Source organism: Vicia villosa, linkage group LG2 (genome assembly GCF_029867415.1).
Source record: "Vicia villosa cultivar HV-30 ecotype Madison, WI linkage group LG2, Vvil1.0, whole genome shotgun sequence".
Taxonomy (NCBI): Eukaryota; Viridiplantae; Streptophyta; class Magnoliopsida; order Fabales; family Fabaceae; genus Vicia; species Vicia villosa.
The window spans coordinates 189,800,581-189,944,759 of NC_081181.1; the positions used below are offsets into that span (position 1 = coordinate 189,800,581).

The 144,179-nt window shown below is 32.8% G+C and overlaps 10 protein-coding genes and 2 pseudogenes across 11 annotated transcripts; 6 read left to right on the forward strand and 6 right to left on the reverse strand.

Moving 5' to 3' along the window:
* Window positions 1-16,673: 16,673 nt before the first annotated feature.
* On the reverse strand, window positions 16,674-18,936 carry LOC131650928 (uncharacterized). The gene is made up of 4 exons (XM_058920628.1): window positions 18,852-18,936; window positions 17,511-18,025; window positions 17,343-17,432; window positions 16,674-16,967 (listed from the first exon to the last, which is right to left on the reverse strand). The coding sequence occupies exons 1-4, from the start codon at window positions 18,934-18,936 to the stop codon at window positions 16,674-16,676; spliced, it is 984 nt and encodes a 327-aa protein (XP_058776611.1).
* A 2,169-nt stretch (window positions 18,937-21,105) lies between these two features.
* LOC131650929 (uncharacterized) lies at window positions 21,106-22,545 on the reverse strand. Its single transcript, XM_058920629.1, has one exon. It carries the CDS (start codon window positions 22,543-22,545, stop codon window positions 21,106-21,108), a length of 1,440 nt encoding a protein of 479 aa, XP_058776612.1.
* A 10,347-nt stretch (window positions 22,546-32,892) lies between these two features.
* On the forward strand, window positions 32,893-34,152 carry LOC131650930 (F-box protein At3g60790-like). The gene is made up of 3 exons (XM_058920630.1): window positions 32,893-33,156; window positions 33,660-34,010; window positions 34,126-34,152. Exons 1-3 carry the CDS (start codon window positions 32,893-32,895, stop codon window positions 34,150-34,152), a joined length of 642 nt encoding a protein of 213 aa, XP_058776613.1.
* A 19,048-nt stretch (window positions 34,153-53,200) lies between these two features.
* LOC131650931 (protein FAR-RED IMPAIRED RESPONSE 1-like) lies at window positions 53,201-55,580 on the forward strand (annotated as a pseudogene).
* Window positions 55,581-61,548: 5,968 nt separating this feature from the next.
* LOC131650932 (uncharacterized protein At4g04775-like) lies at window positions 61,549-62,277 on the forward strand. Its single transcript, XM_058920631.1, has 4 exons — window positions 61,549-61,692; window positions 61,775-61,930; window positions 62,072-62,128; window positions 62,236-62,277. Exons 1-4 carry the CDS (start codon window positions 61,549-61,551, stop codon window positions 62,275-62,277), a joined length of 399 nt encoding a protein of 132 aa, XP_058776614.1.
* Window positions 62,278-65,554: 3,277 nt separating this feature from the next.
* Window positions 65,555-67,648, forward strand: LOC131647717 (cytochrome P450 72A68-like). Its single transcript, XM_058917575.1, has 5 exons — window positions 65,555-65,874; window positions 66,023-66,240; window positions 66,314-66,558; window positions 66,625-67,009; window positions 67,093-67,648. Exons 1-5 carry the CDS (start codon window positions 65,601-65,603, stop codon window positions 67,522-67,524), a joined length of 1,554 nt encoding a protein of 517 aa, XP_058773558.1. The 5' UTR covers window positions 65,555-65,600; the 3' UTR covers window positions 67,525-67,648.
* Window positions 67,649-77,350: 9,702 nt separating this feature from the next.
* LOC131650934 (cytochrome P450 72A68-like) lies at window positions 77,351-78,119 on the forward strand (annotated as a pseudogene).
* Window positions 78,120-82,451: 4,332 nt separating this feature from the next.
* On the forward strand, window positions 82,452-84,427 carry LOC131647718 (cytochrome P450 716A67-like). Its single transcript, XM_058917576.1, has 5 exons — window positions 82,452-82,737; window positions 82,912-83,129; window positions 83,201-83,445; window positions 83,517-83,901; window positions 83,996-84,427. The coding sequence occupies exons 1-5, from the start codon at window positions 82,464-82,466 to the stop codon at window positions 84,425-84,427; spliced, it is 1,554 nt and encodes a 517-aa protein (XP_058773559.1). The 5' UTR covers window positions 82,452-82,463.
* A 21,236-nt stretch (window positions 84,428-105,663) lies between these two features.
* On the reverse strand, window positions 105,664-107,418 carry LOC131647719 (uncharacterized; the record flags this gene model as incomplete). The annotated part of the gene is made up of 2 exons (XM_058917577.1): window positions 106,593-107,418; window positions 105,664-106,514 (listed from the first exon to the last, which is right to left on the reverse strand). Coding segments are annotated over exons 1-2 (1,638 nt in total), but the record flags the coding sequence as incomplete, so codon positions are not given.
* Window positions 107,419-110,035: 2,617 nt separating this feature from the next.
* Window positions 110,036-114,080, reverse strand: LOC131653359 (mitochondrial ATP-independent inner membrane protease subunit 1a-like). 2 transcript variants are annotated; one of them, XM_058923472.1, is made up of 5 exons: window positions 113,822-114,080; window positions 113,510-113,731; window positions 111,833-111,943; window positions 111,236-111,289; window positions 110,036-110,494 (listed from the first exon to the last, which is right to left on the reverse strand). In XM_058923472.1, exons 1-4 carry the CDS (start codon window positions 113,939-113,941, stop codon window positions 111,251-111,253), a joined length of 492 nt encoding a protein of 163 aa, XP_058779455.1. In that variant the 5' UTR covers window positions 113,942-114,080; the 3' UTR covers window positions 110,036-110,494; window positions 111,236-111,250. The 2 variants fall into 2 exon arrangements, with proteins under 2 accessions (XP_058779455.1, XP_058779454.1); XM_058923471.1 differs by having other exon boundaries at window positions 110,036-110,515; window positions 113,822-114,077.
* A 5,510-nt stretch (window positions 114,081-119,590) lies between these two features.
* LOC131653360 (solanesyl diphosphate synthase 1, chloroplastic-like) lies at window positions 119,591-123,424 on the reverse strand. The gene is made up of 6 exons (XM_058923473.1): window positions 122,875-123,424; window positions 122,551-122,684; window positions 121,534-121,661; window positions 121,320-121,423; window positions 120,633-120,760; window positions 119,591-120,470 (listed from the first exon to the last, which is right to left on the reverse strand). The coding sequence occupies exons 1-6, from the start codon at window positions 123,101-123,103 to the stop codon at window positions 119,922-119,924; spliced, it is 1,272 nt and encodes a 423-aa protein (XP_058779456.1). The 5' UTR covers window positions 123,104-123,424; the 3' UTR covers window positions 119,591-119,921.
* Window positions 123,425-135,838: 12,414 nt separating this feature from the next.
* On the reverse strand, window positions 135,839-136,886 carry LOC131647720 (major pollen allergen Ole e 10-like). Its single transcript, XM_058917578.1, has 3 exons — window positions 136,679-136,886; window positions 136,203-136,466; window positions 135,839-136,105 (listed from the first exon to the last, which is right to left on the reverse strand). Exons 1-3 carry the CDS (start codon window positions 136,731-136,733, stop codon window positions 136,080-136,082), a joined length of 345 nt encoding a protein of 114 aa, XP_058773561.1. The 5' UTR covers window positions 136,734-136,886; the 3' UTR covers window positions 135,839-136,079.
* Window positions 136,887-144,179: the final 7,293 nt, after the last annotated feature.

Consider the following 144,179-nt stretch of genomic DNA (forward strand, 5'->3'; position numbering starts at 1 on the left):
TCTGCTCGCGTGCTCGGCTCCAGATAAGTGCTCCCCGGAAGTAGCTGATCATTTCCATAGTTCGCAGAGACCACCGCCGTCCACCAAGGAATTCTTTCCGGTCATCTTTTCCATGTCGTCGTCAGGTATGTTCACGAATTTGTTTGTAGTTTGTATGTCTTTTTCGTAGGGTTTCGAGAGCTCGCGACTGCGTACTTTCGCTGTTCTTGCCGTCTACGTCGGTTGTGCCCTATGCGCAGTCGTCACTTTCTCCTCGGGTTATCCCAACGATGCCCGGGGGTCAGTTTGTGGGCTGGACGACGTTTCTGGTTGGACCTTCGTGATTTCCTAGGTTCGATTGCCGTAACCACGTTCATTTTGCTAAGTTTTAGCGTGAGTCCTCGCCTGAGGGATGGGTTCATCCTCGATGGGGGGTTTAGCCGGGGGCTCTGCTGCTCCTGCTCTACCCTTTCGCTTGCGTTGCGGTGGAAGGGTGGATTTGATGAACCGTCGAATTCATTTTTTCCTTCTGCATGCAGGTGAATCTGATTCGAGTGCCAGTTCGGGGTCTAGCTCGGAATCTGGCTCGTGGGCCAGTGGTTCGGATAACACGGCAGCGAGTAGCTCCGACGTTGAAGTTGTTGAGGTCCAAAGTACGCCCCTCGAGGCCCTAGCCGAGGAGGATCAGGGGCATTCCCCCGGGTCTGACGGCGAGGGGGGTGTTTCTCCGTTGCCACTCTTCAGCTATGACTATGCGGTCGATCTCGACTGGGTAGCCGATGAGCCGATGTCGGTTATGTCCCGATATACTGAATCTTTGCACGGGGCTTGTAGGGAGGTCGAGATCCGGGGAGATGGTGATGAATTGAACTATCAAGTGGGTTGCCCATCTCGAGAGGAGCGCGTGTGTTCTCGTTTTGACGGGGAAAGTTTTGCCATGTATGAATACGTGTTTAAGGAGCTCGGCTTCCGTCTGCCTTTCTCCGGCTTTCAAACTTCTCTGCTGGCGTTTCTCGCCCTGGCACCATCCCAACTGCATCCGAATGCCTTCGCCTTCATGCGGGCATTCGAGATCGTCTGCGATTATCGGGGTCACGACTGCTTTGTTTGGGCGCTGCTTCCGGGTACAAAGGCAGGCGGCTGATGGGCGTTATAGCTGGGTTTCATTTAGGAATGCCGATAGGAAACTCTTCAAAATGCACACTGATTCCGTGAAGGATTTCAAAGATCGGTATTTCCTCGTCCGACCGCACAGCCGGGCAGCTTATTCTGCTCTGTCCGATGTAGTGGAGGCGCGGGATGAGGCTGGTGCCCCGGAGAGGGACGAAAACGGGTAGGTGGTGAAGGAGTTTTGTACCGTGTTCCCGTTCTTTTGGTGGAAGGGCCACTTTCGGGCTCCTCTTAAAACTTATGCTTGGGAAGGCGAGGAGTTGGACGAGCATGACACGGCTTCTTATCAGATTCTTTGCAAGTATGTCGATAGTTTCACAATGTCACTGTGGGTGACTGTTAGTTACCAATTTGTGTAAATATCTTAGGTAATTTTTGGTAACTCTCAAGTCTTTTTGTGGTTAATAGTAGTATTTTATTGTCATTTAGTATATATTTATTCTTATATTTATATTATTGTTGAATAGTTCTTATCTTTGCAATCTATGTTGGATTTTGTAGTTTTTATAGATAATTGGAAGCTTGGACCATGGAAAAAGCACTTTGAAGATGTTCCAAGACCAAAGCCAAGGATTGCTGAAAAGAGGTAGCGCGCTAAGCGAGGTTGAGCCCGCTAAGCGCGCTTTTGAAGAAAAGAAGGAAGTTCTGGCAGAGAGTTCCGCGCTAAGCGAGGTCTGGAGCCCGCTTAGCGCGGTTGGGCGGTTTAAGCAATTATTGATAGCGCGCTTAGCGGGCTGCACCGCGCTAAGCGCGGTCTGCGAAACTTTGTTTATTTGTTTATGGGCCAGATCACTTTGGAGGAGAGTTAGAGATATTTTAGAGAGAAACAAGAGCATAGTACACTGTAGCAAATATAGAGTTGAAGATTGGAAGCCTTGATCGTCGATTAATCGCCTTTGATGCTTGTTGATCTTCATCCTTTCCTTCTTGTGCAAGCTACCATTCTCATGGATAGCTAAATCCCTTTTGTATCAAGATAAGATGTAATCTTCCTAGCCTTTTGTATGTTTTTCTTGTGAATATATGTATATGAACAAGTGATGATCAATATAGATGGTTTAGTTTGTTTATTAAAGCTTTTTCTTTGGTATAAATGTTTGAGACATCAATGTTTGTATCTAGACCTAACTCATCATCTTTCAAACTATAAGTTGCAGACATGGATTTAGAGTTTGATGTTTACTAAGTATCGGTTCTTAAAACGTTATTTGTATTGTTTAAACGGTGGAGAAATCGTCGGTTAAACAATACGGTAAATCTAGCTATATCGTTGCGGACACGGACGATATAGGTGTCGATACGTAATTATATTGATCGTTAGCAAGTTCATAAGCATCTATTTATAAGGAAACATACAAATTTAGGTCGATGAAATCGAATCTTGATACATTTTCTTTAACTTAGAACTTTCATTAATTTACTCTTTGCTACTAAAAGAATTGAATGATCTTTTGCAAACCTAAAACTAAAGTAACATTAACTCAAGACAAAATAGGCTATAGAACGGCGGTGATATCTCAATAATCCCTGTGGATACGATATAAACGAAAAGTACACCACAATACTCTTTCAACAAAATGGCGCCGTTGCCGGGGATTGTTGTTTAGATATTGCAAGCATTGCAATAGTTTGTTTTGAATTGAGTCTTATAATTAATATCTTGTTTCTAAATTTATTTTCCTTGTGTTTGTTAATTTGCTTGGTTAGTTTTTCAGATAACAGTTTATGCGAGGACGTGTACCTGCAGATCAACTCCTTTTTGATCCTGAGATTGAGAGGACTGCTCGTAGAGAGAATAGCAAAACTCGTAGGAGGAGACAACTAGCTAGGGAAAGAAGACAACAACAAGAGGCATCTTCTTCTTCAACTCCTGTTGAAAACTTAGTTGAGGGAGAAATGGCAGGAGAGATTCATAATGTTCCAGCTCGAGGGCCTTGTGTTAATAGCCCTCGACTCAATGCACAATTTGCTCGTGATCAGGCCAATGGAAGAAACTCCGAGATGAAGACGGGGTTACTTCAATTATTATACCAAAATCCGTTCACAGGGGCAGATCACGAGGATCCATTTACTCATCTAACAAAGTTCTACGAGATCGCCGGAACAATTGGTGCTCCGGAAGACCAAGAAGAACAGGTGTTCAGGAGACTTTTTCCTCATTCCTTAATTGGAAAAGCTAAGGAATGGTACCTTGATCAACCTAATAATGTCATGACAAATTGGAACGAGTTAGAAGAGAAGTTCTTGGATCGGTTCTTTCCTCACAATAGGTTCATGGAAGCGAAAACTTCTATTGCGGTGTTCTCTCAAGGTTCGAATGAATCTCTCAATGAAGCATGGGAGAGGTTCAAGTCCATGGTTAGAAAGTGCAAAGGTCATGGGTTTGATGAATTGTCTCAAATCCATATCTTTAGAAATGGACTCCAACCTCAACCAAAAACTCTTTTAGATGCTACCGCGGGTGGTTCGTTGATGTCAAAAACTGCAGCAGAAGCGATTGCTATCATTGATAGAATGGCTTTGAATGATCATCAAGGGCAACACAACCGTAGTGCATTGCAAAGAAAACCGGGAGTTCTTGAATTGAATACTAGTGATGCAATACTTGCTCAAAACAAGTTATTGACACAACAAGTAGAATTGCTCACTCAACAAATGTCAAAACTCCCTCAACAAATCAAAGAGATAAATGGGAGCCCTTCTAAAAATCAACATGTGATGTGTTGTGAATTGTGTAGGGGTGACCATCAAACAGGTTTTTGTCCTCCACCGGGTGAAGAGGTGAATTATGTGTCTAATCCTAATCAAGGATATGGTGGGAGACAACAACAACAACCTTACAACAATAACCAAGGTTACCAACAAAGAGGTAATCAAGGTTATCAACAAGGATGGAGGCCGGAAGCGGGCCCATCGAATCGTCAAAATCCTTATCAAGGCGGTTACAATCAACAACCTCAACAAACAAAGCTTTCAATCGAGGACACTCTTAGCCAATTCATGCAATTGCAAATTGCAAGCCAAAAGAGTACGGATGCCGCAATAAAGAACCTTGAAACTCAAGTCGGGCAATTGTCAAAGCAACTTGCCGATCAAAACAAAGGTCCTTTTCCGGCTACTACACAAGAAAATCCTCGTGAGCATTGTAAGTCAATTCTAACTCGTAGCGGTAGAAATATTGATATGGGAGTAGGAGAGATAGTTGAGGAGGAAATTGTTGAGAGTGAAAAAGATAGGGTGATTGAAGTAGAAAAAAATGTTGAGGGTGATTTAGTTGAAAATGAGAAAGAGAAAGAATTAGTGGAAAAAGAAACTCTTGAGAAAGTTGTAGAAAAAGAGAGAAAAAAATTGAGTGTGAGTGAAAAGGGAAAGAAGAAGGTGGATGATTCTATACAAGTGAAGAAATTACCTTACCCTCCCGGTCCGTCAAAGAAAGAAGATGCAAAGCACTATGCTCGGTTCTTGGATATTTTTAGCAAGTTGCAAATTAATGTTCCTTTTTCCGAAGCATTAGAGCAAATGCCGATGTATGCAAAATTCATCAAAGACATCATCACTAAGAAGAGAAGATTCTTGGATCCGGAGGTAGTAACGGTGAGCTCTTGTTGTAATGCGTTAATTCAACGCACTACTCCGATAAAATCGAATGATCCTGGGCGGGTAACCTTACCGGTGTCTATTGGAAATGTTCACATAGGCAAAGGTTTGGTCGATACCGGTTCTAGCATTAATTTGATCCCATTGTCTATGGTGAGAAGATTAGGAATCAACGATTTGAAGCCGACAAGAATGACGTTATCATTAGCAGATAAATCCACAGCTCATCCTCATGGAGTTGCGGAAGACTTGCTTGTCAAGGTTGACAAATTTTGGTATCCTGTTGATTTTATTGTCATAGACATGGAAGAAGATCCTGAGATTCCATTGATCTTAGGAAGGCCTTTTATGAAGACGGCCCGAATGATGATAGATATTGATGATGGCTTAATGAAATTAAGGTACCAAGATGAAGAATTATGTCTTGATCTCTTTGAAGCCATCAAGCATCCTAATGATGAGGATGATTGTTTTAGAATCGATGCTACCGAAAGGGCTATTATGAAAGTGGAGAATCAAATGCACTTGTCAAATCCTCTTGAGAAGACTTTAATGGAAGCTCTTGAAGTTCTCACCGAAGATCAAGAGAAGGAAATTGAAGATTGCTTGAGAAATTTAGAGGCTTGTGAGGAGATGAATCCATTTGAAACTCAAATTGAAGAGTTGAAGGATGAACCTAAAGTTGAAGAGCAAAAGGTGGAGTTGAATGTGTTACCGTCTCACTTGAAATACGTGTTTCTCGGTGACAATTTTACTAAGCCGGTTATCATTAATAGTGGTTTGTCTAACAAGGAAGAGCATCGATTGAAGGAAGTGTTGACAAAGAATCAAGAAGCAATAGGATGGGTTTTATCCGACTTGAAGGGTATTAGTCCAGCCTATTGTATGCATAAGATTATGTTAGAAGATGATTTTCGGCCCGTGGCACAACCTCAAAGGCGATTGAATCCAACCATGAAAGAAGTTGTTAGAAAAGAGGTTGTGAAGTTATTAGAGGCGGGTATGATTTATCCCATCTCCGATAGCGAATGGGTGAGCCCGGTGCATGTGGTTCCTAAGAAGGGTGGATTGACAGTTGTGAGAAATGAGAAGAACGAGTTGATTCCTTCGAGAGCGGTGACCGGGTGGCGTATGTGTATTGATTATAGGAGGTTGAACCAAGCAACAAGAAAAGATCACTTTCCATTACCTTTTATGGATCAAATGTTAGAGAGGTTAGCCGGAAGAAATTTCTATTGTTTCTTGGATGGTTATTCGGGATACAATCAAATATCAGTGAATCCGGCGGACCACGAGAAAACTGCTTTTACATGTCCTTTTGGCGTTTTCGCATACCGAAGAATGCCATTTGGACTATGTAATGCTCCTGCAACATTTCAAAGGTGCATGCAAGCTATCTTCTCAGATTTGATCGAGAAAAGCATTGAGGTGTTCATGGATGATTTTTCTGTGTACGGGTCGTCATTTGACTTGTGCTTAAAGAACCTTGATGTGGTAATGGAGAGATGCATTGAAACAAATTTGGTTCTCAACTGGGAGAAATGCACTTTCATGGTGACGGATGGGATTGTTCTTGGCCACAAGGTTTCTTCAAAGGGGCTTGAGGTCGATCCGGCAAAAATTGAAGTTATTGAAAAGCTTCCCCCTCCGGTGAATGTGAAAGGCATAAGGAGCTTCTTGGGACATGCTGGGTTCTATAGAAGATTCATCAAGGATTTCTCCAAGGTTGCAAAGCCTTTGAGTAATTTGCTCAACAAAGGTATGGAATTTAATTTTGATGAATCATGTCTAAAAGCTTTCCTAGAACTTAAAGCAAATTTGACCACCACACCCATAATTGTCGCTCCTAATTGGTCGCTTGAGTTTGAACTCATGTGCGATGCGAGTGACTATGCGGTTGGTGCGGTCTTAGGCCAAAGGAAGAACAAACAATTCCATGCTATACATTATGCGAGCAAAGTTTTAAATGAGGCACAGGTTAACTATGCCACTACCGAAAAAGAATTGCTCGCAATTGTATTTGCATTGGAAAAGTTTCGCTCTTACCTCATTGGTTCTAAAGTGGTGTGTTATACTGATCATGCCGCAATCAAATATCTTCTCACCAAGCCTGATTCAAAACAGAGGCTTATTCGGTGGATTCTTTTGCTTCAAGAATTTGATCTTGAAGTGAAAGATAAGAAAGGTACAGAAAATTTGATTGCGGATCATTTGTCTCGGTTAGTGAATACCGAGGTGACAAACAATGAAAAAGAGGTGAGGGAAGAATTCCCAGATGAAAAACTATACATGGTACAAGAAGTTAGACCCTGGTTCGCAGATATGGCTAATCACAAAGCATCTGGCTGGATACCGGAGGACCTAACTTGGAATCAAAGAAAAAAGTTTTTAAACGATGCTAATTTTTATGTTTGGGACGATCCTCACTTGTTTAAGTTGAGTAGTGACAATCTTTTGAGAAGATGTGTCGCGGATGAGGAGGCAAAAAGCATTTTGTGGCATTGCCACAATTCGCCTTATGGTGGTCATTTTAATGGTTTGCGTACGGCCACAAAAGTCCTTCAATCGGGATTTTGGTGGCCTACTTTGTTCAAAGATGCTTACCACCATGTTGCCTCATGCGACAGTTGTCAACGAACTGGTGGAATAGGGAAAAGAGAGGAAATGCCCCTCCAAAGTATTGTAGAAGTAGAAGTATTTGATTGTTGGGGCATTGATTTTGTTGGACCCTTCCCTTCCTCAATGTCAAATGAATACATCTTGGTAGCTGTTGATTACGTGTCTAAGTGGGTGGAAGCGATTGCTTCACCCAAAGCGGATGGTAAGACCGTGATAAAGTTTTTGAAGAAAAATATATTTTCGCGGTTTGGCTCGCCAAGAGTATTAATTAGTGATGGTGGATCTCATTTCTGTAATGCTCCGCTTGAAAAAGTGTTGGAGCAATATGGAGTAAAGCACAAGGTAGCTACTCCATATCATCCACAAACTAATGGGCAAGTTGAGAGGACCAATCGAGAGATTAAGAGAATTCTTGAGAAAACTGTGTCTAGTTCTAGGAAGGATTGGTCAATGAAGTTAGATGAAACCTTGTGGGCGTATCGGACCGCTTTCAAAGCACCGATCGGTCTTACACCATTCCAAATGGTGTATGGTAAAAGTTGCCACCTTCCCGTAGAATTAGAACATAAGGCATATTGGGCCTTGAAGCTTTTGAATTTTGACCACAAGTTGTGTGGAGAGAGAAGAAAAATCCAACTTAATGAGTTGGAAGAGATGAGATTGCATGCCTATAAGTCTAATTCGATTTACAAAGAAAAAACCAAATTCTATCATGATAGTAAGGTTAGAATGAAGGACTTTAAGGTAGGGCAATTAGTTTTACTTTTCAATTCCCGGTTAAGACTTTTTCCGGGAAAGTTGAAGTCTAAATGGTCCGGACCGTTTTTGGTCAAAGAGGTTAGAAGCCATGGGGCTATTGTGATAGAGGACCAAAAATCAAAGCAAGAATGGGTAGTTAATGGTCAGAGGTTGAAGGTTTATCGAGGAAGCGATTTTAATCGTGAAACTTGTGTTTTATCGTTTGGTGATCCTTGATTGCCTTTGACCGTCGAGCTGACCGACGTTAAACAAAGCGCTTATTGGGAGGCACCCCAATTTGTAAATATTCAGCTTGTTTTATGTGTTTTTTACCGTTTATGTTTTTTGCGTTCTGGTCGAGCCAAAATCAGTCTACCGGTAAAGTTACACTTGCTGGTAGAAGAAAGTTTTTTCTGTGTTCTGTCTAGGGCGCTTAGCGCGCCACTAGCCCGCTTAGCGCGCTTTTGCAATTTTGGAACCCCAAGTTCCAGAGACTTGCGCGCTTAGCGCGCTTCAGAGCCCGCTTAGCGCGGGTTGGTTTTTCAGAAAAAAAAATATTGCAATTTTGGGCCTTTATGTTTTTGACCCGGCCCAGCGCGTTACCAAGTGGAGAAAATAGGGTTTTGAGGTCTTGTTGCCTCATTTCCCTCATTTTGCTCTCCTAAAGATATTTCTCTCTTTGCTTCTCCATTTTTGTGTTGCTTAGCATTCAAATTCCTTGCTTTTCTTCTCCTTCATCTTCACCAAGGTAATTTCTCCATTTCCTTTGCTATTTCTTTATGCTTGTTTTATATATTAGGGTTTAATTTTAGTTTAGGAATAGAAATTTTGTGGTTAGGGTTGTTGTTTTGAAAACTTAGTGATTCAATCTGGTTTCCAGTGCTTTGTGCTTGTTTAGAATCATATTTGGGTGCTGGAAATGCATGGATGAAACCCTGGTTCGCAGGGGATTTTTTCTGCAAATCGCAGAGCCCGCTTAGCGCGGTAGGCGCGCTTAGCGCGGTCTGGGGATTTCAGAAAAATCCCCTCTTCTCCCTGTTTTTGTTTGATGCAGGGGGAGTGATCTTTTGTTTTAATTCTTGCTGTGGCTGTTTAATTTTTGTTATGTATTGTGTTAACATGTTGGTTTTGTGGTGCCGTGTTCCTAATTATTTTAGATGGGACCGAAATTCCTGGGCTCTAAGAAAAGAAAGACCGGAACCGAAGGTGGCAGTTCTTCTCAAGCACCTAGGGCTATTCCGTTTAATCAAAACCGTTTTAAGAGTCATGTTCAGGAGGCGAGGTATAAGAAGTTAGAGGTTAGGACATGGTGGCCAGAGCGAATTGTGAGGATCAATCCTGAGGGAACCTATGGGTGGTGTCATCGCACCATTGAGGAGTATGGTTGGCTTAGACTTTGTGAGCCTGCACCTAAGTTTCATTTGGAGATTGTAAGAGAGTTCTATGCTAATGCCGTTCCAAATGAAGAATTTCCGGTTGAAGGTGTTCCCTTTGAGTTCAAAACTTGGGTGCGTGGTAAGGAAATTGATTTTTCTCGTCAGGCTATCCGTGAGTTTCTTGGAACTCAATTACCTTTTGAGGATGGTGAGCTGTGTGGGTATCATGTGCAATTAGCAAGGGGTAATTTCGATTGGGAGCATCTGAGGGAGGTCTTGTGTTCGGTTGGGCAATCTTATGATCTTAATCCTTCACAACAGCCCCAGAAATTCTCTAGGAAGTCGTTGTCTACTAATGCTCAGATTCTCATGTCTGTGGTCCTTCATAATTTGAGGCCTAGGAGTCACACTTCTTCTTTACCTGCTGAGTCTGCTGCTTTGGTTGCTCGTATGATTGAGCATGAGCCGATAGATATTACTCGCATTATTGCGAATGAGCTGAAGAGGGTTGCTTTGAGTGGAACTCGCCATGGTGATCGTGCTCCCTGCAAGTTGATATTCCCGGGTTTGATCATGAATCTGTGCAGGAAAGCTAGAGTGCAGATTCCTTCTGAGGGGCTTATGTCCATTGACACTTTTATTGATGATACTTTTATTGAGCGTTATTGTTTATCCAGGTTAACTGTTGTTCCTGTTGCTGCTGCTCGCCCTGCTCGCCGCCGTAGTGATCCTGATAGAGAGGAGAACTTGGCATTTCATATGGCACATCAGAGAGCATTCATGTTTATGCATGACGCTATGTCTCAGCTGAGGTTGCAGATGATGGAGCCCCATGTGGCTCATCCGTGGAGTTCTCGCCAAGATTTGGTGGATTATGCTAATTGGCCTGAGGTCAGTCCATTTCCTGAGGAGGAGGGAGATGGTGGCGAGAATGAGAATGTGGAAGATGATGAGGATGAGTAGTTCTTTTTAGTTGATGCTTAGTATGTTTAGTTAGTATGTTTAGTGCTAGTTTTTTTTTATTTTTGACTTAAGCTTTGTAGTTTTTTGTTCCGTCCTTTTATAGGATGAGGTATTTTGAACCTTAGGCATTGCTATGCCTTTTTGGATATTTTGACACCTGTTGGTGTTTGTTTTTAATTTATTAAGTTTTTAGTTTAATTGCTTTTATTTCTATATACATATGCAATTGTGTTTTTAAATTTTTGTTGTTGTTCTTGTGAAAGTGCTTCCTTTGATGAAGCAAGCTTTTACAACCAATTGGGGCGGTGATGATATAGTGTGAAATTAGCACGTGCAAGGTACATTTCTACCGTTCCTTTAATATACCATGAATGAGATGCTTGTAATTGTACAAATGAGATGTCATATTTTCTTTAACAAATATAGTTCAATAATGAATCATTTTAGTTCTAAAACTAGTGTGAGGAGCCTTTCCATTGTACATATATATATTATTTTGTGGTTACCAACAATGTGCGTTTAACTCGTGTTTATTATGTTTAATCTTGCGTTTTTTATTTTAATTGTGTAAAGCATGAAAGTGATCAAAGCATTTTGTTTCGCATTACGAGTATAACTTCTCTTCCAAATATAACCTACCCGGTGAGTGTGTGAGTATTTGCTAACCACTTTGAGCCATTTTGCCAAGATTCAATCGGTATCATGTCATGCCTTATAATTGCCGATTTTTGATTTGAATCTTGATGACTTTCTTTGAACCTTGAAAAGTACCATGAAATATGGTTAGGATTGATTCCTTTTCGCCTTAGAATAGGGAGCATTCGTGATTATGTGGTGGTAATATTCAAGTTGGGGAGAATAAAATTTTGATCTTGGTTGTATTGGTGTGTAGAAGAAAATAAATAATTGCTCAAGAAAGAAAAAGAAAAAAAAAAGAAAATGAATGAAAAGAAAAAGAAAAAGGAAAAGAGAAGAGCTTTGTATATAGCTAGTTCCTTTAAAATAGAAAGATGAACTCTTGAGCAATAAAATTGTGTGATCGGTTGATAAGGATGTGTGGATATAATCATGATTTGAATGCTCTCTTAGGAATTGACCCCTTTTGTTTCAATGGCCTTGAGAAATGACACTTCCTTGTTAACCAACCCAAGTTTCAACCCTTAAGTCTTTGTGATTCTTGCTTTTACGCTTTTTATATAAATGTTATGAAGATGATTGCATAATTAATTCTGGATGTTGGCGACATTGTTGTGTGAGTGTTAGGTCCTCAATTTTGTCTCTTACTAGAGAAGTGTGTAGGTTGTGATTCAATTTTGAACTTATTTTGTTTTAGGAGCTGTTTACATCAATTGTGCATTTAGTATTAGTATCTCAAGCATGGTATTATTTGAGCAAGGGTGAGATGTTGCTTGTGTGCTTATGGAATTTGAACCACCCATTTGTTCTTGTCTTAGCTTGTGCTCTCTTGGTTTTGCTTGTTGATTGTTTTTGTGTTTGTTTTCGTTTGAGGACAAACAAAGGTTTAGTTGGGGAGAGTTGTTAGTTACCAATTTGTGTAAATATCTTAGGTAATTTTTGGTAACTCTCAAGTCTTTTTGTGGTTAATAGTAGTATTTTATTGTCATTTAGTATATATTTATTCTTATATTTATATTATTGTTGAATAGTTCTTATCTTTGCAATCTATGTTGGATTTTGTAGTTTTTATAGATAATTGGAAGCTTGGACCATGGAAAAAGCACTTTGAAGATGTTCCAAGACCAAAGCCAAGGATTGCTGAAAAGAGGTAGCGCGCTAAGCGAGGTTGAGCCCGCTAAGCGCGCTTTTGAAGAAAAGAAGGAAGTTCTGGCAGAGAGTTCCGCGCTAAGCGAGGTCTGGAGCCCGCTTAGCGCGGTTGGGCGGTTTAAGCAATTATTGATAGCGCGCTTAGCGGGCTGCACCGCGCTAAGCGCGGTCTGCGAAACTTTGTTTATTTGTTTATGGGCCAGATCACTTTGGAGGAGAGTTAGAGATATTTTAGAGAGAAACAAGAGCATAATACACTGTAGCAAATATAGAGCTGAAGATTGGAAGCCTTGATCGTCGATTAATCGCCTTTGATGCTTGTTGATCTTCATCCTTTCCTTCTTGTGCAAGCTACCATTCTCATGGATAGCTAAATCCCTTTTGTATCAAGATAAGATGTAATCTTCCTAGCCTTTTGTATGTTTTTCTTGTGAATATATGTGTATGAACAAGTGATGATCAATATAGATGGTTTAGTTTGTTTATTAAAGCTTTTTCTTTGGTATAAATGTTTGAGACATCAATGTTTGTATCTAGACCTAACTCATCATCTTTCAAACTATAAGTTGCAGACATGGATTTAGAGTTTGATGTTTACTAAGTATCGGTTCTTAAAACGTTATTTGTATTGTTTAAACGGTGGAGAAATCGTCGGTTAAACAATACGGTAAATCTAGCTATATCGTTGCGGACACGGACGATATAGGTGTCGATACGTAATTATATTGATCGTTAGCAAGTTCATAAGCATCTATTTATAAGGAAACATACAAATTTAGATCGAATCTTGATACATTTTCTTTAACTTAGAACTTTCATTAATTTACTCTTTGCTACTAAAAGAATTGAATGATCTTTTGCAAACCTAAAACTAAAGTAACATTAACTCAAGACAAAATAGGCTATAGAACGGCGGTGATATCGCAATAATCCCTGTGGATACGATATAAACGAAAAGTACACCACAATACTCTTTCAACAGTGACGAGGGGCGGGGATCCCGTCCTGGATGAAAATGGTGTGCCGAGGGTAGAGCCTCGGGCAATCAACACTAAGGCCTTGCTATCGTGCAAGATCCCCGAGGAAACGCATGCTTTGTTAGGTTGTGCTTGGATTGTTTGCCTTGTTCGTCTTCCTTGTTAATGCTTCTGGTAACTTATTTGTTTTCTTTTTCAGAAGCCATGCCGATGAAGGAAGACAAGCTTTTGAAGATGGTGACCCAGGACGCGAAGAAGCTCTGGCAGAAGAAAGCCCGGGGAACTGGTGTTGGAGATAACTCGGGTTCGGCTGGTTCTCCCCGGGTGAACTTGGATGGCGAGAGGTCCCCCAAGAAGGCTCGTCATACCGAGATGGCTCGTGAGGAACTGTCGAGTTTGAGACCTAACCGTGCCTTCGTGTTGCCCCCTTGCTTCAAAGATGGAGGTTACTTTGAAAAGTTTCCTCTGGTAACTTCTCCGGATGAAGCCCGTCGGGTTGACGAGATGGAATCCCCGGCCTTCCTCAAGCAGCTGGCGAGCGATGGTGCCGCCGTTATGAGGGTCTTGGGAATGGCCCAAGTGTTGGCTAGGAGAAGCCTGGTTTCTGCTGAGGCTTTTAAGAAAGCGGAGTCCGACAAGAAACTCGCCGAGGATGAGGCGAACAAGTTGAAGGCTGACCGGGAGAGGCTGAAGAAGAAGATTGATGGGGTCCTGAAGTAGAAGGACGAAGAGATTGCGGCGGAGATTGCGGCGCGAGACCGCGGTTAGGGTCAAGTGCTCGCGGCGTGAACGGTCCCATCGCGAGCTGGGGTTCTGCCATGCAGGTACTGCCACGGTGGGTCTAGGTGTAGGGTCCCCCGTGTAGCCGGTTCTGTTCCTTGGTAGGGGGTCCCGACTGTCGTTGTCGTTGAATGCTCGCGCTCGTACCATGATGTGAGTCCGTGCCCGGCGGGCTCCTCGTGCTCGGAGGGGGAGACCAGGGCGAGTCAGCTGTTTCTAGCTGTAATAGCGTTTGAGTTTTTCAGCGTTCCAAGGTCGAGCAAGTCTTCCACCGAGGAGGTTCTCGAGATAATAAGCGTCGTTTTCGGTTTTATCGTAAACTCGGTACGGTCCTTCCCAGTTTGGGGCGAGTTTGCCCTCGCGCGAGTCCTTCATGTTCCTGCGGAGCACTAGGGCGCCGACTTTGAACTCGCGTTTGATAACTTTGGCGTTATGTCGCAGAGCTATCTGTTGTTTTAATTTGGCTTCTCGGAGGGAAGAACCTACTCGGATTTCTTCGACCATGTCGAGTTCTTCCCTCATAGCTTCGTCATTGAGTTCCTCCTCGAGAGGTGAATCGGTCCGTCGAGAAGGTTCCCGGATTTCCACGGGGATTACAGCCTCGGTACCGTAGGTCAGTCTGAACAGGGTTTCGCCTGTGCTCGAATGGAACGTTGTTCTATATGCCCAGAGCACGCTGTGCAGTTCCTCGACCCAAGCTTTCTTGGCTTCGCCGAGTCTTCTTTTTAATCCTCGGAGGATGACTCTGTTAGCTGCCTCACCTTGCCCGTTTGTTTGGGGGTGTTCCACCGAGGTGAAATGTTGTTTGGTGCCGAGCTTGGCTACGAATTCTTGGAATTTTCTATCGGTGAATTGAGTGCCATTGTCGGTTATTATGGCTTGGGGAACCCCGAACCGAGCGAGTACGTTTCGCTTGTAAAAGCGGAGTACGTTTTGGGCCGTGATTTTGGCGAGGGCTTCGGCTTCTATCCATTTAGTAAAGTAGTCTACGGCGACCACCAGATATTTGTTTTGGTATGATCCGACCGGGAATGGTCCGAGGAGATCCATTCCCCAGGTGGAGAAGGGCCAGGGCGATGATAGAGACTTAGGGTGCGTTTGATTTGTAATAGAATGTGTACTGGACAGAACAGTACTGGACATATGACTAAGTTACAGGACAACTTTTTGTACTGTCTCCTGTTTGATATCTGATGCACAGGACAAACAATTTTATACTGTCTCTTGTTTGATATGCTAATGTACTGGACAAAATCATACAAAATTTACTCTAATACCCTTTGTAATGTTTAACATTTAATTTTTCACTATGTAAAGACACAAAATATATTAAAACCAAATCATTACAAAGTATATCATAAATTAAAAACAAATCATTAAAAAAAATACATAAAATTACCATCCAAAACATAGACTAAATAAATATATTAACCAAGTCTAATGTTGATAGAGTTCAAAAGAAATCTTAATTAAAACATAATCTTCAAATGACATCATCAAAATTTTAAATTTTATCACATTCTCATAATCTTTCTCACAAAAGACATTCTTTGGGAACCTTCAAACTCCCAAAAGAATTTTTCATACTGCTGATTTTGAGAAAATTTAATCACCAAGTCAATTTCCCCTTCATCAGTTAATCCCAATTTTTTAACCTCTTCAACCAAGTCAGATTTTGAAGGATCTGGCTTTGAAGGATCTGGAAGTTTGGCTATAACTTTAGCAAAATCAGTCGTCACAACTTCCATTTTGCTATTAAAACTCTCCAAAAATTTAGTGGCTAATTGATCACGTCGAGGTCGCTTCAAAGATGGTCCTGGAGTTATATTTCCATCAGAAGTTGGTGAATTATCATGTTGGTGCACAGACTCATCATTATCACCAACTTGATTCTCAGTTGTTTCATTTTCACCTCCATCATCGGCCCTACGACCATTTGCACGATCTTTTCCAAAAATAGCTTGCAATCTCTCAAACTCTTTAAACTCTTTATTGACATGATTTCCAACTTTGGGATGTTTCTGCAAGAAAAATATATATTTTCAAATGAATAAATTATTCATAAAACAAAACATTGTATAAAGTATATGTTAAATACCTCCAAATATTGAGATAATACTTGACTGCTGTCGCAAATGACACATTTTTTTGTATCATCCCATCCAAATCCACTAGTGTTCATCATGTCAACAACATCATTCAGCTTTGTTGACCACCTCTTCATCTTGTTAACTATTTGTTTCACATTGATAGCTATTCCTGAAATTTTATTTTTCATTCTCTTGCAAACTTCTTCATGAGTTCCAGTCTTGAATGTTCTATTCTCTCCTTTGTTTCCAGCCACCACCATCTCTTCTAATATAGTGAGTAAAGTCTCTTCTTCAATTGTACTCCAATTACGTCGGACTCTAATGTTACTCATTGATTGCTCACTTATAATGCCATCTTCATTTTCCATTTCTAAATACCAAAAAATTCAAGAAAATTGTAATAACCAATATCATTCGCAAGTGCAACAACAGAAAATAAATCTAATAAAAAATCATAAAAAGATATTGACAATCACATGATAATAAGTTCAGCTTCATTCTAAACATAAAAGAATCTAAAAAAAAGATTATGCAATCATATGGTAATAAGTTATGTATTCATTCATACCCAAAATACATATATAATAAACTAGTTCTATCTAATGCTTATGTCTATTCCTCCATTCTGTAAACATTTCTTGAGCATGCACATCCCTCCTTTGAGTCCATTGATTACTAGGTTCAATAGTTTCCACTATATTGATTGTTTCTTCTCCTAAAGGTAGCTCATCTTCTGCAAATGGAGAAAATTCTTCTGGATCCATTGCCATGTTCACACGGATGAAGTTATGCAATAAACAACAAGCAAGGATCATTCGACATTGTGTTCTAATAGGATAAAACGATGGGCTTCTCAATATAGCCCATCGTTTTTTCATAAGGCCAAAACATCTCTCTATCACATTTCTCGCCCGAGCATGCCTATAATTAAACAACTCTTCACGATCTTGAGGTGAACGACGACCAGAACCCCACTCTTGCAAATGATATCGTTTACCTCTATATGGGGCAAGAAAGCCTTCACCATTAGTGTATCCACCATCAACAAGATAATACGAACCTAAAATATTAACAACAACTCATTGTTTGTAATCATGTTCAAACAAACAAAAAAGAGAAGAAATTGTCATACCAATTGGAACCCTTAGTCCATTTTGTCTATTTATTGCATCACGTAATACCCTAGAGTCTGAAGCCGATCCTTCCCATCCTGTTAATACATATATAAATCTCATATCCCTAGTACAAACACCTAAGACATTTGTTGCAAGTCCACCTTTTCTCGTACGATATCTAGGTCTGTCTGAAACACTCGGTGTCACTGCTATGTAAGTCCCATCTAAAGCTCCTAAGCAACCCTAAAATTTCAATATATGATCCAGATTAGTTTTCTTAACCAGAAGAATATATTAAGATAACTAGGTAAAAATTATTACCTTAAACCATTTCCATCTTTCATCAGAGCAATCTTGAGGTATAGGTTCTGGTTTGGCAAGTAAATCATTTCGTAATCTCAAAACTGCGGCCAGTACTCTATGACAATATCTGCTAATTGTTTGTCCTGATCTAGACAATCTAACTTGAATACTTCTATTTTTTGTGTGATGTGCGAGTATATTTAAAAAAATTGCAACTTGTTCTTCAACACTTACTTGTCCAAGTTGCACTAATCCTCCTCGTACCCTTAAAACCTCACAAAGATGTGCAAATGTGTTTCTACACATTCTCAATTCCCATATGCAATGAGAATCACTCGTACTAGTAATTGATTCCAAAACATCCCTACGTGACTCGTACCTTGCTAAAACTCTTTCATTCAAAGATCTTCTCTCATAATTATCACTTAAAATAAAATTCAAGAAAAAAAAACCAACAACGTGCATGGCCAAAATCTGAATATACATCCTCCAAACAAGAAGATAATGAAAATTTTGGTTATCATCCATTTCGACTACATATAAAAAAATTAAAAAATTAATGATGAATAAAAATATAAAAAATTAACTAAATTCAAAATATTTATTAGTTATTATGTACATGAAGAATGCTAATGTTTTCTTATATTAAAATATTGAATAAAGAAAAACATGAAATGAAATTCTTCTTCTTTGTATGTGCTAGCGGTGGTAACGTTTTTGTTTCGTATGTGCTACTATTATTTATTTTGTTTACTAAAACAATATGAGTGAATGACCACATCATGGAAAAGGACAAAAAAAAACTTAGAAAACACATGGAATAGAAATATTGTATAATAAATACAAATCACAGTTAGAGAAGAGTTAATAAATAATAAAGAAAATAGAGCAATTAATTAACAAAGTAAAGTACCTGGAGAATAAAGGAGGTGACCACTTGCTTGATTATGGAGTTTGTGACGTCTTCAGCCGTTTATGAGAAGAGGCTTTAGGTTTTAAGCGCAACAGTGTTTTGCCGAATATAAGGATCTGGAGGTTAATTTAGTATTTTTATTTATTTGTACGTGGAACAACATTTTGTCCGACACTTAAGTGAGTGACAAAAAAATAGATAGTTGTCCAGTCCCTCATTCCTTTATTTGTGCTGTCTTTTATTTATTTTTTAAATCAAACGGTGGACAAATAATTTTGTCCTGTCCGGTCCCTATTTTTTAACAAATCAAACGCACCCTTAAGCTCGTTTGGGGGAGCCAAGTGCATGTCGGCGTGTCGCTAACATCTATCGCATTTCTGGGCATGTTCTTTGGCGTCTTGCTGCATGATCGGCCAATAATATCCGTCCCTAAGGGCCTTTCTTACCAATGATCGGCCGCCGAGGTGCTAGCCACTGATCCCCTCGTGAAGCTCCTGTAGTATCTCGAGCGCCTGTGAAGCGTCGACACATTTAAGGAGGGGGATGGAGAATCCTCGTCGGTACAGCTTGTTTTCCGCGACAGTGTACAGGCAGGCCCGCCTTTTGATCGTCGACGCCTCCTTCTTGTCGGTTGGCAGCTCATCCTTCGTAAGGAAGTTGTATACGGGGGTCATCCAGCAATGGTCGTCGCCTATGGCGAGCACCGGTAGGTGGGACGTGCTTTTGTCTACGCTCGGCCTTGACAGGATTTCCTGAATCACCGACTTATTTCCGCCTTTCTTCCTCGTGCTGGCGAGTTTGGATAAGACGTCTGCTCGGGAATTGTGTTCTCGAGGGATATGCTCGACTTCTTCCCTTGCGAAGTTTTTCTTCTTATCTTTGACGAGTGCGAGGTATTCGACGAGCACGTCGTTTTTGGCTTGGTAGTCACCGTTGACCTGGGAGGCGACGAGTTAGGAGTCAGTGTAGATCTTCACCTCTCGAGCGCCCACATCTTCGGTCAGCCGTAGGCCCGCCAGGAAGGCTTCGTATTCGGCCTGGTTGTTTGACGTGGGAAAAGACAAAAATAAGGACACCTCGATGATAAGACCTTCGTTGTTTTCTAGAATATTGCTGGCCCCACTTCCCGAGCTGCTGGAGACGCCATCTACGTATATGGTCCATTTATTCTCGACGGGAGGAGGGGAGGTGGCGATTGAAGTCATTTCAGCGATGAAGTCGGCGAGTGCCTGGGCTTTCAGTGCCTTCCTGATTTCGTACTGGATGTCGAATTCGGATAGTTCGAGGGACCATTTTAGCATTCTCCCGGCCATATCTGGTCGGTTGAGAAGCTGTTTGATAGGTTGGTCGGTCCGAACGATGATGGTATGGGCGAGGAAGTAGTACCTTAGTCTTCTGGCGGCTGTTATTAGCGCCAGTGCGACTTTCTCGATTTGTTGGTACCACACCTCGAGTCCTTGTAAGGCTTTGCTGGTGAAGTACACGGGTTTCTGCCCGTCATCAGCCTCTCGGATCAGGGACGCGTTGACCGCTTCGTGGGAGACGGCTAGGTAAAGGTAGAGAACTTCGTCGTTATCCGGTCGGGAGAGGAAGGGCGGCTCTGAGAGGACTTGTTTGAGGTGGGATAGCGCTTGCTCGCATTCCTCAGACCATTCGAAGGTTTCCTCCTTGCGTAGTAATTTAAAAAATGGAAGAGCGTGCTGGGAGGATTTCGCGACGAAGCGGGAGAGTGCCGTGAGCATCCCGTTTAGGACTTGGATGGATTTCTTATTATTAGGAGTGGGGAGTTCCGAGAATGCCCGGCATTTATCCGGGTTGGCCTCTATTCCCCTTTCGGTTAAGTAGAAACCGAGGAACTTGCCCGCCCAGACGCCGAAGGTGCATTTTTCAGGGTTGAAGCACATCTTGCAGGACCTGGCCTGCTCGAATACTCGCTCGAGATGCGTGGTGTGGTCGGTGTCCTCTCGAGATTTGACGATCATGTCGTCCATGTAAACCTCGAGGGTGTCACCGATCTCTCCTCGGAACACCTTGTTCATCATCCGCTGGTAAGTGGCTCCGGCGTTCTTGAGTCCAAAGGGCATTATGTTGTAGTAGTAATTGCCTGACTCGGTCATGAATGCCGTGCTCTGCTTGTCGCTCCTCGCCATGGGGATTTGGTTGTAACCTGAATAAGCATCCATAAAAGACAATAGTTTATAGCCGACCGAATTGTCGACCAGCCTGTCAATGTTAGGCAGTGGATATGCATCTTTGGGACATGTCCGGTTAACATCAGTATAATCAACACACATTCTCCATTTTACATTAGATTTTTTGACTAGTACAAGGTTTGAGAGCCAAGTTGAATACTTGGCCTCGGAAATAAAATTTGCCTCTAGGAGGTCTTTTACAGCTTTCTCGGCAGCCTCCACTTTCTCGGGAGACTGCCGACGCCTACGTTGAACTACTGCTCTTGCGGCTGGATCAATGGAGAGGGTGTGGCAGGCGACCTCAGGGTCGAGTCCGGGCATCTCAGCTGCGCTCCAAGCGAACAAGTCGGCGTTGGCCTGAAGGGAGGCCACGAGCTGCTTCCTCGGTATGTCTGGGATGTCTTTGCCGATCTTCACAACTTTCTCGGGGTTGTCGCCCAGAGGGATGAGCTCGAAATCCCCGTCCGGGATAGGTCGGATCGGGTGAGCTGTCTTCGGCTGTGGCTCTTCACCATTCTTCAGTTCTTCTTCCGTGAACCGAGCGTCGAGGTCGACTGAGCTGACGTTTGTCAGTGACCGCTGATCTTCCCGAGGAGGCTTGTCTTCGGCCCTTGGTTTCTTGTTGGAGCTGGAGGGGGGCGATTAGCTGCAACCCCTTCATTGATGCGTCGAATATCCTTCTGGCTGCTTCGATGTCGGCGTTGATGGTGGCCACTCGTCCCCTTCTTGTGTAGAACTTCATTTTCAAGTGCACGGTCGAGGGGACGGCAGTGAGTTCGGCCAGAGTAGGGCGCCCGATGATGCAGTTGTAGAGGGTTTTACAGTCGATCACCAGAAACCTTGTCTTGACCTGTCTGGAAGCTTCGCCTTCCCCGAAGGTGACGAGCAGTTTAACGTAACCCCACGGTTTGGTGGTCGTCCCGTTGAACCCCTGGAGGTCGGAACCCACATATGGGGCGAGGTGCGAGTCGTCCAGCTGGAGGGTCTGAAAGAGGTGAGAATACATGATGTCGACCGAGCTTCCCTCGTCGACCAGGATCCGGCGGACGTCAAAAATCGCCATTCTTGCCCGTATGAGCAGGGGGATTGTGGCGTTCGGAGCTCCGCCGGGCAGTTCTTCCAGATAAGAAGTGATCGGGTCTGATTTCCCCTTGAATTTCTGTAGGGTCGGGCCGAGGTCTGAACTGGCGCTGATTAATTCATCGAACTTCCTCTTCACTGAGCTGATCGTGAGGGAGCCGGGATCCCCTCCATTAGATATGACCATCGCGGTTGGGAACTCCTCCCAGGTGCTGAGGGCGGATGTCACTCCAACCGATGGTATGAAGTCCTCTGGTCGGGTGACGGACAAAGCTACTTGCAGTGGCCCACCATCTGGCGAGTTACCCTCGTCAGAGTTCCGTGAGTCGTCTCTTCTGGACGGGTCTCCTTTCTTTGTGTACTTCGAAAGGCGGCCTTCTTTAATCAGCGTCTCGATTGCATCTTTGAGATGTATGCACTCCTCGGTCAGATGCCCATGGCTCTTGTGATACTTGCAGTATTTGGATTTGTCGGTCCCCAACCTGGTGGGATTTGATTTTGGGGGCCTGATGTTAGATTTCTTGAAGTCGGTGCTTTTGCACTCGGCTAGGATTTTCTCGCGTGAGGCGTTCGGAGGGGTATAGTCGCTGAACCGGCCGGCTGGCCCCCTCCGTTCTTTCACGTCGTGGGACCTGTCGTCCTTCCTTTTCTCCTGTCCCCAGCGCGAAACCGAGTAGTCCTGGCTCGAGCTTCGGGCAGCATCATTCCCTCTAGAGGCTTTAATGGCAGTCGTTTCGCCCTCTTCGAAAGCGATGAAAGCTTGGGCTCTTCGGAGGAGGGCGTTCATGGAGTGCACCTTTTCGATCTTTATATCCTTCTTGAATTTGCATCTGGGGAAGAGTTCTCGCTCCAGGAGGTATCTCTTCATATAGTCAGTCGTCTGCACCTGGACGGCCTCTTTGTTGAATCTGTCGAGGTAATCTCGGAGAGGTTCGTTGGTACCTTGGAACACAACCTCGAGGTTTGCCTCAGACTTCGGCTGCCGACGGGAAGCAGTAAAATGGCTCAAGAAGAGTTCCTTGAGTTCGGTCCAGGAATGGATGGAGTTGGGAGGGAGATTCCTGTACCAGGTCATCGCTCCTTTCCTGAGTGTGGTCGGAAAGATGCGGCATTTGATGGACCCGTGGACGACGTGATACTCCATGGCGACTTCGATGTTTCTGATGTGATCGTCGGGGTCAGTAGTTCTGTCGTATGGATCCAAGGTCGGGGGCTTTTCCATCCCCCGCGGAAGACGAACTCTTCGGATGCTTTCGGACAAGGGGCTGCAAAAGTCTTCCTCGTCGCTCGCGCTTGGAGAGATCGAGCGCGTGATTCGCCGGGGATTTGCCTGCGTTTTCCCTAGATTCTTGCGGTTGTCACGGGCGGGGGAACGTTCGCGGGGTTTCAACACAGTCTTGGAGGGTCCCCGGTCTTCTCGTTCGGGAGAAAGGCTCTCGGTTTCTGCTGCCTCAGGTTTCTGATTTTTCCTGCTCTTTCGTGGTGGAGAGCGGGAATAGGATCTCTGACGGCGTGACCTTTTCGGCGGGGAGCGCGAAGAGGACGGGGAACACCGACGGGTCCTCCTCGGAGGGGAGCGTGAGGAGGAGTAGGAGAGCGACCGATAGCGTCTCCGCGGGGGGGGGGGGAACGATATCGTTGCCTCCTCTCTAGTTTGTCAATCCGGTCGCCCTGAAGTCGGATGAGGCGGTTGGTTTGCTGCAGTTCTTTGAGCAAGAAGAGGGTTGTGGTGTCTGCTTCCTTGCGGGTACCGACTTGTTCCTGGTCCTCCTCGTACTGAGTCCTTTTCCTCTCAGACGAGTGGGTGAAAGAGGAGGCAGGTTGCCCGTCTCTGGCGTCAGTCTCGTTATGAATTCGAGTCAGCTCTTGCCCGTTCTGGGGTGGAGGCTGCTCGTTCCGGTTGTTCTGAGAATGCTCGCTCCTGCCGGGTTGGGAGAGTTCGTGCCTTGGTCTCCCTTGACCGTCAGCAGTGGGTGGTGGTCCCTCCCGTCGGTGTCGATTCTGTCCCTCGGGGGTAGTGTCGTGGATGAGAGGATCGAGCTGGAAGGGGTCGGGACCCTGGTTGGTGTTGCCGGCCATGATGATCTGAAGATGGATTAGCTTTGATCTTTGTTCTTTAAAGATGGGGAAACTTGTTTCCCACAGACGGTGCCACTGATCGTACCTGATCAGAAGGATCGTCAAGGCCTGCTCGGATGGATCTTCGAGGAGTGAGAGAGGGGGTGTACCTGCAAGGTACTCCGATGCCAAAGTGAGAAGAGGAGCAAAGGAGAGCAAGTACAAGCTAAATGTTCGAAAGAAGTGAATACCTGACCCTCTAGTGAAAGAGGGTATTATAGCCCCCAGCGCTGGGCCATGATCTCGCTATTGGTTTGGACTTCCAAGCCCATTTAGGAGACTGCCAGGTTTTCTGAGCGGAAATATCGGAGGTGCGTGAGTGCCCTCTGTCCTGGTTAACCGCTCCGAAGTTTAAGGGAGACGCGGTCTTTTATGGACCACATGGACTCCGCATTATTCGGGGGGTTGGATATGAAGGAGCCCTACGAGGAGTAAGGTCCTCGGCGAGGGTGATGCTCGCGTGGAGCAGGGTCCTCGGTTCAGAGAGGATGTTATCGGGGGACCTCCTTGCTGGGCGCTTGGTGGCCCGAGGAGCGTTCCGCCGAGGATGGTGGAGATGAGCATTCTAAGTCCAGTTAGAGAGCGCAGAGTGGTTTGGGCTTCTAAGGCTAAGTGGGCCGAAGCTACATTGGGCCTAATCTCGGCCCAGTCCAGAACAGTATGGTTCTTCAATCGTAAACATCCTGCTTCATACGATATATGTTGTCTTTTTGTATTCATATGTGTCCAAAATATTGGTTAGAATCGATTTGACATGTTGGTTCAAAGCTTAGACGCAGGGGTCGAAGGTTGCCATTCTTAGGGCACTTTCACGACCAAGCACTAGAACTCCATGTTGTAGGCCGTTTCAGTGCAAGATGACCACGCCAATGGATTCGCAGACTCCGAAATAGGGGGGTAGGGTGCCTTGGACGCGTTTATTTTTACTATTTTTCAAGTTTGGATGCCAGAGTTGATCGGAGAGGATAACCGGAGCAACTGTTCCGGCGGTGGTGATTTTCCCAGGCTGTTTGACGTGCGCGCGTGGCATATCTGGAGGATCCCATTGGCCAGTCAAAAGCAATACACCTTCTCTCCATCTTTGATCGGCAGGTCAAAATTTCCAATCCTTTCTCTCTCTTTCTCATTCGCTGTGCAGACTTGCTTGGGCCCAGCGTTTGACTTCAACCATTCACCAGGTTTTATTATTTATTAATTTCAGTTGATTGCAGTAATAACTAACCAATTGCAGCGTGGTGGTGGGATCTATTGTATGTAAACTAATGGTGCTGGGTTTGATCCTGGCAAAAGGACTTACTTTTTATGATTTACAAACCAAGCGGATCCAGTGCATGCCTCCTCACCCAAATACGATACACCCTCAACTTCATACCATCAGATCCACACTCTGGTTGATCCAGCGCCCAGGTATACACATGCCCACCATGGACGTCCAGAGCACGCCACACAGGATTGCTTCCCAGGTTTCATTTAATTATTTTATGATTATTTATACAATTACATAATTAATCTTAGTTAATTTTAATAGATTTCTTTGTATATAATAATTTTAGTTTGAAATTGAATTATTATATAATTAGGATATAATTAATATTAGGACTATTTCCCGATTATTCGATTATTTCGATTAATTTATTTAATCATCTTTAATTATAAAAATCATAAAAACCCTAAAAGGTTATCAAGTATTAGGGTTTGCCCAATCCCACTGGCAATTTGGCCAAAATATTAGGATTTAATTTATTATTCGTTTTGACTAAAGCTATTGGTCACGATGGTTAATAATCAATCATTCAATCAATTAAGTTCAATTAGGGTTTATTTTGCTAAAAGGTTTTAACCATCTTAATGGTTACGTTGATTAGCATGCTTTATCGAATTCGTTATTATTCGTAATCGAATCTATTGATTATGAGGGGTAACGATAAAATTAATAATTAATTAAAATACATCTATTTGCTATTAGTGATAATCGAACCTATCGATTAGAATTGTTAGCAATCCCCCACTAATCTATTAATTATGGTGATTAAACCTATTGATCATTGAGATTAATAGTGCATATTAAAAATCAGGGTTGTACGTCATCTTAAAACACTCATCTCTTCAATACTGCCGAATAAGGCAATTCAAAATGCCTTGCAAACCACAAATCTCAAAACTGCGATAAGGTAATTCAAAATACCTTCAAACAACTTCATATTTAAATCTAAGGCGTACAACCCTGCCCCGAACTACGTAGACTCTGATCCTCCATAAGGAGGTACGTAGTCACTTGGCAACAAGGCGAGTCCCCTTCCCCAAAATCTCACTTTTCCCCTGTTCATTTCCTTAGCTATTAAATCTTAATATTTTAGCCATAAGCCTTTACCTTAGATGCAAACCTTAGGAAAGGGTTAAGAGTGCCTAACACATTCCCTTGACCTGATTATAATAATCTTACCCAGATCTTTATATTGCGTATGGTTTCCTATTCGCCCTGGTAGAATAGGTGGCGACTCTAAAAGTTTAATTTTTAGGACATGTTGCTACAGATTGAAGAGTATTTTTTTTTTTGTATAGAAAAGATTTCTATGTAGAGTAGATTTGAAGTCATGCAATTTCTCTAACTGACATCAAAGTCCTATCTTCTGCCTAAATTAATATTGGGTCGGGTATTTGTCTTGATTCTAAGGTTCATAGTGGTTTTTGGCTCTCTCTTGATGTCTTCTAATTTTTTATGTTAGTCTTGAGTGTCTTAGATCTAGCATGAATCCTTAGGTGAGGAATCTAATGACTCAAGTGTTTATTTTTTCGAATTCCTCCAGGGTCTTTAGCTACTCTGGTGCTACTATGTTTTCTTTTTGTTTTTCTTGTTGCTTTTTTCTATTTTATCTTTTATTTTGTAGTATTTTTGGTGGTCTATTCAGCACTCCTTGTGCTGATAATAAACATTTTATTTTCTTTAATAATTTTTAACTCTTTATTAATATATTATTTTAGCATTAAAAATACACAAGATGAATATCTCTTCTTTATTTTGAATTTTTTAATCAACATGGACTAAATTATACTCTCATCTTATTTTGAGGCGTTTTTCGTTAAATTCTACACACTTATTAAAATAAAGTTAAATAGGTTTATTAGTAGTAATACAATAATTTCTTTTTTAACATTGATAGGTGAAAAAAGATATTGATACAAACATTATTAAAAGATTAACTCGTTAGTAAAATTGAACTTTAAAAGAAATATGAGTCTTGCTAACCAGTGCTTTCAGGATAATGGTTAAGCATTCTAAAAAAAAATATATTTTATAGAAAATTTAACATTTCAATTTTCGAGGCATTAAATATGCAGATTATCGAGATAAATTTACTATTTTTAAAATCTTAACTATTATCCTGAGGAGATTGGTTAACATTTCCAAGAAATATTAGTAACATTCAATTTTGAGAAAAATACATTGGTTTGACTTATTACAAAAATTTAAAAAAATTATCTTTATTTAAAGAACCAAGAAATAATTTTCGTATTATTTTAATTAATACTGTGTCAAGATAGAGGATATATACACAAAAAATAATAAATAAATGTATAAATTCAGTAACATCGGCGGTGTTAGATATAGTATTAATATTTAATGCCACATCATCTTTTTGTTTTATTCTTAAAAAAAGTTAAAATTTAAATTAATTTACACTAAAGGTATTGGTACCCAACTAAAATTCATGGGTATCAAAGAATTTACCTTTTTTATTTCGAATATTTTTATATTGAAAAAATATTCCTATATATTTTTAATTACAAGGTCATAATTATATTCATTATCTTAAACAATTATAAGATAAGAAAAAAAAAATAGCATGTGAATATATACAAAAAGGTAAACAAAACATAACGAAAGTGGTAATAAATATATACCGCGAGATATGAAGAAAAAAAATCAAATATTAACCTCAAATTTAACGTATGAAAGCAAAAAAGATATTAAGTTTAAAAAAAATTAAAATATTAACTAATTACTAGAGTTTAAAGGTAGTGCACTGACAGTGTATACTAACTTTACACATACAACCAATCAAAATCCTTACATTTGTCATGTCATATTAGTTTTTTAAAATTAAAATTGTGTTTTAATTGGATACATGGTTGTGATTGGTTGTCAGTGTAAAAATATTTTACACTGTCAGTGTATCCCCTTTTCTCCTAGTTACTAACCTTCAACTTTGAAAAAAATATTAATAACATTCAACATTGAAAAAATACAATGTATTTGGTCTATTAATAAATTAAAATATTTTTTTTATTTATTTTAGAAAAAAATTATATTGTTTTAGTAATATTCTTAATTAATAAATAAAAATAAATAAATATATTGCTTTAATAAATAAAAATATATTCATGAGTAACGTCAGGTGTTAGATATAGTTTTTTTTTTTAATTTCTTTTAAAGGGTACTTTTATATTGAAGAAGTATTACTATATATTTTTAATTACAATGTCATAATTATATTCATTATCTTAAACAATTACTACTATTAGATAAGAAAGAAAAAAAGAATAGCATGTGAATATATAAAAAAGGTAAACAAAACATAAAAAATAAACGAAAGTGGTAATAAATATATACCCGAGATATGAAACAAATTAAATATTAACCTCAAATTTAACATTTGAAAGCAAAAAATATATTAAGTTTTAAAACATTAAAAAAATAACTCATTACTAACCATCAACTTTGAAAAAAATATTAATGACATTCAACATTGAAAAAAATACATAAAGTATAATAAATAAAAACATATCATTTAAATATAATAAATTAAAAATTATATTTTTATTTATTTTATAAAAAATTATATTATTTTAGTAATATTTTAATCAATATTTAGTCAGTCAGGGGATTCATAAAGTATAATAAATAAAAACATATCATTTAAATATAATATACACGATTGAATTACTAGTTTAAATAAATTTGATTTTTTAATTTATTTGATAATTTATGAATCTAATTTATATAAAATTTAAATACATTAATTATTAAATGAACTAAAAAAATAAAACTTGTTTATAATAATTAAAAGTGGGGTGTACTTTTTGTTTTTCTTGTTGTATATTTTGCTTTGTAGTATTTTTTTTTGTGGTTTATTCAGCACTCTTTGTGCCGACATTAATCATTTTTATTTACTTCAGTAATTCATCTTTTTATTAATATATTAGTTTATCGTTAAAAAATGCACAAGATGAATATATCTCATATTATTATATTTTTTTAATCAAAATGAACTAAATTATACTCTAATCTTATTTTGAGACGTTTTTCGTTAAATTCTACGCACATATTAAAATAAAGTTAAATAGGTTTATTAAAATACTTAATTAGTAGTAATACAATAAAAAATTATATAACAGTGGCAGGTGGAAAAGATAATGATAAAAATATTGTACGATTTTAAAGGTAATTTTATTATTAAAAAACTTAAAAGATTAACTGGTTAGTAACACTCAACTCTATCTGAAAGAAATATTATTAACATTTAATTTTGAGAAAAATACATTGATTTGACTTATTAAATAACTGAAAATAAAATTTATCTTTAAACATAAAATGTAATTTTTATAATATTTTAACTAATATTTTATCAAGTCGGTGGATACACAAAGATTAATAAATAAAAGTGTATCGAGTTACGTCATGTGTTAAATACAGTATACTTTTTTTTTTTTTCTTTTTAAGGGGTAATTTTATATTGTATTCATGATTTAAAAAAATTATAAAATAAAAATTGAATGGCATGTGGATATATACAAAAAAAGGTAAACAAAACATGAAAGCGGTAATAAAAATATACGGTGAGATATGGTAAAATTCAACTTTAAAAAAAATATTAATAAACGTTCAACATTGAAAAACATACAATGTATTTGGTCAATTATGAAAAATTAAAAATCAAATCTTTAGTTATTTTAGAAAAATATTAGTATATTGTTTTCGTAATACTTTAACAAATATTTAGTCTGGACATTCATAAACTGTAATAAATAAAAGTGTTTCCAGTCAGAATAGATATAGTATATACCATTAATCAATATTTTAAATAAATTTCTTAGATGTGTTTTATGCTATGTTATTTGTAAATAAAAATATAATAAAGTACTTTAACATAATTTAAGAAGTAAAAATAAAAAAAAATTATACGTGTAAGAAAAAATTATACAATTGTTATATTTTTATTGAAAAATAATATCAACCACATTTAGAAATTGCACCTAATTATTTTCCTTAAATAAATTTGATTTTTATATTTATTTAATATTTAATATATCTAATTCATATATATCCAAATACATTAATTATTAAATAAATTAAAAATATAAAATTTGTTTAATAATATTACCAAGTGGGGTGTACTTTTTGTTTTTCATGTTGCTTTTTCTTGTTGTAACTTTTATTTTGTAGTATTTTTTGATGGCCTATTCAGGATTCCTTGTGCTGACAATAATCATTTATTTTATTTTATTAATTTTTATCTCTTTATTAATATAATATTTTATTATTAAAACAATACACAAGATGAGTATATATCTCTTTTATTTTGAATTTTTTTAATTAAAATGGACTAAATTATACTCCGGTCTTATTTTGAGGTGTTTTTGTTAAATTCTACACTCTTATTAAAATAAAATTAAATAGATTGATTAAAATACTTTAATAAGTAGTAATACAATAAAATAGAATTATTTAATAGTGGTAGGTGGAAAAAGATAATGATACAAACATTATACAATTTTAAAGGTAATTTTATTAAAAAGAACTTAAAAGATTAACTCGTTAGTATATTCAACTTTGAAAGAAATATTAATTTTCAGAAAAATACATTGGTTTGATTTATTAAAAAATTGAAAAATAAAAGAACAACTCATTACTAACATTCAACTTTGAAAAAATATTTACAACATGAACATTGAAAAAATACAATGTATTTGGCTTATTAAAAATTAAAAATCAAATTTTAATTTATTTTAGAAAAAAATTATATCGTTTTTTTAATATATTAAAAAATATTTAGTCAAGTCAGAGGATTCATAAAGTGTAATATATAAAAGTGTATCTAGACACCTCAAATAGACAAAGTATACACTATTCAATCACTATTTTAAATAAATGAAGATCCATTTTGGTCCTCACAAAAACACAATCGAAATTAGTCCCTCACAAAAAAGACCCGATTTAATACCTTATAAAATTTAACCGGACCATATTAGTCCTTCTATTAATATTTTTATCAATTCGATTTTTAAATTCTTGTAAACCGTGACTGGATTGCCACATTGACTTTTATTTTTTATTTTTCATTTTTTAAATACTAAATTAAATTTTTATTATAATTTCATTTTTAAACAATTTTAATTTAATAATATCAAAAAGCCAAAATTATTTTTTATCAGGAATCAAACTCAAGACTTTTAAACAATATTTTAAATCTTTACCACTAGGTCAATATGCATTCATGACAAATAAATTCCAAGATTTTTAATAATACTAAATAATTATAAATTTAAAACAAAAATTATAAAATTTATATCAATGGGGTTTCGAACCTAATTGGTTTAATAATTTCAAATTATACACCAATTTAAAAATAAAGGTTATTAAATGTAAAACCTCGATATATTTAATCAATTAGAAATAAATTAAATTATATGTAATTGAAATTAAATAACACACAAATAAATATTTACTTATTTCAAACTAATTCAAATGAAATAATAATTAATTAATTTAATAGTAATTCAACTAATTATTAAAATATTTAATCAATTTAAATTAAACAATCAATTAATTTTTGAAATTATGTTGTTAACTCAAACTAGTGATCAATTAATTTATTATTAATTCAATCAAATATTAATTTATTTATTTATATTTGGTTAATTATATTTAGGATTTATATTTTATTAATTTTATTTTTAAAATTTTGTATTATTTAAAGTTAGTAAATATTTTTTTTTGTTATTTGAAATAAATAAATATTTGTTCTGAATTATTAATTAAGTATTCATTATTAAGAATATTAACAATACAAATAGATTTGTCTATTTGTAAAGTGACTATCATTTAACTTGAACGAATTTGAATTTGCGATCCCATTGGTACAAATTTTAACTTTTTTTTTTAAATTCAGAACTATTTAATATTACAAAAAATTATAGAAATTATTTGTTCAGAATGTACTTTGGACTAGTGGTAAGGACTTAAGATATTGGTTAAAGGTCCTAGGTTCAATTCCATATGAAAAATAATTTTGGCTTTTTGATATTATGAATTCAAAATTGTTTAAGAATGAAATTATAATTAAAAATTAATTTAGTATTAAAAAATGAAAAATAAAAAATAAAAGTCAACGTGGCAGTCCAGTCACGGTTTAAAAGTATGAAAAAAACCGATTTGAAAAAAATACAAACAGAAGAACTAATATGGTCCGGTTAAATTTTGTAAGGGATTAAATCGAGTCTTTTTTTTTTTGTGAAGGACTAATTTGGATTGTGTGATTTTTGTGAGGGACCAAAATAGGTCTTCACTCTTTAAATATTTATTAAAAAAAAATCACTATTTTAAATAAACTTAATTTTTTTTATTAATTTGATGATTAATGTATCTAGTTCATATATCATCCAAATACATCAATTATTAAATGAACTAATTTTTTTTTTTATAATAGTGACAAGTGGACAATTTTTTTCATTCCTTTTAAATGACATATTTATTTTAAAGAAATATTACTAATTATTTTCAATTTTAAAAGTAAACATAGAATATATTATTTTGATTAAAATTTTAATTATTTATGGTAAATTAAAAAGTGATAAAATAAGAAAAACTAAATAGGATATGATTATATACAAAAAGAAAACAAAATAGCTTTAAAAAATTTAAAACTTATATATATATATATATATATATATATATATATATATATATATATATATATATATATATATATATATATATATATATATATATATATATATATATATATATATATATATATATATAACCTCATATGGGTAGCTAAGTTCATTGAAAAAAATAAACTAGAGAAATAGAAGAATGGAAAAAGAAAAAATGAGATTTATAAAGGAAGAGGAAGATTTGATCAGCAAACTTCCAGACGTACTTCTATCTTCTATCATTTCTTTACTTCCTCTCATGGAAGGTGTGAGAACTAGTGTGCTTTCAAGACGATGGGAAACAATGTGGAAATGCTCATCTCATATGAGCTTTGATCAAAGAAAAATGTTGAAGCTTTTGATTGAAAATTACATTAGAACTTCTGAACCAACCACACGCCTTAAAATGGCTTTGGGTCGTAAGGTATATTTTTAGAGATTCTATGTACAAGTATTTATGTGATATTTCTTTTTTTTAGGGTTTTGTAATTGTTGTTCATGACAATTTGTCTAACTCTTTATGATGAAAAAATAATTATGATTTCAATTTTTTTCTTGATTTTTCCATCCCCTCTAAAACGGTAGTTAGATTAATCAACAGATAAAGAGTCTTGAGATTTGAAGTTAGATTAGTGAAAGAATTTAGATTTTGTTGGAGACTCGACAAGAAGGGGTTTTAGGGAGTTAATTATATATATATATATATATATATATATATATATATATATATATATATATATATATATATATATATATATATATATATATATATATATATATATATATATATATATATATATATATATATATATATATATATATATATATATGTTAAATTTTCAAGTGATATTCAATCTTAAAGGATTTTGATATTCTATAATCAATCTTTCTCTAATATTTATTGTTTCTCAAATTTGTGCATGACAGATGTCTCCGGAAGATGAACAATATTTTGATTCAATTGCTCAAGCAGCCATATTAATTACATCAATTATAGATAATCACATTGGTCCTTTGAAAAGTTGTAGCATTCGTCATTTAGTTGAGAGTTGTGCAAGTGGGGATGTTGTTAGATGGATGAGAAAGCTTTTGGTGAAAGGGGTGACAGAGGTTTCAATGGAGCTTGAATCCTTTGATTATTGTCACCAAATAAAAGATATATCCTTAATGGAAGTTGGGTGGAACCTTAATATTCCTTTTGACATTTTCTCTAATTTCAAGGTTCTTAAGTTGAAGAACTATCGATTTAACACAATACCTTTTTCAAATTCTTCTCAGGTTCTACAGACTCTTACTCTTAATAATCTGGATATTGAATCAAAAAAATTTCAAGAGATCCTCTCTCATTGCTCATCTCTTGAAAATCTTATAATTGAAAATTGCAATTCATTAGGATTCAATGTTAAGATATATAGTCTGAGTCTAAAATATTTTAGAGTTTATGACATGATAGTGCAAAATCTTTTAATTTCTGCCATTAACATTGAAATCATAGAGATCGACTCTGTTATTTGTAATGTTGGAGAAATTATTTTTGAGACCCCAAAACTTCAGATTCTCAATGCTTTTAGTGATTTGGAAAAATCTGGACACTTTTTGTCTCTCTATGGAAATAAGCTTTTAGGAACAAGGGATATCAATAAAAGATATCAGATATTGGTGAGTATTTCTTTTATACTTTACATTGTTTTATTTTTGTCAGTTGATCAATATAAATCTTATATAGTGAATGCATGAATACATTTCATTTCTTTGATATTAACAAATGTATGGTCCAGTATGTAAAAAAAACAAATGATGTTGTTTTACAAATATTTACTTTGAAAAAACAAAATCTTTATTATGATTGAGGTTTTTTTTTCCTCAAAATTATATGGTAAAAAGTAAATTTTTTTTAATACTTATTGTGAGTATTTATTATCAATAATGACAAGTCACTGTAATAAATAGCAACCTAAGAATCTATCTTTATTATTTACGATTTATCTGTAATTCATAGAATTAACATTACCACATATCTTAATATTTAATTATATTCTTTTTATAATTATTATTTATTGTCTTAGGGTTCTCGAGGTACAAGCATGGAAAGTATATTTCACAATTTGGTTACCCTTTCCCTTGATTTAGATTTGGAAAATAGTATTAATTCAATGGCTCTTTATTCTGCCTTGAAGTCCTGCCACAAACTGATGAATCTTCAAATTAATAATAAGGTGCGTTGAGAATTGGTTCACTCATAAGTTCACATCTACTTTTATTTCATGAGACATGAATTTTCTCTTTTCTTTTAGGTAAACTTGGGCAAAGAAATTGGAATAGATGATCATAAAACCAATGATTGTATGCCTTACGACGAATATATGTTTTGGCAAAAAATGGAGCCATGTGAGTGTATTAATCATCAACTAAAGTCTGTTTGTTTAAAGGGATATAGAGGTGGAAAGTTTGAATATGAGTTTGTTAAGTACTTAATAACTAATAGCCAAGTTATACAGAATATTATCATATGGTTTGTGGATGACTCTTCATGGGTTGAAGTTGTTGCAACTACATGTTTATTATCATATCCAAGAATTTCTCCCAAATTATTCATTGATCTCAAGCCTGGAGTGGAGTATATAAAAAAATATGGTGATAAATTTGAAAAGTGGGTTGTAACCCTAAAATAAATGTGAAGATATGGAATAAAAGAGCATATTTTGGTTTGGAAATAATATCTTAGTAGGTTGAGCAACTCTTGTATTTTTTCGGCTTGAAAGGAGAATTCTATTGTATGTCTGCAGCAATAAAGGTTTTAAAGTCTTCAGCCTTATTTCTTTGGTGGAGTGTTCTTGGTGCTTCTCTGGAAAGATTTATTTTATTTGAAGGTGATTCAATCGGGTTGAGACCAAGCATTTGCCTTCTTATATGTGATGTATTGTCATTGTTGGTTTTTTGAACTATTTTTGGGATTTTTGTTCTCTTTCTTTTACTATTTTGTTTCCTTAGTTGCTTGAATATTGTTATCTTCGTTATCTAAGTGTCATCAGTACATTATTACTTGTGCTATATAATAGTAATGTTAGTTGAATTTTGGTGATTGTTTTTGCCCTTTCTTTTATATATATATATATATATATATATATATATATATATATATATATATATATATATATATATATTTTAATAAAAAATATGTTTTCTACTAAAATCAAAATGTCCTTATATCTTATATTATAGATGAGTTTTAAATATTCAAGTTTTCTTTGGACATATCTTTATTACATTATAAACTCATGGTGTTTTTTATTTACAAGATTTATTTATTACATTTTTTATTTCGTTAATAAGTATATTTAATTTATAAAAAATAATCATGTGTTCATTCTGTTTATTTGAGCTGGAAATTAATGTTTCACTAACAAATTATTGTATATATAATTAGTTACTGAAAATTTTAAATAATAATTATCATAATTAACAAAATATAATTTAATAACATTATCATTTATTGGTAAAATGTTTTAGTCAAACAAAATCAATTCTCAACACATTGTTTGTTTAATATATTTTACAATAAATAATAAATATTTTTTAAATACATATACTCCTTCTGGTTAAGTTCAATGATCAAAATTCAAAATAATAAAATAAAATAAAACCTACAAAGACATAAGAATAAAAAAGGAAAACGAAGAAAAGATATATGTAGTTTAAAGTATAAAACTCCAAGAAACTTTAGGAAATTTTAAAGGAATTACTTTCACCTTCTAATTACTTATTTTAGTGTTAATACTTATCCTACTCTAATTATTGTATGCATTTATTATTATCTTTTATACGTATTTTTTATTAATGCTTTTACTTTGTGAGAAAAACTTAAATTTAGAAAAACTAAATAATTAAGAAATTTATACAATCTCGACTAAAAATAATATTAAATATTATCCAAAGCTTTGACCAATTCTTCTCGGATGCAATGATAATCGCTCTAATCACAACATTGTACTCGATATGATGATAAAGTGTGTGACCATGCTTTAGATGACAGATTTGACAAGCATAACCCTCCAAGCCATGGAAAGAAGAGATAGATCCTTTCCAAGCAGAAAGATTGAAAATGATTCTAGCTACTAAAGGTTGCATATAATGGCTTTAAACTTTCTTTTACAATTGGCATGATGGACATGAGACTCCAAACACAAAAGAATGAGTGATTTGTGTGGGATTTAAAATCTATTTCAATATAAAATATTTTACATAAACTATGTTTAAAAATCTTTTTCAAAACAAATATAGTAAATGCAGTAGAAAATAATAAAATAAGATTGAAGCGGAAATAATGTAATTATGAGACGCAACCTAAGAAGAGGGTAAATTAGAGTTGCTGATTTTTTTACTCGTTTTTTTGCAAGTTTCTTAATTACTAAAATGATCGAAAGTGATTATATGATGTTACTTAGGAGCAATGTAAAGTGAAGAAATTAAATGACATAAAGTAAAGAACACCAAAGATTTATACTAGTTCCCATTAACAATTCAATGAAACATCTAGTCACTCTACACCTTAGAGGATTTTATACTATGTTTAGATCCTTGTACAAGTCTTCACCAAGACCTCTATACAATGTTCTAAAGCATAAACAAAAATAAATAAAACTACTTTATTCTTTACAACAAACACCAAGCCTTATGACGGACTCTGAATCACCCCAACTCAAAAAACTTTTTTCACAACCACCAAACACTATGATGATCTTCACCAAACACTATGGTGAAACAAGTCAAACTAATTTTTTTTGTTACTTTGATTGGTTGCATTTGGTAAAACATCACGAGCAACACAAGGTGTAAAATATGAAAAGGCACCACGTGGGACAAGATGTTCAAGCATGAAGTGCAACATCTGACCTATGTCTGTTAGCTAGATTTTACGAGTAAAACTGAGAGTGATTGAATTTTATCTACAAAGATATTGATTGAAGTTTTAATTAAACAAATATTCAATTAAGATATTTTATTAGATTTGTTTTAATTAAAATATGAGAAAATCTCCAATCTCTATTAAAGATGATTTACAACGTGGGTCCATTTTTTGTAAGAGATTTATTCTCAATCCTTTATTTAAGAAGTTTGAATCATGATTTATATCTAGTAAGAATTTATATGATTTATTCAAGATGGAGAAGTTTGTTACAAAATCATATGTCAAGGTAAATGTTCCAACATTTATGCGTAGGTTTATTGTGAATCTATGTTTGATTGTGTATGCTTCCAAAAATATTTGTTGTCATTTGTTATTTAGATTTATTTGGAAGATTTCATAAGATAGAAACAATTCATACGTAAATCAAAACAAATAAAATCTTTTTGGTGGATGTAGTTGCAAAACAGATCAAAACAAAATCATATTTTAAGCTGCATCAAAATCGTATTTGTTTTATCAAATATTTTTTCCATTGGAGAAACGCCCATATGATGCATTTGTATTTAAGGATACTCAAACCTAACGTTTTAAGTGCGCCCAAAGATTGAAGATCATTGTGTTAGGGTTTCTATTTTCATTCTTTATTTGTGTTTCTATTTCTGCACCGCTCTAAGCGCCAAAGTTTCATATCTAGAGGCTTAGATATTGGGTTTTTAGTTGAGTTGAAATTCAATATTGTTTAATCTATTTATTTTAACAATCACTAGAGTTAGTGATTGAGAGAAAGTGAGAATGATCTCTTATTTAAAGGGGAGCTTGAACGGAGCTTGACATGTATAGTCTTAGGAAAGTGATCTTGAACTGGGAGAGTTTAGAGTAAGCCCATTCGTTCTTATGACTATTTAGAGTGGAATAGCTCTATAGGGAGTCATGAATAGAAATAAACTGTTAGTATTAGGGGAAGACATTGAACAACAGGTTGTTCAACTAAGACTATTTGTACTAATACTATTGATAGAATTTCCTTTATTCGGTTGAAAACCCCCCCAGACGTAGGTGACATTGCATCAAACTAGGTTATCGATTCCTTTGTGTTCTTTATTGCTTTATGATTTAATCCATAGTCTCTAAATTTTTATGGTATACTTTACCCTGACATCGTGTATAACACATGTCCTGCGAAGAATCCGCCATCTGTTATAAACCAGTTGTACACGTCGTCCCAGATATTGGGTCTGACATCTATCCCCATAAAAATATAATTTCAATTGGCATAAGAGCATACACCCTATTTTGAAGACTGTGAAGACTAAGTAGAATATGATACTGAAGAAAATATTAAGTTTGCTAAGATCTTGAGAAGGGTCATGAGAAGATTGGATAAGAGATATGGGAATATTGTCCTTACATATGTCTTGCACAATCAACATAAAAGAAAAGATGGTGAAAGACAAAATCCTAACTATTATAGAGGCAAATGGATCCAATGTCTTAAATGCAAAGATTTTAGCCATATTCAAACTGAATGCTCAAGTTTTCTAAGGAATAATGTATTGTTCTCAGGTATATCAATATTCAGCCTTCGGTTCATATTTCGCCCTTCACGGACCACTTCACTACCCGGCAAGCTCCGGCTCGAAAACAACAAGCAAGGGATTGAGCTGCGCGAAAGCCTAAGAAAAATCTACCAAGTCACTAATGATAAGATAGATAAAGAAGGTGGATTCAATCAAGCAAAGAGTGATCTAACTTTCAAAGACATGAAAATTGTCATGTATCACTACTACAAAAAGCGCTTCAAACATCGGACGCAAAATGTATTTAACCTCGGCAAAAGAATTGAGGTAACGAAGGGCGTCATAAAAATTAATGACTTAACACCTAGGTTTTTAAAACACCAAGGTAAAGGTTTATTATGGCATGGGTTCGAACCCCAGTTTCTGCATTTTTATTATTTGCAAAAACTAGCGCCTTTTTTATCTCGTTTATCATAAAAATCAAAGGGTCATTAGTTTTCTTAAAAATAATACTTGTTACAGTGTTTACAAAGAATATTACATTAACTGTCCATGAAGATAATATGTTGGATTTTCAATTCCTTGATATTATGGGCACAATCAAATTATGGGAACCTCTTTTCTCAAAACAAAACAAAACAAATAGGTTTGTTATAGGATATTCTCTACAGATCTTTCATGAATTTGTTTTTGTTAAAAAAAATGGGTAAGATAATTAATATCAATAATCAAAAATATTTTCGGTATAAATAAAAATAGATTTTCTGCTCTTGCAATCCATCAAAGAGAACTTTTCCATGTTTCCTTATGTTTCAAGCGCTTCATATGTTTTATCTAGATTTCCAATATCATAAGAGAACTTATATAATGAACGTCCCTTAGGGTTCACGCATATCACTAATGGGGGATTCTTGAGCGTTTATAACCTTTATATGGACGACACAGATTTGTTTAAGGTCGTTGAATAAAAATAGTAAAAGAAACACTTAACTATCATTTCGATTTTCAATAAAATCGAAGGGTTAGAGTGAATACTTTTTAAAAAAAATGGTTACATTGTTTACCCTGAATATTAAAAATACATTGTATGAAACAAATCTTTGAAGAATATCAAATTATTTACCCATAATATTAAAAATACAGTGTATGAAACACATCTTTGCAGAATATCAAATTGTTTACCTAAAATATTAAAATTACAGCATGAGCAGGTCACATACAATATTTGTTGCATACAATGTATTTTAAATATTATGGGTAAACAATGTAACCATTTTTTAAACTAAATTATTTTACTCTAACCCCACGATTTTAAACCAAAATTGAGGGTTTAGAGTATTTTTATATATATATTTTTAAAATGGTTACATCGTTTACCTAAAATATCAAAAATACATTGTATGTAACAAATCTTCGTAGAATATCAAGATTGTTTACCTAGAATATCAAAAATACACCATGTCCAGGTCATATACAAGGTGGTAGAGATTTGTCTTGAATGTCAATTATTCCTTCACGATGATTGATTGTTGATGCTATGATTATCACTGCTTTCGCTAGCGTAAATAATTTGTATGATTGGAATGCATCCAAGTTCTAATCAAAACTGTGTTGCAACCGACAAAATTCACAGAGTCACAACCATATTTTCTTTATTCCTAAGGAATTGGGGAAATAGTGATAAATCCTAGGGGAGGGATAAGACGGTCATCGCAACCGAATATTAGATTCGAAAGTTAGTTAAGTGAGGGGAAGGAGTTAGACACCCCTCACTTCCCATGTACTCAAGGGAAACCTTCTCTAGCCTAGGGTAAGTATGTTTGCTAATGTATGACTAGATCTTTATTTCTTGCTTAATTTATTTACAACGGAAAATGTATTTACAATGAAAGGGAAGAAAATTTAGTTTTTGTTAGGGGACTCGACTTGGTTTCGCAACCGTGTGCCTATGTATCATTATTGATGAATGAGGAAGTCAGAGTCTACGTAGTTCGGGTCAACTTTGTGTGTTAATTTTAATTTATGAAGCATGTTGGATCTTGAGTTATAATTAGACGCACGGGGCCGTAGAATTACTTGATTTATCGCACGAAGCGAAGAAATGAACAATTTGATGTGTTGAATGGATTTTAACTTTTGAAGAAATATTTTTTTGTCTTTTGATTTTTTAGTTTGTCATTTTAAATACAGGTACCAAGAAATATTTATAAATGAGCATGATTACAATATTTTAATTGGAGAATGTTAATATATGTACAAATTATGTTAAAAACGATGGTTTTATTAACAAATTAATGACATAATTGATTTTTTTTGGAGGAACAAAATAAAATGCATATTTTTTAGTTTTATATCCTTTTAATATTTTTTGTGTTTTTTAAGAATAACCTAATAAAACTAAAATAAATTAAAGAAGTCAAAAGAGGGGTGCAAATTAGAAATTGGGTAAACATAAATAAAATGCTAGAAGAACCTAAAGACAAAAAGCCCAACTAAAATTAACCTAGTGACCCTAGTTCTAAACTAAAACTTATTAATTAAATAAAAGAAATTTTTTAAAAAATAGTGACATAATGGATAAGGATAGGAAATAATATTGACAGGATCACTTAAGATACCTAATATATATATATATATATATATATATATATATATATATATATATATATATATATATATATATATATATATATATATATATATATAATAAAGCAAAAGGAGTACTTTGACAAGTTTGCCAAGTGTCACTCCCTTATGCATTCTATCAATTTCTTTCAATTCTATTTATAGTAAATTTTATTACTTCTTTATTTATTTATTTTATTTTATTTATTTAATAATTTGGTTATATTTACTTAATTATTTATATAATAAAAATGGTTTGAAACACGTGAAGTTGTTATTATTAGCTTCACTATTGGAAATCTCAACAATCCCTTATTGGAAATCTCAACAATCCCGTGAAATAAGGAATGGTTGGACCATTGGAAGATGAAACATAGCTCGCAATTTTCCAATCTTATCTTAGGTTTTGTTTTGATTCTCACGTTTTGGAATTTATTGGGCCAATAATTAATCAATGCAAACCTGCCCAAATTCACTCATTTCTCAGGCTATAAAACCATACTTTCACTTCCTTGAAGTCATCTACCATTCTCATACCTCTGCCAAAATCCTCCATCATCCTCTCCACGTACAAATACGATTTTTTTTGTTGTCGATTTTGTTGTCGTTTCCTTCGATTTTGTTGTCGATTTTGTTTTTGTATTTTAATTTTTGCATCCGCATCAAGCCATGTAATTGTAACAGTAAAATTATATAATTAATTCAACCAGTCCTCTTTTTTTGTTGCAGAAACTTTGCCACAAACCTAAATTTTTTACTTTTCGTTTCCTTCGATTTTGTTGTGGATTTTGTTTTTGTATTTTAATTTTTGCATCCGCATCAAGCCATGTAATTGTAACAGTAAAATTATATAATGGATTCAACAAGTCCTCTCTTTTTTTGTTGCAGAAACTTTGCCACAAACCTAAATTTTTTACTTTTTGTTTCCTTCGATTTTGTTGTCGATTTTGTTTTCGTATTTTAATTTTTGCATCCGCATCAAGCCATGTAATTGTAACAGTAAAATTATATAATGGATTCAACCAGTCCTCTCTTTTTTGTTGTTGCAGAAACCTCGCCACAAACCTAAATTTTTTCCTTTTCGTTTCCTTTGATTTTGTTGTCGATTTTGTTTTCGTATTTTAATTTTTGCATGCCAGGTAATTTTAACAGTAAAATTATATAATGGATTGGGGTTAAGATTTCTGTGGGTTAAGGGTATTTTACTTTATGTTTTGATTGTTAAATTTAAATTTAGAGAAGAGAGAATCAGGAAATGGGTGCGCGACACGTTACAAAGAGGATTTAGTTTTATCATTAAAATGAGAAGAAAAGATTATATCATTATTTGAATCTTAATTGATATTGGTATAAAACCAAATTTATATAGTAGTAATTGATATAAAAGCAAAAAAAAAATATTTATTTTTATTATGTTCCAGTTAATCTAATTTAACAATTATTTTTATGGGAAATTGTCCATTATCAACTTAATGGGAAATTTATAGAATAAAATTTGATGGAAAATTTTAATTATTTAGAGGGAGAATATTGTTAATGATTTCCTATGAATTATGACAATTTTCAATGTATTTTTTTTTGTGCATATTATGAATTAAGACAATATTTAAATATCAATGAATTATTATTTAAAATAAGTTATAAAAATTAAAAGAATAATAAATAGAATAAGGGTAATATAATTAAAATGAAGTTCTGTTTCTTCTTTTTATCACATTTTCTTAATCCGTATGAAAAGCTCAATTGTCACAAATAATATAAAACGGATTGAATAATAAATAATATTAATAATTAATTTTATTATTGAAGCAGCATAGTAATTATTTATTTAGTAAAATATTTTTTTATGATTTATTATTTACAATAAAAAATCATAAGATAATTTAATTTCAAATTCATATTACTTATTAATAAAAAATCTTAAGTTGTGATTTGTCACATTCTGAATTTAAATTTAAATTCCATTAATAAGAAAACATTTAATAAATAAAAAAAAATCAAAGAATCATGCTATAATATAATGATGGTTTTAGTTTCTGTATTTTTTTTTAACTTTGTCAGATTTTTTGATGCATCTGCACCATTTTTTGTGTAAAAGTCATAATTATTTGTCCGGTCATATAAAAAAACGTGTAAGGCAGTAATAATGATGAAGTCAATTTTATTTTTTTAATTTAAATAGTAGAATAAAAAACATAAAAATAAATCAATATAGATTAGAAACAAAGAATGCACTTATTTAAGGAAATATATTATTAATTTTAACGTTAATGTTGTATTAAATTTGACAATAGTAATTTTATAATTAGTATTTTAAACAAAAAAATATACTGATTAATAGAATAAAAATATATGAAACAGAAAGATCTCATTTTATTTAATACAAACTAAATAAGTTATTTTTACAATTGTTATGATAAACAAAAAATGACTAAAAAGATATTAATAATTATTTTATTAGCCTAATTGAGAAATTTATTAAACGAAAATTTACGAGTTATATATAAAAAAATGGTAACATTTTGTTTTGCTGTTGTGAATGAAATCATATATTTTTATCGTTAAATCAACTTTTATTACGTATTACTATTACATATTAATATTACTATTATTATATATATTATTATTAATAATTTATAAAATATGGTTAAAAAATCAAATTTAAAGGATAAAGATTTAAAAAATAATGTGGAGATTCTATGGTACATGGGTCTTCTGAAATGGTAACATTTATACTAAAAATTGATATAATATTTGTTTTAACAAAAAATGTAAGATAATTATGATGTATAACTTTCTTATGAAAAAAATAAATGGATAATTATATATTTATTTTATTTTATTATGTATAAAATATTTATAAGAAAGATGAATAAATGTAAATGTATAATATATGAATGTTATATTCATATGATATTTTTGTTAATGTAAATTCATACTATATGAATCTTTTGTACTTTTGTAAAAAACAATTCTTAATTTTAAAACTTGAGTCGATAAATAAAAATTATTTTTAATATTTGAAAAATTCTATCTCAAAAGTTAATATTTTAGGAAAATAAATGAATTATCAAATATTTTTTATTGAATGTTTGAAATGAGGAAAATATTTTTATTATGTATAAATTTCTATTGAATTCTTTTATCCCGTGCCTCGCACGGAGATGATCTAAGGCCGTGAGTATAATCCTAATCATTATATAATTATTTTGAATATCGGAATCAATCATACTAAATTTAAATCCGTGCCTCGCACGGGTATACACACTAGTATATAAATATATATATATATATATATATATATATATATATATATATATATATATATATATATATATATATATATATATATATATATATATATATATATATATATGAGTAATGCTATTTAGTACGAAGGAAATTGGAGAAGAAATGCAAGAATGTCCACATGTCATTATACTATAGAAAAAATTTTAATTTATTTTTAATTTAATTTCCTTTTAAATAGGAATCATGGGGTGGTGGTGATAATGAATGGTTGAGATTTATTCTTGCTTTTCTTGTTTTTATGTTTTCTTAACAATTAGCATTATCATATATATATATATATATATATATATATATATATATATATATATATATATAATATGGAGCATATCAAGTGAGAGCATTTTAAAATAAGAGATGAAAATATTAAATACTAATCATTGAATTCATCAAGAGAGAGAAATTAATAGGCACATTAATGTATTAACATTCTCTCTTGATGAATCCAATAGTTAATATTTGTTCCTCTCATCTCTCATTATAAAATGCTCTCACTTGATATGCTCTCATTATATAGTCACTTGAAAATGCCTTCTTTATATGATAATGTGAGAATGAATCTGAACCATTAAATTTTAAAATAAAATAATGAATATTATGTGTAAATCTTTTATTATCTCTCCTTCATTATTAAAATAAATGATGTATGAGAGAGAAAAAATTAACACATAATCTCCATCATTTACAATCACAGAATATATATATATATATATATATATATATATATATATATATATATATATATATATATATATATATATATATATATATATATATATATATATATAAATATATATATATATATATATATATATATATATATATATATATATATATATATATATATATATATATATATATATATATATATATATATATAGGTAGAATGATGCGTCTATGAGAAGGAATAGAGAATGACATGCAAAAATAAAGAGTACCTTTCTTTATAGGTAGAATCTCTCGTGATAAAATCATTTTTTGTTCATTAATATCTTGAAACACTACCAATATATCAACAAAAACTTGTCTAAAATAAAACAATCTAGCTAATAAATTGATGCAATAAATAATTCATTCTTATTTAATCTATTGCTATTCAGTTTAGGGTGTTCATGGTTCAAGAACTGCACTGAATTGAACCAAATTAATGGTTCAATTCAGTTTTTAAAAACCACTTTAATAAAAAACAAATTAATTGTAAAAGCAATTTCAATTCAGTTTTAAACTAGTTTTGAACCAGTTTGTGTTTATAAACTGGTTTACAATCAATTTCTAGTTATAAACTGATTTAATACTAATTTGTAATTAAAAATCAAATTTAATTTATAAATTATTTCTAAATTGCTTTTTTTAATCACTCTACCTCTCTTTTATATATATATATATATATATATATATATATATATATATATATATATATATATAGTATTTTTACTGTACCGTACAAATAATTTAACATCTATTGTGTAACTAAATCCATTGTCAAAGATGTTCTCTTGTGAAATTTAGCGGAATAATGAAATTAAAATGATGTTCCTCAACAAGTATATAAATTATTTGTAAAGATAGTTACTACTATGATTAATATTTTCTTTTTATTTTATTTGTGTGATATTTATTTGTTAATTATAAGATGCTAAGTTGAACTTCAAGTTCTTTTTTCATTGGTTTTAATTTGTGAAGTGATTTTTTTTTACAGTTTTACAAACAACATCCAGGATATAGACAATAGTTTATGTGTTGGTAAATACCTTTGAATAAATTTCTTATATTGAGAATCCACTTTTCTTAACTGGAAGAGATTTCCTTCTTAATTCACATTTATTTTATTATTTTTTTTCATGCTGGTGTACAACTACGGGTAACTAAAAGTTTTTTTTTTTATTTTCAAAAAGTTATAAAAAAAACATTTTTTTGCAGAAGAAAAAAATTATTTATATTTTTTCTTTTTTATTTTTCAAATAAAAAACTCGGAAAATTTTACAAATTATTTTTAGTTTAGGAAAAAAATTTTAAATTTAATTTAAAAAAAAAAAACCAAATTTTAAAAAAAAATTATGAATTTTTAAAAACAATTAGTTAAACAGTTTAAACTGGTTTTTAATTTAAATTTGGTTAACTGGATTGTTTATAATATGTGGTTCAGTTCATTAACCATTTAAATGGTTCAAGTTTTTTTGTGGTTCAATGCAATTCAGTTTGAGAATATGGTTCAATTAATTGTATTTTTGCACACCCTTAATTTAGTTTAGTCAATCTAATCACTATCCTGAAGCAACAATTAGCTTTTATGCCAAGATAGGATATTATATTTACTTAAGAGGGATGTAGTATTTTTGTGCCCATATGAAGCTTAATCAAATCAAGAATTGGATATAAAAGAAATTTGTCAATCTAATCTACACCATAATCTATGAAAATTTTCATTATCTCAATAGTACAATAAAATTATATTATCTAAAAAGCTTTAGTCTAAGATGTAAACACAATCTACTATTGAAAATTTTGAATTTTGTAATTTTGGGTTCTGTAAATGATGTTGTATATTCTTGCTAAACTTTGTGTAGAACTGCAGGTCATACTAAATGGACGGGTGCTTTTCATACATACTAAATGGGATTCTTATATTCTTTACCAGAGAGGTGAGCCTATCCAAAATAGTATTTTTCTAATAAAAATTGTAGCTACCTTGAAATATGTGATAAAAAAAAGCTTACTTTCCCTAATTTATAGTTGACAGGACTCTAGAACATTAAATCAGGTTTCATATGAGGACGAAGATCTACAAAAATGAAAAAAGATAAACTAAAAAGCTTAATCAAAGCCAAAAGTATTAAAATAATCCATGCTTGATCAAAATAGTGCATAATCAAATTAGAAAATCACAACCTTTTCAAAATAAAATTTTGAGCAAAAATTATCACTGACAAACATAATCATAATACAAATACATTGAAATAGAAAACCACTCATACACGAGACAGCGACAAAGATAACTCACTCAAATGGTATTACAGCAAAAATATCGAGTGAGATGATGTGGCTTGCTTCATCGAACAGATTCCTGGAAAGGTCAATAACATGTGAGATGACGTGGCTTGCTTCATCGAACAGATTGATTTTTTTTTAATAAGCAATGGAATTATAGGGAGCAAAAGGGATGCTCCACCCCAAAACAAAGTCATTACAATTCAAAACATAAAAGAGGTTGGATGTTCCAACCATAGTAATTACATAACGGCACCTTCTTGTAGAAAGAACATAACAAATTCCAAGAGAGGCTAACAATCTCCGACATACTATCTATAAAGCTAAAAGATTCTTCTTTAAAGATGATTGCGTTACGCTTCATCCACAACGTCCAAGCCGAAGCAAGCCAAACAACCGACACAATAGCTCTCATAGAAGGGCAAGTTATCTTTTCACAATTATAGAAGAAATCTATAAATTCTTCAATAGACAACTTATCACCTACTCCAACCCACATGAACACCCGGCGCCAAACACGACGCGACACTTCACACTCCGAGACCTGATAAAAAACAAAACAATTTAACTATTAATTACATGGAAAATAGGTTCGAAGATTAGGATTAACCAGATTCTTTGAACAAGAACCAAGGTTTTTTTAGGGTTTGAAAATTAGATTTGGTCAATAATACAAGTTTTACAAACTAAGGAACACGGTCGAGTTGAAGAATTGATGTTCGAGTTAGAGGGACCAACGATTGGATTGAAGAATTGATGTTCGACCGAGAAAGACAAACAAATTGAGTTCATCTGGAGAGAGAAGAATAAGAGACAGGAAATAGAAGAATAAGAGAAAGGAGATGAAAGGATTAATTTTCTTTCCTTTCCTAATTTATTTCATGAGAAGTTGATAAAAAAAGGAAAGGGGTTTGAAAAAAATAACACGTAGTTGAAAAAAAAGGGTGGAATGAATATTAATTTTGCTATCACAATTATAATATTAAAAGTATTTTGAGCGCAATCCTATTTTAATATTAATTTGTGGGGAATTAGTGAAACCTCCGCATAATAGGTAATTTTTTGTAGTGGTTATGCTTCTCTTTTCACTTTCCTAATTGCTCATGCAGTTCTTTCAATTTATAAATTTAACGGCATCGATGTAGAACCCGAACCTCGCATAAATCAATAGACAATACCTCGGAAGCACTGCACCAATATAAATTGAATAAAAGTAGAATTAAAAATAAAAAAAATTAACTCGGGAAAAAATTGAAAATTGAAACAAAATTTAAAATGTAACACAAAATTTGCCTTGTTGAAATTATTTAACAATCCCCGACAACGGCGCTAAAAACATGGTGACAAATTAGAAAGTGTATTAATTGTATCGAAGTCGTAAAATTCTAAGTTCATTTCCATAGGAGTTGATTTATTTTAACAAGGTGATTAATGTTCTATGAAAGTATTAGGGAGTTTTTAAGGTTTAATTGGCCAAAGTAAATTGCGAAAAATAAAATTGTTGGAAAATACTAGATTGATAAAGCCACCATGTTTCGTTTTGAGTCTACTGATTATCATTGTTTGTAATTACGTCTACGTTATTTAAGTGATTTTCTAGAATTACGATAAATTAACACAATCGTTATACCTAATTCCTGGGTGTATCATTAACTCACTATTTTTAACGATAATTGTCTGTTTCCTTAAGTGAATTCAAAGTAAAGACAGACAATAACGCTTGTTAATTTCTAAATCACAAACTTATAATTATTTATTCCTAAATCAATTACTAAGTTTGAACAATTAAACTATTTCAGGTTCACCAGGTTAGGGTTAGTTATCACTACTAATCTATGTTCAAATAATATGCTCGTCATTCTATATCACCATTTTTAAAAAATCTATCAAAAACTTCTCTTTCTCCTCTCAACTTTTCTTTCTTTTCATTCTTCGATCGTAGGGTTGATTTTTGACCATTTTTGGTTAGAAATCACCCACCAACACCATTTTCTCTTTCTCTTTTTATTTAATTAAGTGGTTATCCATATAGACTTGCTTCTTTTCTTTTGTGTGTTTTTAAGTTTTCATCGTCTTGTGCGGTGTTTGTTGGTTTTCCCGTCTTAGTACGGTATTTGTTGATTTTCCGTCCTAGTACGGTGTTTGTTGGTTCAGATTGACACATTTCCTTCAAATCATTGTAGTTTTGAGGAAGACTTGAACGTCAATGTTGCAGATCCAGAAGTATGAATATTTTGGTGACTTTTATTTTGTCATATTTGTAAGCACTTTCATATTGCGTGGTATGCTTTTAACATAGGTGCCGCAAGATTGTTTGCAGATTCACCTTTTTCAGTTTTTAGCGATCTTGAATTTGTAATGATCGATGTATTTTTCAATTTGAATGAATGAATATCTTTTTAGTCAAAAAAATAAATAAATAATATGCTCGTCAACACATAAATAACATTAAGATCACAAATAATTAAATAATAAGAAGAATATCAAATCATGAAAATAGTACAGATCCAGATACATAGTTTAACATATCAAATCAGCTTCATCTAACAAACCTAATCAAAATTAAATTAGCTACACATAGTAATACAAGTCAATACCATGAGTTTAAAAGAATAGTATATGAAATTCAAGGAATAATGTAGTCTCCTAGGGCCAAAAACTCAATTTCCTTTGCTCTAGAATCTCCTTGCTGTCACTTTCTAGTTCCAAATTGTCAACTCCAAAATAATATGCCTTTCTTCCTTTTAAACATCTCAAAACGCGTTAGAAAAGTTACCCATCGCACACACGATACGATATGCTTTTCTTACATAGGCGAATTTGTTTCCAATACAACATCGGGCATGCGGATTTTTATTAGGCCCCTCGATGCCCTATTTCACTGAATACTCCATTTTAGTAGTGACTTGGCATCTACGTGGATATTTATTTATATTTTTAATTTATTAATTAAAATCGATGTGGATTTTTTATTACTTTCTTTATTTTTGTTTACTTTTTAATTTTTTTAATAATTAATTATTAAAATATTAGATTGGATCTAAAGAACAAATTGCATTATATAGCAGCCCGATATCCAAACTTTTGAAACTGTTGTTTAAAACAGTTATATAAAGACTTCTAATTCTTAAAGAAATTTCAATGTGGAACTCTTTATCACTCTCATACTCTCAAGATATATTGCAGGCAACAACTTCCCTTTAAAAGATAACTTCATCTTCTCAAATACACAAAGGCTTGTGTGTTCAGAGCATTATGCTTCAAACTGACAAATTCAAAACTTTACTTCATGCACGTCAGTCCAGCATACATGTTTGATCTACACTAACACAAGTCAGCACCATGTACATAATCAAGTTATTATCAAAGCAGGAAGCAGTAGCACTAGTTCATGCTGCACCAACACATACATATTCATGCTGAAACACTTCACATACATTACTACCACAAATTACTAACTATATCCAATACCTCCATAAACTCACTAGCAGTTTCAGTTCAACTAACTGGTTTTAACTAACAAATTCATAACTACAATCCTAACAACTAACAGCCCACTATTTTCAAATCTAACCGAACTGCACCCATCAATTAATTCTCGGACCTAATCGTCAAATAGCAAAACAACATTCAGTAAGGTATATTGAAAATTTGCAGACATCTTCAGTGTGTTCAAACCAATTCTTAAATAGACTGACCAATTCAGTAAGGTTTATTGAAAATTTGCAGACATCTTCAGTGATTTGTTTTCAGTGAGTTGCAGCTATGAAAGATATGTTGGCTTCATATGCTACATGGTATAGATTATTGAAGCATGGAGGTGTTGTTGTTGTGTAGTGAAGAAGATGGTTAACATTGATGGATGAAGCAAATGACTACCTATTATGTTACTACATTTTTAGTTCCACATCGTTTGGTAATAAAGTAGAAACAATGTTTAAATACCAATCAAATTTATGGACTTATGAATTGAAAATAATGTGAGAGCAAGTGGATAATTGAGCATTTATTTAAATGTAAATAGACTTAAGCTCAAAACTATTATTTTGAAAATAAAAAATTAAAAAAAAGGAATCTTAAAATATATATAAATAATAAAATAAATCCACCTAGACAACCACACTGGAACTGAAATGGAATCTTGGCTGAAATAGTGTGCACGGGGGCTATAGTGAGAGATATTTAACCCAGTATTTTTTTATAACCTAATGAAAAATAAATAAGGTATTAAAATCAAAATTATACATATTTTTCTCAAATGAAAAATAAAACTTAACTAAATAAATTTAATATTAATTTCATTTTTTATTAAAAAAATATTTAAGAAATTTTAAAACAAATGATTGACTATACCATAAAAATATCATAAATATATGAGAAATGCTAGGGTCAAGCATTTTAACACACTCTTCTATCACACACCAATAATATTTAGACATGTCATCCACTTATTTTTAATGAATCACCTGTTACCGATTACTTTTTGAAACACCAACCTATTATTTCATATTTAATGTTATTTTTATTATTCTAATTTTACTCTTCGTCTTTTGTGCACCATCTTTTCATATTCTTCAAGTTCTCTGTGTAAAGAAAATTTGGCAAAAAAAAAAAACTTGCGTTCCATTTCATTGCTAGTATCTTGCTTTTTTTAAGCTCTCTTCACCATATATTATCATCATCTCTACTTTTTCAAGGTATGTTAAATTTAAGTTCTTGTATTATTTTCTCTATGAAAGACACTATATGCTATGACACTCTCTTTCTTTATATATGTGACAGTTTGTATCAAATATCCTATATTAGTTTTCTATATTATCATTTCATTTAAGTTTGAATTTTATCAACCTTTGAAGAATGTTACATGTTATGAATCACTCTATATATGTTTACAATATGCTTTGAACTTGTTGTTATATATTTACTTCATGCTATGTCTCTCTATATATATTTACAATATACTTAAAACTTGTTGTTATATAATTACTCTAACTTTTTTAGATGTTTTTTTTTTAAAATATTAGGAATTAATGGAAGTTGTTAAAGGTGATAAAGATTCTGTTGTTGAAGAAAATGAAGAGAATTTTGGAGCTAGTGATAGTAAAGAACCAGTCATTGGAATGGAATTTGAGTCACAGGAAAATGCATATTCATTCTACATTGATTATGCTAAATCAGTTGGGTTTGGAATTTCAATTAAAACTAGTCGTCGATCAAAGGTTTCTATGGAGTTACATATGCTTGCACAAGATATGGAAAAAAGAGACCATCCATTGCACATAATCCACGTCCTTGTTTGAAGTTGGAGTGTGAAGCTAGCTTGCGTATTAAAAGAAACTGTGATGGCAAGTGGAGTATTCACAGTTTCATTAAAGATTACAATCATGATCTTTTTCCAACATATGCACATTATTTCCCTTGCCATAGAAGAATCAATAAAGCTCAAAAGAATTGTATTGAAACTTTACAACAAGTTGGGGTGAGAACAACAAAAATTTACGCCACAATGGCCAAAAAACATGGAGGATATGAAAATATTGGTTGTTTGGAGAAAGATGTTAGAAATCATTTAGATAAAGATCGTCGTTTGAGTTTAGAATTGGGAGATGCAACTGCAATGTTGGAGTGTTTTATGCTTATGCAAGAAGAAAATCCAAGATTTTTTTATGCAATTGATTTGGATGATGAAAACCGTCTTAAAAATGTGTTTTGGGTAGATGCAAAAGGAAGAGATGATTATCAAGAGTTTGGAGATGTGATCTCATTCGATACAACATATATCACTAATAAGTACAAAATGCCATTTGCTCCTTTTATTGGTGTGAATAATCACTTTCAGCCAAGATTACTTGGTTGCGAGTTACTAGTTGATGAAACCTCAAATACATTCATATGGTTGATGAAAACGTGGCTTAGAGCAATGGGTGGAAAACCTCCAAATGCAATAATAACTGATCAAGATAAGGCTATGAAAGTTGCAATTAAAGAGGTATTTCCAAATACTCGACATCGATTTTGTCTTTGGCATATACTTAGAAAGGTTCCTGAGAAGCTTAGTCACGTATTAAGAAAAAATTCCGACTTCATGAGATATCTCAACTCATGCATTTACAAGTCTTGGTCAAAGCAGGAATTTGAAGATAAATGGCAAGAAATGGTGGAAATATTCCAGCTACGCGGGGATGCTTGGATTGAATCTTTATATGATGAGCGTGAGCATTGGGTTCCTGTTTACATGAAGGATACTTTTTTTGGTGGTATGTCAACGACTCAGAGATCAGAAAGCATTAATTCATTTTTTGACAAATACGTCTGTAAGAAAACTACCTTAAAAGAATTTGTTGAAAAATACAAAGTTGCTTTGACGGATAGAGAAGAGGCAGAAAAAATAGCTGACTTTAATACTTGGCACAAGCAACCTGTTCTTAAAACTCCTTCCCCTTTTGAAAAGCAAATGTCAGTGATTTACACACATGAAGTATTTAAGAGATTTCAAGTAGAAGTTTTGGGATTATCAAACACTCTTGTTTTGAAAGAGCATAAAGATGATCAAATTACTACATTTAAAATCTTGGACTTTGAGAAAAATGAGGAGTTTGATGTAGAATGGAATGCATCAAAAGAGGAAATTTCTTGCTTATGTCGCTCATTTGAGTTTAATGGATATCTATGTCGACATTCATTGATGGCACTTTTAGTTGCTGGTGTCTTTGCTGTTCCATCACACTACATATTGAGAAGATGGACTAAAGATGTTAGAAGTAACCATAATAGGAGAAAAATGAATGAAGATGTTGGTTCAGATAAAGAGACATTTGATTGTTTATATGAAAAGGCTATTGAATTTATTCACGAAGGGTCATTAAGTAATGAGAGTTACAATTTTGCTTGTAAGGTTTTTGAGGAGACCTTACCCCAATGTGCAACTATTAATAAATCTTTGAAGATCAACAAAGAAAATGTTAGAAAGAATGTTTTACCTTTGAAGTCACTACTTGATCCTCAAGTATCAAAAACAAAAGGGGCTCCAAAAAGAATGAAGAGTGGAATCGAAAAAGGTTGTAAAAGAAAATCTAATATTAAATTGAATAAGGTTAGAATTTTTTTATTTCTATACACACTGTTTTTATTCATTCTCTGTAATGCATTTGTTGTAAATTGTTTAGTAGTTACAATTTTTGATTTCTATACACACTGTTTTTATTCATTTTGAACTTTTATATAATTCTCTTTCTTTTTTTTTTTACAGGATTGTTAATTCTAAGACATGATGATTCTAAATGCAAGATGAGTTGGTTTAATGATGTTGGCATTATCATCACAGGGAATATCAATTTGAGTTACAAATTTTGTGATGTAAAAGTTACAACTTTTAGCGGTTTTGGATTTTATAATGTAAAAGTTACAAATTTTAGTGCTGTTGGATTTTGTGATGTTAAAGTTACAAATTTTGTTGGACACATTTTAGTGTCAATTTTGTTGATGATTCAGTACTTTTAATTATCAAACCAGTTGGGCATTACTCTATTGTTTAATACATCATATGATATTTTTTGGATTCAAGTAGTGTAGACTGTGAATGAAGAGTGAATTTGTTAAGTCCTAAGTTCTTCTAAGTTGCTGAAATCAATGATTGGAGTTCTGTTACAGTGTCTCATATAGATGAAATAGATGCATAAAGCTGATTGGATTTCTATTGCAGTGGTACTTTTACTATAACAAATATAAGATCAATTGTGATTATAGAAGAATTTTGATTGTGATTATAGAAGAATTTTGATTGTGATTATAGAAGAATCTTATGTTTAGGATTGTAATTATAGAAGAATTATAATTGTGATTGCAGCCTACCAATTTTAACATTGATTACATAGTATAGACAACACCAATAAAATCACTAGTTGATAAGACACATGGAAATTAATACATTTGTATTGCTTTTAATGATCTAACCAATCCTCATAAACAACATCTTTCACTTACAGTGATAAGAAGAAGATGAAAAAAACTTATTTGCAAAATTGAAATCTCTAATTGATTATCTTAAAATTGATTACACCTCCACACCACAGAACAATTTCAAATTTCAATTAAACAATTTACAGCAACAAAGAACAGATGTCAGCACAAAGAATATGGCGAGGAGGAGAGTTGGAGTCGGAGATGCAGAGAAGAGATTGGGACACTTAAGTCGGAAAAACAAAATTCATCACAAATCAATCTATTTCTCTTGCAACAAAACCATTTCTCTTGAAATAATACCACATCCACTCGAAACCTCACCATGGAAGAACACTCAGTAGCAACCTGAAACTTCTAAAAAAAATTCCACCGACACCACTGCTGCCGGCATCGCTTTTCCAGTTCCCTTCATCTTTGAGCTAGATAATAAATTTCTATGACTAATATACATATCCTCAAATGGGTTTTCCAAAAATTTAAAAATAAAGTGAGTTGTATACAAATGAAAAAGAGAAGGAGTCAGAGCCATCTATGGAGACTGGAAATATGAGAAGAAGAAGAAGAGTATTAGTTTTTTTTTTAACTTTTACTACAATTTTTAAATAACCTATTGTACCGGTAACAGGTGAGTCAATAAAAATAAGTGGATGACATGTCTAAATATTATTGGTGTGTGATAGAAGAGTGTGTTAAAATGTTTGACCCTAGCATTTCTCTAAATATATTGTTATTGTCAATGCATGAAAACATAGTAATCATTATTAACATTGATTCAAGAATAGGAAAAATTGATTTAAATATTATGGCCTAAAAACATACAATAGCAGCAGAACTGCATACATGATAGATGGTGAAACATTAATTTACCGTTGGGCTACCTCAGAACATATATTTTAAAATATTTTTGTTTGAATATATTTATTTATTGATATATTTGGAGGCCTAATATATGGGCTAAAAAATGAGGCCCAAGGCAATGGCCTTGCTTGCCTTACCCTTGGGTCGGGCCTGTCTTTGTTAATCGCATTTGGTCAATCATTATCTTCTTTTGTTGTCATTGTTGTCTTTATCTTTTTTCTTCTTTTGCTGATGTATTTGTCTTCATCAAAACTCTAGCCAAGATCAAGGAGGAGCTCTTCTTCACTAATAAATTACCGGAAAAATAAAAAATTAAGGGATAAGAAAAAACATCAGAATCTTAGAGGTTTGATCTTACTGAAGTGTCACACTCCTATCCCTAAGAATTACTTCTTGATACTTTCCTCTATCTTGAGAGATTTTAACAAGATATGTCCACAAAACCTCCTTTTACAAGGGTTAGATTTTTTCAATGGCTAACTTCCCAACCAAGAATAGAGTTTTAAGTACACAACCCTCCCCAACCAATTCGGAGCTTTAATTAGAAGATTCTAAGCTCAAGAACCAAGATAGAGCTTTTAACATAATGTTAATCTCACAAATCAACTAAGAGCATTATTTACGGGGACTTCCCTAACCAAGTGAGTGCTTTTAATGGTTTAGCTCACAAACAAACAAGAGCTTTAAATGGTTCAGCTCACAACAAAACAAGATATTTTAATGGTTTAACTCAACCAAACAACATATTGTTACAAAAAAACACAAGAGATATATATTACACTCTTGAGTAATTTACAAATTTCCCCCTAAAAAAACAAATATCCTCATAAAGATAAGATTCACTCTCAAAGCACTAAGGAAAAACTAAAGTGAGAAATGAGAGATTTGTAGCAAAAGATTGAAGATTAAAAATATAATCAAAACAAGTTTTCTAGATAATTTGAAATGACTGAGGAGCCCTATATTAATAGGACAAAATATGGTGTAAATTAGGAAATATACCATGGGCTAATTAAGCCTCGTAATCGGCTATGTTAAGTGCATAATCTATTATGACACCCCAAAATGTTTTTTTTTAATACTAGGATGTTTATAATCATTAAAGGGACATTTCCAAATGATTTTAAGCATTACAAAGTTTAATAATTGACTACTACAAGGGCTTGATCGACTATCCTTTGTAAAATTGCTTTTAATTGATCAAAAAGTTCCCTAACCAATTTTTTAGACTTTTTAAAACTTTTTAGGTGATTTTATAAAATCAATAGATGCTTCTCAAGTGTTTTAAGCATATGTGTGATTTGTCTTTGTAAAATTTGGAGTTCCTCGTATACCATTACAAATACTGATCACTCGAGAAGGACTAGCAAGCTGTCACACTTCTTCTCTTGCACAACGTTGAAGCTTCTGGTTCCTTGCCACATTATCTTTTACTTTAGCATTTATCTGGAACCTTTAATATTCTTCTAGTGATGCTTGAGATAACACTTCATAAGAATCTCCATCATCATACAAACTGCTTGGTAAAAGATCTACGCCGACTTCACCGAACGTCACTTGAAATAAGGTGTTTTCTTCACCGAACGCTTACGTCTAGAAAAACTTTGAAATAGATTCTAATTGATGTTATAAGTGTTAGTGCAAATAGCTTGAACTTTGCTTCATCGTCAACATCATAGTAATTCAAGCGATCATCCACATGTTAGTCAGGACCCCCCCTTTTCGTCGTACTCTTTCAAATTTGAAGGTTTCTCCGATGACTTTAGTATCCGGCATCAAGGATGTGAGAAAAGAGGATGTTTCTTATAGTTCTTAATCAGAGGCTTCTCCACGTGTTATTCAAGAGGGGAACGTGACTACCATGTACTTCTTCTGGACTATGAGGAGAAGTCTGATGTCACTTGATCCTTTAATGATTTGAAGATCTCAGAGCTTTGTCCCGGTGAGATGTAGTTAGGGATGTTTGCGGGCCGGTTTGATATGGTTTTAAGAGAATCTGATGCCTAAACCGATCAAAAATATATGGATTAGTTTGGATTGGATTTGCACAATTTTGCAATAAATCCCAAACACAACCAAACCAAACTGAAATGCAACAGTTTAGTTTAGGTTGGATTGATCAGATACATTAGAAACAATTGTACAAAAATATTTTTAAAAAATATCTAATTTACATCAACTAATTTTCTATAATAATATAAAATTTCTAATATTTTGTATCTCCATACAAGTTATGAATGTTACAAATGACATTTCATTTTTTTCTTCTTGAACTGGAATATCTTATACTAGTTTTCATGATAATAATGATATAAATTATATGAATTAATATGGTTGGTTCGGATAGACGGGCTCACGGGTAGAATTTTGAAAATCCGTTGCTCAAACCAACAAACATCAGATTTCATTGGTTTGGTTTTTGCCCGAACTAAAAAAATACCTGACCTACACACCATGGTTTGGTTTAGATTCTTGTTTGGTTTGGGTTTGCCCTAACCAATGAACACCCCTAGATGTAGTCGCCTTAGGGACGATCGTACGACTCATTCTTGAAGCTCCTTCTTGCACCATGTTACCTCTGGGACTCACATTGTGTTTGCTTTCTTCAAGACGAAGTAACTTTTCTTTAAATGCTTGCCAGTTTTTTTGCTGAACCATGTTATACACGTTGTTCAAAAGTTCGTTTGCACCTTGCACATTGAGGTTAGATTTTGATAACTAGAATCAACGCAGCGTCTCAGGTCTCGGTACCGTGCCAGAGGCCTATACAACAGTTCGCCTTATTGGGATTACGGAGAAGGTCCTACTATCAGAGAGGGATGAGCAAAATTTGGATGTTGTGAAGTGTTCATGATGACTTGATCAATATTTCTCTGAGGATGAGGCAGTGGATCTCTTTTAGCTTGTGCAACAATGCTTGCATTACGCAGTGCAGTGGAACAAGTGGTTCTAAAACCTACAATTGTTGGAAGATCTTGAGATTAGACATTTGAAAAGCTAAAAATTGAAATTAATCTACAACCATAATGGATCATGAACAGATGATTTATGGCTCGATTTCAAGAATTTTGAATTGCTAGGTTGAGAAGTTTTGATTTGGTTAATCGAGAGATGAATATTTGAACGTGGAAAATGCAGGAATCATCAATTTCCATAGACGGTGCCACTTTTCCGCTTGGAAACTAGAATTGATCGGAGATTGGAAGTTACAAGATACAACAGTGAAATTGAGCTTCCGATATGGTGAGAGATTGACTGACGTGCAAAGTTAACACTCTAACGCTCAATTCAATATGTGAGTAAGATGAGTAAGTGAAGTTTGAATTTGAATTGTACTTAAAAAATAGTGTGCTTCCCCTTTATATGGCGAAGTAGTTATAACAACTCGCTAAATTTGATGAGTAAAGTGCTGGGAGCCGTTGAATGGATCTTGGATCCATATCCCATGCGCTCTGACCCATAATAACATTCTTACCTTGCAAATAACTTTGGTGGATTGTTACATTCCTAGGCCACAGTTGTTGGACCCTCTTACTCTTTTATTTAGAAATTTGATACCCAATATAAAAAATGGCTAATTAAAAAATCAATCCCATTGCCCACTTGTAATGATTTTAATTAATTTGAGAGAGTAAAGTTTTTTTTAGTATTGATGTGAGAGTAACAGGGCCGGCCCAACCCGTTTAGAGGCCTAAAGCAAATTTTAAAGTAACGTCTTAAAAATTTATTTCAAAATATTAATTTTGTGGTTGTTAAGAGTTGAACTAAATACCAATAGAAAAAGAGGCCTATATATTAACAATTCAACTACAATAATATATGTAATTCAAATGTCATTATGTATTTTTATATCTAAATAAATAAAAAATTTGAGGCCTCTTTTAACCTCAAACTTTTGAGGCCTAAAGCCCTAACTTTAACAGCTTGGCCCTTGGGCCGGCCCTGGAGAGTAAAGCTTCGTTTTAACTAATTTAAGACATGAATTGTTAGTATATGAATAACCTGTACTTAAAATTTTGAGATGAGCACAAAATTAAATTTCAAGCCTTTCTCAGAACGTATTACATACTCTAAACTATTATTAAATATAATTTAATATTAGAGTTGTCCAGATTTAGAGTTTGATAGGGATAGGGTCTTGAATAAAGTTATATATCTCAAATGTTAGAAAATCCATTAAAAATTAAATAAAAAACAACATGATTATTATTTATAAAAATATAAAATATTAGGCTTAAATGCACTTTTGACTCCCCTATTTTTATTTTAATGAACTTTTGATCCCCCATTTTCAAAATTCCTTATTTTGATCCCCAAACATTCAGTTTTTTGGCAAATTTTAGAGTCCCTCTCCAAAAATGCATATGTGGCAGTGGGAATTGCTGAGCTGTCTAAAATTACTTATGTCACGTAATTTCATTTATTTAATTTATAATTTTAAATACAAAACAATTTCTGAAAATGCTAAATAATATTAATTCTTTTTTTATAAATCAGAAACATAATCCTTTCTTCATCTTGTTCGTGACCTCCATGACCTAACTTCTTCGTTTTCCAGCATACCTTCATACGAAACCCTAAATTCCAGAACTTAATCTTCGTTTTCGTTTTTATAAAACACAAACGTATTCCTCTCTTCTTCTTGTCCATGTCTCATTATTCTGAAGCAAGTAGTCGAACAAAATCCCCTTCCGTCCATGGCGAATGTAGGTGTGGTCTTGATGCACCTTTGATGACTTCTTGGACTGATTCTAACCCAGGACGTCGTTTTTACGGGTGTGGGATGTACAAGGTAAGCATCTCCTATTCTGTAATTTTTAGTTGTGAGAATAACCCTAAATTCCATCCTAAATTGCATCTGTAAATTTCTGTAGATTCAGGGGTACAAGAGATGTAATCATTTTGTTTGGTATGATGAAGAGATGGACCCTAGAGCAAAAGAGATGATTTCAACATTGAACCAGAAACTGAAAATTGCAAATCTCAAAATTGATGCAGGGAAGATCCAAGAAGATGAAATGAGCAAGAAGGTCAGGAATTTGAACATGAAGATAATGTATTTGAAGCTTTCGATTGCGTCCATTGTCGTGTTAGTAGTGGGACTAGTGTTAGGATTTGTAATGAACTAGCTTGTTAAAGTTATCGTTGTTAAATGAATATTGATGTATCAGTCTCAATTTGCAGTTGTAATACTTTTGATTATTTATGAGACAAGTTGTACTAATATGGTTATCAATGAGATTAGTTTGTTGCACAATTTGTATCACAGTTTTTACCAATTTAGATTACAAGCCAGTTGGTTGATAATGTGCTCATAATGTGTGCTCTATTACAGACCACGACCAAAGGCCACAACTGTGGACCATTAGTAGGGTAAATTATATGGGAGTAGATGTTGTTGAAATTACTCTTCCTTTAAATCATAACAGAACCAATGAAAATCATAATAGTAGCTCAGAATTAATTCATACAGCATTAATACACAGATGCAATTCAGATAATAGATCAGAATTAATTTATACAGCATTAATACATAGATGCAATTCATAATACCTGTAATATTGAGAAACATAGTCTTCCGGTTTTTTCTTCCAATAAAGTGATGATTGGCTTATCCCTATATTCTAGAATCGCCCTATTGAAAGCCTCACACATGTTGTTTACCTGAAGATCACATTTGGAATATGTTTTGAAGTGAGGTCGACTCCAATAATGTGCAGGGATATCCATCATCTCCTTCCATGCTGATTGTTTCATGCTCTTCATCCTTGCCATTTTCCTTTCCCATTGTGGCACAGTTGTTGCTCTTGCTGCACTCCACATAACCTCTTTGAATTCAAGCCTTGGATTTTTCTTCTTCCAATTCCCATATAAGTGCTTTGCACAAAGGCGGTATTCTACATGATCACTCACAGCTTGAATTGTTGGTACCAAACCCTATTATAAAAACAAGACAATTATTAAATGAGAATGAATATATAGCATGTCACCATGAAACAATCAAGATCCATACCTTTTGTTGGTCAGAAATAAAAGCATAAGCTCTTTTGTTTATGGCTTCCAAATCTTCCAGTAGAAGTTTGATGAACCAATCCCACGCATCTTTTGTTTCTGCTTCCACAACAGCATAAGCAATAGGAAAAATCCTATTATTTCCATCCCTCCCAACAGCAGCCATCAATTGCCCTCCAAAATTACCTTTCAAGAAACACGCATCCAACCCTATCAATGGCCTACAGTACATTGCAAAACCATACTTGCAAGCCTCTAGACATACATAAATCCTTTCAAACACAGGGCCTTCAGTTAAAGGAGAACATCTAATCACACAAGTGCTACGAGGGTTAGATTTTAGTAACTCTTGTGCATAACTTCTCAGATGGTTGAATTGGTCCATAAAAGCACCTTGTAACAAATCCATAGCCTTTCTCTTAGCCTTGTATGCCTGATCACGTGAAAATTTCACACCCCATCTATCAATAGCTTGAGCTATCAATCCTGCTGGCTTCATATCAGGGTTGTGTCTAAGAATGTGGCCAAACTGCTTAGCCAAATATGTAGTCTTTGCTTGCCTGTTATTTGGAGTTCTAGAACAATTGTGTTCATCAACCAAACTTACAACTTGCCAAAATTGATTGCCAACCCTTTTACTAATCCTCACGTGAAAAGTGCATCCTTCCATACATTTCATCACCATCTTATTTCCATCATTTTTCTTGACATGAACATTTTTGTTCATCTTCAAAGCATAGTCTGCCACAGCCTCGTGAATCTTTTCTTTGTTACTAAACACCATACCTAGCTCAAACTTTGAGGAATCACTCTTAAAAGAAGGAAACTTTTCTCTTTCATCATCATTGTCACTCTCATTAGGTGTGTGCAATGCATCGGAATCATAATCCTGCTCAGAATATATAGCCTTAGCATTATCCTCATCACCTTGAATGATAGTTGTCTAGTCCAATTCCACATATTGTCCATCATCCTCACTTTCAACAACACACTCATTCAAGTCATGACTATAACTACTTATCTCACTCTCACTTGCAATATACTCTTCATCATCATCCTCAACTTCAGCATCAACATGCTCCTTTTCAACTCCAGCATCAACATGCTCCTTTTCAACTTCAGTATCAACATGATCCTTTTCAACTTCAGCATCAACATGCTCCTTTTCAACTTCAGTATCAACATGATCCTTTTCAACTTCAATATCAACATGCTCCTTTTCAACTTCATCATCAACATGCTCCTTTTCAACTTCAACATCAGATTCAGCTTTATCATCAGCATAGTTTGGACAGCCATCAACATAATCCTCAACAACAGGAGTCACTTCTATTGTGTGCTCAACATACACATCCAACAATTCAAAACCCTTAATATCATCAACAAACTTAAGCACATCTTTATCGCAGTTTAAGGGTCTAAGGCCACGACTAAAGCTAAACTTAGGGTTCCAGTACCACATACATTTGATATTAAAATATCCCTCAGCCTTAATCAAATTTTCAAAACCCATGTACGACATGTAGTCCGTATCCCATGTCCAATCCAATTCAGTCACTAAACCATCAACATACCATTTACATGGATTCTCTACTAACTTCCCCCTATGATGAAACCTTATCTTAATGTAGTTGTTTTGAGATGGTCTGAACAAAAAACAATGTTACATTCAGCATACTTAGACAACTGAACAGTGTGATGAAAAATAACGAGTTAAGAGAACATACCTCATACAATACCGAACATCCTCTTTGCATACCGATGATGGGCGAATGGGTGGAGTCTTGCTCATATTGCTCGTTCTGGAAGAGGGCGATGAAACGAATTTGTGAAGCGGTTAGGTTCTGGGATTCGTATGAAGCTATGCTGGAGAACGATGAAATTAGGTCACGAACAAGAAGAAGAGAGGTTATGGGTTTCGTATGAGCTATCTTTGTGTTTTATAAAAAGAGAATTGATTTTCAGAAATTGTTTTGTATTTAAAATTATAAATTAAATAAATGAAATTACGTGGCATAAGTAATTTTAGACAACTCAGCAATTCCCAATGCCACATATGCATTTTTGGAGAGGGGCTCTAAAATTGCCAAAAAAAAACTGAATGTTTGGGGATCAAAATAAGGAATTTTGAAAATGGGGGATCAAAAGTTCATTAAAATGAAAATAGGGGGGGTCAAAAGTGCATTTAAGCCTTATTAACATTAGTATAAATAAAAACGTGTTAATGAATATTATGTAACCATTTTTAGTTAAATTAATAACTTTTTTACGCCAAACATTCTCCTTTAAAATTAGTTATACTCTATATCAATTATTAGTTGATCTAATCGTGATAGACGCTGGATTTAATAGGGAAGACCACGATTCGATCTATCATAATTGAAATTGGAAAAGAATTGAAATCACTTGATGTCCAAACTCACCTTCGGACCAGCGGTCCAGTGGACCAGATATTTGTGATAAAAAAATAATTATACAGTCATAAAAAAAATTAATTTCTTGAATTTTTTTCAAAATTAGAAATATACAATTCAATAAATACTTGTTTGTATCTTCCTATTTATAGTCCATAAAATATGCATATACACTTAATAGTTAAGAAATGCATTCATTGCAAAGTTATATAAGACAACGTTTTGATTTTATCTTCATCTCATTTTCTCTGTTTCTAACACAAAAGTGAAAGACATGGAAGCAACATATTGCATATCTGCATTCATAGTTCTTTTGATAGCACTGGTTTGGGCATGGAGCATATTGAATTGGATATGGCTGAAACCAAAGAAGCTAGAAAAGTTGCTAAGGGAACAAGGCCTTAAAGGTAACCCTTATAGGTTACTAGTTGGAGATGTAAAAGATCTTCTAAAGATACAAAAAGAAGTCACATCTAAACCCATGAATCTCTCTGATGATATAGTGCCTTATGTGTTTCCCTTTGGCCAGCAAAGTGTTGCAAAACATGGTATTCTTCTATATACTTTTTCACTATCTTTTGGTTTTTATCTAACTTCAATCTTTAATCTGATTTTACATTAAATACGTTTGATATTTTATTTATATTTAAGATTGACTGGATTATTATTGTCTGTTCAATTTTGTTAATAATGCAGGAAAGAATTCCTTTATATGGTTGGGACCAATACCAAGGGTGATCCTCACAGATCCTGAACTTGTTAAAGAAGTTTTTAATAAAATCTATGACTTTCAAAAGCCAAATTCAAATCAACTTGTGAGAATACTGGCTACTGGTCTTATAGTCCATGAGGGAGAAAAGTGGAGCAAGCATAGAAAGATAATCAATCCTGCATTCCATTTAGAAAAATTGAAGGTTTGTTGGTTAGGATTATAAAAAAAATAAAATTTTAATTTCATTAATGATGGATTTTTTTTGTGTACCGCAGCTGATGTTACCGGCATTCTTTCAAAGTTGTAATGATTTGATTAACAAATGGGAGGAAATGTTATCATCGGATGGATCATGTGAAGTTGATGCATGGCCTTTTGTTCAAAAATTGGCAAGTGATGCTATTGCTAGAACAGCTTTTGGAAGTAGCTATGAAGAAGGAATGCGAATATTTGAACTTCAAAAGGAACAAGCTGAACTTACAATGAAAGTTTTGGTGACAGGTTACATCCCTGGTTGGAGGTAAGGCTAATTAAATTACCTCATTAAGATTACATCATCCAAACTCTAATAGAGTTAGTTTTGTAGGTTTCTTCCAACTGCTACAAACAAAAGGTTGAAGGAAATTGATAGGGATGTAATATCTTCTTTAACTGATATGATTAATAAGAGAGAAAGAGAAATAAAGGTTGGTGAAGCTACTAAGAATGACTTGTTAGGTATTCTTCTTGAGTCAAATCACAAGGAAATTAAAGAAAACAACAATAAAAACGTTGGAATGAACCTTGATGATGTAATCAAGGAATGCAAGTTATTCTACCTTGCGGGAGAAGAAACCACTTCGGTTTTGCTTGTTTGGACAATTATATTATTAAGTAGGCATCCTAATTGGCAAGCGCGTGCAAGACAGGAAGTTATACAAGTTTTTGGCAACAAAAAACCAGATTTTGATGAACTAAGCCGTCTTAAGATTGTAAGTATCTAAAAATTGAACACCTTATCTTGATAATAATCATTCACCAAACTGATTACTTACAATGTACTAACACATGACAGATGACCATGATTTTATACGAGGTTCTAAGGTTATACCCGCCAATAATTGCGCTTCCTCGAGAAGTTCAAAAAGATGTAAAGGTTGGAAACCTAACTTTACCTGCTGGAGTGCAGTTTTTCTTACCTGCACTTTTGGTTCACCATGACACAAAGCTATGGGGTGATGACGCTAATGTGTTCAATCCTGAAAGATTTTCTGAAGGTGTTTTAAAGGCAACAAATGGAAAAACTTCATTTTTTCCATTTGGAGGAGGTCCAAGACTTTGCATTGGACAAAACTTTACCATGTTGGAAGCAAAGATGGCAATAGCAATGATTTTGCAACATTTCTCATTTGAACTTTCTCCAACCTATGCTCATGCTCCAACTACGGTGATTACCCTTCGGCCAAAACATGGTGCTCAAATCATTCTACGTAAATTGGAAATATAAAAAAAAACTATTGATGTAATGTAATAATAAAATAATCTTCGAAATTATTTCATGCGTTTGGTTTTATTTTTTCATAATAAAGACTAGTACTGGATGATAAAAAAGTTGGTGTTTTCTGTAAGACTATCTAAATCGTGATGGTAATCTAAATAGTGATGTTAAGGATGTGTTTGTGCTTCCTATCTTCCACTGCATCTTATTGTAGGGGTCTCAACACAGATTCTTTATGTAAGATCCCTTGAGATGGATAGTAATACTCCATGATGAATTGTGTGCCATTATTAGACCCGATTTTGTGGCCAAATTAACTTTTGACGAATGTGATGAAATTAAAGATCGAAGACAACTTTAAAATGAAGATTAAATGTAAAATGAGAGCCAGAGATAAATAAAAACAAACAAAACATTATGTAAAAATAAGTCATTATATGATTTGAATTTTTCTTGCAATTAGGAAAAAAATTATGAACAATTAGGTAATTTGATGCTAATAGGACCAATATTATAATATGAAGAATGACATATGTGATTTGTGGAACCTGTGTCTATGATCCATTATATAGATAAAAAAGAACTATGTTTAACAATGTTTAAAATAATTGAAGGTATATCTAATGTGGTAGTATGGATGACATGAGACTCTTGCTTAGTAATATCGCATGATTCATTGGACAATCCAACTGACTTATGATGACGGTCACGGGAGTCCTCACCATTTGTGTAAATTTCTTGGTCATCATCATAGGAATCAACATTGTTAGTTGAAGAGATAATGAAGCGTATTGTGTTGTTTGAAAACCTCTTGCAAAAGAGCTATATTTGTGAAAATTTGGAAAATTGGAACACACAGTGGCTTGAAGTTGTTTTCCTGCCAATACAGGAGAGACCTATTTAAATCAAATGGGTGGTCAACAAAATGAAGCATCAGATAGTTACAATTCCAGGAACTTGCAAACATAAGGTAAGCCTCGAATTCACACAAATGTTTGCACTAGTTGCAAGAATTAAGACAGGTCTCGAAGCTTAATAAAATGAGTTCTTACTGCAAATTGGTTATGTGAAATGACTATGACTGAATCAAGACAAACCATGCATGATATATTCATCACGTGAGGAAATCATAATAAGATTTAAAATCTCAAATTTAGCATGAGCACTAAATATGATGTGACTACATTAGGAGGCCTAATATATGTCCCACTCTCAGTGTTCATGTTGTTAGCAAGTTTATACAAGAACCTAAACCTGTGACATGCAGGAGTAAATAATATAAGATATCTTAAAGGCTTGATAGTTTATGACGTCTTATTTCTAAAACTTTATTAAGGGATAAATTTGCAGATTTTTATGACTCAAATTGCTGTCAGTGGAAAGAAAAAGCACAATGGATGTTTTACCTTTTTGTGATGTTGAGTATATCTTAACTTGCAATGCAACTTTTCAAGGGGCGTGAGTTGATTGAGATGAAGATGAAAAAAAAAATGGAACTAATGCCATATAACAATTCAACAATTAACCATGCAAGTAATCTCATGGCTCATGGAATGACCAAACACATTGAAACTAAGTTTCACTTTCTTAGAAACAATAATAAAATTACTTTGACATGTTCCATAATAAAGGATAAAGTAGTATACATTCTAACCAAATCACTTAAAATTAAATTTTAAAAGAAACGAGAAACATGACCAATGTATATATTCCACGGGAGTTCATTCGAAAACCTAAACAATCTTAAATCAAGACTCGAGCAGACCTGAATGGTTTGCCCACTTCCACCGCCGACATGTAATTTAATCCATAAGAAGTTGTTATCATAACAAACAGCCAAATATACCTAACATTATTCTTGATGTAAAATGATCTCAATGCCTAGAAATCAGTTTACTCAAACTACTCGGATTAAAAACAAAACTATACATTTTTTATAACATTAAGAAAAAAATATAGGGCAGTTTATCAAGATCTAAATTTAAGCATGGAGTAAAAATCCATGCAAAATATTAAGACTGCCCCAAAAAATAGATATTGGCCGGGTGAAATAGAGATCTCATAACATAATTGACAGAGAACTCGTTGGAGCGGCCGAAAATAAAATCAAAGCTTTTGCAGAGTGAAACTTTTTTTTAATAAACAATTGATATAAGAAATCGCATAGGGGTACAACCCTTACAACACAAAAACTCTACATAGAGTTAACAAAGGAAATTTTGTACCAATCATAAAAGATTTTTATATGCCGCGCAAATACTTTGCTTCTACCCCGTTCTCAAGGCACATGAAATCTAACGACGTCTCCGGTTCATTTTATAGGCAATGAATCTTGTATAACTACTACTTTACCCTTCTTAGGTTTTTTTAGTGATTTTATTCTTGGATTTAGATGGTTACAATTAAGCCTCTTCTCTTCATTTTTCTATTTTAATTTTTCATAATTTTATAATTTATTAAAAAATATATTTTAATTTTAATTCATTGAATTTTTCAAATAAAATATATATTAGTTGTTGTTTTTATTTAGTACTATATGTTCAATGATAGCCTTGTTGTTTTTATTTGACCTAGTATTTAGGAAGTAAATTTTCATGTATTTAAGTTGTGTGACTATTCTATATATCTGCTAATTAGAAACTAGTTAAGAGCTCCTATTGGACTTTATAAAACAAATTAAGCTACAATTTAGTTAAGAAACAAAGACTAATATAAAAGATGAAATATCTCTGAACCATGATTAAAATTGGTTACCAAGAATTCATTGAAACAATGATGCTTACTAAAGAATAATTGCTAAAGAATAATTAGAGTTGCAATAGAATGTCATACTCAATTATAACAATGTCAAGCATTATCTTTTGTAGGAAAATTGATAGGTTAGTCTTCAAACAAGTCTTGGATAAGCACACATCTAATGTTGTTCGGGATTCCCTGGAAAAAAATATGAGGAACAGTGACGTGAAGAATTCAATGTTAAACTCTTTTAGAAGAGAGTTTGAGGTGCTGAAAATGAATGATGCATGCAAATGAGAGGTTATGTTTGAATCAAAATTGGTATAGAAAATTCTTTGTACTTTAGTAAAGAAATTCACCTATATAGTGGTTTCAATTAAAGAGTCAGAGGACAATGAAGATATAACCATTGAGGAGCTTTAAAGCTCTCTAGTAGTTCCTACAAAAAAGTTTAAAGGAGTTAACACTGAAGGAGAATCCATAAAAGGGAGACAATCTTTTACCAGGAACTCAATGGAGTGCTTTCAATGTCATAATTTGAGGCACCTTCAATGTGAATGTCCTAAATGGAATAACGAAATAAATTATGCATAATTGGATGATGAAGAAGAGCTTCTTCTAATGGTTCTGGTAGAAGAAAATGACGGAAAAAGAAACTATGCATGGTTCTGATAACAGAAGTACTACTTTTATATATTCTATTGAAATGAAAATACAACCTTGGTATTTATATAGATCCAAAGATTTATGCTATTCTAGGAAAACAAGTAAATACTACTAATAGGCCACTATCTCTCGGCCTTTCAACTACAACAGACTCTTTGTCTTTCCATTAACTTATTAATATAAACTCACTTAATATAACATTAAAGTTTATTCAACAAAACTCTCCTATAAACATAAATGTTTTTACTATCCTCTATGCCAATCATCTTCTTACGTTTATCAAAGAGTACTTTTGGTAGCGGTTTTGTAAAGATATCTGCATCTTGATCCTTACTCGCCACATGCGTCAGTTCCACATATCGTTCGTTCACATGGTTAATGATAAAATGAAAACGAACGTCTATGTGTTTGCTTCTTTCATGGTTTACTGGATTCTTTGCTAGCTCCATTGCAAATTTGTTGTCAACTCGAATCTCCGTTGCACTTTATTGCTTCAGTTCCATCTGGTTCAACAATTTTTTAAGCCATATCGCATGACAAACACACAAGGATGCTGCTACATATTCAGATTCACATGTCGAAAGTGTTACTATTGGATGCTTCTTAGAAAGCCAAGTAAAGTCGATATTTCCCATGAAGAATACATATCATGAAGTGCTTTTTCGATCGTCTATATCTCCGCACCAATCACTGTCAGAGTAACCAACCAACTTGTAATCTTTTGTTCTTGAGTAAAACATTCCAAAACGACAATGTTCCTTGGATGTACCTGAGGATTCACTTCAATGCCTTCCAATGTGAATATACTGGCTCATCCATGAATGGACTTGCAATTCTAACACTTAAAAAAATGTATGGCCTTGTACATGTGAGATAACAAAGACTACCCACCAGACTCCTGTATCTACCTGCTTCGAATTGTTCTCCTCCATAAATTTTGATAGCTTTGCACCTGGTTCCATTGGTTTCGAAACTAGATTACATTATTTTATTTTTTATCTTTTTAGGATTTCTTGTGCATACGTCTCATGTGATATGAAGATTCCTGCTTCCACATGTTAACTAGTGTTGTGTTAAAGAAGGTGTTTTAGGTTGAGGCTGTTTCGACAGCAACATATCTGATAAACATATGTTCTTCGACTGCGTTATATATGAAAACACCTGAAGAAGTTTGGTCGGGACATCCACCAGATCTCGACAAACTGAGAGTATTTGGTTGCGTAGCCTATGCTCACATTAGGCAACACAAGGTCGAACCTGGGGATCTGAAATGCATGTTCATGGGATACCTTGAAGGATTCAAAGCTTATAGGTTATGGTGCCTAGAGCCAAGTCACAAGAAGAGTATCACAGTCGAGATATAGTTTTCAATGAAGCTGAAATGGCTTTTAAGAAAATTGATGATGGTCGAAGTGTAGAAATATCTGATGAAGAGTTGGAACAGGTAGAGAGTCATGTTGAGGTGGAGCATGTTGATACTGAATTGCATATCCCAGATGAAGTCGAAGAAGAAACATAAGATGCTGAGGAAGTTGAGGATACTGTCGATGACTACCTATTCTCAAGAGATAGGTCGAGAATAGTCATCAAGCCACCTCAGAGACTTGGGTATCAAGATCTTATAGCTTATGCCTTAATCTGTGCAAGTGAGGTTCTATACGAAGAACCTAGACACTATAAGGAAGTTATGAGGAGTCGAAATAAGACTAGATGGTTGAAGACCATGAATGATAAGATGAAATATGTTCATGATAATCACAATTGGGAACTGATCAAGAAACCTGTTGGAGCAAGGTTCGTCAACTGTAAATGGATTTTCAAAGTTAAGGAAGGAACCGAAGGAGTGGCATTGAAGAGAAACAAGGCAAAATTGGTCGCAAAGGGTTTCATTCATAAAGAAGGTGTCTGTCATACCCCAAAATTTGCCCTCATATATTTGCCAATGTCATTTTATTTCAAATAAGTGATATGACATAGTTGGTAAGGATCTGAGCGTAAAAGGTACAAGAGCGAGAGGTCTCGGATTCGAATCTCAGTTCTAACATTTTTCTCCTTTTATTTGTTTATAACTATAATTTTAATTTATATTAAAAAATCACAAAAAAAAAATATTTTTTAAATCATTTAACTTTAATTTTTGTTTTTTTGTTATTTATTAAAAAATATTTTTCTCACTTTATTTATATTTTATTCACACAAAAAAAATCATCATAAAACATTTAAAAAAAATCCATTTTTTTTACTAGTACATTTTTGTTTTTTAGTTTTTTTTTTTTTTGAATTAGTGTTAATATTATTACTATCAAAATAAATAGCAAAAGGGTGCCCATTTTGAGAGGTTTCTATAAACCAAATCAAACTCCTTCAAGGCCCTTAATCACCATAAAAATCATGTTCTCATAAACTTGGAAATATTTCAAAATAAGAAGGAAATAATCTTCAAACTTTATAGTCATGAAAGACATATTTCTTGCCTTGAATTATCACCCCCTCGTTCTATAAAGTGAACGCATTCCATTAGCCTCGGGGACCGAAAAAAAGATACAAACCTTTTCCAATCACACATAACACAGTCATATGTCAATAACAGTTTTGACAAAAGAATATGAACAAAAACCCACACGTGATTTTCATCACTACATTAAATCTTTTCTTCCATTATTAACAGACTTCTTGTTATTACACTAATTTTTCTTGATAGCTAAACTTTCAACAGCTCACCGCCATTCACACACAGCAGCACCACCGTGCATCCCTTCGACAGACGATATCCTTCACCATCGCAATCGGGAGTCTCAGATCGTGCAGCCCCTCGCCGGATCACTGAAGCCGTTGATAAACCGCACACCCAGCCGACACCTCCAACAACCGCACGACCGCGGGATCCAACACTCCCATTTTTTATTTCAGTACCCATTCTTGAATCTTTCTTGATTTTGTTTCAGTCTGGATCTAAGTATGCCTTGTTCAAACATATGTGATTTTTAGTTGCCAAAAAGAAAGAATTATTTTCCTAATGTTTGTTTGATTGAGGTGTTTTCTTTTAAAATGGTGAGATTTGTCTCATGAGTGCTAAGTAAGTTTGAATTTTTGTTTGTTTGTTTAATCTCTCTTGTAATACATGTTTTGATACTAGTAGAAAGCATGCATGTTATTTGTTTGTTGATATATGAAAGATGGAAAGAGAGCTTATCATGACTTTGAGAGAGAGACATGTTGTTGTGTTGCATAAGATAGATAAGAAAGAAATTCATGGAGAGAAATATAAACTTTGTCTATATTCTGCATACGTGTTTTTTTTTAAGTATTTGTCTTTTTCTTTATTTCAATTGATTAGAACTCATAATATTAAAAAGAATAAAAAATACGCGTTAGTTTAATTATAGTTTTTTTTTAGAATGCAATTTTCTTTCTTTTATAAAAATGCTAAAAAAAATCGTTAATATATTTTTTTTCCTTTTAGAATTTAATATAAATACTTTTAGATTTTTCTTGTTAATTTTGATTATTCATTTTCTCCATTTCTCATAATTATTTTATACTTCCGTACTAATATTTTGTGTTCATGCGAGGTACCACTTTGAGACTCTTGGACTATTGTGGACATTCTCCATTTGCAATTTTAATTAATCTCTTATATATTATATCTTTTAATTTTTGCTCAAATTTTCTATTGTGGGTTGTTGTAATAATTTTTCATCCCCATTCATTTAAATTTGTAATCCCCCGTCCCGAGGCGATGAGGCGATGTAATAGCGTAGGACTCTATTTTTTCTGCTTTTACTTTCTGTACCTATTAACTGCTGATATAACTGTTTAGATGCATGTTCTAGGATTGTATGCTCAAGACTAAAATCAATCGCTAGCTAACTTTAATTCCAAGATAAATAAATACTCAAATCTAACACACTCGCACTCACTCACCTCTAGGGTTTCCCCTCTTGGTTGCCTTTCGAAAAATAATAGTCAAGTCCCTCGAAGTGTGGGGATACCTTAGCACATGTTGCCTACGATTCTAAATCATCATTGTCCCTTCGGAATAAAGGTCATAGACCCTTCGAGTTGCCTACGATGAAATGATCTTGTCCCTCGAGTTGCCTTCGATTAAATGATGATAGTCCCTTTGGATTGCTAAGGTATCTCTACTGGTTGCCTTTATGACTATTCATATCTCATAGGACTTCCTACCCTCTTTATGGTATGGATAGTCCCTATGACGACTCGATGACCCTTCGATGACCCGCACATCCAATGTATAGGACTACCTACCCTCAAATGGTATGGATAGTGCTATCGACCAAGGAAAGTCTTAATGAATAGGAAAGACCTTACGAATTAGGGTAGGAACTCTTAAGTGCTTGCTCACAATCAATTCAAACAAAAAACAGATACTTCTCACACCATGTTTTTTAACATTGTCTCTTTAGACACTTTCAAACAAAAGTGTTTTTTTAAACACACACTACTTTTTTCAAACAAATCAAACATTTCAAACAAAAGTGAGCTAAGCAACTAAGAGCCCGTAGATAACTGCGGATGAAAGGGGTGCTTACACCTTCCCTTTTCATAACCTACCCCCCGAACTCAATCTCTTTTAAGAAGGTCTTTCCTGTTCTTTTATACCTTTCCTAATTGGATAAAATAAAAGTCGGTGGCGACTCTTGCTCACCGCAACATTGTTGCTTATAAAAATAAAAGTCAGTTCACCGAGTTACAGTGTCGACTTCAATGATGTGTTCTTCTCTTGTTGTGAAGCATAGGTCCGTTCGAATATTGCTTGCCATAGTGGCACAGTTTGATCTTGAACTGGAACAAATGGATGTAAAGACTGTGTTCTTGTATGGTGATCTAGATGAAACAATCCTAATGAGGCAACCTGAAGGGTATGTCGAAAAGGGGAAGGAAGAATATGTGTGTAATCTGAAGAGATTCGATAAGTTTATGGCACGCGTGAGTTTCATAAGAAGCCAATTCGACCACTGTGTTTACTTCCGATTTTGACCTGGTAATTCATTTTTTATTTTGTTGCTTTATGTGGATGATATTCCCATAGCAAGCAACGATGTCGAAGATGTAATGAGGGTGAACGCTGAAATCAATAAGAATGTCGATATGAAGGATCTGGGAGCTGCATCCACGATTACTGGGATTAACATTCGAAGAGATATAAAAAAGTCTAAATTATGCTTATCTCAAGAGGCATACCTACGGAAGATTATCGAAAAGTTTGGTATGTCGAATTCAAAGCTTGTTCTGACTCCGACAAACCCTCAATTCAAGTTAAGTGTAGATCAGAGTCCCAGTACTGATGTCGAAAGAGCCTATATGAATAGCATCGCATATGCAAATATAGTTGGTTCTTTGATGTATGTTATGGTCTATACTAGACCCGACATATGCATTAAATATCTTTTAAGAAGGTACATGGAGAATCCGGGAAAGGCTCACTAGCAAGCATTGAAGTGGATTCTAAGGTACATAAATGAATCTCTAAATAGAGTTTTAATTTATGGTTGAGCCTTGGGTGAAGATAGTAAAGCAGTAATCGAAGGATATGTCGACTCTAATTATGCAGGTTTTATGGATTCCCGAAAACCTATTTCTGGATATGTTTTCACTTTGTTTGGCACAACAATTAGTTTGAAAGCAACACTTTACAAGGTTGTTTCTTTATCAAACACTTAATCGGAATATATTGCCCTCACTGAAGTTGTGAAACAAGCACTGTGGATTGAAGGTTTTGCAAAGGAGCTGAAATTTCAAAGTCGAGGTATCAGTGTTAAATGTGATAGTTAAAGTTCCATACATATGTCGAAGAACTCAGCATATCATGAGCGAACCAAGCACATCGATGTGAGGTTGCATTTCGTCAGAGGAGTAATCAAGCGTGGAGAAGTCCAAGGACTGAAGGTTTCGACAGATCTTAATGTTGCTGATATGATCACCAAAACATTGTCGGGTTGCAAGTTTTTCCACTGTATGCAGTTGATAAAGATGCATGACGAAAGCTAGTTTATTCTTTGATACTAGAGACTGAAAAATTGCTTTGAATTAAATAATTGGAAGCAAACGTACATTGCAAACAATGAACTTGTTCCGCTCTTAGATGCGGATACTTTGAGCGTAATGTTTTTTAATATAATAAATCAAGACCCCCAAACTAAATACAACAATTTGCTTAAATATGTAATACATAAAAGTAACCGTCGACGGTTACTAGCATCCCACGTTGGGATTTCGTGTGAAGATTTTCCTAAACTTCCCCCATGCTCTGCTTCATAACTCGTAGGTTGGAAATTTCTCTTGCTGCCATTTTATCCATGCTTGTTGACGGTCGATCTGAACTCTCCAAGTGACGTCCTGGTCAACTAGCTTTGGGAATGTCTCACCAATTCCGTCAACCGCCCCCTACTTCTCTCACATGAGGTAATCAATGGGCCTTTTTGAGGAAAGATACCCTCTCCACTTGGGCCATCTTATGGAAATTAAAGAAAACAACAATAAGAATGTTAGAATGAACCTTGATCATATAATCAAGGAATTAAACTTATTCTACCTTCTAAGAGAAGAAACCACTTCAGATTTGCTTGTTTGGACAATTATATTATTGAGTAGGAACCTATATTGGCAAGCACGTGCAAGAGACGAAGTTCTACTAGTTTTTGGCTACAAAAAACCAAATTTTGATGGACAAAGTCGACTTAAGATTGTAAGTATCTACAAAACTGAAAACCTTGCATTGTCTTTATATTATTGAACATTCCCAAAAATGATTAGCTACAATTTACTAACACGGTTTTTTGTGACAGATGACCAAGATTTTATGAGGTTCTAGGGTTATACCCGCCAATAGTTGCACTTCCTCAAGAAGTTCAAAAAGATGTAAAACTTGGAGACCTAACATTTCCTGTTGGAGTGCAGTTTTTCTTACCAGCACTTTTAGTTCACCATGACACAAAGCTATGGGGCGATGATGCTAATGTGTTCAATCCTGAAATATTTTCTAAAGGTCCTTAAAAAGCAACCAATGGAAGGACTTTGTTTTTCCCATTTGGAGGGGGTCCAAGACTTTGCATTGGACAAAACTTTACCATGTTGGAAGCTAAGATGGCAATAGCAACTATTATCATCCTCCAACTACGATGATTACCCTTCGGCCAAAACATGGTACTGAAATCATTCTACGTAAACTGAAAATATAAAACATCTATAGATGTAATGATAAAAAAAAACTTTGAAATTGTTTCATGTGTTTGGTTTTATTTATTCATAATAAAACGAGTTTTGGATGATTAAAACTATTATATAAGACTATCTAACTCGATAAGATTATGTTGCATATTATACTTCTTGAAAATTTGAACCTTTTTAGTAGGTCGACAACATTGATGGAATGTGCATTGGTAGTGGGAAATAAATAGGCATATTAGCAGAAGGATTTGTTATGGGGCTAGAATAGGTGATATGTAACCAAGTGCTTGGACTCGAGTGGCAAACGAGTCTCTGCAAAGGACGATATTCGGGGAATACCGAGTTCGATTCCTGACAAAAACAACGCTTGGCCAGTGCACGTGCCTCCGTAGCACGAGTCGGATTAGTCGATCTACTATGTAGGTCGGAACCGGTGCGAAAGCAAAAAAAAAAGAATAGGTGATATGTGAATGGTTAGGGGAAATATTGAAAATTGGTATACATGGATCTGATTGGGTGGAGGCTGAAAAGGGATGATTGATGGAATGTGCATAGGTAGTGGAAAATATTAAGTCATTGTTGTTGGTTATAGGTAGATTATTATCATATGATGAGAATGATACTCGATTGAATGTTTGTAAAGAAAATATTAAGTCATTTTTTATAATGAATTGACTTGTGTTGTTTCTTTTTATAGATATTATGGAATGTATTCTAGGTCGTTCAAAGACTCAAATAGTCAAAGATCTAATTCATATCAAATCAATTTCATTCGATCTAAAGTATAAATTTGTTCATACGAAAAAGTAAGATACACTCTTTAGTCTTCACTTTTGACCATTGTCTTCTTGAATCTTAAACGAACTTGTGTAAGTTTAGATTGAAACATTAGAGGAGGTGAATTAGGTTTATCAGTATTTTCTTGTTTTTAGACAACGACTCATGTTATATGTTTCATTACTTTCATTAACAATTATTGATATTCATAATCCTTTTATAGTGGATGTCTGTTAGCTTTCACGCGGATCACTAAAGGAAGTGTCTTGAGCGTTGATAATCATGAAATGAACGGCACAAATTTGTTTAAGGACAATGATCAATATCCTCAATTATCACGCCAAAATTATATTTGATTTTTTCAAAAACCCAGGTAAACACTTGATTTTTTCACACTAGAATCTACTTCCAACCTTTAACACTTGGTCGAGCAAGTCCAGAACTAGGCCCTTAACAGAACCAGGACTAGCCCTTTAGAGAAAAGCGAGCAAGATCCCTTCATCGGAAGGAAAGAGGAGAACGAGGACAGCTGACTACCGCTCCTGCCTTGATTTCATTAGAAAACCGAGGTGTATAATCATTTTTTAACATTACATTGTTAAAATAGAATATTAAATCACATTATTACAACAATTACAGTGTTATCATAGCAATTGTTATTCTTGGGGAACAACACGTCTTTGTTGTAATCTAGATCATGTTGGATTCATTTTTGTGCTCATTATTTTAAAATTCTATGAGTTACATGCAATTAACTTTTAAGGAGCTATGTGCTCCAAATAAAGAGTTATCAGTTCCAAATATTAGAAATATTTTTTCTGTATATTGTATCCATATAGACCAGTAATTTTAAAGATAGTTTAAGAGTGTTATATTATTTATTGTTTGGTTAATCACCACCGGATTAACAGTGTTATATTATTTTAAGTAGGAAAGGTTTTTGTAGTTGTTGTGATGCGAAAAAGTAAATGACATTAAGGGTGTGTTTTGTTCGAGGTAAAACGATGGGAGGAGGAGGGGAGGGAATATTTATAATGAAATGTGTTTGGTTCAATTTAAGGAGGGGTGTGGAGCAAAATTCCTCCAAATGACACTTTTTGCATCCCCCGAATCGGGGGGATTCAGAGAGGATGGACAGAAATGTGAGTTTTAATATTTAATAAAATAACATATTTACTAAAATATCCTCAATTTTATTTTATTATTTTAAAATTATTATTTTCTTTCATGTTGTTGCTTTTTTTTTTCTCTAATTTTTCCATCAATTTATTTTAATTATTCTTCACCTTCAAATTATTTTTTATTTTTTATTTAATAAAAATTATAATCACTGTAATTTTTATTTTTTATTATAATTTATTTTATGTACTCAAAAGGTGTTATCAACGTATAATTTATTTTGTGTCGAGTTATAATACGAATCGAGTATACTCAATTTTTTTAATGTTATGTGGTAAGTTTTGTCTTTTTAATCAGTCAACTATATAAATATTATTTCCAAAAAAATATTTATGAAATTTTCACCTTTGAATATCATATCACTTATATAAAATCACAAGGACAAAAATGTAAATTATTATTAAAATTCTTCCCCCTCTCCTCGTGAACCAAACATATTTTTAAAAGAAATATCTCCTCTCCCCTCCCTTCCCCTTCCCTCGTTTGAACGAACCAAACATACAGATAATTAAGAAAAATCTCTCTCCTCCCTTCCCTCCCCTCCCTCCCTCTCATTTGAACCAAACATACCCAAAATAAAGTTAGAGATTTCGGTGTTAATAGTAAAAATGCTTGTTATTGGTATATTTCATCATTACGTAGTTATCATACACTTATATGGGTCACTAATATATTTCTCTACCCAATATATCATACTACCACCTGTTACCCTCATTCGTAACTCCTTTCGATCTCCACGTGTGAGATCAATGTATTACCAAATAGTTGATTATATTAGACTATTAACCATTAAAGAGCATTAAGTCCAAACAATCGTAAAGTAGCGAGACTGCACACCAATCCTGCAAGAGTACATGTGGATATTGAGATTATACTTATGTATATGCATAGTACTTAATAGATGATTATATTAGATCTAGTAATGACAAACACCTTTTGATGTCAGGTCACACCATAAAAACGGATTTTAGGTTACAAAGTTAAAACAAATATTAAGATTAAAGGGTCATCAATATTACAACATGAGTAGAGTTACATAGAACGACATGATTTATTTAGTACATGAATATAATGACTACATTTAACCCTAACAAAAAAATTTAGCTACGCTGACACGTGGTTAGAGCAACAGCTGGTCTTTCGAGAAAAGTTGGCCTTGAAAGTGGTATCTCCCTGTCACTTGAGCAACGCTTCCGCCTTCAAACTTCTTTTTTTATTCTCCAGTTTTAGACCTGAGTGAATCTACTTCAATTATATACTCTTCTGATCCACTAAAATTCCTTTTGCACTAAATTGAAAAAATTTATATTTATAGGAAAAAATATCTAAGACTCTCATTTGACACACCGACCTTGCGCATAAAATAACACTCTTTCATTTCGAATAAATTTAGTGAATTATTGCATTCTCTGAGTCGCAATTGTCGGATCCTATGACTGATCTAGAACACTTTTTATTTAAAAATTTAATTAATACTCAATGTCAAAATTGATTAATTAAAAAAAAATAAGTTTTAATTGTTGTTAGAGTAAGTTTTTGTTTTAACTAATTTAACACTGAATTGTTAGTATATGAAAAACTTGAATTTAAAATTTAGAGATGAGGACAATATTGAATCTCAAGCCTTCATATCTTCTCAAAATGTATCACATACTCTAAACTATTATTAGTTATAATTTAATATTAGAGTTGTCAATATTTAGAAATATTAGAGTTGTCAATATTTAGAGTTTGACAGGGGATAGGGTCTTGAATAAAATTATATATCTCAAATGAAGAAAATCCATGAAAAACCAAATAAAAATCAACATGATTATTTTTTACAAAAATGTAAAATAATAAATTATTATAAATAAAAATGTATTAATGAATATGTAACCATCTTTAAGAGTATTTAAACTAATTGATTTTTTTGGGTTAAATTAACACTTTCTTTAAAATTAGTTATACTGCCAATAGTTAGTTAATCTAGTGGTGATTGACGCTGGATTTAATAGAGAGAAATATTGTTTGATCCCAGCAATTGCGGTTGGGATGGAGTTGAACTCACTTGATGCTAAAACTGACTCGAATCAAATTGAACTATACTAATGGTGATAATAAAAAAAATTTGTTATACTCAGAAAATTATTAATTTCGTTAAAATTCCATTCAATTAATTATAAAATAATTAGTATTCATAAAATTAATTAAACATACCAAGTTTGAATTTATTTTTCAAACTTAGAAATATACAATTCAATAAATACTTTTTTGTATTTTACTATTTAAAGTGCCATAAAATATGCACATAATCGTAATAGTTAAGAAATGCATTCATTGCAAAGTTATATAAGACAGCGTTTTGATTTTATCATCATCTCATTTTCTTTGTCTCTGATAACACAAAAGTGAAAGAGATGGAAGCAACATATGCAATATCTGCATTCATAGTTCTTTTGATAACACTGGTTTGGGCATGGAGCATATTGAATTGGATATGGCTGAAACCAAAGAAGCTAGAAAAGTTGCTAAGGGAACAAGGCCTTAAAGGGAATCCATATAGGTTACTAGTTGGAGATGTAAAAGATCTTCTAAAGATACAAAAAGAAGCAGCAGCTAAACCCATGAATCTGTCTGATGATATAGTGCCTTATGTGTTTCCCTTTGGCCAACAAAGTGTTGCAAAACATGGTAATCTTCTATATACTTTTTCACTATCTTTTGATTTTTATCTAACTTCAGTCTTTAATATAAGAAAAAACCATAATATATTAATCTGATTTTACATTAAATACATTTGATATTTCATTTATATTTAAGATTGAATGGATTATTTTTGTCTGTTCAATTTTGTTAATAATGCAGGAAAGAATTCCTTTATATGGTTGGGACCAATACCAAGGGTGATCCTCACAGATCCTGAACTTGTTAAAGAAGTTTTTAATAAAATCTATGACTTTCAAAAGCCAAATTCAAATCAACTTGTGAGAATACTGGCTACTGGTCTTATAGTCCATGAGGGAGAAAAGTGGAGCAAGCATAGAAAGATAATCAATCCTGCATTCCATTTAGAAAAATTGAAGGTTTGTTGGTTAGGATTATAAAAAATAAAATTTTAATTTCATTAATGATGGTTTTTTTTTGTGTACCGCAGCTGATGTTACCGGCATTCTTTCAAAGTTGTAATGATTTGATTAACAAATGGGAGGGAATGTTATCATCAGATGGATCATGTGAAGTTGATGCATGGCCTTTTGTTCAAAAATTGGCAAGTGATGCTATTGCTAGAACAGCTTTTGGAAGTAGCTATGAAGAAGGAATGAGAATATTTGAACTTCAAAAGGAGCAAGCTGAACTTACAATGAAAGTTTTGATGACAGGTTATATCCCTGGTTGGAGGTAAAAATTGCAACATTCAAACACACTTTTAATGTTTCTAAAATAGAACTCTAACAGCGTTTGTTTTGTAGGTTTCTACCAACTGCTACAAACAAAAGGTTGAAGGAAATTGACAGAGATGTAATAGTTTCCTTATCTGATATGATTAACAAGAGAGAAAGAGAAATAAAGGCGGGTGAAGCCACAAAGAATGACTTGTTAGGCATTCTTCTCGAGTCAAATCACAAGGAAATTAAAGATAACAACAATAAGAATGTTGGAATGAACCTTGAAGATGTAATCAAGGAATGCAAGTTGTTCTATCTTGCTGGAGAAGAAACCACTTCAGTTTTGCTTGTTTGGACAATCATACTTTTGAGTAGACACCTTAATTGGCAAGCACGTGCAAGAGACGAAGTTCTACAAGTTTTTGGCAACAAAAAACCAGATTTTGATGGACTAAGTCGTCTTAAGATTGTAAGTATCTAAAAAACTGAACACATTGTCTTGATATTATTGAGCATACACAAAACTGATTACTTACAATTTACTAACACATTTTTTGTGACAGATGAACATGATTTTATATGAGGTTCTCAGGTTATACCCACCAATAATTGCACTTTCTCGGGAAGTTCAAAAAGATGTAAGAGTAGGAAACCTAACATTACCTGCTGGGGTGCAGTTCTTCTTGCCGGCACTTTTGGTTCACCATGACACAAAGCTATGGGGAGATGATGCTAAGGTGTTCAATCCTGAAAGATTTTCTGAAGGTGTTTTAAAAGCAACCAATGGAAGAACGTCGTTTTTCCCATTTGGAGGGGGTCCAAGACTTTGCATTGGACAAAATTTTACCATGTTGGAAGCAAAGATGGCAATAGCAATGATTTTGCAACATTTCTCATTTGAACTTTCTCCAACCTATGCTCATGCTCCAACTACGGTGATTACCCTTCGGCCAAAACATGGTGCTCAAATCATTCTACGTAAATTGGAAATATAAATAAAAAAATCTATCGATGTAATATTAAAAAAAAATACTCTTTGAAATTGTTTCATGTGTTTGGTTTTATTTTATTCATAATAAAAACTAGTTCTGGATGATAAAAATTTGGTGAGTTTCTATAAGACTATTTTACTCGTGAAGAGTACATCACATATTATGCCTTTTTAGTAGGTTTGACGGCTATTATTCTTAGATCCTGGTCGTGGATGAATTCTTTCGGTATTTTAGCAGATTGTTGCGACTATTCTGTTTGGAATACTTTTCCTCTTATCTGTTTTAAGGGATGATATAGGCTGTCTATAGTGGCAGCAGCTGTGTCACTTGTGCAGGGCTGGTATAGGCAATCTAGTTGAGCATCAATGCTCTGCATATAGCAGTGTATCTTGGACAACAGCTGCCACTATAGCTTTGCTTTCATCACAGGATTAACCGTCGCCACTTTAAGTTGATTATTCTGGTTTAATGCAGTGTTTTGATTGCTGTGATTCTTAAGTTTGCTAAGTGCAATTCTGTTGTCACATGAAGAAGGAGTTTTTGGGTCCTCATTCTACTTCTGAATGCAGATTCATCATTCAAGTTCTGAATGCAATATGCATAATCTTATAGCTTTTGGCTGGACAGAGCTTGTTTAGTTAGTCTCGTTTGTCTTGTAATTCCATGAGTGGATCTTTTTATCCCTTTCTGTTTTTCCGGTTGTAATGGGCAGAGTATCTATTATACTCCTGTTTATTATAATATTTGCCTATTAAAAAAAAAAAAGAAGGCTTTTTAGTAGGAGGATTGTGCATGAGGCTAGAATAGGTGATAGGAGAATGATCAGGGGAAATATTAGAAATAGGTATATGTGGATCTGGTTGTGTAGAGGTTGAAAACGGATCATTGATAGAATGTGCATCGGTAGTGGAAAATAACTCATTATTGTTGGTTATAGGTGAATTATTATCGTAGAAATCAAGAAAAGATATGCTAAATTCAAGAACTATAGGATGAGAATGAGAAACCGGTTTATTGTTTGTGAAGAAAGAGAAAAGAGTCTTCGTAAAAGAAGACATTCCCGGAGATAGATATTTCTCTGGAGGGAAGATCCATGAAAACATAGTCTTTGATTCGTTGTTTTTAACTAAGAAATATGAACTTTCTTGCACATCAAGTTTTGGCAACAATGGTGGAGTGTGGTAGCAAAGGTCAAACGACTAAACACCCTCGAAGTTTGTCATGTGTAGCCATAAACAACACTAGTTAGAAACTAACAATGGCCAAGGATAGGAGGAGTAATAGGGCCCCAAGTCCCCAATCTTTCATGTGAATAAATTCAAAAGAAGCAGACGGTTTTATAGATAGCTCAAAGGAAAAGATTGTATTTGATTTTTTTTAGTAAAGTGACAAAATTATAGTAAAAGAATCATGACCTAGAGGAAACTTCTTGTTAATAATTGAAATCATTACCTCGTGTGAAGGGTGGCCTGGCCTATGGTGCCATGAAGCGAAAGTGGTAGCAATAGTGTAATAACATGTAAATTCAATGACACTATCATTAAGGGTGTGTTTGTTATGCAAGAGTTTAAAGCGAGAGAGACAAGAGAGAGAGAAAGAAGAGAAATAGCCTATTTCTCTTGCTTGGTGTAGCAGGGAAATGCTGAAGAGAGAGTAAAAACTGTGGGGTCCACCTACTTTTTTATTCTCCTCATAAGTGCGAAGAAAGTAGTAAATCCATTGCTATTCCATTAATAACCCTCGCTTATCTTAATTTCATATACCTTTTATTTGAACCATTATGTTTTATTTTTATTAAGAATATTTGTATTAGTAATTATTAAAATAGTTGGTGTATTAAGAGATTTAATTATTAATTAATTAAATCAAAATAAATAATTAATAATTTATTTACTTTAAATAATAATTTGAGTTAAGATTAACTAACAAATAAATTATTTGATTTTTTGATAAATAATTTTCAAATCAAGGATAGTTTGGTACTTTCATACTTAATTAACACTTCTTTCTCTCCTATTTCTCTTATCTTTCTTTTATAACAAACAACACTCCAAATCTATTCAACTTCTTACATATTTCTTTCTTCTCCCACTGTCTGTCACATACTTCTTTCTTCTTAACTTCTATTTTAAACCAAACATACCCTAAAAACAAGAAATGTGTGTGTATCCTAATCTAGAATATAAAGGTTGTATAAGACTCTAGCATGTTTGATTATCTTCAATGAAGGTTTTTTATGAATAATGAAAGAGCAATGATCAAAGACAAGTTTAAAATGAAGATTAAATGGAAAATGAAAGCAGAGATAAATAAAAATTATGTCAGTAGCAAACAAATCATTATGTAAAAATAAGTCATTATTGATTTGAATTGATCTAGCAATTATGAAAGAAAAAAACTTATTGCACCAGTTGCAAGAATTAAGACATGTAGATTAATGGTAGATATGGCTAACTTATTGCAACAGTATCTTGTTCAGTTAGATGTCATATCTGCATTTCTCAATAGTTGTCTTTAGGGGGAAGTTTATGTTGAACAGCATCAGAGAACTTGGGATAAGAAGATTCGTGAGTTCCTAATGCAAATTGGTTATATTCCAAATGTCAATTGAAAATATAATCTATGAGAAATGACTGAACCAAGTCAAACCCAGCATAGCGTGTTTGTATATGTGGATGATCTACTCATCAAGTGAGGAAATCATAATGAGATTGAGAATCTCAAATTTAACAAGAGCACAAAATTTGATGTGACTAACTTAGGAGACCTAAGTTACTTGATTGATCTTGAATTTGCTGTGACCATGAAATACTTGGTAATTCCATGAAGAAGTACATTTGTGATATAGTGAAGAGATTTAATATGTTAAACTGCAACATAGCAAGTACTATCGGAGCAAATTCAAAATTAAGTAAAGATAACGATGGCAAATTTTGCAATAACACTATACAAGCAAATGATGGAATACTTAAGATATGCTTGCTATTTCAAACCTAATATATGTCCGTGTCTGTGTTGTTAGCAAATTTATACAAGAACCTAAGGGGCATAACCACAATCTCTATTGATTTGAGAAGAAGATGAGAAAGAGAAAAAAAAGAAATGGAACTAATGTCATATAACAACTCAACAATTAACCATGCAAGTAAACACATTGAAACTAAAGTATCACTTTCTTAGAAATTAAGTAAACAATAATAAGAATAGATTACTTTGACATGTTGCATAATAAAGGATAAAGTAGTATATATTCTAACCAAATCACTTAAAATTAAAATTTTTAAAAATATGAGAAACATGGCCAATGTATATATTCTCCGGGAGATCATTCAAAAACCTTAAAACAATATTAAACCAAGACTCGCCAGACCCTAATGTTTGTTGATTTCTGCCGCCGATATACAATTTAATCAATAAGAATTGTATAAACATTGAAATGAAAATAATACCACACTTCTAATGTTGTTATCATAAGTAATCCAACGTTATACTTGATGTCAAATAGATTCCAACGCATCGGATTAAAAACAAAACTGTGCATTTTTTATAAAACTGAGAAAAAATATAGGGCAGTTTATGAGATCTAATTTTAATCATGAAATAAAAAACATGAAAAATATTAAAACTGCTCCACTAGATATTGGCCGGGTGAAATAGAGATCTCATAATATAATTTACAGAGAACTCATTGGAACGGCCGAAAATAAAATACAATATATAACAATAGAAAGGTTGAGATCCTTTCAAAGAATAGAGAAGAGGAAGGCAATATTTTTTATGCCCACAATGGAACTCAGACACAAATAAACTTCCGGTTTTTTCAAAGACACATGCAAACTTAACTATATCTACAGTTTATTTTTATAGCCAATCAATCGCCCTATATTTTATGACCACAAATAAACTCAGTCAAATATTTTAATTGAATTACTTTTTAAACAAATCCACTTTTATAGCCTATCAATCGCCCTATAATTTTGGATCTACATTGTTACGAGTAACCCTCTTCATTTTTTTTATTTAAATCTCTCAAAAGTTTTATAATTTATTTTTAAAATTTACTGATTTAATTTTGGATCTAGATTGTTACTAGTAAGCCTCTCCATTTTTTTTATTTAAATCTCTCAAAGTTTTATAATTTATTTTTAAAAATTAATTTCATTGATTGATTTTTTCAATGAAAATATATTTTTAATTTTGGTATATTGTTTTAATTTGTCTTAGTCAGGAAGTTTTTTTTTCTTCTTAATTCGTGTGTATTTTATAGCTTCCTTATAGCCAGATGTTTTGACTATTTAATAGTCTTAGTTTAATAAATTAATCGCAACTTTAGATATCTAAAATATTCCATATCTCTAGAAACTAGTACTATAGCCTCGATAAGAGTGTGTAAAATATTCGGTTATAAGATCCAAATTCATAATTAAATATAAATTTATTTAAAATATTAAGATATAATTAAATAATTATTAATCAATTTAATTATTAATGGTTGATTATCCAGAACTCGCATCCGAACCTGACTAAACCGATGGTTAGGGGTGGGAATAGGTCAGGCCGATCTACAGGGGCCTATGGCCTAGCCTACTTAAGGCCAGGCCAGGCCAGGTCTATTTGATAAAAAGGTCAGGCTTGGGCTTTTTTAAAAGCCTATTTAATAAAATAGGCTAGGCCTAGGCTATTAAAAAAGTCTATAAAGTCTTGTAGGCCGGCCTATATTTTCATATATATTAAAATTAGTCTAAATAGTTTGGCCTATATATGCATATATATTAGAAAAAGTGTTAAATAGATTGGTTTTAATACATATATTAGAAAAAAACGATAAGTAGGTCGATCTAAATGTTCATATATATGCGACCTATTAGGCTTCTTAAGTAATATGAATTAATTGAAAATATTAATAAGAAAGAGGCTTTTAAATAGGCTTTCACGTCAGGTCAGACTTTTAAAAAGGCCAGGTCAGACTGAAAAAACAAGCTTATAGTAGGCCATATGCCAGGCTCAGACCTTGTAAGTTTATCGTAGGCCAGGCCCAGACCTTATAAAGCCTAGCCTATTCTCATCCCTACCGGTGGTATAAAGCCAAAAAAAATGATAATTAATCAGTTAATTTATTTTTGGATTTGGTCATTATTCAAAATTCAAAATTAATTCAAATATTTTAATTCAATTATAAATATTTTAATTTTCAAAATAAAAAATATTTTTAAAAAGTGGATTTGTTTAAAAAAAAAACTGATTAATAATCATAATCAAATTTATAATCGATTTTATTATCAATTTTGATTGAAATGTGATTATAATTATAAATTTAAACTATTTAAATAGTATAAAAATAATTATAATTTGGTTTCTAAAAATAATCAACTATGCACACCCTCTCGTTGGACATGATAAAATAAACTGAGCCACAGTATATTTAAAATACAAACAGAAATACAAGATATGAATGACAGCAAGTTTATTTTCATGGTTTTTATTTTGATCATTTGATTGAGTTGATGGAAAATCTTCTTCTTGTCAAAGGTCCCAGAACAATAACTGAAATCGGTTGCCACGAACCTATTGAAACAATTGTGTTTACTAAAGAACAATTCCCAAATGTTAAAAATTGAAAAAGGTAGTGTCCGGCTACTTTTAAAAGGCATTAGACTAATTTTCTAGTTCAAGGTGTATATTATATCCCGGAGCTTCAAAATATAATTTATTGAATTTGGCATGGCAGCAATATTCTTTAAAAAATGGGATGTGCAATATTTATGATCCTAACATACGATTAATTGCACACACCAATATTAGAATCAACCATATGTTTATTCTCTTCAAATAAAAACTCCAGTATCATTACTCTCGTTGAATATAATATCTTCAAGCTACCTCTGAACTCACTTATCTCTGACATCAAAGATATGGTCATTTGAACCACAAAGGTTTGAAGACGTTGTACACAAAGAAAATGGTACATGGCAGCCTTGCCTTGACTATAAACTTCAAGAGTCAATTATGCTTATTGTTTACTGGCAAACAGCATTGTAATTCATAACTCAATTCTTAAGAAGAGTGAATGACGTGAAGACATTTGCGGCCCAATAGGCCCAATCTCAAGTAGAAGGAAAAAATTAGACAATTTCTTTGTAGACCCCTTATGGGGAGCACCTTCACTGAAAATCCCAAATTACCCTGTTTCAGAGATTTATTTTTTAGATTTTTTTCAGTTTTCAGAGATACATTTTCGAAAATACCTAAAATTGGGTGTTTTCCGAGATGCATCTCCGAAAAACAATTCATCAATTACACACCTTCTTCCTTGTTCACTTCCCTCACTAAATCAACCGTGGTACCTCTCAGATTTCATTGCATATTATACCCGGCAACACTCACTCCCCTGTAATTTTCCTTCTTCTTAAATTCCTTATTTTCAATTTTAGTTAATCAAGTTTGAGATTATTTGTTCTGTTTGTTGTTTAGTTTATATTATTTACTTATTAAGGAAATTATTAATTTAATTATCTCTGTTGAAGAAAAATAATGAATTTGAGGAATGTTTTGATTTATTAATTTGAGCTTATTTCTGAGAACGTATGGTCAAATACATTGCATTCAATGTGGTTTGCTTTTTGCAGAAAATATTTCAGAAGTGTACTTCCGAAATAATTTAAAATGGGTGTTTTCGGAGATGCACTTCCGAAACCTTTTTTTTTAAAAATATTTTTCAAAAATCTATCTCCGAAATATATGAGTGATTTGAGATTTTCACCGCGGGTGACCAAGAAAGATGGGAGGTCTATAAAGAAATTTCCAAAAATTCTCTTATATTTCATTGATGACTATAGTCTAAAATATTTAGGTCTATTTTCTTCCTGAAAAATCAGAAGCATTGGAATGTTTCAAAATCTTCAGAAAGTTGGTGGAAAAGGAAGTAGAGGAATCCTCAAGTGTTTGCAGACCAATAGAAAGGACAAGTTTAACTCTCTAAATTTTAAATTATTTTGAGAAAGTGGAGGAATTAACACATATACACCACACCAAAATGGAGTAGCATAACACAAAAATAGAATAGTGACGAACATGGTGTGGTGCATGTTCTTTAAAAAAAAATTACAAAGAATATTTGGGTTGAATCTACAAAATAGATTCTCTACGTGTTGAATCAATAACTAACAATTGTTGTTATGAATGTCACTCCTAGAAATGCTTGGAGTGGATTTAAGCCCTATTTTCAAAAAAATTGATTTTGGGGTTGCATAGCTCTTGCGCATATACTAGATGCAAAATGTTACATTGAAACACGCTTGATATTAGAGTCAGGAAATAAGGGGGGAAAGGATGAAATGTTTTGATGGGGAGTGACCCTATTGTAAACTTTGTTACATTACATCCTACCAATTCATTTTTTCTAATAGACTGACTTGTATTGTTTCCTTTTACAAATATTACGGAATGTGTTTTAGGTTGGCCAAAGGTCTAAATAGTCAAGGCCTAAATCATACCAAATCCACTTCACTTTATCCAAAGTATAAAATCAGTTCACACGAAAAAGCTAAGTACACTCTCTAATATTCACTTTTGACCACACTCTTCTTGAATCTTAAACTGGCTTGGATGTTGGAGTGCAAACTATGCAGGTCCACCCTGCACTTCCGTAATATAGATCAACACAACTAGTCCAAGATACTGAATTCACCAATTGCATCTAGATTTTTGGTTCTTGAACGGAACAGTGGTGTCGTTTGTGAGAATCGACATCTAATTCCTACGACTTCTATAATTTCATATTCAATGTTCGATTTATCAATTCGTAACCTCCTCAAGTCACCAAATTAAAAGCATTAAGAATTAACTGTGGAAATTCCTCACATTTGATCAAATCAATTAATGTTTCAACAACAATTCATCGGATTTCTAAATCTTTGATTCCCTCGAGAACTTCGCGAAGTAAAAGAAGAAAGGATCCAAGATCCAAATCCATATCTACATAAAAATTACAAGAGAATTTAGGTAATTTTATTGAAGACCATACCAAAGATTCGTGATCCATCCTCCAATCTAACATCACCTCTATCGCCCGCCACTAACGTGATACTTTCCGTGACGACATAGAAGATATGACGAGTTCATAGTTAATGTTGGCATTGATCATGTACCCAAACGCTTTTTATATGTGCCAAAGGATCTCTAATCAATGAATAGAAATCCTCAGACTAGATCTAGTAGATCGTGAAGGATCTCGTATTACAACTCAAACCACATAATTGCGACAGATCAATACGAACTCCCATTGCGAAATTGCTTGTGATCGAGCATGCTGATTCTGCTGCACTTTTTTCTCACCCATAGGTCAAAAGAGTACTTGATTCCAGTGGCGATCTTCTGGTAAAAATCTTCTTATGTATGATTTTAGAGCATTGCATCAATAAATATAGAGATGTTTAGGCACATATACCATCGAAGAACAAGAACGTTAAACAAACTAGAACCAGTAATCGCCCAGTAAGTGCAACAGTACCGAGGCTAAAGTTTGTACAAGATAGCTCATAAGCAACGTTCTTCGAGCGCCAGCGCCCGACGTAACCAAACTACCAAATCCCCTTGGTCGGGCTGGCAAAATAATAGAGATAAAGTACATGTTTCAAGGGTAAGCCTGTCTGAACTATTACGGAATGTACAAGGAAATATCTTTGGAGAATTCTCGACGCAATTACAAACACTTGAGTTGATTTCTCTATCTTCTGGTAGTATGTTTATGTTCCAGCTAGATCCTTTGATATAAATTATATTAGGCTCTAGTTGGAATTTGGATCCCTAATCAAAATAACACTTACAGCTTCCTCCAAGACTGCGAGGTATAGGTAGAGGTCTGCGCCAAGAAATGGTCAGGTGAGCACCAGTGATGTGTCCAATTCCTCTTCTATGACTCGAATGCTCTTACGCATTCACGTATCCATTAAAACTTCACTTCTTTTCTAAAATGCCAATAGAAAGGTAATGCATTTTGGGTAGATTTTAAAAACGAACCTGTTTAAAGCAATGAACTTCCTGTTCAATTTCTTGTCTTTCTTCTTCAAGGTTGGTGCACTCATATGATTAGTTACTTCACATTTTTCATGATTGGCTTCAATTATCCTCTTTGTAAGGTATAACCTTAAGAATTTTTCAGCTTTCACTCCAAATGTACATTTATATGGGTTGAGCCTCATGTTATACTGTTAAACTCTTTTGAATACTCTCTAGAGATGTTGATCATGGGATTCTTCTTGACTGGATTTCACAATCATATCGTCCATGTATACCTCCAATGAATCACCTATCTCCTCTTGAAAGACCATATTCATCATCCTTTGTTACATCGCGCCCGCATTCTTCAATTCAAAAGACATCACATTGTATTGGTAACTAGCTTATTCGGTCATGAATGTCGTTTTCTTCCTATCAAGTCGAAACATAGGTATCAAGTTATACCCAAAATAGGCGCCCATGAATGATAGCAAATTGTATCCAGCTGAGTAGTAAACCTGTTTGTCGATATTAGGTGGTGAATAACAGTCTTTTGAGCATGCTCGATTAAGGTCAATGTAGTTTACACACATCCTCCACTTCTTTGAGGCTTTCTTAATAGTATAACATTGGAGGGCCATTATGTAAATTTCACTTCATAATTGAAATAGGCATCTAACTTTCCTTCGACTGAGTTGGTCGTAGATTCGGCTTTCTTTAGAGATTTCCTTTTTCTTCGCTTCAATATGTACCGGGCATTAGGATTGACATTAAACTGATGGCATGCTACACTGGGGTCAATTGTAACACCCCCAAATTTAAAATTTGTATTGTTTTGATGAATTGTGGTGAATAATTGTGAATTTAGATGTTTAGATGATGTTTGTTGAGGGTTAGAGGTATATGTCCTTGGGATGAGAGAGTAGTACCTTGGATTAAGTGGTATGTTGAGTTGATAAATTAAATAAAGTTTAATTAGTAATACTATTATTGGGTTAAATAATTAATTAGTTATTTTTACTATTTAATGGAGTATATTTTATTATTTGAGAATAATAATAATAATAATAATAATAATAATAATAATAACAATAATAACAATAATAATAATAATAAAAATAATAATAATAATAATAATAATAATAATAATAATAATAATAATATGGTGTAGAGACTTTGAGGGCAAGATAATCATTTGTGAAGTGTAAATGAGGGCAAGATGGGAAGACCATAGAAAGGGTCCAAGGGGTAACCTGGGGAAAAGAGTTTAGTTGTTTCATTTTTTACGATCAAAGTTTAGAGAATAGGAAAAGAAAGGGGGAGCTAGGACAAGAAGAGAAGAAGGAAGAATCAATCGTAGAAATTGGGAAGAGAATTAAGCTAGCCAATAATCTAGGAGGAGGTATCGTAATTCTTATAATTGATCTAAGGTTTAGATTATTGTAGGTTGGATTTGTGTTTGGGATTTTATGATGAATTGATGATATTGATGAACTACCACAATGGATTGTTTAGTTTATATGACCTATGTGATGTATGATATTGTTGATTGTTGTATTAGTGAATGATAACATGAACTATTGTCAAATCCACCATGTTTATGGATTTGAAGGTCTAGGGTTTGATGAAGATTGTTGGGATTATGATGAACCTTGGTGTTTTGTGTTGAGAATAATTAATCCATATTAGGACTAGGTTAATACACCTTAAATCGCAAAAAAATAATGATTAAAATCAGTTTTTGGGCAAAGGTTTGGGTCTGGTATGATGCAGGTTGCGTAGAAATTTTCTGCATAATCGTAGAGCCCGTTTGAAAACTAGGGGTGTTCAAAACTAACTCGACCCAATTGAAAACCGCAAAACCGAAACCGTAAAAATCGCATTTGGTTCGGATGTGTTTGGGTCATTTCTTAACAAAATCGCACAGTTCGATTTGGTTTGTGGTTTGTATTTTGCAAATCAAACTAAACCGCATTACGTTACAAAATCTTAGTAACCAATATATATTTCTTTAATTCTTTAGAGAAATCAACAGGTATTGTGTGTATATTTTATCATATTCTTTGTATGATATTTATTTTAATTTAAATATAACAAAAAATAAAATATTATTTATTTATAAATACTATTTTGATAAAATAAATTTTATTGTTTTTTTTATGATATTTATTTAAAAATGCAATTTCATATATATCATTCTTTAGAATTAACATAGACTTGTAAGACGAAATTTATGTATTAAATTTTGGAAAATGCTTAATAGTAAGAAAATATCTAAACAAGAAAGACAAGAATAAATCTCAACCATTCAATATTACAACCACCCCATGATCCCTATTAAAAAGGAAGTTAAATTAAAAATAAATTAAAAAATCTCTATTAAATTAATGACACATGTACATTCTTGTGTTTCTTATTCAAATTCTTTTGTACTAAATAGCATTACTCTTAAATTTTAAACTTAAAAGACGTAATTTATGTATTAAATTTTAAACTTATATGTGTATATATGGTTCAATAACTTTTTGTTGTGAAAAACCGAACCAACTGAACCAATTCAAACCGCATTAGTTTGGTCGTTTTAGTTTTAAAAGTCAACCGAATCAAATCGCATATTTTTTTTCTCTTGCAATTTGAATGAGTAGCGTCAAAACCGCCTAAATCACACCACAAACACCCCTTGGGCAAACACATGAATCGACATTTGTTTTCATCATGAAAACATATAATGACCTTTACAACCGAAACATGAGAGATCAATTAGGCATCATTGGGTAAAATGTATGGTTTCCTTTGATATTTTTATGATTATATAAAATTTTCATAATACTTTATTTTGTTTTATTTAAATTATGTCAACTTGATATGAAATAAAGAGATGAGTTTATCTTTCGGTAAATTTGAAACATGCTTGAAATAAAATGTAAATTGATTTGGCAATTTAATGGAGGTGTTACATTCTTTCATTGCCATTAACACTCATTCATCACTAAAATCAAACAACAACTTCCCTACCTAGCATGCTGAATTCAATGCCCTTATGAGATATGGGGCAATTTGTTTTGGCTTTTTTTTAAAATGATTTTATAGTGTAAATAAATTTTGTGAAAAAAAATTTACAAATTTTTTATTAAAGGATCCAATAAAAATTTTGTTTGAATAGTTATTCTTTAAATATGATTTTATGTATTTCATTGAGGAAAAAAATTGGATATCAAAATTTCAAAAAATCACTTAATTTTAAAACTATTTTAAATAAATTTTCATGAAAATCATTTTTAAAATACAATTTTTTGAAAAAATTATGATTTTGACTAAATTTTGGTCTTCAATTATGTATGTTTATGTTATAAGATGTCAAAATAAATGTTTCATTTTAAAAAAAACGAATATAAAAAAAATTGTAATATTTTGAAAAAATAATTTTACAAAATCTATTTAAAAAAATACAAAGAAAAAATCCAAAATTTTAAAGCTGAAATAAACGGACTAATCTCATTGATTATGTTGATGGCAACCACTCAAAGTCAGGCCAAAACTGATACTGCATATGCTCAATGAGAAAGACGAGATCAGGTAATCCATGTAATGAAAAGAACTCCAAAATGTCTTCACCAAGATGTTTGAAAACAAGACTCGTGCAAATAAACTCCAAGACTCGTGCAAATAAACTCTGAGTATGACATCGATACTTTGAATGACCAATTTAAATATGGAAGAAACCCCTCTCATTTCTACTGAGACTACATATAAAGGATAGGTTTTACATTTTACAACAAAACTAGAAAGCAGTTCTGAAATCTATGGCATACTTAGCAATGAACTCTACCACATGCCCATGCCTTGTCCATCATCCCCTCCAAAGGCACTAGTGGCATCACATCTTGGAGTATCCATCTTATTGCTTACTTAAACTTTTATTTCACATCTTGGAGTATCCATCTTATTGCTTACTTAAACTTTTATTTCCATCAAACTTCCACTTCCATCGTGAAAAATAAAGAGACAAGGAACCAAGCCTATCCTGCAATTGTTTTAAGGTCAAAAAATACGTTTTTAAAATTCTAGTATTATCCAAACAGAAAAAATCACACACTTATATCCACTGATGTATGGGATCCGGCCCACAAGTTTATTGACCATATAGTTTCATACATCCCCTCCTCTCTGTTAGCTTAAAGCTATTTTATTTTATAGAATTATGATTTATTACTTTTGGTCCCTGAACTAAACATACATGTAGGTGAATCTAGCGTTTTCTGGAACTTCTTGTTTGAAAAAGAAACAAATCTCGATTCTTACTTCGCGTAATTTGGCTGCTATTCATATTTAATTGGTAAAAATACGTAACCGTTGAATTGAAAATCACTCTTATTATTAGTAAAATGCTACTGCAATCGATATCAAATAGATCTCTCAACCCAGTTAGCATTTAACTCAAACTTAATCAACTCATCAATAAAGCAAAAAATAAAACCCATAAACAAATAAAAATAAACATCTTTAAAAAATAAATTAAATATAGAACCGTTTATCAAGAACTAGAATTAGGCATAAAGAAAAAAAAAACAAACAAAACAAAACATTGAAACTGCCCAACAAAATAAAGAATAGCTATAGTCTAGGTGAAATAGAGATCTCTGAACAAAACTAACTGAATATTAATTGGATCGACCAAAAATAAATTATGAAAAATTAAATAAACAGAAAATGTACAAATCCTTTCAAAGCTTCTGCAGAGTAAAATTGTTGCAGAAGAATAGAGAAAAGGAATTGAAAAATTTTGTATGCCCGCAACGGAACTCAGACGCAAATGTTTAGCTGCTACGACTGGTTCTTTCAAGGCACATGATATAACCCTAATAGAGCTCCTTGTTAATTTATAGCCAAAGAATTGAGACATAATACTATTTTACCCTCATTTGATGTCTTGTTGCTTTCTTTTTATTTATGTTTTTTTCTCTTTTTCTTTTTTATATGTGTTGTTGCTTTCTTTTTATTTAATAAGATTGTTTTTATACTTCCTTTATGTGTAAACTTCCTTCAATATGTAAAAGTTTATATGCATCTATAAAAATATCAGATTTTTTACTTTTTATTTTTAATTAAAAATTATAGTGAGTAAAATGTCCAGCATAAAAATTTATTTTAATAATTTAGTTAAGATTTGATTATTATTTTAGTTCTTCTAATATATGCTATGAGAAATTTTGATCTTTCTAATTTCTTTAGTTAAGTTTTATTTTTAAATGTGATATAACTTTGCATTTTTTTCACTTTTATGGGCTTATATTTTGTAAATTTCGTTTCAATATCTTTAACAGAAAAAAGGATATGCACTGTGTTTACCCAGAAAAATGGTAAACAAGCGCTAGTTTCCTTTTTAAATGTTACTTTTGCGGAATCAACTAGAATACTCCAGGACTAATTGCTTTATTTTGTTATATTATGTGTATCTGGTTTGTATTAAATGCAACAGTAACTTTAAAATAAAAGTAAACACTGAAATTAAAGGCTTTAAAGTAAATCAAAGCAATAAAAAAGCAGTAAATGTGCACTGAAAGATGAGATATAACGTAAAATGATTGCATTAATTAAACTGGTACGCATACGTACATTCCAAAGTTGCACTCGTCACTCATTTTTGCACAGAGATTTGAGTTTACTTGTGTTTATGTAGAAAATGCGGACCCCTAACTATTCCTATGGAACTTGCTTAAATAGTAAAAATAAAATAACTACTACTAATGGTCGACTAGTTATCAGTCAACACGTGTCTTCGACATGCAAGATCTTCAATTGTGAGACTTCCACGCGTCCTGTAAGAACTGCCAGAAAACCGCTTGAAACTGCCTCTTAACTTCTAATACCTCTCGACTTCCACTTCAGTTTCTGCAGCAAAATTCTTAAGTCTTCGCATACTTTTGGTCGAACGCTGAAGCCTCTGATAATCTTTCTAGTCGAACAGCTTCGACTACTAAGCATTACTTAGTCGAACCGCTTCGACCCAAAGGGCAATGTAGATATTTAATTGAGGCCCAATTACCAATTTAGGGCCTTTTTACCAAATTGAGGCCCAATTACCAATTTTGAGCCCCAGTTGCCCATTTATTGGTAAGTCGAAATCCTAGGGTAACAAATTGCCCCCCAAGCGACTTCTTTCGACTGACTTTAGGAAAAAGAAAAGATGGCGTTTCAGTTCTTTCTTGGGTTTCGACTTTCGTTAATTCCCATTACGCCATGATTACATTTCATTTTCCCAGGCACTAATTATTACCTAAACACTAGGTTAGTGGGCTATAACTGCTCCCAGCTTGCTTGTGTCAGTTTCCAAGATATTTAATACGACCTTTGATTTTCTAACTTCCTTTCTCACGTTTGTCTTGCTGAAGTAACTACATATTCTCTATATATATAGCCTCATTCCTTCCATTTCCTTTTGCATTTCCCTACGCACAACATCTTAAACATTTTCATCCTTCAATCTTTGTCTTCACACCATGGCACAACCTTTAACAAATGCCAACATAAGATCCTGCATCAAGAAAGAATTTAAACTTTCTGAAGAAGAGTTTGATGCGAACCACATCAATGTTCGTGCTCTTTATGCTAGTCAGGGACTTGAATTTTATCCTGAAATTTTAGATGGTAACATTTATCCCTGCATGCTGATTGAATTCTGGAGATTTGCATCTTTGCGCATAGATCCAGAAGGGAGGACTACTATAACCTCTAACATTCGAGGGGCTCATGTCATCATCACTCTCTCCACAATCTCTGATTTGTTGAAATGCAGCAATACCGGTGAAACTTTTGGTGACAATATTTTCGACATGAACACTTCTAATATGTTAAGGGACCTCATGGACAATGACCCCTTTTGTGCCAAAGTAATCAAAATTTGGCACTAACTTTTGGTGGGCAACTTTCGTCCACGCAACCATGATGAAAATAGCATCATGGTGGAAGAATTGGAATTCATTTTCTGTGCCCTTCAGGGGAAGAAAATCAACTTCCCTCTATTGATTTTTAAGCAACTTGTGGAGGTTGTCTCTTTGACTGCCTCTCGTCAAGGAATGGTGACTCATCTTCCTTATGGAAGATTTTTATCCTACCTATTTCTCAAGCAAGGTGTGGTGAGGAAAATGCGCAAGACTGGACGTATGGATATGTTCGAAGCCGAAAGTCTGCCTCTATTATCCTTGGAAGACATCGACCGAAGAGTTAACTAATATTGGATATTTTAGTGGCTTTGGGTTTTTTTTTTTTTTTGTAATGACTGCGCATTTTATGAAGGAACTTTTTGTAATGATTGGCCAAGTTTTAGCCATTTTAATATAATCTCTTAGTTTTTATTCTCTTATGTGAATTTCTTGAAGTATAGGTTTATACTTCTTCAAATATTTACCGTTTATCCTCAAGATTCGACCATCTGAATTTAGTTCTTCAATTTCATATGCATTGTTTGAAAATACTTGCAAAATTTTGAACGGTCCTTCCCAACTTGGGGACCATTTACCCAATAACTTATTCCTTTGATCCATGGGCAGAATAACTTTCCATACATAATTACCTACCATGAATGTTTTCTCTTTGACTTTCTTGTTGTAAGCCTTCGCCACTTTTTTCTTTTGTCTTATTAACCTATCCAACGCTATTAGCCTTTCTTCGTCTAATTCTACTAATTCATCTAACATCATATTCCAGTATTCATCAGACGAGAGACTATTTTTTCGTTGAATTCTTGTCGACTGTAGATGAATCTCTGCAGGCAATACAGCATCATGCCCAAAAGTCAAACGAAATGGGGTAGTCTTTATTGCTTCCTTTGGTGACGTCCGCAAGCCCAAAGGATTTGGTCGAGTGTTTGATGCCAATTTCTGGGCTTTTTTCCCACATGCTTCTTTATCAAATTTATAATAACTTTATTAGCAGCTTCGACCTGACCATTGGCCTGAGCGTAATATGGAGTGGATGTTAGCAATTTAAATCCTGTCTCTGCTGCAAAAGCTTGCATCTTTCGACCAACAAAAACTAATCCTTGATCAGTAGTAATAGTTTCTGGAATCCCATATCTGTAGATAATGTATTTTTGTATGAAACTAATCACTGCTTCTTGATCAACATTAACTAGTGGGATTGCCTCTATCCATTTAGTAAAATAATCTATTCCTACTAAAATGAATCTTTGTTGCTTAGAAGATGCAGGTTTGATTTCTCCTATTAAATCCAAAGCCCATCCTCTAAAAGGCCAAGGTTTGACAATGGCATGCAATTCACTGGCTGGAACATGTTGAATGCCTGAAAATTTCTGGCACTCTTGGCATCCTCTTGCATATTCAATACAATCTTTTAACATTGTTGGCCAATATAAACCTTGTCTAAACAACAACCACTTCATCTTATGGCCTGATTGATGAGCTCCACAAACACCACTATAAACTTCTGACACAGCCAAATATGCTTCAGCTTCACTTAAGCATTTCAACAATACACCCTCGGCTGTTTTCTTGTATAAATCATTTCCTAATATCACATAGTTTAGAGCTCTATATTTAATCTTTCGATCAGTTCCTCCGACTGGATTATTTAGGTATTGGACCAATGGGTTTCTCCAATCAGCATCAGTCATATTGTCGATGGCAAAAATTTCCAAGGCATACAAATCTTTACTTTCAACTTTACTTTCAACATTATCACCTACCCCCTCAAATTTTGACGTCGACAATTGACCTAACTTGTCTAATACTTCATGGGTTTCTTTATTCTTGATCTCGACCATATCTTCTAACTTGTCTTTAGAAACTCTATACCCAGAAGCAATTTGTGCCAATTCATTGGCAATGCAATTGTTAGATCTTGGTACATGCAAGATCTCAACATGTTCGAATTTTTCTAATAAGCGTATCACAATTGCATAATACATTATTAGATTTTCTTTGATGCATTTATACTCTTTTTTTATTTGTCGAATTATTAGCTCAGAATCACCTCGAATCTCAACTCGTTTTGCCCCTAAATCTATTAGGGCCTTCAAACCAGTTATCAAGGCTTCATATTCGACCTCATTGTTAGAGCATACTTCTTTCATTTTATAATGGAACTTTGTTGGAAGTCCTTTGGGAGAAATAATCAAGACTCCAATGCCTGATCCATTTTTGTGACTAGAACCGTCAAAAAACAGTTTCCAGTTAGTTCGTTCGACTTGATTTACAGACAATTCGACTAACCCATGGTCGACTATAAAATCAGCCACAACTTGTCCTTTCATAGCTTTTAAAGGGACATATGTCAAGGAAAATTCAGTTAGCGCTAAGGCCCACTTACCAATTCGACTATGCAAAATTGGTTTAGACAACATATGTTTAATAATATCAAAATGAGAAGACACATACACATCAACAGGCTTTATATATTGCTTAAGTTTATTACATGAGAAGTACAAGCATAAGCATAATTTTTCAATATCATTATACCTAGTTTCAGCATCTACTAGGGTTCGACTTAGATAATATATAGCTCTTTCGACGCCATTATCATCCTCTTGGGCTAACATACTCCCAATTGTCGAGCCTGATGCAGCTATGTATAATTTCATACTTTTTGTCCTATTGGGGTGTAACAAAATAGGAGGCTTAGTTAAATAAGCTTTTATTTGGTCGAATGCCTGTTGATGTTCTTGTTCCCATTTGAATTGATCTTGGTTCTTGAGTTTCACAAGTGGTGAAAATATCTTCGTTTTGCCACTTAGATTTGAGATGAATCTCCTCAAGAAATTAATCTTCCCCAACAATGACTGGAGTTGTTTCTTTGTTTCTGACGCCTTTAGCTCCAAGATTGCTTTCGTCTTATTTTGGTTTATCTCAATGCCTTTCTTGTGAACCACGAAGCCTAGGAAATCCCCTGCATGTACACCAAAAGCACATTTTAAAGGGTTCATTTTGAGTCCATATTTCCTCATTCGTTCAAAAGATTGTCGAAGATGGTTTAAGTGACCATTTTCAGAGTTAGATTTTATTACAATATCATCAATATAAACCTGCATAAACTTGTCAATAAAATCATGAAACATGGAATTCATGGCTCGTTGGTATCTAGCTCCAGCATTTTTTAAACCAAAAGGCATTACCACCCATTCATAAGTTCCTAAAGCACCTGGGCATCGAAACGCCGTCTTAGGTACATCTTCGTCAGCTATAAAAATTTGGTTATAACCTGAATATCCATCCAATAAACTGAGATATTCAAATCCGGCTGCAGAGTCGACTAACATTTCAGCAACTGGCATGGGATATTCATCTTTAGGAGTAGCCTTATTTAAATCTCTGAAACCTATGCATACACGAAGGCTACCATTTTTCTTTATGACATGCACTATATTAGCTAACCATTCGACATACCTCGTAGTTCGAATAAACTTGCTTTTCAGCAATCTTTCAATTTCTATTTTGATTTTTTCCATAACCTCTGGCGCAAATCTTCTAGGAAGCTGCTTGATAGGTTTCTTCCCTGGGTTTAGTGGTAGTCGATGTTCCACCACATGTCGACATAAACCAGGCATTTCATTGTAATCCCATGCAAAACAATCTTTTTATTCTTTCAAAAGTCGAATCAACTTGGTCTTTAGGTCACTTGTAAGCCTTGTACTTACATAAGTATGCCTTTTAATGACTCCATCACCTAAGTCAATTTCCTCAAGAGGATCTTGAGCTTGCATCCTTTTTACCGATCCTGATGGATCCATTTCGAAACCTAAAGGTTCGTCATCGTATATCCCGTCAAGTCGTTCGACTTGGTGATCGACTTCTTGATTGTTTTCATTTTTTACTATCATGGCCTCAATCGTCATATTTTTCTCTAGTTCGGCTTCTAAAGCCGCTTTTTCTTTGTTTTCGGCCAAATAGGCCATTATTCGAGCCAGGTATTCTGACTCAGTGGTCATCGTCTTTGATTGTTGTCCTCTGCTCTGGAGGACTTTCATGGTTCAATGGTTCATTAGGATCTTCTTTATTCCAAATGAAACCATAATTTGGGTCTAAGTTCAGATACTTAGACACACTTTCATCAGAAGGATATACATCTTCTGCTTTGTAGCAAGGAGCTACATTTGCCAAATGCTGGTCGAAGTGTCTGCGACCACTTTTAGTTTTGTAATAACTTTGGTCAGCTTCAATATTCTCCACTATACCATCTGACCTCCAAATGGCCACACGCTGATGTAAGGTGGAAGGAACTGCCCCAATACCATGGATCCATTCTCGACCCAACAGCAGTTTAAAATTTGCCTGCGATGCGATCACCATGAACACGGTTGACCTGACAGACGAACCAACAGCTAGTTTTACTTGAATTACTCCAAGTATTCCACTTGTCTTGCCCTCATAATTCGACAGTACCATATTATGGGGTCTTAAGTCTTTATCAGACTTTCCCACTTTCTGAAGTGAAGAATAGGACATTAAGTTTACAGCAGCCCCACCATCGACAAACACTTTGTTTATTGGAACACCATCCACTTTCGCCCTTATGAATAAAGGCTTCAAATGATACATCATTCCTCGACCTGGCCTCTCAAACACAGCCTTTTGCTCTTTTACCACCCCTTTTCCCATTACATAGTAACAGACAGGTGTTTCTTCCACATTCTCGTCAGGAAGAAAATCATCTTCGTTCTCAGATACCTCAGATACTCTGTCGAAATCTGCTGGAAGTACAGAGACAATTCCACAGTCGATTAGCAACTCATCTGACTCTATGTCAAAGTTGTCGTCGACCTCTTCGTCCGACAGTGGAGAATATTCAGGCTTTTTCCCCGTATTGAGAGTCGGAGCATCATCATCAACTAGTTCTTTGATGAGTTTCTTTCCTAGGATCATCCCAGCAGCTAATCTTTCATTTGCTATTTTAGCCTGTTCTTCAGTCAACTTCCTGTGAAAAGGTTTTGACTGATAGTGAGAAAATCCTGCCTGCACCATTTTCGAACCTTCTTGTCCATTCTTGTGGCTTCTTTGGTAACGTCTCCACTGTGTTCGAGTCATGGGATTCTTTCCTTTGTAGTTTGGAGATATGTAATCTTTTCTTTTAGATCCACTATCAGTCCAAGAACCTTCAGCATTGGTTCCATCGCCTTGAATCTGCCATTCTGGGCGTTTACCTCTGAAGTTAATAGGTTTCACCCATTTGTCTTCAGGGACATCCGTCTTGGGACGGAAAGTCCTTGGTTTTTCAAACATCTTCCTGTATTCTCCAGCCCTTCGACCACTGTTTTCTCCTGTATACATGAATTGACGATTCTTGCCTCGACGAGGGTCGAACCTCACTTTGTTTGCAGCATCGACATTGAAAACAGCATCACACCTTGGGCATAATCCAACTTGGGAGTTGTTATTGTGGCATCTCTCAAGGAATTTCAAAAGACTTTCTTTTGGTTCAGGATAAACCATGTTCAAAACTTTGCCATCAGTAGCGCCGTTTTGCTTTCTAACGAAACCATCAGTAGTCTCGACCATCATCACATCAGCAAGCTCAGTATAGTGAGCCTCTTCGACTTGCAAAGGATCAGTATCAACTTGCATTGATGACTTTGGCTTTTCTCCAAATTGTAACCTTCCTTCTTTCAAAGCTTTTTGCACTAAATCCCTGAAAAGGACACATTGAGAAGTTTTATGACCCAAGAAATTATGAAATTTGCAAAATCCTCTTTTTTTCTTTTGTTCAAGAGGAGGATTTTTAAGTCCCGGGGGTACTATGATTTGCCCATCAGAAACCAACAAATCAAATATTTCATCACATTTTGTTATATCAAATGAATACGTTTTACTAGAAAATTTTTCATTCTTACTTTCAACCAGATTTTTATCTTTTGAAGGTTTAAGCAATTTACAGATATATGGTGGCCCTGGCTTTAATTCAGCCACGTTGACCTCTCCCTCTTCGTATTCACTGTCGCTATTAGAGTCGAACTCACTTGTAGTAACATAAGCTATTTTTTCTTTCTTATGATATTTACTAGCTCTGGCTTTTTCAGCTTTTAGCCTTTCGACCTGGCGTACTCTATCTGCCAGTTGTGCCATATCTCTCAAATGTTGGGTGTCTAATTTCTTCCTTATGGAATAATCTAACCCACCTGCAGCCATTTCGACTAACTCATGTTCAGGAATTTGTGTAAAACATCTAGCTTTCAGTAACCTAAAACGGTTTAGATAGTCATCGACTGATTCTGTACCCTTTCGCCTAACTCCAGCCAATTCTTTCAAGCTGATTTTCGACTGTCCCATATAAAATTGTTCATGAAACAATCGTTCTAATTGGTTCCATGAGAACAAAGATTGGGGAGATAAGGTCGTGAACCAAGTAAATGCATTTTTCGTTAAAGAACTTGGAAAATACTTCATCTTTAAATTTTCATTGTTTGCTATTTCTCCAGCCTCTGTCTGGAACCTAGCAATATGTTCGACTGTCGACTCGCCAGTCTCACCAGCAAATTTGGTGAATTTTGGGACTTTCCACCCCCTAGGCAATTCTGTTTGCCTTACATATTCTGACAACGGGGAAACGAAATTTGGTCTATGCAAACCTACATTTATTCCATTCTGAACTAAAATTTGTTCAACTACATTAGAGATATTATTGTGTCCAATATTGACATCTTGCTGGATGTTCCTAAGAACCTGGTCAGCATCTTGATGCCTTTGTACTATTCTAGGGATCTCTTGCTCAATTTGATCTCCTTGTCCTATAGGTTCGACCCCTCTCACATTCGACCCTTGAGTAGTCGAAAGGTTTGGTTGTGGGGGCGCTCCAAAGAAATCTGCAATTCTGGCCATTTGTCCCGCCAATATTTCATAACTTTGATTCGTGTTATTTATCATGGGAGTAAAAACAGTTCCCATTTGTTGAGTAAGGGCATTCACCATTTCATGATTACTTTCGTCCATTTGTTGTCGAATTGACAACATTGACGTAGTACTTAAAGATGGCAAAACCTGGTGATTATATCCTATGCCTATAGGTCGACCCCCTGAATTTGATGTGCTTGTAGCCATCATGCTGTCAGAATATAATGAAGGATTTGTGTGCAAACCTTGCATCATAGACGTGGGCATTCCAAACTGAGGGTTAAAACCTGGTGGAGGCATCATTCCATGAAACGGCGGTCGTAATGGATTCAACGGTGACCGTACATTCGTTGGTGATGATACCATTATTGCTGCCGTGGATCCACCAGTATTTGTTGTTCCCACTGGGGATGAATCTGCGGCATTTTGCGGTGTTGCTCCGGTTAGAACACCTCCTTGATTTCCAGAAAGATCAGAATTATTTGTATTAACTTCAGCCATGTTAGTTAATTTCCGACCACTTCTTAATATCATACATAACTATTATACTAACAAATATAAAACAAACAGCAATTGACGAGTCCCACTGGGCGTGCCAATTTGTTTACCCAGAAAAATGGTAAACAAGCGCTAGTTTCCTTTTTAAATGTTACTTTTGCGGAATCAACTAGAATACTCCAGGACTAATTGCTTTATTTTGTTATATTATGTGTATCTGGTTTGTATTAAATGCAACAGTAACTTTAAAATAAAAGTAAACACTGAAATTAAAGGCTTTAAAGTAAATCAAAGCAATAAAAAAGCAGTAAATGTGCACTGAAAGATGAGATATAACGTAAAATGATTGCATTAATTAAACTGGTACGCATACGTACATTCCAAAGTTGCACTCGTCACTCATTTTTGCACAGAGATTTGAGTTTACTTGTGTTTATGTAGAAAATGCGGACCCCTAACTATTCCTATGGAACTTGCTTAAATAGTAAAAATAAAATAACTACTACTAACGGTCGACTGGTTATCAGTCAACACGTGTCTTCGACATGCAAGATCTTCAATTGTGAGACTTCCACGCGTCCTGTAAGAACTGCTAGAAAACCGCTTGAAACTGCCTCTTAACTTCTAATACCTCTCGACTTCCACTTCAGTTTCTGCAGCAAAATTCTTAAGTCTTCGCATACTTTTGGTCGAACGCTGAAGCCTCTGATAATCTTTCTAGTCGAACAACTTCGACTACTAAGCATTACTTAGTCGAACTGATTCGACCCAAAGGGTAATGTAGATATTTAATTGAGGCCCAATTACCAATTTAGAGCCTTTTTACCAAATTGAGGCCCAATTACCAATTTTGAGCCCCAGTTGCCCATTTATTGGTAAGTCGAAATCCTAGGGTAACACACTGACAGTTTAAAATATTTTTACACTGTCAACCAATCACAACCATGTATCTAATTAAAACATAATTTTAATTTAAAAAAACTAATATAACCTTGTATCTAATTAAAATATAATTTTAATTTAAAAAAACTAATATGACATGGCAAGTGTAAGAATTTTGATTGGTTGTATGTGTAAAATTAGTTTACACTATCAGTGCACTACCATTAAACTCTATCTTTAAAATGAAATTCACTACAAAACTAAAGGAATTAAAATCACATATAACCCAAATTCCACGAAAGTGTTTAAGGAGAAATTTTTAGTTCAAAATATAGACAAATTATTTACTTTTGACCTTTTCTGTTACTTCTAAATTTTGGATAAATCCTTTTAAATATAATTTTCCTCAATTAGGTTTTAAGTTTTATTCCGATCAAAAAAGAAAAATAGCACGTGGTATTTAAAAAAAATTGTATTTTACACCGAAACAAAAGAACCCATTCGTTCTCCTTAATTTTTTTCCCAACCACGAGAGGAAGAGATTGAAGAATGAAAACCAACTTGAAATCTATAACAAGAAAAAAAAAAAAAAAACTGAATTTTATTTCCATCACCGAATGCAAACACTCCCACCCTAAAATCAACACCTCTTTCTCAACCCATCCACCAATTTTTGCCACTCCCACCTTATCTCTCCCCATTAAAAAGTTATTATGATAATGTAAAAAAAGTTAATAACATAAATATAGGATATGTGTGTTCTCATTTCTTTTTTATTCTGGTCTCTGATACAAATGCGGATTAATACAAAGATTAGGTGCCACAAAATAGGAAACAAATGAAACTGCTAGCAGCATAACATTTTTTAACATAGATTAACATCAGACACTAAAAATGATGATTAATTTTACAATGATGAAATCCAAATAAAAAGTAAAAGACTAAAACAAACACACTCTACATTTGCACTAACGAAACATATATTTAAATCTTTTTCTTACATTCAAAACATGTGGGAGTATCGATTAACAGACAAGGATTAGCTAACTTTAAATTATTGTAATTTTGATAACTTTTTCTCTATCTCTCTTAACTATCATTCTCTCATCTAATATCTATCTTCAAAATGAACTAAAGTCATCAAACTTACTAACCAGGAAAGTCACCAAACCTTTCCCATCAATAACATATTGGATTTGAGAGGAAACCTTTGGCAGTACTTGGTCCTGCCCCACACCCTTTCCCATCCTATAGTCCCCATACTCATTAGTCAATCCTCTAAAAATACAAATATTTTCCAACGGAACATAAGCATATTGATTGCAGTGTTTTTAAACTTGGAAGCATGTCAGATACATATAATCATTCTAAACTTGGAAGCATGACAACATTCATATAATCATTCTTAAAGTATTTAGTACTTCACAACTAGGCCCTTGACAATCCTCGTAGCCTAAGTGTATATTTTTGCTGGCAACAAAATGATTTCAAACATCAAAACACCAATCAACCTCACAAATGAGACTAGGTAGATAACGTACTTCTTTGAATCTATATGTCTACAATTTTCAGGGTACAATATGACAATCAAAAACAAAGAGAGCCTACCCTGCATATAAATTGTCAAAAATTATATCCTGGGTAAAATGCCTGATGGTTCCTAACCAATTCTGCAGTATGCACTCTATTCTTTTACAAAGTTTGAAGAGTAATACCACACAGCACAGCGCTCAAACCTTAAACAAACCTCAAAATATGCATCTTTTGTTGCCACGAAAGAGAGCATGCTCCTTCATGTGTTCCCCTTGCAAACAGCCACATTCATGAAAATCGCCGTAGCTTCATCCAAGTATAACTAGATGGAGTTAAAGGAGCACTGTTCAATGAATTGGCAAATGAAAAAGATGTTAAGCTGTTACCTATTAATCCATAACATATACAAGCATGAGAAATTCTTAGAATCCCATTTATACAAGAGAGTCATTCCATATGTGCACTCATGCCTTCACTTATAATAATTGGCACTTGGATAATAAATTGTTTCAATTATAGTAAGCTATGTTGAAATTTCTATTCATGTAGACAGGCATAAGCCCCATAGCCTAAGGACTCATTTGGTTTGAGACATTATTCCTAAGAGAAACAGTGAAAACTAATTCTTTTTGTCATCACAATTTCACAAAAAAATCTTTGAAAACAAGAAATTAAATTAATAGAAGCTGACACTTTTGCAATTAAAGATGAAAATATTAATAAAAAAAATTAATCCAAGAAGTCCTTAAATTTTTTTATGTAGCTGAATCTCTGTTAACCTAAAAAGTCAGAGACACGGTTTCTATGCAAGGCAAGATCTGATACAATCCAAAATGTGGCTAGATTATTAGTAGATTATCACACTATACAACCAATCATGATTCAATATTCAAACTTCATTCTTCGGATACAGATAAAGGGAAAATTGAAAATAATATGAACATTTTCATTTTCTATACTGTAGTTTATAATGTCCACATTTCCGAGACTGGAAAAGGTGTTCTAAATAAAGGGAAAATACAGACGTATCAAACGCAGTAATAGCAAGTACAGAAGTATGTACCTTCTTTAAAATATTTCAATTATCTAGCAGTCCAAAGCTACTGGGTGGCCAAACCTGATAGTACAAAAAATTTAACATATCTTTACACTAGATTCAGTTAAATAGAACAAATTCGCACTTGAAAGAGAAGTGTGTAACAAATATGTAGTTTTTTAGGGATCAAGAAAAATTATATTAGCAAAGCATAATAGCATGAAAGTAATTAATCAGAAGGACCTAGTTCCAATTGGCTAATGATGTCCTCACTACAATAATCGATGAAGTTTTTTCAGTATATCACATCTAGATCAGCAACGAACATCTAGAATTTCTTTATCCATTAAATTTACAATTTATAAACATAGAATCAGTAGATGTTTCCAAGTACAGGTACAAGTCCGGAGAGAACATAGAAGCAGTCATGTGATAATAGAACAGTATCATAAGAACCCTAGCTCCCTCAAAATTATTCAGGAAAAATAATATTGAACCACATGAAAGTAAGGTATAAATAAATTTCATCATAAACATCTAATAATCAAAATAATGTAGAGAAACCTATTGAACCCAAATGGAACTATAAAAATTGAAGAATATAGTATGAGGCACGAAAGATACCCGCAAAAACACTTTTCCTTTTATAAGGCCATATGGAACAGGACCAAAGTGACGTGAATCACGCGAAGCATAGATGTTATCTCCTTGAATCCAAACATGCCCCTTTGGCACCTACGGAAAAAAATGTTGATAAATTAAGCAATAAATTAAACTTATAAACAGAAGTTAAATAAAATTACTAGGATGATTTATAACAAGAAAAATAAATCCAATCTGCAAGACATGTATTCCAAGCAAATGGAGAAGAAATAAGATAGTCCTTTAATAAGTTATTGATTATAGAGTTTTAAGACTCAACAAGGAGAATTGGATCAGAAAGATGCTTTGTTACATGGAATCAAGGACATCTGTAAGCTTGAGTAAATCAGTATTGCAATCTAAAAAATGACCAATTGCCTCAGCCAAGAGCATAGGGATATTTCTAGTATCATAACCAGACACCATAATCAAATAACTGAACTTTTATCATAATTGTTATGGTAAAATAATGACAACCACCAAGTGAGCAAATCATATAAATGCATTTCATCAAGGCTCATTGAAAATAGTCAGCATATCTGCTATATGGAACCTTATGAATTATCTAATTTGAAGAAACACTCTGATAAAACTGTACTTTCTATTCCATATATATAAAAGAAGTAGGAAATTGCATTCAATCATTCTCTTAATTAAATCCATTCACTGAAATTATCACCTTGACATCTAACTCAGTTGAATGGACAACCCAAAAGACTCATCTAAATGGGACATACCACACAAGTAATAACTCTCTTATTGAACACATGTTAATCAATGGCGTGCAATCTCACAGCCAACAGTTCTTAAACCTTCTCCCACTCACTATAATCAAGCAAAATAAAACATTCATGTGATACTTTCCAAGACAATATATTCGCATACTTCTCCGCAACTACAGCTAAGGCTGTCATCCACATCTGATCATGAATCTCCATAATATCATGAATTGCTTGTGACTACAGCCATTACCATAACTGATATTTAAAAATAGTTTTGTTACAACAAAAAGTTTCATATTGTTTAAGAACCAAGGCTAACAGTAGTTTATAAGCATTCACTCTCCTCAACCTAATGGGGAGGATTTTAACTAAAGATCAGAGTGTAAAGACTCACATTCATATAAGACCCAAAACAAACAACACCACAGAAAAGCAGTGATACACACTTAAGTTCGAAACATTGACGTTGGAAAGAGGGTTCAACTCACATGCTATACATAGGTGACTTTCGAATACTTTCCTGATCAACACTTTCTTCGAGCACTAATAGATCCTTTAGCCCCTTAACCTAGATTGGGGACTACTGTTCCAGGACTCCAAAAGAGTTTCACATTGGAGAATCGAGGCTTAGGATAGTTTTTAAACTTACTGGGTCGTCTTTAAAATACGGACAAAACTATTAGGGCCTCATAATTATTGACCTAATGTGAGAGCAATCAAGGGCATATTTTCAAAGACACCCCAAACATGACTCTGCCACTAACAGGCCGGTAATAATTTGAAAAAAAGGAATAAATTAGACATAATCACAAATGTCGGGGCGCAGGTCGGTGCTACATAGTTCGCAACAATGTACTTCAAATAAACTACAAAAATCAAAATCAAAACCAAAACAGACAATAGATAAAACAAAGAACAAACCATTAAGCACACACACCACAGCAGTTCTAGAGGAATCAGAACCCGAAGCATCAAAGAAAGTAACAGTATCCCCTTCCATAGCAACAACACGCTTTGTTAAGTTCCGGTTAGGGTTCAAAGGAGACTGTACAAGAACCAAGTCACCGTGACCAACTTTCCCAATCCGCGGAGATAGGTGTTCGACGAGAACAACATCGCCGGCGATATTTAGGGTAGGGAGCATGCTAGGTCCGTACGCCTGCAAACAGAGGATTCCAGCAATTGAGTCAATAGTGAATGCAAGAAATCACAAAGAAGAAGATGAATGCGAATGGAACGGAATGAATACGTGAGTTGGGGAACAGAGGTAGTTGGCGGTGAAGTGAAGGCAACACAAGAACTTTGCGATTATCGCAGTGCGATCCAACGCTTCTTTCGTAGCGCTTCTAATGTTATTCATAAACGTCATAGCTCTTGAGGACTGAATGGGAATGTGTAAGAAAGAAATTGTTTTCGGAATTCTAATATGACGATGAAATTAAGGAGTACTACACCATATATGGGTAAATAGTTGAGTAAAATTTAGTCTCCCTTTGGATATTTTGAAAAGAAAATGCAGAATGAAAAGAAACAAAATAAAATAATGGATTTTTTATTTTATTATATGTTATTTTCAATAAAAAAAAAACATATAAAGAAAGTCATTAGTACACAAGGGCATGAAATCTTTAACACTCGTCGTTAGTTCTTGGTAAAGAACAAGAAGAAAGGAAGCCAATATCATAACTATTTGTGTTCTTAAGACTCCCAAAACATTTAAATTTAAGAGTCTCTAATGTCATTAACTTGTTCGCACTTTTTTCACACCATTCTCTAATGTTGGTGGGCTTTATTACCCTACCTTTCTCGTTCAGATTCCTAATAATCACCATTGAAAGAAAAAATTGAAAGAGAAAATGGAAGAGATAGTAACATACTTGTACTTGTAAATGGGGTTTTAGAGCTTGAGTTTGAAAAAAAAATATATGATATGCGCATGAAGGACTCTTTTATAATGATTCACAGGTTAGCCTTAGGAGTAATCAACGACCTCTCACTAGGCACACTAACAGTTGCAAAAGATTGTCCACATCTTTGACACGTGTGATGGCTTAAGGTAGATTTTGGCATCCCCAAACAAATCCATCATTAACCACATTTAACGTTGCACATATACTAACCTCAACTGAGGTTTAATGGTTCACCTCGATTGACACATGGAGACTTACTCCTAGTTATGTTTGAGGGACTCGCCCTAAGCTATGTTGAGGAGTTCATCTAAATTCGTAGGAATGAGGTGGTCAATTTAAATCTCTTTGTCCTTTACAAGCCCTCGTGTTTGAAGGGTTGTGTAATGTTATAATTGTTTCACATGAGGCAACTTGAAATTCACAAAGGGCGAACAAATAACACATATAGCCAAAAGTAAGGCTTATAATCGCCCATCCATCGTGATATGTGTCAATCGTGTGTAACGTCCGCCCATTGACTGCATTGCTCGCCCTATGATGGGCTTGGATAAAATCACTTGATACTTACCCACGGAACTTGAGGATTGACGTGTCCTATGACATTAACGGTATAGAAACTCTATCAAAGGGAAAAGCTACATTCTCCTAATAAAATAGAGAGAATAATGGTTTCACGCTTCTATGAAGAGTAGAATAATCATCTCATAGGTCCAATAATCCAGGCCAAATAAACCTCTATATATACCTTAACCACTGAATTAAAAGAAACATTTAATTTACTCATAAGCCTCCTAGATACATAGTTTATCATCATCCATGTGTAAGTTTGCTTTAACTCCAATCACAATCATAGAACACTTAGACAACCCTACACGATTAAGGGTTGTCAATCATTGTACTTTTAACAAGTACAATATTAATTATAAAATTCATAAATTATATTGAAAGCATATAATTTTTTTATTATTGAACGAAATCCATCAATTATGTATAATTTAACTCTTCTACACTTTCTATTGAAGTAAAAATATTCCTCCGCTTTAAACATATATAATAATATTTAATTTATTACAATTTTAAAATTTTTTAAAATCATAGTGGAGTTTTAATTTAAATTGGTTTTAGTTAAAAATGCAAGGCTGATCTGCAAATCTGAAACCACAATAAAATATGGAAAGCTATATTTGGTGCAGTAACCATTTATTCACAATTGAATAGTAAATGAATTAATAACAATTTGATTTTGATCGTATGTATAACAATCAAATATTGATCTTAAATTAATCTTAAATATTGATCTTAAATTTTTGTCTAAAATATTGATCTTAAATTAAAAGAGTTTGGTCTTAATCAGACACTCAAATATCAATAGACGTGTGAAATTGCAAAGTTGGCTTACTGCAACGAATCAAGATGGGTGTGTGATTGCATATTATGAATCAAGAAGGCCAGGATTGAACGGGGAAAATAGAGAGAGAGAGAGAGAGAGAGAGAGAGAGAGAGAGAGAGAGAGAGAGAGAGAGAGAGAGAGAGAGAGGGGTTGGTCCCTCCAAAAATTCAAAGGATCCCTATTTAGAAAAAATCTAAGAAAAGTATTGTCGCCTAGATTGTACTATGGCCATAAATACTTCATCAATTGATTTGCAATCATCAAAGTAGTCATCTTTGAGAACGTGTAAGGCAGGCTACATGATATAGCCTAAAATTTGACACGGTTATATCATAAAAAATTAGAGTTTATATTTGATTTGTCACACTTAAAATATGGTGAACCTACATAGGACCTCCAAAAAATTAAAACTCTAAACGTCATGGGTCAAAACACTCTGTTGAAAAAATTAGTGTGTATATAAGTCTCTGTGAATCGAAGTAGATAACCCTAAAATCTCTAAATTCTCATTTTCAAGAATATAGGAGCATTGAGCGTAAGAGTTAAATCCCACAACTAAGGTCGGCTATCACTTGATAAAAGAAGATAAATTTAAAGAAAATCCCACAACTTCACCAACTACTCATCACAGCCTTTGGAAAGCAAGTTGGAAGGTTCAAACTCCAAATAATACCAAAATAATTTTACGCAGACTCTCAATATTCTACCTACTAGAGAACAGTTGGAAAAAAGGCATATGTTTGGATACTATATGTCCTCTTTTGCAACAATGATAATGGGACCCTTGATCACCTTCATAACATCCTAATTAGTCAGGCAACTTGGGTTTCTACCTCCCTTAACAATTCATATACCACACCAAGCAAACCTCTCTGAGTGGATGCACCCCCTCCCTGGATATCATGTCAGACACAATGATCAACTAATTGTCTAGGCTTACTCTGCGAAAAATATGGAAAGGCATGAACCAATTGATCTTCAACAAAACTCTACTTTGTCCCATAGCTTTAGTTCCAAACGTTTTCGTGTTGTCTAATGAATTTAATGTTGAATATTTGTTAGAAAATGAGATGGTTACAGCTGTTGAGGAATATTGGAAAATGTCAAGAAGAAGCGGTATGTTTATTAGAACCAAAGCAAAGGAAAAATTTAAAGCGAATAATTTTGAAGATAACTCACAATTTACATAAGTAAACAAATAAATTTTATTATTTAAAAATGTTATTTAAACGTACAAATAGAGATGATGAGTGTTTTGTTCCGAGCTAGAGATGATTGGTGAAAATATCAGGTAATGTTTGGCTATCATGGATGTGCGTTTCTGTGCGGTGGATAGAGGGTTGACCTGCAAAGTTATCACTCCAATGCCACGTAAATAAAGAATAAGAAATAATGTGAGAGAAAAGTGAAATTAAATCTTACATTTTCCTCTTCTGAGACACCTTACAAATATGAAAGTTGGTTAATGTATCCACACTTCAAAGCTTGGAATATGAGAGATTGTTACATGATATCCAACAGTAGTCAGAGGTTCATGGTCTGAATTAGATGTGGGTCTTGCCGCATGGTAGAACTATACATTTTGAGAATTTCTTTCCCACCAATATACTTTCTCTCATGCCCTGTGCAAAATTTCCAAAATGTCCCTTTTTTCGGATATGCATCTCCGAACGCACCAAAAATCATTTATCTCTTAATGAAATTTGGAGATGCATAGCCGAAAGGATGCTCAGGTTTTGTTCAGAGATGCATATTTGAACTAAACCTGGTTCCAGAAATAGACCAAACCAGCATGAATGGAAACATGACTGCCAAATAAAAAATATACCAACACCAACATTTCATTAAATAAAAAATATTCATTACATATATAGTCACGAAATAAAATTCAACGTTAAATAATCATTTCATCAGGACGTTGCAACATGATGATTATATCCTCGAAGGATCTTTGAATCTTCGCATCCACTTCAATTGGGCCCTTTGATTCATAACAAAGAAAAATACTCCACATAATCTTAAGTTCTTCATCTGTCTTCACTTCAATGTTGCTGAAATGGACATTCCCTTTGTTGTCAAATGAGGGTGAGCGATACTCGAGCTTCACAACTCTACGATTTTCTAGAAAGCCCAAAAAAGTATTTAGTTTGGATATCGGATCTGCGAAGGATGTTTCCTCGGTGACCCTAAACAAAAGCGGTGATTTCTGACCATTGAAATACACAAATGCAAGGTGGGGATATGAAGTCATTCTCTCTAGTTTTAGTGTTTTGGTGCATCAAATAAGGGTTGAGACATGCCATATTTATACAAGTATTGGGTAACTTTGGACCACAAAATTTTTATCATGTGTCAGGTCCAAATTCAGAAATGCTTATCCGAAAAAGCAACACGTTTTTTTTACAAAAAGGGTTTGTTCGGATTCACGTATCTGAAACAATCACATGTTTTATTATGAAAAGGGGTGACTTCAGAGTCACATATCCGAAATCTTCACTAAAACAAGAAAAAAATCAGAATCTTTGTAAACATGCACATGCAATGTAAACCAAAAGCAAAACATAAAATTAATATGTATTAAATCGTATCAAAATTAAAAAAAAAAAAAGTGTATCAATTACAATCTAAAATGCATCTAAAGAGGATGAATACAAATAATGAGGAATGAAATGAGGGATCTTTACTTGAAATTGCAGCTTATGAAGCTCCTTTTGATGTGTTAGAATGTACAAAATCTCATTTTGAATCGAAAAGTTGGTTACTGATGAGATTTTTTAAGGTTTTTTTGGTTATGGAGGTGTTATGTAGTGTTTGAAAAGTGAAGAAGATGATCATGCAAGGTGGTCATATACTCAAATTTCCCCTGGACTTTTTTGGATACACGTCTCCGTAATGTCTATCGAGTGAAAACATTTTTTTTAACTTTAACAATATGACTACGGACAGACATTCCAAATTCACCCTATGGGAGAATTCGGAGATGATCTACGAACTACTTTTTCTTCAAAAATTAGTGTTTGGTGCGTTTGGAGATGTATCTCCGAATTTTCCAAAGACATTTTCATATTTTCAAGGTGCGTCCCATTTAACAAGGGTGAGATGAAATATTCCCTATATTTTTCTCTTTAGTGAAATGGTCTTGTCCCATTTAACAAGGGTGAGATGAAATATTCCCTATATTTTTCTCTTTAGTGAAATGGTCTTGGAATGATTATTGAACTCTTCTCTTATTGGGCCTCTGAACTACTCTTGTGTCTGTTCACAAAGAAAGCACATCAATACTACTCTAATGTCTGGTCTCAAAGAAAGCACATCAATACTACTCTAATGTCTGGTCTCAAAGAAAACACATCATTACAATCTATGATAATGTGGTCAATAGCTACAAGTCTTAATTTACCCACTAACCATTTAACAACAGATTCAGAGTCAGTTTCCATAGTAGTATGGGAGTCAAAGTTAGTACCTAGAGCCCATTGAAGGAACCACTTCAAAGCCATGGCTTCAGCCAATGTAAGAGACATTGAGATATTAAGCACATATCATCTATGTTGATTTTACTTTTTCAAAACATAAGATTAATCCAAGAAGAAGAACAATGCAATTTGAAATATCTCTCTCAGCTAATGCATGGTTTTAACAGTGGACGACAATTTGAAAATATTTTCTTGAAACAAGTTAGTAAGGTAACAACTACAAGAAAAGAAACAGAACAAAATGAAACTAGAAAAGTAATATTATGTATTTTTTTTTTTCATTTTTTATTCCCTTACAACCAGATCCAAGAAAATAAAAATGGGGGAAAGAATATACTGATACATGTATAAAATCATAAATACAATAATGGATTATATTATGTTGGATCAACTTGATCCTTCAATATCTATATTAGTACCCAAAAGTAGCACAAGGGGAAGTTGTATGATACAATTTCTGGAAAAATTCTTGGAATGACATAACTTCAAACTCAAGGTTCTCTTCCATATATTAAGACAAAAGAATAATGAATTATTCTTGATTTTCTTAATGTTTCTTCATCATGAACAAGCTTATGCAATCCTTTGAAGATTATATGTCACCATATCCTCGAGAGCTAACCGATACACGCTTTGAGGTAGACATTGAAGACTTTGAATTGCAAGATCGGCTTTCTCTTTCGCCAACTCTTGTGCTCTTTCGATTCCACCACAGCTTTTAACCAATTCAATCGCCTTATCAAGTGAACCGATCTCACTAAATTCAGACTCAATGATATCCCTCAATTTCGGTTCTTTCTCCAACGCGAAAATTACGGGAGCGGTTAGGTTACCTTTGGCGAGGTCACTGCCGGCAGGCTTTCCAAGCTGTTCGGCCGACTGAGTGAAATCCAATATGTCATCAACAACCTGGAAGGAGAGGCCAAGATTCTTTCCGTATTCGTACATTTTCTCTGCGATGCTGGTGTCTGAACCACTGAAAACCGCAGCTCCTTTTGTACTAGCAGCAATCAACGAGGCTGTCTTTAAAAAACTTTTGGTTAGATACTCGTCGAGTTGAACGTCGCAATCAAACAAGCTAGAAGCCTGTTTTATTTCTCCACTAGCAAAGTCTTTAATAACCTGCCACACAAAAACAAAAATAAACTTTGGAAAATTGAATTATATTATTATATATCATTTCATACCCTTTTCTAAGTAACTGACTAAGTGACATCGCCTCACACGATTAAGAGACAAAATGACAATTTACTCGATTTTAAAAGGTGGAATGATGGAACTCACCTGGCTGATAAGTTTAATGACTTCGATGTTTTCAAGGTTGGCGAGATACCAAGATGCCTGAGCAAACATGAAGTCTCCGGCCAGCACTGCCACTCTTGTTCCAAACATTTGATGTACAGTGTCCTTCCCTATTAATCCATAGCAAGTTAGTAACCGCATCGAGTTCGAATAGATGGAAACAGACACCAGCAGAGTAGTTTGAAAAGAAAGAAACTAGGAAATCAGATGCTACATGATGCAAGAACAAATCATAGATGCATAAGTATATATATATATATATATATATATATATATATATATATATATATATATATATATATATATATATATATATATACGTGTGTATATATATATATATATATATATATATATATATATATATATATATATATATATATATATATATATATACGTGTATATATATATATGTGTCTCACACATATATATATATATATATATATATATATATATATATATATATATATATATATATATGTGTGTGAGACACATAGGGAGTCTTTGCTCAAAGATTTTAACATGGTTGTCTGAGATTAAAATCGAAACAACCGTACTGTAAGAGAAAGTTTCTTTAGGGAATGCACATTGCCAAACAAGATCATAAGCAGAAAAATAAAGTGATATCCAGAATACTAAACAGATATTTCTAAATAAGGATTGTGAGCGTACCTCTTCTTAGGTCACTCTCGTCTAACACATCATCATGTATTAAACTTGCAGTATGAATCATTTCAATTATCTCAGCTAAACGTCGATGCTTTATAGTAAGATCCCTGGAATCATTCATTATAACAAGAAGCTTTCAGGACAAGCAAATTACTTCAGTGTAAGTGTGCGCACGTGCGAGAGAGAAAGAGAGGCAGCGAGAGAATTTTTTACTTACTCCAAGGCAAGTAGCTCTGCTGTTGCCCTTGACACCAAGAACACGAGAGCTGGTCTCATCCTCTTCCCACCAGCACTAAAGATCTGCTCAGCTGCAGATACTAAAACTGGATTTTCCGCGCCTACAATCTATCAAGAGCATCATCATCAGATACACTAACATCTAGGCAACAAACATTCAATCGTTCATGTTTGCAATGTAAAAGAAGCTAAAAGGAAAGTAGTTCAGCATGCAATAAGAATGACCAGTGTTGTCAAATAGCAACTATACAACTACAACGCCAAACAGAGTTATCAATCCTAGATAGCGGAGTGGAGCGGCTGACCCCAAAAATGAAATAGCGGATAGCAGAATAACCACAATTTGACTATTTTTTAGACTAATTTTATGAATAATCTATAAAACAAATATTTAATGTAAAACCAAACAAAGAAGAAGAATAGAGTTATTAAATGACTATTACTTTAAAAAATCAGAGGTAATGAAAAACAGATGTAAAATCAATCCAGATTAATTTATTTTAAGGGTAAATCTGGGTTTTCATACTCAAAACAGTTCAAACCCACTCGGACCAGGAAGTACCCCGCTCCCGCTACCCGCTAAACATCAAATAGCGGCCGCTAAGCATCAAATAGCAGAGGGTCACTGCTCCGGCCACTATCAATAACTCTGGCGCTATAGTATAGTGGAATCGGAAGAAATCACTATTGCACTGCGACACACTATTTAGTACAAAGTGCTGTCAAATAGTTGTTATTACTTATTAGTGTAGCAAAATTTGAACAAACCGTTATTTCCCACTATATGAGATTGACAACGAGAAATGGAAGGTAGAAATAAGCAACTAAAGCATAATCATTTTTTTATGGCATAAATGCATAATCATATTTAATCCTAAAGCATTGTACTTTCTAAGCTTGTATCACGAGACTTTCGGATCAATATTTTATCAAACGGAATTGAAACAAGGAATTCAAAAACAGTCAGTTAACAACCACGAATCACCGAACTACTTACAGTCAAAAGGTTTTTATTGAGTGTTTGAAGATCATCAGAAACTACTTCAAACAACCTATTCGGTGAAATAGGGGTTTCTGAATAAGTCTTCAAATTCAATCCTTTAGCAAGGTCTTTAATTGCTTGAGTTCCACCTATGCAAAAAACCAAACAAAACCTTATAATTCCAAACGTCCACCGCTAATATCAATACCAAAACATGCTCATTCATTCACCAACACCGACTATGCTTTCAATCTGAAGTGTAAGTGCTATACGAAATAGTAATTCATTCAAACTAGAAACATGAACACAAATCTATTTACTAAAAAAAACATGTTATACCATTCAAAGTAGACTCTGCAGTATCCATAGAAGAAACACGGTATTGAGGAGTATTCTTCTTCTTAGAACAAACCAATTTACGAGCTCTATTTCCACACCCTTTATAATTCACCTTTGCATGAAAATTCCTCACCTTATTATACCCATGAAACAAAGCATTGGAAGAACAGCCACAAGAAACCAAGTTCTTTCCAACAAAATCAACACTTTTGCTAGTAACAGACATCATTCAGTCTATAAAATCCTACTCAATCACAATTCACAATACCCAGATGGAAAATGAAGTGAGTTACGGCTTTATAAAGAGACCCAAGAACAAGTTACAAGCATTGGAGGAAGAAGTGTGAAGTTGGGGTTGGGAAAATGGAAGAAAACAAGAAAAGGAGAAGAATACACAGAAAAAAAGGGTCTTTTTTTTGGGTTAAATGGGTCACAAGTTTTGGTGAAGTGGAAAAGGCAAAGACATGAGTTAAGCGAGTGGATCCTAAGAAACCACATAGGTTTGGTCTCGTTGGTTTCTTATCGGTCGGAGAGAGAAAATTGTGGTTAGAATGAAATATGTGATTCATACTTCTTGCTTCTAAAATTTTAATTTAGAGGATAATATGAATCAACCTCAAAATATTATGGTATATACCTTTGAGGGAAAAAAAATAGCATTAAAAAATAAAAGGAAAAAAATAGCATTTTGAAAAAACAAAAAATGATTTTAATTATTTTATTTTTTAAAAATTGTTTTAAAATCAATAATTTTTAATATTTTTATGATAAAAAAAAATGGTGTCTTTTTCTGAATATGAAAAAAATGTAAAAATTAAATAATGATGAATTTATTTAAATCATAGAGTTTAGTTTGTTATGTGCTTATCATTCAATTATTTAAAGTCATGTTTTTTTATTAAATTATGTAAAATTAAATTTAAATTTTAAATAAGTTAGGTTTTTAGGATAGTGATATTCAACTAAACTTTAAAATATCAATTAGTAATTAATTTAAATAATGATGAACACTTTGGGATAATAGAGTTTAGTTTGTTATGTATCTATCATTCAATTATTTAATGTCATGTATTTTTATTAAATTATGTTATATTAGATTTAAATTTTAAATGAATTAAGTTTTTAGGATACCCATGTTCAATTAAACTTTAAAATGTCAAAAAATTAATTCAAAAAAAAAGAAAGTAAGAGGACGAATGAAAATCAAATGAAAAACGTAATTTTCATATCTATGATGCATCATTGAAAATTGGTGATGAAGAAATGAAATTGGGAAACAATGTGAATTTAATGCGTATGAATACTTAAAAATCAGACAAAAATCATTACGTCGGTGGAAATTGATAAAATAGATACAAACATACATAAATCATGCTAAATTTGTTTCCTTGTTACAGAAAACAAGAAAAATAAACAAACCATCGTGTAAAGCTAATGCAAATTCAGAAAAAAAAATGACACATGCAATTTGCATTAATGTTTATTCGTCCACTAAAAAAATTAGGACCCTAAAATTATTTCTTTAAGTAGATGAGAATTAAAGATTGAGTTTTTAATTAGGGTATTTGATCTGAGATGAAAATATGAAATCAGATTTAAAAATTTATTAATGTAATAGTTATACACTTTTTTTAGGTTAAGTAAACTAACTCATGAAAATCAAAAGGAAAACGTAATTTTCACATATTTGATGCGTCACTAAAAATTGGTGAAATAGATATCCACATGTAGAACAAACGCAAAAGTTATTTATATGTTACAGAAAACAAAGAGATGTGATTACTTTTTCAAGATAAAGTGGATGAAATACAAAATATGAGTTACTTCTTACTTTGACCATTTAGTATAAATGAAAATCTGGCCTTTGTGTCTTAGGGTCTTACCATAGGAGAAAACAATTTTTTTTTTAATTTTATTATTTTTTATTCATTACAACTATCAAACTTTAGTTATTTTTACAAATTAACAAATTATATTATAAAAGAACATTTTATATAATTTCCAAGAAAAAACAAAGTATAGTTAATTATTTTTCCCATAAAATCATTTTTAACCAATAAAAGTTTATTACTTTTGACTCACCACAACTATCCAAATTTTTTTTTGTACAAATTACATAATTATATTGTAATAGAACATTTTATATAATTTCCAAGAAAAAATAAAGTATAGTTAATTATTTTCCCCGTAAAATCATTTTTATCCCATTAAATATTTTAGGACAAATAATTTTTTTTAAATAAGACACTTATTTTGAAACAGAAGGAATATTAATTGATTCATTAATAATTTATTATAATTATATTTGTGTCAATATCACACTTTTTCCGTATAAATCTCAATTAGTAATACATATAAAAATATTTTTTAAACTATAAGAATTTTTTTTAAAGCATGACATCTATTTAGTATAATTTTTTTAGATTAATTTTTATATAAAAAAATATTTTGAAATTAAAAAATATATAATTTGTTAAAGATCAAATTGTGATTACTTTTTCTTTCTGTTTTGTAACACATATAGAAATAATACAACAAATCTCAAGTCATTAAATATGTGGATTCAATTGAATTTAATTGTTTTTTTCTTTAAATTCTATATAATTTTATTAAAAAATAAAGAAAGACATGCATTTTTTTTCTATTTCATTATTCCTCTCATTTTAATTATATTAAAAAATATAAATAATATATTAATTAATCATTATTTTAATGATATAAATTTCAATAAGTAAACACATACTTTTTTTACATGTGAATCAGTAATTTTTACATAATCTCTTAATGTATTTTTTATATTTGCATCATTTAAATTATTATATCAACAAATTTATTTTTTTTTTAAAAATGATTTTAAAAATCATGGTAAATGCAATTAATGTTTATTTTTAGTGATGGTAATAAAATTTGGATTTTCATTAAAAATTAAGTATTTCATGATAATAAGTGAATTAATTAATATTACTATAAATAAAATGTAATAACAAAAGTTTATATAAATAATTATGGTATGGAAGACAAAAAAAATATTAACAAATAATAATTTTAATTAAAAGATTTAATTGATATATTTTTCTCATGCCAAATTATTATGGTATCAAGAGTAAACACATACTCATATATTTTTCTCTCTTTTACTGAAACGTGTTTCATCAGTTCTGCGCATGCAAGATTAGATTCTGAAGCTTCAACGTATTACATTATGACACATTATCCCTAGTCCTTATCCTTATCTCCTTGTAATATCTGCCAATCAGACACTCCCTAATTATGATCTGTATTTATCAAGAGTAAACACATACTCATATATTTTTCTCTCTTTTACTGAAACGTGTACCATCGGCTTTGCGCATGCAAGATTAAATTCTGAAGATCATCATGGCTTCAACATATTACATTCTGATACATTATCTCTGGTCCTTATTCTTATCTCCTTGTAATATCTGTCAATCAGACACTCCCTAATTTTGATTTGTATTTATCCTTCAATTTTCTCACTCTGTAAGACAATTTTTATCCCTAATTTTTTTCACAAGTTCCTTTCTATTCTCTCACCAACCTCACAGTCACATTCATAACTTTTAAGAACCATAACTCTGTTACGATCATAACTTTTAAGAACCACAAACCCAACAACTTTTTTCCCAGAAATAACACAACAAATCTATAAAAATAATCTCCAAGAAACTCATCTAACCTAGATAGTCTTCACAGATCTAATTTTGTTTTCTTATTCGGAAACATATGATACAAATACTTATGTTAATTTGTAAAAATTTATATTTAACTCACTCTTTTTTAGATCAATTTGTCTAAAAATTTTATATTATGCTTATAAATTTTTCACATGAGATAAATATAACTAAAATTTTATTTATTTATTTGTGAGATCTGAAATATTGATAAAAGTAACTTTTATATTAAAAAAAGTATATCTTATTTTATAAAAAAAAGACCAATAATCATTTTTTAACAAAAATAGGTTTTCAAAAAAGTAAATTGCAAACAGATATGTATTTTTTTTTTAAAAAAAATTAAAACTAATTTAGTTATTATGTTTATTATTTTATATTATTAAAATATCTTTATGAATTTGCAATAATATACTTAAACTTTATATTGCAATAATATAATAAGATTATAGTATCAAGCAATTCTATATTCAAAACTAATCAAATTTAAAAGACGATAATTATACATTCTAAGAACAAAAACTTTATTTTTAACCCAACAACTTTCTCCATCTGCACTCCCATGAATCTACCTTCTAATAAATAATTTCACAAAAAAAAATATTATTGGGAAAATATAATAATTACATGCTTGGATTTGTAAAAGAGATGATTTAATTGAAACTTTATGCATATTGCAGTAAAAGTGAGACAGATGATAAGTGTATGTCTAGGAAATGACATTTCCTGCAGCAGTGGTGTAATTTAATTTGTTACAATTTAGTTTGTTTTCAATATATATAGTTAAATAATTTAAGGTTAGTTAAGTAACTTTTATTGAAGATTTGATAGAAATAGAACGAGACCCGTGGCTCGGTTGCAAAAGAGCTCATTTAGACAAAATTTACCCTCAATTTAATGATGTAACAACAATATAAGAAACATTAATTTTGTGATTTTCAAAACAATGAATTTTCTTATATTATAGATAAGAATATTAAAATAAATTATTTTTTAAAATGAATAAAAATAAGAGGTGATTGGCTTCTTCCCTAACATTTGATTTGAGATGAAAGAATGAAAAAAGTAATTTAATTTAATGTAAGTGATATTAAATTGTAAGAGGACGGATGAAAATCAAATGAAAAATCAATTCAAAAAAAAAAAAGAAGCAAAAGATAGTAAAAGGACGGATGAAAATCAAATGAAAAACGCAATTTTCATATCTTTGATGCATCATTGAAAATTGGTGAAATAGATACAACCAACCAAAAAAATTGTTTCTTATAGAAAATAAAAAAATGTGATTATTTTTTAAGATGAAGAAAATGAAATTGGGAAACAATGTGAATTCAATGGGTATGAATACTTAAAAATCAGACAAAAATCATTACGTCGGTGGAAATTGATAAAATAGATACAAACATACATACATCATGCTAAATTTGTTTCCTTGTTACAGAAAACAAGAAGAATAAACAAACCATGGAATAAAGCTGATGCAAATTCAGAAAAAAATGATTTATAACACTGAGCATTCGGTATTTCTTTGGATGAAAGGAGGAATGAGACACAAATTTTGCCCCTTTGATGCATTTTTTCAAAATTTTAAAAATATGACACATGCAATTTGCGTTAATGTTTATTCGTTTCCTACAAAAAAATATTTAGGACAGTAAAATTATTTCTTTAAGTGGATGAGAAGTAAAGATTGGTTTTTTAATTAGGGTATTTGACCAGTTGACAATATGAAATCAAATTTAGGTTAGATTTATTAATGTAATAGTTATACACTTTTTTAGGATTTGAATAAAACAACGGATAAAAGGAAAAAGAAAAGCATTTTTTCATTTTTCATATCTTTAACGTGTTATTTGAAATTAGTGAAATAAATATGAACACATAGAACCAACACAAAAGTTGTTTTTAGGTTAAGTAAACTAACTCATGAAAATCAAAAGGAAAACGTAATTTTCAATATTTGATGCGTCACTAAAAATTGGTGAAATAGATATCCACATGTAGAACAAATGCAAAAATTATTTATATGTTACAGAAAAACAAAGAGATGGGATTACTTTTCAAGATAAAGCCAAAGAAATACAAAATATGAGTTACTTCTTACTTTGACCATTTAGTATAAATGAAAATGTGGCCTTGTCTTACAATAGGAGAAAACAATTTTTTTAATTTTATTATTTTTTATTCATTACAACTATCAAACTTTAGTTATTTTTACAAATTAAACAATTATATTATAAAAGAACATTTTATATAATTTCCAAGAAAAAACAAAGTATAGTTAATTATTTTCCCCATAAAATCATTTTTAACCAATAAAAGTTTATTACATTTGACTCACTACAACTATCAATTTTTTTATTTTTTTTACAAATTACAGAATTACTATATTTTAATAGAACATTTTATATAATTTCCAAGAAAAAAATAAAGTATTGTTAATTATTTTCCCCGTAAAATCATTTTTATCCCTTTAAATATTTTAGGACAAATAATTTTTTTTAAATATGACATTTATTTTGAAACAGAAGGAATATTAATTGATTCATTAATAATTTATTATAATTATATTTGTGTCAATATCACACTTTTCCCGTATAAATCTCAATCAGTAATACACATAAAAATATTTTTTAAACTAATAGAATTTTTTTAAAGCATGGCATCTATTTAGTATAATTTTTTTAGATTAATTTTTTTATAAAAAAATATTTTGAAATTAAAAAATATATAATTTGTTAAAGATCAAATTGTGATTATTTTTTCTTTGTGATTTGTAACACCTACAGAAATAATACAACAAATTTCAAGTCATTAAATACGTGGATTCAATTGAATTTAATTCTTTTTTTCTTTAAATTCTATATAATTTTATTAAAAAATAAAGAAAGACATACATTTTTTTTCTATTTCATTATTACTGTCATTTTAATTATATTAAAAAATATAAATAATATATTAATTAATCATTATTTTAATGATATAAATTTCGATAAGTAAACACATACTTTTTTTTACATGTGAATCAGTAATTTTTACATAATCTCTTGATGTATTTTTTATATTTGCATCATTTAAATTATTATATCAACAAATTTATTTATTTTTCAAAAAGGATTTTAAAAATCATGTAAAATGCAATTAACCTTTATTTTTAGTGATGGTAATAAAATTTGGATTTTCATTAAAAATTAAGTATTTTATGATGAGGTTAATTGTTATACACTGTCAGTGTAAAATACTTTACACGGTCGGCGTATCACAATCATTCATTGATATTACTTTATATGCATTTAAAATAAAAGTCAACAACTTACCAAAAATTTAACGGCTATGATTAAGTGACAGTGTAAAATATCTTTACACTGTCAGTGCATAAGTATTATTCTCTTTTATGATAATAAGTGAATTAATTAGTTTTTTGAATTTCATAAATGAGAATGTAAATTGATTTATATTACTATAAATAAAATGTAATAACAAAAGTTTATATAAATAATTATGGTATGGAAGAGAAAAAAAATATTAAAATAATAATAATTTTATTTAAAAGATTTAATTGATATATATATATATATATGTGTATATATATATATATATATATATATATATATATATATATATATATATATATATATATATATATATATATATATATATATATATATGAGAAACAATGATATTAGTTTTTCTACAGTATCTTACTTTTTCTCATATATATTTTTCTCTCTTTTACTGAAACATGTAGTATCGGCTCTGCGCATGCAAGATTAGATTCTGAAGATCATTATCACACTTTGCAGAGAAACTTCCATTGACTTCAACGTATTACATTATGATACATTATCCCTAGTCCTTATCCTTATCTCGTTGTAATATCTGTCAATCAGACACTCCCTAATTTTGATCTGTATTTATCAAAAGTAAACACATACTCATATATTTTTCTCTCTTTTACTATAACGTGTACCATCGGCTCTGCGCATGCAAGATTAGATTCTGAAGATCATCATCATACTTTGTAGAGAAATTTTCATTGACTTCAACATATTACATTCTGATACATTATCCACATGTAGAACAAACGCAAAAATTATTTATATGTTACAGAAAACAAAGAGATGTGATTACTTTTCACGGATGAAATACAAAATATGAGTTACTTCTTACTTTGACCATTTAGTATAAATGAAAATGTGGCCTTCTCTTACCATAGGAGAAAACAATTTGTTTAATTTTATTATTTTTTATTCATTACAACTATCAAACTTTAGTTATTTTTACAAATCAAACAATTATATTATAAAAGAACATTTTATATAATTTCCAAGAAAAAACAAAGTATAGTTAATTATTTTCCCCATAAAAGTTTATTACTTTTGACTCACTAGAACTATCCTTTTTTTTTTTTACAAATTACAGAATTACTATATTTTAATAGAACATTTTATATAATTTCCAAGAAAAATTAAAGTATAGTTAATTATTTTCCCCGTAAAATCATTTTTATCCCTTTAAATATTTTAGGACAAATAATTTTTTTTTAATATGATATTTATTTTGAAACAGAAAGAATATTAATTGATTCATTAATAATTTATTATAATTATATTTGTGTCAATATCACACCCGTATAAATCTCAATTAGTAATACATATAAAAATATTTTTTAAACTAATAGAATTTTTTTAAAGCATGGCATCTATTTAGTATAATTTTTTTAGATTAATTTTTTTATAAAAAAATATTTTGAAATTTAAAAATATATAATTTGTTAAAGATCAAATTGTGATTATTTTTTCTTTGTGATTTGTAACACCTATAGAAATAATACAACAAATCTCAAGTCATTAAATACGTGGATTCAATTGAATTTAATTGTTTTTTTCTTTAAATTCTATATAGTTTTATTAAAAAATAAAAAAAGACATACATTTTTTTTTTCTATTTCATTATTCCTGTCATTTTAGTTATATGAAAAAATATAAAAATATATTAATTAATCATTATTTTAATAAAATAAATTTCGATAAGTAAACACTTACTTTTTTTTACATGTGAGTCAGTAATTTTTACATAATCTCTTGATGTATTTTTTATATTTGCATCATTTAAATTATTATATCAACAAATTTATTTTCTTTTCAAAAAGAATTTTAAAAATCATGTTAAATGCAATTGACCTTTATTTTTAGTGATGGTAATAAAATTTGGATTTTCATTAAAAATTAAGTATTTTATGATAATAAGTGAATTAATTTATTTCTTGAATTTCATAAATGAGAATGTAAATTGATTTATATTACTATAAATAAAATATAGTAACAAAAGTTTATATAAATAATTATGGTATGGAAGAGAAAAAAAATATTAAAAAATTAATAATTTTATTTAAAAGATTTAATTGATATATATATATATATATATATATATATATATATATATATATATATATATATATATATATATATATATATATATATATATATATATATATATATATATATATATATATATATATATGTGAAAAACAATAATATTAGTTTTTATACAGCGTCTTACTTTTTCTCATGCCATTAAGCATGAATTATTATGGTATCAAGAGTAAACACATACTTATATATTTTTCTCTCTTTTACTGAAACGTGTACTATCGGCTATGCGCATGCAAGATTAGATTCTGAAGATCATCATCACACTTTGCAGAGAAATTTTCATTGGCTTCAACGTATTACATTCCGATACATTATCCCTATTCTGATACATTATCCCTAATCCTTATCCTTATCTTTGTAATATCTGCCAATCAGACACTCCCTAATTTTGATCTGTATTTATCAAGAGTAAACACATACTCATATATTTTTCTCTCTTTTACTGAAAAGTGTACAATCAGCTCTGCGCATGCAAGATTAGATTCTGAAGATCATCATCACACTTTGCAGAAAAAATTTCATTGGCTTCAACATATTACATTCTGATACATTATCCCTAGTCCTTATCCTTATCTCCTTGTAATATCTGTCAATCATACACTCCCTAATTTTGATCTGTATTTATCCTTCAATTACTTCACTCACTCTGTAAGACAATTTTATCCCTAATTTTTTTCACAAGTACCTTTGCATTCTCTCACCAACCTCAAAGTCACATTCATAACTTTTAAGATCCATAACTCTGTCATATATTATGCTTATAAATTTTTCACATGACTAAAATTTTATTTATTTATTTGTGAGATCTGAAATATTGATAAAAGTAACTTTTATATTAAAAAAGTATATCTTATTTTATAAAAAAAAGACCAATAATCATTTTTTAACAAAAAAAAGCTTTTCAAAAGAGTAAATTGCAAACAGATCTGTATTTTTTTAAAAATAAAAAATAAAACTAATTTAGTTATTATGTTTATTATTTTAAATTATTAAAATGTCTTTATGAATTTGCAATAATATACTTAAACTTTATATTGCAATAATATAATAAGATGATAGTATCAAGCAATTCTATATTCAAAACTAATCAAATTTAAGAGACGATAATTATAAACAAAAACTTTATTTTTAACCGCACAAATAATTTCCCAAAAAAAAATTATTGGAAAAATATAATAATTAAATGCTTGGATGTGTAAAAGAGATGATTTAATAGAAACTTTATCACATTGTAGTAAAAGTGAGACAAATGATAATAATTTAGTATAATTTAGTGTACGTTTTAGGGGCAAAGTATATGATGTGAAGAGTATGCCTATGAAATGACATTTTCTGCAGTAGTGGTGTAATTTAGTTTGTCACAATTTTAGTTTGTTTTCAATATATATAGTTAAATAATTTAAGGTTAGTTAAGTAACTTTTATTGAAGATTTGATAGAAATAGAACGAGACCCGTGGCTCGGTTGCAAAAGAGCTCATTTAGACAAAATTTATCCTCAATTTAATGATGTAACAACAATATAAGAAAGATTAATTTTGTGATTTTCAAAACAATGAATTTTCTTATATTATAGATAAGAATATTAAAATAAATTATTTTTTAAAATGAATATAAATAAGAGGTGATTGGCTTCTTCCCTAACATTTGATTAGAGATGACAGAATGAGAAAAAGTAATTTAATTTAATGTAAGTGATATTAAATTGTAAAATTAGTTAGATTATGTTTTATTATTTACGGAGGATAACCATCGTCGGTGTTTGTTCAAAAATTCTTTGTAAGAGAGAATTAACAATAATCTACTCAGCTAGAAGAGTAAAAAATTATCAATGGGTGACCTCATTGTTCTTATCAAATCTATATAGTTGTCTATGATGATTTATTTTCTTTCCTTCTACAAGGTTTCTGTAGGTATTATTTTTTATTGAATCCATATTTAGGTATTTTTATGAAGGGTTGTAAGAATGTATGTAAGATATATTGGATTAATTAGGGAAAAATATGTTTGGCTAGAAAGATAAGTGGTTCAGGATTCATTGGATAAGAGGTTGTTCAATTGAACTTAGTTAGGCAAGTGGTGGTGAAAGGGATAGTTATACATCACTCTCCCCACCTCAATCAAGTCATCAAAGGGTTGACCTTGTCGTGTTTATTACTCTTGGCCTTGTCATGCAGGCTATACCTCCATTGTAGCTAGTGATGTCTTCAAATTCAACTCTTAATTAAGGAAGTAGAATGGGAGGTTGAATGCATCAATGACTCTACTTGAAAGAGGAATATGGGTGGGATAAAAGACATTGAGTTTCTCCCATCTCTAATAGGTTTTTTGCAAGGTATGGGAAAGAAATTTAGGGACTACCATTAATCAAAAGCTAATACGTGTCATTAGTTTTCGTAAACATCTTTAGGGATGGACACACTTCCAAGTCAATTCTCGTATTTCCCATAATTGTTGAAATATCATCAAGAAATGACTCATAGTACAAGTATTCAACGGTTGGTATAATCAAGACACCAATTAATATGTCTCTTTTACTAGAATATGAAACCCTTTCAAATTGTTTTGATAAGAATGGCCTAAAAGTTTCAGATTGTTCATTGCATATAACATAAATATATAACAACTCACTCTAGGGGGCTATTCCAACATTGTTGTCAGAGCGGAAGTTGAAAGATGACACATAACTTTCCAATTTCATCACATGGTCATTGTTAAACATCTTGAATGAAACATTTTCTTTAGGACAATCCAACCCTCTAGTTCTTGAATTGACCTCAACTCAACTCAAAATTTTCAAAGTTTCTTTTGCAAAAGTATAGCATTTTAAGAACATAAAATGAGTCAAACCAAGATGCCTATATAAGTACCTTACATCATTATTAGTTGTTCCTAATGTGTTAATTTCATATTCATACACATATCACGTAGGAATCACACTCATTTTACAAAGTACATCATAATTTCTCTTTTGTTCATTATTCTTATAAATAATACCATAAGGGTCAGTGGTTAATATACCTCTAGCTCTCCTTGTCCCAATAGAAGGTTGTACTCTTGATGATGAAACTCCAATATTTTTTTCTCTTTTAGATGTTCTTGTTGAACTTGGATTGAAACTTTATTTATAATTTTGAGAAGTTTGGATTATGAATTTTTGGGGTTTCTGAGTGATGAATGGACAATATGAATAGAAATTAACAATAATGTATTAATGAGCGAGTGTCTGAATGTTGTTTATATGTTAATGAGATATGAATTGGGGAGTTATTTAGTTAGTTCTGGTCTAGGCCTTCGAATTAGGCCGATCATATTTGGGTCGTTTGGCTGGCTCTATTCCTGCTGACCTAAAGTCTACACCACTTCGGTTACGAGGTATTATGCGTACTATATATTAGACCTTCGAATTAGGTTGGTCACCCATGTTCTAGTCGATACCAAATAATGTATGTGAGACTATTTTAGTGTATCAAAACAATGCCCCTTAGTCGAGGCTAAGGGAACAGTGCGAACATTTGGATCGAACCCCTTTCTTCTAGCTTCAATGTTTCGGTCGATCTCAAATCCGCGTCACTACGACTTCAATATAGAGAACTCGTATGAGTTTTATCATTTGAAAAAAATATATAGTTGAATTGAGAAATATGAGTATAGTATATAAACTACTCATAACCTCGACTCCTAGCCATGTGCAACTATCTTGATGTAAAATGTCTTTATTTTCAATAACCCTCTATGATGGTATGTATCTTACGAGAGACTAAATCTACAAAGTCGAGATTTTGAATATTTGTTGTGCTTGTGCTGAAATGAAGTTTCTTCTACATTAGAAAGAGGACTTTATCACCAAACCACAAAGTTGCTAATGCATACAAGTCACAGGATAAATACACACATATATCCATAAGGTTGATTTAATTGGTCAAGCAAGGGAAACTTTGATGTAATGTAACGTGACATTACCAATATTCATAAGGTTGAAAATGCCAATATACCTAAAAATTACAGCAACATAAACCAAAAGCATAATATACTATATATGTATGTATATAGATTCCACTAGTAACTAGTCCTCCACTTCTATGCATAAATGCAATCACCATAACCTGCACAATTCAGAATCAGAAAAAAAAAAACTTAATTTAGCAATTAATTTAAAGCCTCAAACAGCACGTATAATGAGTGAGTTATGATGTGACTTACTTGGATCAGTGACAACAACTAAGCCAGATGCTCTGAAATCACAATTCCAGTGATTTTTTCCCCTAGATTGATAATAGAGATTCATGGCTATAGAAGCATGGTTGATGAGATTGTCAGGATTAGAGCAGGGACATCCTTTACGAAGAACTCTGCAATCAACTTGAGAGCAAGCATAGTTGAGATTTGATAAAAGTGTTGCTTGATCTGATGAAGGCTTAGCCACACACCATGATTTCTGTCCATTAACCATGATCACATTCCATCCTGCACATTAAATACTCAACAGGTGAAATAATTGAGAGAAATTAAAAAGGAAAAGAAAACATGTAGAAGGGAGAGAAATCTACTAAGCACGTACACTCCGAACATAATCGACACTGACACGGCAATACCGATAATAATTAAAATTAAGTGAATAAATTAAATATAATCATAATTGTCGGTGCTACATAAAAAACTGAGACATAGATATATACCTGATGTGAGAGATAAGAAAAGGAGGAAAAAGAGAAGAGGCAGTTTAGTGGCCATGGCTTGGTTTGGTTGTTAATGTTATGATGCCTGCAGGCTGTCTGTACTGATATGAAGTACTGCTACTGTCTGATATACTCAGTGCTATGAATGAGAAGCTCAATGATATAGAGAGAGGGGTGTGCGTGGAAGGAAAGTGGAGGTTTAAAAAGGAAAAAATTTGAGTGAGATTAACGGATAGATTAAGAGGAAAATAAGAGAGACGTTGAGATTTGTGTATGTGTGGGGACTTGAATGGAAAAAGTAAAGGGTGGATGAAGCATGTGATGTGAGTTGTACTTGTGTGTTTGTTACTGCTCAATTTTAAGATCTACTTTATGGCTTTTAGTCTTTTTATTCAAAAGTAGTAGTAGTAGACGAGTAGTCATCAATTTATTGGGAAATCAGAACCTTTGATTGGAAAACAAGCACCCCTCACCTAGGCTAAATGCCACCAATTACTTAATTTTGGCTAAATACCAACATCCTCACATCACATAATTTTGTTATGCTACATATTTAAAACAAAATTTAATTTTTTAATATAATAATATTAATTATTATATTTAAAAAATAATAAAAATAATAAAATTATAATTTTTGATAATTTTAATTTTATAAAAAATTTAAAAACTAATTAATTATAAATTAAGAAAATATGTTCGGCATAGGTGGGGCTCAAACCCCACCTCAAGCATATTGGACAATGTCACTTGCCAAGTGTGCCATCATGCTGTTCATGAATTTTCGCCCAAATTATATATTTTTATTAAGGGTTAAGATTAACTGACCTTAAAGTGTTAAACTTAATAATATGACATATTCGATAACTTTTTATCGCATATTCGTATAACAAAATTTACCGTTAGATTGAAAGCTATTATCATGTATATCATATCTATAAAATTTGATATGTCAACGAAATGCATAAAAACTAACGTTTTACAAAAATTCAAGAAAATCGTTAATCTTGATCATTTTCTTTAATAGGGCCGGCCTTTAGCAGGCACAGCAAGAGCTGTAGCTCTGGGCCCCAAAATTTTGAGGGGCTCATTTATTTTTTTTAATTATTAAAAAATACATTTTACACCTATTTTCTTAAATATTGGTATTAAATAATCACTTTCAAAAACATTGTACACCTAGTTTTTAAAATATAGGTGTAAAATCATGTTTTTTTTTCAAAACTTCTAAATTTTTTAAAAAATTTTGTATAATTTTTTATTTTTAAATGTTTTTTTAACTGCTCTTTAACATATCAAATGATTTTTGATCGATGTTAAATTTTATAGACATAATCTATATGATAAAAACTTTCAATATAACAATAAATTTTGTTGTAAGAATATGCGATAAAGAATTATCGGAGGTGTCATGTTATTAAGTTTGACATCTTAGTATCATTTGATCCACCCTTTTATTAATTCATTTGAGACAATATTTAAACTAAAAATAACATTAATTTACATGAGCCAATATTTGAACTAATAACGATATTAACTACCCATAATTCACATGAACAATATTCACATGAGTCAATATTTGAACTAATAATGAGATTAATTGTAATTCACATGTGAGTTATAGTTAATTCATTAATTTCATTATTCGTTCAAAATTTGTTAATTCAAAATTTGTAAATTACAACTTCAAAAATTGATAATTCAGAAAAAATTGATTCATGTGAATTCATTTCATTATTAATTCAAAACTTGATAGTTAAAAATTGTCTCATGTGAATTAGTTTTTTTATTAGTTCAAAAATCGAATTTAAAATTAACTCATGTGAATTAATTTTATTATTAGTTCAAAAACTGTCTCATGTGAATTAATTTCATTATTAATTTAAAAATGTGTTCATGTGAATTAATTTTAATATTATTTCATAAATGAACTCATGCGAATTATACTTAATCTTATTATTAGTTCAAATATTGACTCCTTATTTGTTAGTTCAAATATTTAATTAATAAATAATTTTGGCAAAAAATTATCGTAAACATGATGACATAATTCACGGGTGATATGGTCTAATAACTTTGAGGATGGAGTTTGAAACCACAAGTATTTTGTAAAGAGTGTCCTTAATCCCTAATCATCATCTAGGTTTAAATTATTTTTTCCCTTGACAAAGATAGTAACATATCACCCTCAGTCAAGACTTTCTTCAAACCTTGGTGATGGGCGAGATATTGCTTCTTGGCCAACTGGATGTTACTTTTCTGCAAGTAATTGCTTTTGGTATGGACTTTATTTTGGACATTTTGAGGATTTTTTAACGATTGAGATGTTAGGAACTAATGTTTTCATTTCCCTTTTGGAATGAGAAAGAAAGGGTTGATCCTGGGAATTTGGAATGTTCATACTTCATTTGGGAACATTGCAGATTACAAGGCTCCAACATCACAGATTCCACGGGGGATTTTTGCATCAGTTCCGACTAAGTTGCTGCATATGTTGTTGTCCCAACATGGACATGGTCCGTGGCGGCAAGGGAGTTTGGTATTCTATCTCTTAAGAGGATTACTCCTATTTATTAAACAAATCCGAAGAAACTTGTCAAGAGAAGTTATGGAATTTGGCTTACTATATCCGTCGTGTATCAACCATCTTGGCTTTTGGTGTTGCTAAGTGGGGACAAGACTTCTTGCTTGATTGTCTTCGGAGGGAAAAAAGGTGTTTCAAGAAGAGCGCATTAGGGTCTGTTTGGTTCAACGGAGGAGAGGTTGGGGGAGGAAATTTAATAGAGGGGAGGGGAATGGAGGAGAAGGGAGGGCAGAAAATTTAACTAAATATATATTTGGTTCAAAGAAGGGGAGAGTAGGAGAGAGATTTTTAACAACATGTATGTTTGATTCACAAAGGGAGGAAATAGATTTTAAAATTAAATTACCTTTTTATTCTTATAAATATTGTTATTTGTACTTCGTAAAAATATTTCTAAATAACAATAATATTGAGTAAATTTCCCAAAATAAAAACTTGTTTGTTCATTAATTATATTATAATAGTAAACAACAACACACATTAGTTGAACTATAGATCTTCAATGCAAATTAAACCATTATCTGATCTTGATGATTCATCTAAGCCAATAAAACAACTTTTATAATTAAAAATACATAAAATAATGTTAGAATGTTAAAAAAATTAGACAAATAATATTAAACTTAAAATCTTTATTTATAAGATAAACATAATATATTTGTATATTGTTATTATTATTAATAGTATAATAAAAAAATCTTATTACTATTATATATTATAAATAAGAACTGATAGAAGGATGTTATTATTATTAAAAAACAACATAATATCAAAAAAGAAAATTCAACAAAATAAAAAAAAAATTCACCTGAGAGCAACAAGACACAAATAACAACCGCACAATAGAAGAAAAATGAAACGTGAAATAACACAGAAAAATCTAGTCTTTAATAATTCAATAAGGACAATCTTGAAATTAAAAGAAAATTTGAGGATAAAATAGGAAAAATAATAAAATTTTGATTAATGAATCTTCCCTTCCCTCCCCTCCAAATCCCCCCAATTTGGAGGGGAGCAAAAAGTGAGTCTAGGAGGGAATTTGCTCCCCTCCCCTCCTCTCATAAAAAATAACCAAACACATATATTTATAAATATCTCCTCCCCTCCCCTCCATAAACTTCCAACCAAACGGACCCTTAGTGCCAATACAGTTGAGAGAGTTCAATATCTATAGGAGCTCCATAGGGCGTCTATTTCGTTTTTGGAGATAGAAGCTGATTTTAAAGCCTTAGGTATTAGGACTCATTTAGGGGATGTTCGCAGTGCAGTTTTGACGATTTTGATGCTAAAAATTATCCGAACTACTAGGGAAAAAAATATGCGGTTCGGTTAGCTTTCAAAAATAAAACCGAACCAAATAAAACCAAACTAATGCGGTTTGGATTAGTTCGATTTTTTACAAAAAATTATTGATTCATACATACACATAATTTTTTTTTTGTGTTTAATTGTTCATACATTACAATAAAAAAGTTTATAATTGTCAAAATAAATTTATAATTTAATACATAAAAATGTGTTTTACAATTTTATCTTAAGTCTAAAGAATGATATACATGAAATTGCATTCGTAAATAAATATTATACAAAGAGTACGATAAAATATATTTTGTCAAAGAATAAAAATTAAAATAAACATCATACAAAGAATATAATAAAATATACACATAATGCTAGTTGATTTTTCTAAACAATTATAGAAATATATATTAGTTAGTAAGATTTAATGCGGTTTGCACTACGCCAAATAAGTCATTTAATAGCGTTTTTTTTTGTTTTTGATAGCACTTAAAAGCGCTATTAACCGCGCCGCTATTGTAAACGTTTTTTGTTTAATAGCACTTTAAAAGCGCTATTAAAGTACCGGTTTTTAATAGCGTTTTTCTTTAAGTGCTATTGAAGTGGACATTTTGCATGTTTTTTATTTACTTTTGATAACACTTTCAAACTAAGCGCTATTATAGGGCACATGTTTGATAGCACTTTCAAACAAAGCGCTAATATATGGCACATGTTTAATAGCACTTTCATAGAAAGCACTAATATATGACACATGTTTGATAGCGCTTTCTCTTAAAAGTGCTATTATAGGATGTTTCATTAATAGCACTCTTTACAAAATGCTATTGTAGTACATTTTATAATATTTTTTTGTACACGAAATCAATCATCTTTTGGTGTGCAAATATCAAAAAGGTACATTCAATTCAATACCAAATAACGCTTTAAGTTACTCGTTGCATTATGATCCATCAACACCAAGTAGTAAACACACTTCACGAACCAAAAGTGCTGAACCCACAAATACAACCTCTTTATTTTTTTCACACTCCAAAAGTGCTGAACCCACAAATACAACCTCTTTATTTTTTTCACACTCCAAAAGTGCTGAACCCACAAATACAACCTCTTTATTTTTTTCACACTCCAAAAGTGCTGAACCCACAAATACAACCTCTTTATTTTTTTCACACTCCAATTGTCTAAGCTTATTCGAACTAACCGACGAACCGTGACACCAACGAAACTAGCAAAAGTCTTTCTATTATGCTTGATTGGTTGACCTCTTGCATTCCATTGAACCCATAACAAAATTAAAGTGAAAATAAAGAATCAACAATCTCACAAATATTTATGAACATTCAAATAGTTTCAGAGAATCAATTTGAAGAGAAAAATGAAGTTACCATCGATTTTACTTTCCTTGCCTTCGTCGACCATTTCGTGACCAACGAAGGTACCTCGTAAAAATATCCATATAGACAAGGAAGAGCTTGGCAGCAGTTTGTAACAACCCAGTATTGATCATGATGCAATCGGATTGTGCTAGATTATAAGATGTCGACATTGTTTAGGCATTGTGACTCGGAATTGCAATATCTGGTTTACCAAACAGTGTACATCTGAAACAGCATGGATTAATAATAGATACAACTTAATTTAACAGAGCAAATAGTACCACTGTTTGATTAGAGTGAGACAAAATTGTAAAGCTTAAAATGTCTAGTGAGTAGATTAATCACTTTGATTATGTATTATCATTTATATGATATATTTTACTAGTTTCTTCTAAGACAAAGGCAATGTGTCAAAAAGGAACGTTTCCTGATCCATATTCAAGATATAAATAGGCATGTGCATACCATAGATATATGCTAGCACCCTAATGTTATAAAAAGATATCAATTCTAAATGCTTTGATGAGTACTAGTATAAGGAAGTACTAAGGGCTATGAACAATTATATGAACACTATGAACAATTATATGAACATCACAGTATATCACACATACAGAACACACAATGCGCTAGCAGTTAATAATCAATAGCATATTTTCACGAATCAACATATGTGCACTTAATCGAGTGATGATAATTCGTAGTAATCGGTAAGTAAACCGGTAAGCATTACTTATCTTTAATTGGCGGCGTCGGCATTGTGGTTCACATCTCGGCTTTAGAAGATTTATTCTGCACTTCGCGGATCACCTCAAAAACCGAACAGCTAGTCATTCATTTCACAGGCTGCACTGGTAGAATGACCAACACGTGGTTTGACGGCAGAGCCAGTCTTGATTCATAACATCATTCCTGCTTCCGTCTCGACATAAATGTCTCTAATAGGAATCAGACATGAACAGAAGCTGGTTTTTTGTCCAAATTGAATAACTTACCTTTGCCTAAGTACTGATATGATCAAAGACCCAAAATCGACGTAAACAAGGGCTTCGCAGCGACGGCGTGTTCTTATTTCAATATCTATGTTTACTAAGAATAAGTTTAGTCGGCGTGTTATTATCGATGTAAGCAAGATAGATATGGCAACCACTGTTTGTAAGCATGTTAATATCATAAGAAATATGTTAAACTCAAAACCCATGTTCCAGCAAAACTCATGGTGACATGTTAAATATCATTAGAAACACTGCAAAACTCATGGTGACATTTCAAAAAACACTTATGGTGACATGTTACATATCATTAGAAACACTACAAAACTCATGGTGACCTTTCAACAAACACCTTATTTGCAAAATCAAAGCATTTACCAAAAGAGTAACTAACCAACCATTGAATTACACCATTAAGAAGTGAACTTTGGAAAATTAAGTATCATATCCAAGCAGATGTGGATGCAAGTACTCAGATAAAAGTACACTGTAACACAATACCTCTCACCATTTCAGAACCGAACAAAATGGAGCCAACACAATCAACAGAAGCAGAACCTGGAACTTATTTCAACGCAACAACTTATTTCCACCATGAACACTTTGCAACAACAAGAGATTCATTAGCATCAGACCAGAAGAAGAAGAAGAGAAGGGAGTCACCAAAAAGACTAATGTGAATATAATACCTGGAGTGTCGTCATCGGATTTATTGTCGGGGAAGAAATCCTCCCTAATCCGGGTTGTGAGTTATGTTCATCTTATGATTGTTATGAACTGTATGTGGAGTTTAGGATTCATTGTTTCTCATGAACAATCTTTGTGATTAAGCGATTGATATGATTTTGTTGTTATGCCATGTTTGAGTCTTTCATTTGGGCTGGGTGAATTGGTGAGTGTTAGTTTAAAATCGGAAGAACAGAGACGAAGAGTTGAAGGTAAGCTGCGAGAGATTTGAGTGAGAAGGTTTTTTTTGTTCGTTGTTGTTTTTGTTGGGGAAAGGAGAGTATTGTGAGTTTGAGAACAGGAAAAGAATGAGGAGAGTGACCGTAAGAAAACATAGAACATGGGGGGCGGATGGTTTGATTTTTGCTCCTAGGGTTTTTTTGATTTCAAGTTTGTCTTGGACCGATTATGTTTGAATTATTTATTTGTTTTATTAATTGTATTTTATGAAAACAATAGCGCTTTTATATAAGCGCTGATATAGGATAGTACAATAATAGCATTTATTAAAAGTGCTATCATAA

Excerpts from the sequence above, each read along its gene's own strand:
- LOC131650932 (XM_058920631.1), top strand. The coding sequence starts at position 61,549 with ATGTCTCATTATTCTGAAGCAAGTAGTCGAACAAAATCCCCTTCCGTC. Across the intron at positions 61,693-61,774 it reads ACGGGTGTGGGATGTACAAG|ATTCAGGGGTACAAGAGATG; the intron begins GTAAGCATCTCC and ends AAATTTCTGTAG. Across the intron at positions 61,931-62,071 it reads AAGATGAAATGAGCAAGAAG|TCTCAATTTGCAGTTGTAAT; the intron begins GTCAGGAATTTG and ends TTGATGTATCAG.
- LOC131647718 (XM_058917576.1), top strand. The coding sequence starts at position 82,464 with ATGGAAGCAACATATGCAATATCTGCATTCATAGTTCTTTTGATAACA. Across the intron at positions 83,130-83,200 it reads TCCATTTAGAAAAATTGAAG|CTGATGTTACCGGCATTCTT; the intron begins GTTTGTTGGTTA and ends TGTGTACCGCAG. Across the intron at positions 83,902-83,995 it reads GACTAAGTCGTCTTAAGATT|ATGAACATGATTTTATATGA; the intron begins GTAAGTATCTAA and ends TTTTTGTGACAG.
- LOC131653360 (XM_058923473.1), bottom strand. The coding sequence starts at position 123,103 with ATGATGTCTGTTACTAGCAAAAGTGTTGATTTTGTTGGAAAGAACTTG. Across the intron at positions 122,685-122,874 it reads TGCAGAGTCTACTTTGAATG|GTGGAACTCAAGCAATTAAA; the intron begins GTATAACATGTT and ends TTTTTTGCATAG. Across the intron at positions 120,471-120,632 it reads TCATTAAACTTATCAGCCAG|GTTATTAAAGACTTTGCTAG; the intron begins GTGAGTTCCATC and ends TTTGTGTGGCAG.
- LOC131650930 (XM_058920630.1), top strand. The coding sequence starts at position 32,893 with ATGGAAAAAGAAAAAATGAGATTTATAAAGGAAGAGGAAGATTTGATC. Across the intron at positions 33,157-33,659 it reads AAATGGCTTTGGGTCGTAAG|ATGTCTCCGGAAGATGAACA; the intron begins GTATATTTTTAG and ends TGTGCATGACAG. Across the intron at positions 34,011-34,125 it reads CTTTTTCAAATTCTTCTCAG|GATTCAATGTTAAGATATAT; the intron begins GTTCTACAGACT and ends GCAATTCATTAG.
- LOC131650928 (XM_058920628.1), bottom strand. The coding sequence starts at position 18,936 with ATGTGTCGACGCTTCACAGGCGCTCGAGATACTACAGGAGCTTCACGA. Across the intron at positions 18,026-18,851 it reads ACCTCGGCGGCCGATCATTG|TCGAAATGGATGATAACCAA; the intron begins GTAAGAAAGGCC and ends TTTTATATGTAG. Across the intron at positions 16,968-17,342 it reads GTACGAGAAAAGGTGGACTT|AGATGTTTTGGCCTTATGAA; the intron begins GCAACAAATGTC and ends AATGTGATAGAG.
- LOC131650929 (XM_058920629.1), bottom strand. The coding sequence starts at position 22,545 with ATGAAGAGATACCTCCTGGAGCGAGAACTCTTCCCCAGATGCAAATTC.
- LOC131653359 (XM_058923472.1), bottom strand. The coding sequence starts at position 113,941 with ATGACGTTTATGAATAACATTAGAAGCGCTACGAAAGAAGCGTTGGAT. Across the intron at positions 113,732-113,821 it reads ACCTCTGTTCCCCAACTCAC|GCGTACGGACCTAGCATGCT; the intron begins GTATTCATTCCG and ends CTCTGTTTGCAG. Across the intron at positions 111,290-111,832 it reads AAGGAAAAGTGTTTTTGCGG|GTTTGGCCACCCAGTAGCTT; the intron begins GTATCTTTCGTG and ends TTGTACTATCAG.
- LOC131647717 (XM_058917575.1), top strand. The coding sequence starts at position 65,601 with ATGGAAGCAACATATTGCATATCTGCATTCATAGTTCTTTTGATAGCA. Across the intron at positions 66,241-66,313 it reads TCCATTTAGAAAAATTGAAG|CTGATGTTACCGGCATTCTT; the intron begins GTTTGTTGGTTA and ends TGTGTACCGCAG. Across the intron at positions 66,559-66,624 it reads GGTTACATCCCTGGTTGGAG|GTTTCTTCCAACTGCTACAA; the intron begins GTAAGGCTAATT and ends TTAGTTTTGTAG.
- LOC131647720 (XM_058917578.1), bottom strand. The coding sequence starts at position 136,733 with ATGGCCACTAAACTGCCTCTTCTCTTTTTCCTCCTTTTCTTATCTCTC. Across the intron at positions 136,467-136,678 it reads TTTCTTATCTCTCACATCAG|GATGGAATGTGATCATGGTT; the intron begins GTATATATCTAT and ends TTTAATGTGCAG. Across the intron at positions 136,106-136,202 it reads AGTTGTTGTCACTGATCCAA|GTTATGGTGATTGCATTTAT; the intron begins GTAAGTCACATC and ends TGAATTGTGCAG.